The sequence below is a fragment of the Indicator indicator genome, chromosome Z (genome assembly GCF_027791375.1).
Source record: "Indicator indicator isolate 239-I01 chromosome Z, UM_Iind_1.1, whole genome shotgun sequence".
Taxonomy (NCBI): domain Eukaryota; kingdom Metazoa; phylum Chordata; class Aves; order Piciformes; family Indicatoridae; genus Indicator; species Indicator indicator.
The window spans coordinates 74,002,199-74,128,392 of record NC_072053.1 but is presented as its reverse complement, the minus strand read 5'-3'; the positions used below and the strand labels follow the sequence as shown (position 1 = coordinate 74,128,392).

The window sequence follows — 126,194 nt, the reverse complement described above, 5'->3', positions numbered from 1 at the left end:
GAGTCTTCTGTTCTCCAGACTGAACAATCCCAGCTCTCTCAGCCTTCTATATGACAGATGCTGGATGCTGCAGTCCTTCCATCATCTTTCTGAGGGTGCAGCATTGGCTGCACTATTAACCCCCAATGCACTCCAGTAGTGACTGGAGTCCAGATGGACTTCTTGACACTGATCACAAGGCTTGGAGCCTGTCTGTTCAGCCAGCTTTCTGCCTATCTTATCATACCCTTATCTATCTCATTCCTTGTCAGTTTTTCTCTGAGGATATTGAGGGACATAGTGTTGAAATCCTTGCTGAAGTTCAGATTCACAACATTCAAGTATCACCCCTTGTTCATCAAACCTGTCATCTAGTCGTAGAAGGCTACTGTCCTGGTTAAGCATGATCTCTGTTGCATGAATCCATGTTGACTACTTCCAGTCACCTCTTTTTCTTAGCTTTACAAATTGTTTCCAGAACTAGTTAATCCATCACCTTCTTCTGAGGGGCTGGGGTGAGGCTAATCAGCCTGCAGTTGCCTGGCTCTAGCTTCTTGCTCTTGTGGGAAGCAGGAGGGACATAGGCTTTCTCATAGTCCTCAGGAACCTCCCTTGCTCTGCCTGACCTTTCAAAGATATACAAAAGTGGCCTCATCATGATGTCAGCCAGCTCTTGTAGTACCCATCAGATCAAATGGTCTCATGAGCGTCCATTTAATTTCAAAGTTCCCTAAACAGATCTGCCTTCACTGAAGGCAGCCAAAGTACTTTAGTCTTCTCCATGTCCTTAGTCACCAAGTACTCCCCTCTCCCTCCACCTCCAGCAATGGTCCCACATTTTCTATAGTCTTCCTTTCACTACAGGGTACTTGTAGAAACTTCCATAGAATCATAGAATAGTAGGGGTTGGGAGTGACTTCTGGAGATTTTTGAGTCCAACTGCCTTGCCAAAGCAGGATCATCTAGGGCAGGTGATGCTGAAATGTGTCCAGATGGGTCTTGAACATCTCTAGAAAAGGAGACTCCACACTCTGTCTGGGCAGCCTGATCCAGTGCTTTTTCACCGTTACAGTAAAGAAGTCTTTCCTCATATTGAGGTGGAATTTCCTGTGTTCTAGTTTGTATCCATTGCCCTTTGTCTTATCAGAGGATACTATTGAAAAGAGATTGGCCCCTTCTTCTTGACACCCTTCAGATATTTATAAACATTGGTAAGATCTCCTTCTCTTTTCCAAACTAAACAGCCCCAGGTCTCTCAAGCTTTCCTCACAAGACAGAGATTCCAGCCCCTTAATCATCCTCGTAGCCCTCTATTGCACACTCCAGAACATCCCTGTTCCTCTTGAACTGTGGAACCAAGAACTGGACACAGTATGCCAGCTTTCACAGTTTTCTTCACATTCCTGCTGAGATTCAACTCCAGACAGTGTAGCTTTCTCTACATGCTCTAAGAGTGTTTGTATCCCTCCTGGGTTTCTTGTCCCCCTCCCACCTCTTGTAAGATTCATTTTTGTGTTCAAATTTGGTTAGGAATGCTTGCTCATCCATGCAGGACTTTTGAGGCTTTTTCCTTTGTTGTTCTCTACTGCTTTTCCCTGACTCTCTTTTGAAGTTCTTACTGTTCACTCTGGATACCCTTCTGTTTTAATGGCTCTTTCTCCTGTCTTGTCTAGTCTTCTTATCTTCTGGTTGTGCAAAGTCTCTTTTTATTCAAATTCGCTCAGTCCCTGCTTGATCCCTAGATTAGAATCTGTCACATTTCACAGGCATTTAGTCTTCCAGACCCACTCCACAAAATGATTGCTCTGTCTTGTTCTTTCTTAGGTACTCCAGAGTTTCTTCTTTAATTTCCAGTTATCAGTGAGCAGGGACAAGGTGGACTTGTTATATGTAAGTGTTAACAGCTTATTTTTCACACTTCCATCTCCTCTTTCTTTTTTGTTAATTCCTTTGCCTTCCCTTGTCTCCATTTTTATTGTGCTATTTTCAGGACAAGGATAATCTCTCTAAGGTGAAAAGACATTTCTCCCCACACCCCTTCCCCCACCTCCCCCCAGTATACAGACTGCCACCAAACTGTCCTATCTACACACTAGTGTTTTTCTTTTGCTTTTAAAAAAAATGTAATGTCCTGCCAACAAATTACATGCCCCTTCTGGGGAATATCATGCTATCCTCACCTCCTGGAAAACAAAACCATCTGGCCACAGCATTTCAATTCCTACCAAGCCACAGGCTAAGGAGGATGGCCAAGGCTCTCCCTGTGTGGTGATCCAAGAAAAAAGGATAGTAATCGGGGTGAGAGCATCTGGCTGAAACAGTTCAATATCTGTGGTATTTTTTTACAGCTGAAGTTTTTCCCATAGAATTTATGTGAATCTTTCATGGAAAATGGTATCTGAGGTATAAAACCAACTGATAGATATAGATATATAGATACATATACCAGTTGGTTTTATTTTATGTGTGTATGTATATATAATTTCTGTATTACATTACTTTAAAAGTCACTCCTCTAAGGAATAAGCAAACAGCTTCCTTTTAAAGAGCTAAATCTCTTTGCAGATATGTCCATGGAATTTTGCATGCCAAGCAGAATATAAGTCAAAATGTAATTTTTTTTTTAATGACCAAGAAATACATTATAGAAATACTGAATATTAACATAGAGAGGGAAGGAGAAGGTCATCAGGTCTTACAACTTTTCACTCTGTTTAGATAATGTTTTAAATTCATGTTTTTCATTAATAGTTCTGAGAATAAGCTGGGTTTTATCACAAGGGTCTTCAGGAAATTTTTGTGTTTCATTGTCCACTTAGGTACACACTATGCATGGAATTTTTTTCACTCAGATGATGATGATGATGATTCATGTTGAATTTGCCATTGATATCACCTCATAATGGTTGATGTCCTGCATGGACAGTTCTGTTTTATAAAGATAAAAAGAATGATCAAACAAAATTGCAAATTGATTAGGTAGGTGAATCTTGCATGACTTTTGGAAGACCAAGCATTCATTCAATGCTAGACTCTCTTAGAGTTTCCATCAATGCAATAAAAATGTCCAAAAAATACAGGCTGAGTGCAAGTTTAAAAGAGTTCTATCAAGAAGCAGATAGCCAAGTTTCTTTTCCAAACATTAAATCCAAGGAGGCACTCCTTCATTTTAGCATCTAGCAATTCTTTGTACAGTGAAACTGTTGCATTCTTCTTAACCCAGGCAAAGGTGCTCAAAACCCAACATTTCAGAGTCTGAAATGGAAAGTTGTTTGGGGAGTTAGGAATCAAAGGCATCCAGCAAGGGTTAGAACAGGGGGCAAGACTTTGGTGTGGGAGCAACACAAAAGAAATAGGGGTCACAGGGCTCCACTGGTCTAGAAGGCAAACAAATATGACTCTCTCTCTCTCTCTTTTTTTTTTTTTTTTTTTTTTAAGCTCAGAGCTAGAGCCAAAAAGGGTGTGAAATTAGGGGAAAACTTAAGGGGAATAGAGAAGTGCATGAGAAGCAAGATAAGCAGTGATGTTTCATGACTGGATATGACACTAGGTTTAAAATGAATCCTCAATGATTCCGTCAACAAGTATTTGGTGCTCCAAGAACACGAACAAATAGAAATAATATAAGTAGATGTATCTGCAGATACTGACCCAGAAGGGCTCTTAGCAAAGCAATCGGGCCCCAACACTGGACACATATGGTACAGAAATGGTGGCCTGGGCTCTGAGGTGGTTCCTGAGTTTGGTAGAAGTTTTGCTGAAAAAAAAGGGTTAACAGCTTCCAAAATTCTAGGTTTCACCTGAGCTCAGGGTGGGGGCATCAAACCTTGATAGCCCCAATCTAATCTCAAACTAGGATAGCAGCAGTCTGGAGATAAGAGCAGTAGATCTCTGGTTTCATGTGTACAGTTGGGTGTGACAATGACTAATCAGTCATTTACTTTTCTGGAGTTGTTTCTTCTTTGTCATTTTGTATATGAGACCTTGCTTATTTCTCAAGAGGGGTGCTAGCTTTGTCAGGTATCACCGGGCACCCTTTTCTGTGCAGAACTGGAATAAAACCAGTATCTCAACTCTGTGTGTCAATTGGATTTTGCACAATAGTGTAAAGATCCCACATTTGGGACAGTAGAAGCAGAGTAGCTGGGAAAAGCTGCCAGTCCTTTCTCACTACTACAACCGTGAGAGCCTGGGATCAAAACCTCTTTGGCCAAGCAAGTTAGTAAAATCATAAAGATGTTTTGGTCCTTACCTATCAAAGCACCCTGGTATTAGGGGAATGGAGGAAATATGTGCTTTAGAAGGATATCTTGCTTAGAAATCAAGTTCAGCCCCACCTTGAAGAAGAGTGTCTGGCAATTTGTGAAGCCCACAATTAACACATTGATTACAAGATATCTCGTGTAATTTAGTACAGTCATCAAGACATCTCATGGGGTTTCCTACTCATGTCTCAAGGGCTGGAATTACAGCATACTCCATGAGCTTTGTCAGAGGCATCCCTAAGGAATGCTTCTTTCCCAAGCAACCATGAAGATGTGAACTGTATTTGTCTTTCCCAACCACTGCACAGTTGCCAAGCACTCAGGAATCATTGCACTTCAGTATGGAGTGCTGAGCTCTCCATCCCCAGTATCTGTGAATGTTTGCATGCAGTCTCCCAGAATTTGAGTGGAGCTGCAGGCTGGAGATGGGAAGGTTATGTACGAGAAGCTCAAACTCCCTGAGACATCTGTTCTACCCATGTGCTTGGTGCTCATCTGACAGTCACAGACTCATAGCAGTGATTGAAAGGGACAGCTTGACTTGTCCAGTCTCTACCTGGGTGCTACTGAAAGAAGCTGAGGACAGAGTAGCCTGAGGATAAAAATATGGTGCTAAAATTGTTAAAGGAAAACTCAACTGGCTTCCTCAGACTGTTTTGTTGTTTGTTTGTTTGTTTGTTTTTTAAGTATTTAAGTAGCTATTACTTAAGTGGTTTAGAAACACTTGTTTCTAAATAGTTGTTAACACAATGTTTCAATCAATCCAAGTATTCCAGAGTTGTTCACTTTTCTTCTATCTGCTGCTCTTCTATCTTGCCACATTCTGGCATCTTAGTTTCCTTATTTTGTAAAACCACATTCAAAAATAGAGTTCCACTCACAGGAATGCAATAAAAACTGCTGCACAAAAATAAAATTTTGTTACAACCCTGAGCAAGTCTTCCCAACCTCTTTATCAGGAGCACCTCTTACTAACTGTGTGAAATACAAATACATATCCTGCAAAAGCAGTGCCTGCTTTTCTGTAGCTGCTGTTTAAAGGAGTTGCAGATAACAGACCTCTGTATCTAAGAAGCTCTGCAATCCCAAAATGTGTTTGTACCATAGCCCAGACCTGCTATTTCACACAGAGAAAAGTGGTGGGGTTTTTTTGGTTTTTGGGTTTGGGTTTGGTTTTGTTAAGTTTTTGGGGGGTTGGTTTTGGTTCTGGTTTTTGTTTGTTTGTTTGTTTTTTCCAGAAGGATACAACCATTTCTTTCTTGTGGGCTTGCAGTTGCACAGCCATGTTCACAATTATGTGCTGAACTGGACAACACTAATAGGTCATTATGACCTGGGTAGCTACTCCTGCACAGCTGGCAGGTTCACAGAATGTGATGAACCGAGACTAGCTGGAACAGTGGGGAGTCCTTCATGCAGAGAGGTTCAGATTGGCGCCTCAGATGTCCTCGCCTCACTCACCCATATCACAGGGATCATCTATTCCGAGCTACACCCGTTTCCCACAGTAGTTACAGGCTCTGGCTTTGCACAGGGATAAGAATCCAGCTAGAATCAATGAGAGGGGGTAACTAACATGGTGACATGCGTGAGCTGCCAAGTTTCCTGTGATGTCTTTGTGGTCCTTTGTATTTCTGCTGTGGTTATTTAATTACCACTCTCTCAGCAAAGCAGCTGTCAAGTGGCTCACAAGACTAATATACATTGAGTCTAGACAGGCACAGTTTGAAACCAGAGTTTTCAGTTTCTCTAGATAACCGATGCTATCTGAGTTTCTGTTTCTAAAAATATTCAACATTTCCATAGCATTTTTAGGTTCTTTGCAAACGAAAAATCATCCTTAGTTGTGTTGTTAACATCCTGTGTGACATAAGTTACTCCTTAAGAAAGCAGGGAAAGCTGTAGGGGAAATTAACAAGTTTCTATTTAAGCCCATTACAAATGCTCCACAGTTTAATGATCTTCTAAATTTCTTTGCAGTGGAATATTCTTATAATTAACACACAGCAGGTGAGAATGAAGGCTGAGCTTTCATGCATTACAAAAGAGGCATCTCTGAGAGCCCTTGCTTTTAAATAGTGATTTTATAAAACTCTTTGTACATTTTCCTTTGCCTAAGCTGAACAAGTGGGATCACTACAACTTGTAGCATCACAGACTTTTAATATAGTGACTGATTGTTCAGTTTGGAGAAGAGAAGGCTCCGAGGAGACCTTATTGTGACCTTCCAATAGCTGAAGGGGGCCTACAAGGAAGCTGGTGAGAGAATTTTTAGGATGTCGGGTAGTGATAGGACTAGGGGGAATGGATCCAAGCTAGAGGAGGGGAGATTTAGATTAGTTGTCAGGAAGAAGTTCTTCACCATAAGGGTGGTGAGACACTGGAACAGGTTGCCCAGGGAGGTGGTAGAAAACCCATTCCTGGATGTTTTTAAGGCCGGGCTGGATGTGGCTCTGGGCAACCTGATCTATTGGAGGGTGTCCCTGCTTATGGCAGGGGGGTTGGAACTAGATGATCCTTGGGGTCCCCTCCAACCCTGATGCTTCTGTGATTCTGTGACTTCCACTTTTACTCAGGAGGTTTTCTTCCAGTTCAGTTCTTGACATCAACACAGAGAGGGACAGTTACATAAAGACGTACAGATAGGAATTAATTTGATTTGGTATGGATGAATGGCAGAATGGTGCCCAAAATCATGCTCCTGAAATGGAACAGATACTTGACTGCTTCTGAAATTGACTGCCCATATCAATCATCAGTGTCTGTCAACAGGCATGCTTACACTTGTAAGAGTCTTGCCAGGAAGAGAAATAGAAGCAGCTTGTAGCTCTTGTGTGGATGATGATGATATTGACCTGGACATGAAGAAGAAACAGTGGGAACAGCTGCAGGATTCATCAAATTTTCACCTCCTTTATGATCTCTTTTGTACATTGTAAAAGGTGAACAAACAGATGACTGAGCTATGTACCCCACTCTCTTTTAAGTTTGAGACTACAGCCCAGAGTATGAAACTGAAAGCCACATGATTAGCAGTTAATTTTGTCCTGCTTGTCTGCCTGTGCCAAAACCCCTGTGGTAGAAGAAAACTGTTTCTTGAATGGGTCTTCCCTCGAGTGAACTTCAAGATGTCCTGTAAACGTTGGCACCATGTCTGGGAGACACAGCTGCTGTGCCCTTTGCCTAAGGACAAGAAGTTTAATCCTTAACCAGTAAATCATAACTGGGTGGATTACCTAAAATACAGGGGACAGATTCATTCCACATACTCGTCACTGTGAGTCATGGGTGCATTGCGTCATGTGTTCCAAGCCTGTGGTGTCAGTGTAAGGTGTGACAGTTAATTTTGATAAGTAGGAAGCAAGTGTCTACAAATTACTACATCCTCCAGAAGGGGCTATTACAAGATCATATCTCCTCTTCCATTCCTTAGTGACTTGCTCTGGTTTTATTAGAGTTAAAGGTTCTTTTCGGGCATGTAACTGTGGTAGGTTTGGACATGGAAATACTATATTCTGTTCCAGTGTGGCACATCATTAAGGACATGGGCATTTTGTCCCCAGCTGACTCCATCACAGGTGAATCAAAAATATTTTATGTATCCCCTTCTGGAAACCTTGCCTTTGCCTTTCTTTCTTTTCTCCCCCTCAAACAAAAAGAAATATCACTCAGACAAGAAATATTTTGTGTGTGTGTGTTTGAGTGCAAACATTAGCTATGGCTAAATGAACAATGTTTCTTGGTGATCTAAAGACATTAGTTTTCTTGCACGTGTGTTTGTGTGCTCAGTAGAGCATTACCTTGTTTTGCACTGGGGTGTTTCTCAATTCCATGAGAGAGCAGGAGGCTCACCTAAGAGGCTTATATCATATGAACGGGTGTGGCATCAAAAGAGACTCCAGACTATTTCCAACAGGAACTTATTCCTCACTGAGTCTTTTCACAGTTACCCCCTCGTGAGAGTGGAGCTGGTAAACAAAGTCCCATTGGGAAATAAAGCTATGCATGGCATGAAGTAATCAGTTTTACCAAAAGGCAAAGAGGAAAAGTCAGGGTTCTCTGGCTGGTTCAGATACTCATATGGAAATTTACTCTAAGCAAAGAGTGCTGTGTGGCCCAAGAAATTGGGATAGATGGACTGCATCCTTAGGGAATAGGAGGTAGGTGCCAGACCCTTCTTGGGGAGTAGGCACACTGTACAGGGTCTGAATGCAACCTTCTCAAGCACCTTTAGGGAAACTTATTAGTAAGGGGTGAGAGTACAGACCACTGATGTTCTACAGGCAGGATTTGGCACAATGGTACCAGTCTTCACTTTAAGATATTGACAGGTTGTAGCTGTGTTAGCATCAAGGCTCCAGCAAGAGATCTCCCAACTATTCTTCTGAATCTATTGCCTACAGGTAAAGCAGTGCAAAAAGTTGTGGCAAAGTCAGTTGGTTAAAGAATATTAAATTATAGTTGATATTACTTTCCCAGCAGCTACCTAGGAAAAGCAAAATAAATGATTCTGCTATGGTTTACCATATCTGTTAATATTTTCTCATTTAAAGGACATATATCAGCAGAGTTAACTAGGTCCTGGTCTTAGGGGTGGATGGAATGCTATTATATGTTCGTGTGTGCTATTGTACATTAAATATAGAGTAGCCCATGACCAAGTATCACTAAAGCAAAAGAAGTAAGCAGCATGCCAGGAACAGTTGTTAACTGGAACAGTGGTTAACTGGTGTCTCCGAAAGTGATTCCACACTGAAGAAATTCACTTTCGGGTGTTGAGGAATATCCAAGCCTGACTGATAAGGAGCTATAGAATCATAGAATCATAGAATCATAAAATGGCTTGAGTTGGAAGGGGCCTTAAAGATCATCTAGTTCCAGTTGCCCCTACCATAGACAGGAGTACCTTCCACCCCCATCCATCATGGCCTTGAACACCTCCAGGGAGGGGGCAACCATGGCTTCCCTGGACAACTCATTCCAGTGTCTCACAATCCTTACTGTAAAGAATTTATTCCTAGTCTCCAGTCTAAATCTGCCTTCCTTGAGCTTCAACCTGTCTTCTCTCATCCTATCACTGCAAGCCCTTACAACAAGTCCCTTTCTGCCTTTCTTGTAAGCTCCCTTGAGATACTGTAAGGCCACTATAAGGTCTCCCTGGAGCCTTCTTTTCTCCAGGCTGAACGGCCTGAACTCTTGTAGCGTGTCCCCACAGGGGAGGTGCAGCTATATCAGCCTACAGCCCAGCCCAACATTTGACAAAACCAACCCTGACATTAAAATAAGTCCGTGCTGTATGTCCATGGTATTACTGCAATTGTCATTATTTTTCCTAGAAACCTGAAGTTTAAGAGAAATCTCAGTGTACCTTCTGGTGCAAAGATTGAAACAGAACAAACTTGTATTCTGTTCTCATCAATCAGATTGGATTGTGATGAATTAATTTGTGTTAGTAATTTTCCCCCACTTTACCTATAAATATGAATTGAGCCTTTGCTCAGCAGAGTATTATTTCCCTAGACACAATGAACACCAATAGCCTTCCTTGTATATACTGGTTCTAGATTTTATCCACATTTCTGAGGCCATCATTTCCAATTTACAAATGTGAAGTATGACCAAATCATATGACAATTCACATAGCCACTTACCTGAAAAATCTTCTACATTCTTGATTCTTTTACAGGAACAGTGACTGGGTACTTCTGTTTGTTTCCAGCTGAAAAGAAAATGCAGCTTTAGTGGATGCATCCATTGACCAGCTAAGCAGCTTCCCAGAGCTTTGTAAACAATAAACCAGCAGTTTTAGGATGTGGGGAATATGAAATATTTGTTACAGCAGACTTAAGGTGCTTATTGATTCTGAAGTGTTTTGCAGAATGATTTCATTAGGACAAAATAAACTCATTATACTCTGATAAATTTGCTAACATTGTGTGGTTCCTACATGCCAGCTCCAATGAACTGAGCCCTGTTTTTAGGAGACAAACATAAAGAATAATTTTCTTCTGTTATATCAAAGGCTGCTTTTTAGTTTAGTATCCAAATACTGCAGCAATTTTTCTAATGTGCATAAGGTATCTCAAGCACTTTCCTCCTTTAGTCTCAAAGCATGCTGCATTTCTCTTACCTAACTGTCCTGTTTTACTGAGTGGGAATCTCTCTATGGGCCAGCTTTCCCATTCTCATGAAACACCAGATGTATCTAAGGTACAGAGGTTTAGAAGCACTCTGTGTTCTCTTCGTAACCACAAATGAAACAACATTTTAAGAAAAGATACTTCCACCCGAGAACAGTATTGATACTCAGTGCCAAAGAGAGAGCAGGAGTTAATATAAGAGATACTTATACTGCAAATGCCACACATCTTTTCCTGTGGCATCCATAGATTGGCTGTCTATGGATTCAGCTTTTGGCTTCACTTCTTGTAGAATCTGGAATGTTGCTGAGCAAAGTGCGTGCTTCCCAAAAACTTTGCTTGTTTTTGTGTCCAGTACTGTCTGTGCACTCCTCCTAATTCTCTTTTTCATGAACCTCAAACATTTCACATGTGGTTTTAAGAAGAAAGTGTCCATCTGACATGGAAGGGCCTCCTTGCCCCTTGACTCTCTGCCCCACATCTGCCCTGTAGTGGACACCATGCCCTGAGTCTGTTTCTCTGCCCCCTCAGAAGCTCACTCGCACGTCACAGCTGAAATAGATCTATTCATGGGGAACTAGGTAGAACTGGGATTAAACTAAGAGAGAAGGAGATGCCGACTTTAAAACAAGAGACTGAATATTCCAAAAGTCAGCAAGGGAGACTGGGCATAGTTCCTTTGACATTTTGATGCAAATTCCTGGAGCAGTGAGATCAGAATGAGAAGCAGCTTTCAAAGAGCTAACTTTACCTGGAGGACCTCAAGACCTACCTCGGTGACTCTGCTGTCTAAGCTCCTATTTGATTGCCAACACCTACTTTTAGAACCTTACATGTGCATTTACAGATGTGGCACACAGACTCTCATGTTCTTGCTACTCACTGTACCTTGATGCTTAAATTCCCAGCAGCTCAGCCATTTCGTGCTGTGTTCCTGTTCAATGGCCAAGAGCATGCACTGGCTAAATTTTGTTATATGACTCAGTAATTTTTCCGTTTCAGTCCAACTTGATGTCTCTTGCTTCCCATTTGAGTTCTTTTTGCAGGCCCTTGATTTTTAAAGAGAGCTGGCCAAGGCACTCCAGCCTTAGCGATACAAATTACAGTAAAGTTGAGTAAATAAGTCATACTTAAAATACAGGGTTTGTGATTGTTTGCCACTGGTGTGGGCCAGGGAAATAAAAGGACACGGTAGCTGTAAACTCTCCAGGTATTTAGACCTGAGGACTAGTTGGTAGCATGTTCCTACCTGCTATGGGTTTGCTTAGACCTTCCCCAGCACATGCAGCTTCTCCCAGCCTCCTTGGTCTGCTGCACAGCTGGGTTTCTGAGGAGGTCCATGGTTCAGATATCTGTCTTCTGAAGTGTCTGTATGGAAGAAATCCTATTCTGGCTAGATATATAAGTTTTTCAAGCACTTTTTGTATCAACCTTCCCTTAGATCTGCTATAAAGTAGCAAAGATCTCACCCCACATAGCTGGGAACAGAAGGGGGATCCTGTACCAAAAAATGAGGATGAATTGAAAATGTAGCAAGGTGTGAGAACAAAAAGTGTAGGTTATAACTTTTAAAAAATCAAACCAGAAACAAAAGCAAAAAATATTTGTTGTTACAGAACCAGCTTAGGAAATAGGAAAAGTGGATCGCGTCAGGAAGGTGCAGGCCTTCATAAAGCTTGACAGTCACCAGAATGTGTTGTAAGACTGTGTTTCAGAAGAATATGTGACAAGATTGTTTGGAAATCTAGCTACATGATGTTTGGGTTTGGGGCACATTATCAGTTTAAAGTTCTGTGTGTGTGTCTGGCTTGCAATAAGCAGTGTGTGTGTGTGTGTGTGTGTGTGTGTGTGTGTGTGTGTGTGTGTGATTGTGTGTGTGTGCAGCTTTCCAAACAAAGACATATTGATCACTCTTACACAAGCTGGGTTTCTCACTAAAATGATTGAGTGGCCTGCTGGCACAGGAATGTGCATGGACATCTGGCCCACAGAATTGCTTATTTCTGCTGATAAGTAATGAAGAGCAGCACTAGGAGTCATTACTGGCAAAGAGCTTTACTGAGAATACCTGTAGCTTGCACTTATGTATCTCTAATGGCTATGATTACAAGGCCCACAGTGCCAACATGCCATTGGTGATACACAAGGCTGAAAACAAACCTCTTCCTCCTTCCCCAAGGTTCAACATGTTTCTACTTTTTCTTCCAACGTATATCTACTTATGTTTTCTTTTGTTTTGTTTTGTGGTTTTTTTGGGGTGTTTTTTTGGTTTGTTTCAATTTCTCTTTTTTAGGTGTAAAACGTCTAGAAAAATCTCATGTTTGCACAACAGAAAATAAATGTTATACTGATTTGCAAGCCAGTTTAGAATGGAGTAGGGTTTCATTTCCAGCCCTCCTGTCAGAGCAGAAATTTGGTTTTCAGCAGCCAAGACTGTAGTCATTGTTATCCCACAGAAGCTTTTCCCCATTACAAACATTAAGCTACATCCTAAAATTATGCAGACTGTGTGTGTTTAGAGTCATGACTTTAAATATCTTCAAGAAAGCTTTCCACAGGTATGCCCAGACCTTGCTTTTTCACTGCTAATCCCCCCTCCCCAACCATCCCCACAGTCCCCACCTCCCCACTCCCCAGATGGTAGGTGATATTTTAGTGCTGACTCTCCATTTCCTTTCTTTTCTGTATACAAAGTTGATTTCTGTCAAACCTCCTTAAAATTAAGGTGATCATATTGATGCAACATATTTTGCAATCTTAGCTCTTAGGGAAAAAGAAAAAAGTAATTTGCATCAGTGTCAGAGGATGTGAATTCAAATGGTGTGAAATTTGGTAATACTTAAGCAAAACTTAACCACATCAATCTGGAGTTTATGGCCAGTGAGACCATGAATTTTGATTCCAAGCAGATTAAATTCCTTGGCTGTGGCAGAGGGGAGAAGGGGCAGCAGAAACGCTATTCACAAGTAGTTTAACTCAAGCCTGGGAAAAATGAAATGCCAGCAGTTTGGTTGACGGATGCGAGTAAAACACTGACACAAGATGCCCCAACAAAGATATTAATTTCTCCCTACTGCACTAGATCTATTTGGCAATATTGGATTTTGACAGTAAACAGAGGCACAGCATTCCCAGAGCTCTTCAACATGAGGAACAGACACATGTTTTAGAAAGTGAAAAGCTTTATGGATGCAAAAAAGCAGTCTCATCTGGAGAATAGTGTTATGTTCCCACGCAGATAAAAGTGCCTTAAACTAACATCCATACCAGCAAGCAGTGTTGTAATTATTTACATGGCAGTAGAGCTATCAGGGAATTTGAGTCTAAGAATGCAGCGCATTTGGCCAGCTGGAACAGGGAGGTGATCATCCCCCTCTACTCAGCACTGGTGAGGCCACATCTGGAGTACTGTGTTCAGCACATTCAAGTGCTGAAGCGTGTCCAGAGAAGGACAATGAGGCTGGTGAAGGACCTGGAGCACATGGCCTATGAGGAGCATCTGAGGAAGCTGGGGTCGTTCAGTCTGGAGAAGAGGAGGCTGAGGGGAGACCTCATTGCTCTCTACAGATACTTGAGGGGAGGCTGGAGCAAGAAGGAGGCAACCTTTTCTCTTTGGTCTTGTTAAACAACAGGACCAGAGGAAATGGTTTCAAACTGCTCCAGGGGAAGTTCAGGCTGTGTATTATGAAATATTTCTTCACAAGAGGATTATCAGGCAGTGGAATGGTCTGCCCAGGGCAGTAATGGAGTCACCATCCCTGGAGGTGTTTAAGCAGCCTGTGGACCTGGTGCTTAGGGACATGCTGGGACAAGGGATGGACTGAATGCTCTTTAAGGGCTCTTCCAACTGGATGCATTCTGTGATTCTGTGATCTTGCCCATGACATCTCTATGGCATTTTGCTGAATCCAGGTGACAACAGGATCTTTCTATCATTTTCCTGCTTGCATAAGGGTGTATGAACATGCAGAAACTTGCTTCATTAATTGTGCAGGTGAAGCAACCATGCCCAATTTCCTGTTACAAAGTGTATACTATCTATGGAGCTCTGCAATTTATAAATACAGCTACAGCTTGCTACCACAACTTCATGGACCACAGTTTCTCATAACTGCTCCATATGGAAGTGTTTGCAGGTACCAGGGTGTGTTCAAAGAAGCTTGGGAAGAATACTACTGCCCAATCCCATGTTAAGCAACAGTAAATAGGTAAATTGCCTTCTCTCCCTTCACTTGTGTAACAACCCCTGTGCTTGTGTGCATTTCCCATAGTGATCCTGACAAGCCATGAACAGACAATATCTGCAGTGCTGGCCTGCACTGGAAATTCTGACAGGAATATCTTAGCAGTGTTTCCATTCGCCTGGCTTATTTTGTCCTGAAGTGATTGCTATATTGGGTGAGAAAACTGTAGAAAGTTTTAACTGTGATCTTTTTTGGCTAATGTTAACATATGCCTTTCCCTTTTTGAATGTTTGAAATGGCTTTAAGCTGCAAGAGGATCTATTTAGGAAGAAACTCTTTACAGTGAGGATGGTGAGACACTAGAACAGGTTGCTGAGGGAAATTGTAGATGTCCCCTCCCTGGAGGTGTTCAAGACCAAGCTGTACGGGGCCTTGGGCAACTCAGTCTAGTGGAAGGTGTCCCTACCCATAGGAGAGGGCTTAGAACTAGATGATCTTTAAGGTCTCTTCCAACTCAAACCATTCCATGGTCTCTGATCCCTTTTCAGCCTGCAAGTTTGTAACTAACAAGAATTTATTCACACAATTCTTCAAAGAGGTACAATTATCACCATGGTACTGAAAGGATAATTGAAATACAAACATTAAAGAATTGCTTAAGGCCACATGAAAATTAAGGTCTTATTTTTATTTACAGTTTCTTGAACAATTTGAGAAGTCACATTCAGGGAAAGGAAACTCAAAATCTGCTTTGTAGAGCTGTAAATGAGGTTGTTGACCTCATTCTAAATTACTTTTTTCATATTAGCCAATGAGCTTAGCACTTAGTTAAATTACACTTAGGAGTCCAGCTCTCTCCCTTTAGACCAAATACCTTCTCTGTGAAGGGGGCACTCAACAGCAGCATTCAGCACAAGCTTTACTTAAGTGGTTTGAAAGCAAGTACATAGTATCAGTGTGAAGTCCTCTATCAGTAATCTTCATTCAGTGTAAGCCTGTCTTCTGTCATTCAGTTTACCTCTATGATGGACTTCTTAAGCCACCTGATGCTTACTGAAGACTAGGAGCATGGTCAGAGTGAATCAGCTTGCAGTAATGCCAGTAATTTCACTCTTCTCACAGGTATTTTACTTCCCTATTAATATGATCCAAACCTCAAGCCCTGTACTTAGAGACAGAGCCATGCCAGGTTTTGAGATCCCTTGGGGACAAAGGTGAGTCCAGCATCCAGCGAGTGTTGAGCCAAACTGATCTCTTTATTAAACACAAATGGCAATAGCAACTCAGTAAATGAGGTGTTCTTCAAATTTTCAAGGAAATAGGGAAGATTAGAAGAGAGGAAGGTAGGTAAAGAGAGGACAGAGGCAACAAAAGGGAGAGAGAGATATCGCCACTCCAGGCTCCAGAGTTACACCATGCAGTCTCTGATCCAGTTTCCAGGGTGGTGTGGCACCAGCCTGATCATCCTGGCTTTGCCATTTTTATAGTCTCCTGCCCTTGGGGTCTTCCTCTCAGGTGGTGTTTGCACAGCACGCATACTATCTCACTTGGAAAGTTCCTGAAATGGGTCTGTGGAGCCTCAGGGGTCAGTTTACTGCTCTGCTGTCATGACCTCTCTGTACACCATGTGCCCTTTATCCTGGGCTGGAGCATGGCAGCATCACAGGAGGGGCACTGCCCTGCCTGCACAGGACTTGCCACCTCTCACTGCTCACCAGCCTCTCAAAGACAGTGTTTGAGGCAGATTCCTTAGGTCACAGCTATGACACCTGTATCTACATGACCCAACCATCCAACATAGGAGGAAATCCTGGAAGTTATGAGCTTCTGCATGCTTGTTTTAATCTCTGCATCTTATCAGCAACAGCATATGGTAGAAACATGACATCTTGCCTTACAATGTGGTGGCAAAGCAAAGCTAACATGCAAAGCCATGCCTAACTTGCAAAAGTATTAAACTGCATTTGCCGGATATGTTCCTTTCTGCAACATAAGAGACACTAAATAGAATATTTTTTAAGTCTGCCAAAGCTGAAGCTCTGCAGGAAGGCAGAAATCAAATCATTGCCAACACTTAGCAGCCACCTTCTGCTAGAAAACTACTTCTCTAGGTACCCACTTAGCCTGATTTCCTTTAATCCCAGTAGGAATACTATAAGAACAAACTCACCAGTAAGAACAGCGGTTTCCAATTTTATTATTACAATTAATACTTATTGAAATTCTAGGATACAACTGGGGGGTCTCAATAAACGTACTGTACAAACGATCAAATTGTGTTTGACAACAAGTAACTTCCCTTTTTTTAATTTGAATAGAAGGATTCACCTGTTGGTTCATTTATACACGTATTTTAATTAATGGAATACATTTCAAGTTACATTTGTCCTTGTCAAGTCATGATATATTTCTTTCTGTAGTTGAGAAGCAACATTCCCTCATTGGGTAATAATTTTAGTAGGACTGAAAGTCCTGCCAGCAAACCAAGCCTCCTTGTCTATTGTTGAGTCATGATATATTGTTTTGTGTACTTGAGAAGCAACATTTCCTCACTGGGTAATAATTTTAGTAGGATTGAAAGTTGTGCCAGCAACCCAAGACTCAGGAATCCCTGCTGTGGCTTTTGTATCCTCTGGACCAAATGTACTCTTAATGTGGAAGCTCAGCATTAGCACTGATAATAATGGAGCAGGGGCTAGTGTAATACACATGGATGACATCCCTGGCACTCAAGAGTCCAAGAAATACAGTATATTGGAAGGGAAAACATGTACTGTAGCCAGGTACACTTTCTTCATGATCTATCCAAAAGTAAGGATGCATTACTGCTTCTTAGTTTCACATGCAGTGTCTGTATTTCTTGGACTTTACCCAGTCAGTTCTACCCATAATTTGGCCATTAGTGTGCCATGTACTTTCAGTTGATTTTTTCCCCTATATAGACTGATGGGACCAATATGCAAAAAATATTGAACTTATTTCTTGTGGTATAAAGATTTCACTTTAAAAGATTATACTTTCTTCTGCCCTGCTTCCTCCTAAAGCTTACTCTGTTCTGTCTCTTCTAGGCTGCACGAGCAGCTCGCAGCTGCTCTTTTAAACTGGCTTAGCTGAACTTTCCAAATCTTTCCTTTCTCTGTTACCAGCAGCAGTGTCAGAGGTTCCCATGGAAACACTGGGGAAAACAATGCAAATCTTATAGGAGAGCTGCCTTACAGGAGAGCACCAACCCGGAAAGAGTTGTGTTGTGTCGTGGTCATGCAATGGCTGATGCTGGAAGCACTGGAAGTGCCCGTGCTACATTGCTAGAGGACAAGCAAATGAGAGCAGGCTGAATTCTGGGATAAGAATTATAAACAGGCCTACACATTTTTGTCTACTATCATGGGACCACTTAAGGAAGGTTGTTATGATGCCTGTTTTCTCACTATTATCCTGTGTGTCCTTGTAATTCTAAGAACAAGCATATTTTTCCCATTTCCATAGCAACACCCATTAGTGAGATGGAGCTGTTCAGCTTTTATTGCTGCTTTTACCCAAAAAGCTTTTGAAACTAACAGTGAAGAAGAAGTAGCCAGTCTGCAGTCCTTATTTCTTTGCTCATTGTATCATAAGTATTATGGACACTGGGCCATGTGACCTCTCTTCCTTCCAGCCATTACATTACTCTGTCAGAATATTAGGAAAAAAAAAAAACAAATTTATCCAGTTATGGGTTTCAACATAAATAATCTTATCAATGGTAACTTCATTTTTTCACTTTTACAGGGAGTTGGGCTTGATGTATATCAGTGTTAAGCCTTGAGTTCACAGACATATTTATGTCCTATGAGTAAATTTAAGCTTAGGATCCTTCAGTTCTGTCTCCTGTTTGCCTGTCTTCCCATTCTGCACCAGGGCTGTCCTGTAGCCAGAAGGGGGCTGGCTCAGTGCCTGTCTTGTCAATGTGAGTTCTTGGATGCTGGGTTTCCATTTCCTGTAACGTGCAAGTGAGCCTGGTGCATAACACCTCTGACAGAAGAGTACCTATGGACTTTGGCCACAGGATCAGTAGTATCTTGGTCATGGATGCCTTTTGTAAGGTTATGTCATGAACTGCTTCAGGGCTCAAGTGTCCTCACTGTCACAGTGGCATCAGCTGACCATGTAGTGCATGGTGTTCTTAATCCTTATTCTTTGAGCAAGCTCTCTAGCATTCAAACTTTTGTCTGCAGATTAATCCAGGGCGAGGATAGTTGTCATTGTTCACAATTCAAACTACAAAATGCTAAAAACTGGGCAAAATTCTGAAAGGTATTTTACCTGAGGTTCATAGAGTGCTTTTTAAGAAGAAAAGATGCCACAGTTCTTTAGCAACTACAGACACAAACACACCCCAAAAACACTCAGCTGCAGTCACACAGGAAGAAAGCAGACAGACAGGCAGACAGACAGCACTTACTGCTCTTCCAAGTTGCTATTTACATTGGGGGTAATGAATAGAAACTCCAGGCATGGATAGGAGTGTCAGAATGATTGATGTTGCACTGACAAAGGATGGAAAGAGAGCTCTTGCTTTAAAGGTCTTAATGTTTATTTTGACATACTCCACACAGCAAGAAGTGACAAAGAACAATAATTTAAACCTGGCATGTAGTTCTCTGCTGTCTGGGCAGCTGGGCATTGGTGGTGCCAGGAGCATGCACACAAGAAAGGTTCTCAGCTCACATTTTTCTTTGTGAGGGTCCTACTGCAACAGCAATTGTAAACATCTATTCAGGTGTTCTTCAGACAATAAACTGAGCATGTAAGTATTAGAGGAAGCAGGACTGAGGTAAAAATTATTCATTTTCACTGAGTTTTTCTTTTGCCTAAGAAAGTTCCATCATCACATGCCTGGAAAGAATGCACTGGGGTTTTGTATCCCACCACAGTGCCTTCACCAGGCCTTCACTAGCTGCAGACCAGAGGTGAGGTTGCTAGCTATAGTGGGACTTCTGCAGCTGTTTTGCAAGCAGATATGTTCCCACAAGATGTCCTGTGTTTATACCAGAGCACATGGACATATGTCATTTATATATGTCAGCTTATTGCAACGACATGATCTTTCCCCAACAGCTATTGTTGATGCTAAGGCCCTGCTTATCTGAGGGTCAATAGAAGGCAGAGCAGGGAGAGATTCTCCCATCAAATCTTCAAAACACTAAGTACTTCAAGAAGAGAGCCACAAGCAGAAGTTTGTTCCAAACACACGTCTTCAATCAGATGCCTACTCTGGCTCTCAACAAGTGCTGGAAATCCACCTTTTCTGTTTAAATGAGGTGACACTTTCATCATAGCTAGGAATCAGGTTGAAAGCTGTTGCTTTTGCAAGTGCTCCAATATTTCCAAACCAAGGTATTAGAAATAAGTAAAACCCAAATAAATAAAAGAGAGAAAGATCTGATCAAAATTCTTTTTAGTTTGGCTCTTTCTTTCAGATAATTTACCTTTTAATGGCCTTTACTAGCAAATAAACCTGCTTTTGACTGACAAAAAAGCTGAGACCATAGGGTTACTACAGACCTACAGAACCTGAAACTTCAAGAAAAATAACACCCATTACAAGAGTCAGAGGAAGAGCTCCCAATCATAGAATCATGGAGTCATAGAACCATAGAATTGTTAGGGTTGGAAGGGACCTCAAGGATCATCTAGTTCCAACCCTCCTGCCATGGGCAGGGATACCTCACACTAGATATTGTTTACCTGACAATAGTGCTTTAATCTCTTACAGTTTGGTTTTGCAAGGTACTGCATGCACTGTATGGAGGGGTAGTCCCATCTCCACAGCTGTAGAAGACAAGCTTTGAAAACTGGAACAACTATATTTTAAACAGTTTTATAGGTATCGACTTAAACCTGGTTTAAACTAAATCTTAAAGATGATATGTTTAACTTAAGACCCAGATTCATATTACCTGCATCTGATCACACACAAGTTAAATATCTATTCTAAGGGAGCCAGTAGATTTCTTCTGCAGCAAATGGAGAGACACGTGTTTGCAGAAAGCCATGCAATCCAGTTTAAATACATGTGAATAATCCCTCTCTTCAGGAGTAATTTACACAGGCAGTTTGAATTAGACATTACCTCAGCTATAGCTGATGGGATTAATCACTCTATGTGACTTGCTCAAGGTCACATGAGAAGTCAGTGCTAGAGTGTGACCCAGAGTCTTCATCCCAGTGCCTCAGCCCCAAAAGCACCTGTCTTATTTGATGTCCTAGTTTTAACTCACTGTGTTGTGTTTTGCCCCCCTTCTGATCCTGAAAGTTCAAGATGTTCATGTAAATGGGAATTTGTACAAAATGTTAGTAGGGTCATTTCTGTTTCTACCTGATATAGTAAAAGGTCATTCTTTTCACAGTAATTTAGTCTGGGAAAATTTTATGAGGCTTCCCTTTCATCCAAAATATAATAAATTTCACTAAAGCTCTAAGTGCTGTGAAATACATTTTGTAGACATGCTGGTATTCAAGCAAGAAAATGCATCTACTTCTAGGAGTAGAGAAGAGTTTTTTAAATTTAGAAATCAAGAGAAGTTATCTTTCCTCTCCTTTCATCATTGTTTGCTTAAAAAATGCTCTAATATTGCTGGAGTGATCCTTCTCTGTCCTCTGAGAGTAAGAGATCATCTGTGGTTGTTTGAGATTGGCTTGGTCAACATCATACTGGCATTTGTTTTAGCAGATAGCAAATGATGTGTCATTCCCTTCCTATTCTGAGGAATGCAGCTATCCTGGGTGTCAGGTGCTCAGGCAATGACACTCTGGTCACCCATGTTAACCTCTTGTAGTGCTCTGAAAGCGCAAAGAGAAATGATAAAGGATGGTTGTTTACTAACAGAGGTTCTCTGATTCCATTACACAGAGACTGCTAATGAGGTGGCCCTAACATTCTTAGAATCAGAGAATAACAGAATTGTTTTGGTTGGGAAAAACCTCTAAGATCATCTAGTCCTACCCTTGACCTAACACCACCATAGCCATTAAACCGCATCCCAAAGACCCATGTCCACACATTTCTCGAACACCTCCAGTGATGGTGACTCCATCACATCCCTGGGCAACCTATTACAATGCTTGACCACTCTTTCCATAAAGAAGTTTTTCCTGATATCCAAACTAACTTAACCTTGCTGGCCTTCAAATCTTTCAGCTGGTGGTCACCAGCAATCTGTCAACAAAACCATGTTTCTTGAGGCTGTAAGCAGAGCACGGAGAGCCTCTTAGTTCTCTCACATGGGACAAACTAGTAGATTCTTATCCAGACTGAGATTTTCCACATTAGAGACTCCAAAAGCTGCAAATATTATGGCCAAAATCCCTATCACTGGCAAAGAGGAGATGTGGCAACAAAAGATAGATGATACTGTCTGCAAGGACTGCAGTTAATAATTTCCTAATTCTGGGCATGCAGCAGTACTGGGCAGAGGCCTGTGGTTCTGCACACACAGATGTGTAAAGTGTTTCTGATTCTGACCGCAGATTGTCCATTTTGCCCAAGTTCCAGAGGTGGTCACAGAGTTTCCCATGACGTTTCCCAGTAAAAGCATGTTGCTGTACGTGCTTCATGCAGAGAAACTCTGGAAGTTGCGTGGGCACTGACAACATTTAAAACTGTTTTTTCATTTAGCCTTCCCACCACACAATGGGAAAGAATATGGAAGAGACGGTGGGGAGATCCCAAGTGCACTGCTCTGCTGGGCAGCTTTCTGCACAGTGCAACATCAGAAAAAAGATACTCTCACTGGAAGGAATTGCTAATTATTACCAGCATGCCTCAGTGGAGGAGTCATTCACTGTGCTGTTCTGTGGTGCTTCAGGTTAATCCCAGACAGATGCTCTGTAAATAGCTGGGGAGATGATCATTATCTAGATGCTACTTTTAAAATTATATGAATACTATGCTTCTGGTGGGCCCTATCAGGAAAACTAGGGAAATATCTCAGATGTCCTACAGGCTAGCTCTCCCCAGTGAGATTTAAAGTTTACCAGATTTTCTTATTTTGCAGTAGTTTTCTTCCATCCTTTTACCCACTCTGGCAATATAAAGGGAATAAATAACAGCCCATTGAGCAATGAACATATCAATCAGGAAATACATAATTGTAAGGGGCAATCTTATATTTCATTGTTAGAAGCACTGCAAAAAGCTTTGTGGAATGCAGCCATAGATTAGTAGGGCATAAATGCATACAAGATTTTGACCAACAACTTGCTAGATCTGAAAAACAGCACCAAGAACAGGAAAAAAACAGCATGCAAAAGTAAGAGAGATGTAGATCCTGTGTGCTTATTCTGGGTTCAATGAATGTAATAGTGTCTTCACCTAAGATATTACACAACTAATAATAAATGACATATAAATAGATAGGACATTTCTTGTTTCTCACTTGTGGTCTTTGGAAATCATGTTGAATGAGACTTACCAGTTGGAACAGATCTGCTCAGACACCATTCTATCTTCAGGATTATGTGAGCTGCGCTGCTATTAAAATCACTGATGTGTGTGCAGGAAGCAGAGCAAAATCCAGAATGCAGAAAGACCATACTTGGGTTGGAATTCTCCCAAATGCACTATGCTGCAGATTGCCTCTGTTTTGTTTTTAAAAGATGAAGACATGCAGTGAAATACATCTGTATATACATGAAGTAATGTGTCAGGGTACCAAAATGATGATCTAGCTTAAAAATGAAAGATTTTGGTTTTTTTTTCTTAGTAAGACAAATGGAAATCTAATTGCATTCAGAGACATTAATCTCCTCGATTTGAAATTTTGACCATACCTCAACGTAGCTCACATGTTTAGGCTTCTCTTTGTTTTGTGAAATACTATATTTGTGGAAAATTCTCAAGAAAAAAAAAGGCATCATGCTAAGAGGAAGGATGTTGCATAAAAGCAGCGAAAAATGTGGGAAGAAATCACAGTTCAGTGCTATCATTGGTAATTATTGTTCATTATTGTTCTTTGCAATGTGTTTGCTACATCAAATCAGCTCTGTGATCATACAGTTAGGATCCTGGTTTAACCCTCTGTGTCATTTGCATGATAATGCTACAAGCCATTTCCACCAGAAAGTACTTTTGTTGATGAAACTTAATTAAACAGGCTTCAGTTCAAAGAAACCCTTCAGTATAAAGCAAATTCTGTGAACAACAGTGAAACTGCCTTTATGCTTAGAGCTACCTATATATCTAAATGAAGTCAGTGCCTTCTTGTTTTTCACCCTTTCCACAAGAAAATTGTCAATTCAGGTAAAAGAGAAATATACAAACCCTCCTTATTTTAAATATTCTTGAGATTGTGCTTATTTATGGCACATCCTCTCAATCACTATGTGCAACATAAAGGACAAGAAAAATCTTCTCAGTTGCCATGTACAAAGTAAAGGACTAAAAACATTTCAGCTAACACATACAGCAAAATTGGTAAGCTTTAAAAGGCAATTTTCTGAAATATCTCACTAGATCAAAGAACTACCTTATATTGAAATCAATAAAGTTTTGTCAATTGTATCTTTACATTGCATTATTATCTGAATACTTTTAGAAGTCCGTTCTGCACATGAGCTTAGCTGTTATTTATCCTTGTCTATCTGTACAGCATACTATGTAAAACAGTAGTTGGTACAGTGTTAGTTTAACATTAAGAGGAAGAAGTTAAAAAAAAAATCTCACAGAGCTGTGATAGCTAATCCAAAGCTTGAAGAAGCTGAAAACTTTCTAGCAGGGGTTTACAAAATAAAGACCAATGAGGCAGCTCTTGCTTCTCTCAGCAGTTGGTTTAAGCTGGATCGCCTTCATCCTTGACTTTTGTGGAAAGATAAGATGAAGACTTTCCCTCCTGATGCAGAAGCAGATCACATTATGACATCTACTTAAATTTTTTAACCATCTGAGACAAAACAGTGGATAAAAATAATGCTTCACTTTTTAACATCTGATATTCAAATGAAAGGAAACAAGACAGTGATCAAGCTAGGCTTCAGTATTTACTATGGACCAATGCACTAGATCTTAAAGCAAAACATATATTTTCAGCAGTTGTAGGGCAAGTGAATCTGTAGCCAAGTGGCTAAAAGCTATTAATAGAGAGTTGCAAGGAAACTGCTTGCTTTTTGTCTTGTTATCAGTGCAAATATAATAGTTGTACACTAATTAACTTGCTATTAGCTATTAATGAAGAACATGAATGAAAACTTCTGTGTTCCTTTTCTAAACCATCTAACAAGATCTCAGTTCAGACTTCTCTGACAAGCTTTGACCGTAATCGTCAGAAGAGATGCAGCTTCCCAAACCAGCCACCGAGTAACTCATGTTAGAGAAACTAGTTTTTGCTAAGTGATCCAGTGCCCAAATTTAACCTACTTTTTTACACACAAAAATTAATTAAGTCAATTTCCAGCTTGTGGGAAATACTGAACTAGAATCGATAATCTCTGAATTGTGTTTCCCCCTCTTTTTACATTGAAAGAGCAACTCAGGTCTGAATGCACACTAGCCTTGATAGCATGGGCCACAAAAGAAAATAGTATGCTTTTTAAAAGAAGGAGGCCAGGAGAAAAATTATAGTTGAGCCACCGTAAAAATGTCATTTCTTAATGCTTACATTTTGCCTGGAGAATGCTGGGGGAAAAAAGACACTTTTGTTATTCAGATCCAAAATCACAGACAGCATGAGCATTTTTTCATCGTTTCCCAAATTACCTTTCCCGTGGGGCTTTGAGCAAATCACTTACAATAGTATCTTTGTAGAGGTCCTTTTCCTTTTCTCTGAAGCAGAAATAATGACAACTTCTTTTCCTCACAAGGTTACTTCAAGGTTAAATTACTATAAATTGAATTTTCTAAAGTCATTTGAGAGTAGCTGCTTAACTTGTCATTCAAAATCAAATAAGAGAAGCTGGTTTTCAAAGAGGCCTCAAGCATGATTCCAATGGTACAGCTGCATCACAGGGTCAACAACAATTGTGAAGAAGTGCAGACCTATCTGAGGGTAGCTTAAACGAGCTGTCTCAGGTGCCCATAACTCCACAATTTTGTCTGTCCAGATCTTGTATGAGGTGCATGTAATTCCTGCATGTAAAACCAATATGACACTGATTATCTGAACATTTGAGCTTTACTATCCCAAAGGACTGAAAGAATCATGGAGTCATAAAATGGTTTGGGTTGAGAAGGGACTGTAAAGATTATCTAGTTCCATTCCCTCTGCTGTGGGCAGCAACACCTTCTACTAGATCAGGTTGCTCAAAGCCCCATCTAACCTGGCCTTGAACAGTTGCAGTGTTTGAGCCTCCACAACTTCTCTGAGCAATCTGTGCCTGTGTGTCACCACCTTCACTGTAAAGAATTTTTTTCCTCATATCCAAGTTTATTCTCTTTCATTTTAAAACTGTTACCCTTCATCCTATCACTACACTCCCTGGTCAAAAGCCCCTTCCTGTCTTTGTCATAAACCCCATTTAGCTACTGGAAGGCTACCATAAGGTCTTAGCAGATCCTTCTCTTCTCTGGGCTGAACAAGCTCAACTCTCTCAGCTGTCTCTCACCATTGGAGAGAAGTCAAGTTGGCATTTATGGTCACTTGTTGTAAGTGAGAGAAGACTTGTGTTTGTTGCACTTTTGAATTACATGGGGGTGTTGCCTGATACAGCTGTTCAGTCACCCACAGTAACTTTTGCTTTCACTCAGATAAAAACTAAATGAGGAAGATAAGTAAGGGTATGCCTGCACTGAGCCCTTTTACTTCCGTAGTGTGATCCCAGATTGCACAGTTAATAACCAATCTCCTATACATCTGTTTAACTACACAATCTCAGGGAGGCATTTGTGGGGAAGGAGTAAAGGAAGGACATTTCCTGTTTTTGATAGCAAAACTCCCTTTCTGTTGTCAGGAAAGCTGCTGCAGTTCTGTCTTCTTACTGGCAAAGACAGTTTCCTACCTAAAATATTTCCAAAACCTTTTTTACAGCCTGCAGTTCCTCAAATAAAAGGATTTCCAACTCTTCCTCTTATGTGCTTACCTCTCAGTCTCAAAGACGTCATTATGAAGAAATGCGTTTCCTGAAAAATCCATCTACATCTTCTTTAACTGAATTTATCTTGTTACACTTTATTGTACCATGGAAATACAGTTTCCTGGTCTTATAGCTCTAGGCAAAAGGCCTGCTAAGGCTTGCTAAAATCTATTAACATTATTAGAACTACAGGACTTGACTTGAATAGAGATATCTCAATAACGCTGTTAAAAATGTTTAAACAGTTTTCCACATACCAAAAAGCCAGACTTTATATCTAGTAACAAATCAAACTTTATATGTAGCACCTAATAAAGGAATTCAGACTCTTTTTAGTTTGCTTCTCGTGCTTATAAGCTCGCATTTTTTTAGTTCACTAAGTCTTTTTCTCACTCTCTACTCCAAAAAGGGGTTTCAGCTTAATCCTTCCCATTTCTTTGAATCTCATTACTCATTTTCTTCAATCTCATTTCTTCACAGAACTGGATTTTTTAAACGTTTTCATTGGTTTTAAATGTAGGGTAAAAGGAATGTGGTGAGATATGAGTATTGGATTACAGACAAAATTACTAACAAAATTGCCTTTAAAAAATCTATTTTTTAATTTTGTCAGGATTTTTTGAGTGATTCATGATCTTGCAAATCTTAAAAATGGGTCTCTAATGGAATGTATCATTGGCTAAAGAGCTACGTAGACTAAGAGCAGTGAAGCTGAACCTGAACTTGTTCCCACAGCCTTCTTCAGCCAACTAATTTTGTAAACATGCTCTCCTTTAGGTAAGACATTTGTTTTTAACAGTATCTACTGTACTCCAATCCAAACTTTAAAGATGCCTGAAGGGCAAAGGTTCAGAAAAACAAAGAAACAAAGTAGAATATTTCAAGCTGGTTTAAACACTTGCTTTTATTAGATACTTGTACTGAAGAGCTAATCTCCACTATGCCTTTCAGGTGCTCTTTAATGCAAAGGAGAGAAATAAAAAGACGTATTTGTAACTGATTTAAGCTAAGAAAGCAAATTTCATGCAGGCTGAAATGATTTTACATGTTCTTAGGCAAACTACACTCTGCACCTGCTGCCATAACTAAAACCATGAGAATATGAATTAAAAAAAAATCAAATAGGGAAATCAAAGATAGGCACTAAACATTACTGACGTTTATTTCTTCCTTCATCCAGGGTGAAAGGTGTTTATGGATATATTACTGCCTTTCTGTCCTTCCTGTCCTACATTTGACCAACACATTAGAGATTCAGATTTTCAAAATTTGAGCCTAATTATATGAAAAACATGCTTCTCTGCTAGAGATCAGACTCAACATATGGATAGTATAGCCGTCCATGATCTTTTTAGATGCGATTGCTATGTCACTCAGTGTCTCCAAAGCACCTTATCACTGCATAGTCCTCAGATCAGGTGTTTTAAAATCAGGTCATAGAATAATTTAGATGGGAAAATACCCATATAAATCTTTGATCCAACTCTTTCTCAAAGCAGAAGCAGCTAGATGAGGTTGCCTGGTATCTTGCTGAGTGCTGTGTATCTCCAAGAATGGAGAACCCACTCTCTGAGCACCTGGACCACACTCAGAGCAATTTTTTTTTCCCTTATATTCAGCTAAAATTTCTCTTGCTGCGATTAGTGAATAACGCCTGTGTTTTGTCTTTCCATTATGCACCTCTGGCTCTGTCTTCGGTATGGCCCACCTTTAACTCAGTTAGATTCCTGCTTAGCTTTCTACTCTACAGGCTAAACAAACCTAACTCCCTTAGTGTTTCTATGCATGTCATGTGCTCCAGTCCCTTGAATCACCTCAGTAGCCCCCTCTGGACATACTCTGATTTATTGGTAACTGTTCTACCTACAACTGGGCACCAGCATTTCAGCTACAGTTTTATGAGTAGAGTTCCAAGCAATTAAAGGGAAATAATCACATCCCCTAACCGGGGACCACACTCCTTATCATTTTGTTCTGAATGGCAAAGACAATCCCTGCTGGCACTCAGAGTCCTGCAAGAAGTTTCTACCACAGCGCTGTCTGGATTGTTCCAGTAAAAGCTAATTCTGCCAAATCAGCATATTAACTGAGATATACGAATGATGTGTTTTTATAGTCCAGGAAACAGGCCAGATATTTTATCTGGGCTATAGATGACACATTATGGAGCATTTGCTGTGGACTGGGAGTGCAGAGGGCAGCTCCTTAGCAGGAACAGCCTATCTGCAAATGGCTCTGAAGCTCAGCTTCCAACCACCACCCTGAAAAACTACTGTGTGTGTACTATATCCCCAGAGAAGCAAGACTTGAAGGCTATGTCAGCTTCCTTTAGCTTTTATTAGAGAATCAATAAAAGTGTTTCTTGCTCTTTGATTGAAAGCACTAGTGTCTGATCCTAGTGTTTTTGAGATGTCCCTGGTTTTAGGTAAAAAAATCAAATAAAAAGAATGCAACAAGAATAGGAAAACCTCAACATATTATTAGAAGGATGGAACTGTATCTGAAACATCTCAGCAAGCCACTCTCAGAAGTAAAGACACTGACCAAGCAGGGGCTTCATGAAAAGGCCCAAAGTGGGCTTTTTCAGGCAAATCTGCCATCATATTTCATCAGCCTATAGGCTGTTTCCCCAAGGGAAAGAAAGACATTGGACCTTCTAACACTGTCAGTGTATTTGCAAAGAACAAGAGCCACTTTCTTCTACCACTGATGTGCTGCACTTCCTTTCAGGCCTCAAGATACTTCATAAGAGAAGTAGTCTTCAAAGGCCAAAGAAAGACCAGTGGAGAAGGGATCTTCTCCATACGTAAGGCAAAATGATGAAGAGCAGATTGTACTCAAAAATTGTTAACATCTTATACATCTTCACATGGAGAGCAGTCAATGAATACTTGCGTAGTAACAGCTAAGCTACTGAGCAAAGCATTGGCTAGAATCTAATCTTAAAACCAGTCATAATGAAAGACTCTGCCAAAAGCTAAACAAACTAAAAGGACTACAGAGAATTTCAAATGCCGATGTCTCTGTGTCTTTGATCTTCCCTATGTGTGTGCATGTAGACATGAAGCTTCAGGACATGATTTTGTGGTGGTGGTAGTTTGGTTATGGTTGGACTCAAAGATTTTAAATGTCTTTTCCTGCCTTAATGATTCTATGATACATGTCACCATTTTTCTGTCAGTACTCCACCTCCAAGCATCCCCAGCAAATACATGTTAATTCTGTGTTTCCCCAGGATGTCTATGAAAGCCTTCATTTGTTAAACTGTTTTCAGAAACGTTAAGTACACTTCCATTATTTATAGTATAGCTGAAGCTGTTTCCTAAATTGCAGCTGTTCTGTAATAATTTTTCTTTGTCTTTCATTCAAGGCAATTACTATAACACTGCTCTTGGAAAATGTGCCCGGACTCTCATCTAAGACCAGGAGTGGGGATTTTTTGTTTGCTTACTGAAATATCTCAGCTGTAGCATAGAAATATTTTAATCAAATGCCACTATATACACATACACACACACACACATATATATATAAAATACATATATTACATGAAACCAATTAATAGATATCACAGAATCACATAATAATTTTGGTTGGAAGAGACCCATTCTGAATACTAATTCCTCCATTCCTTTATACATGCATATTCATAATGCCTTGCTGATCCACTGTTTCTTGATATAGCCTCTTACTTCTGGTACTGTCCTGTAATAGAACTCAATCCATCCTGATGAGCAAAAATAAAAGAATAAAAGGCTTAGCTTAACTGAGCACAAGCATCACCAAAGAGGGAAAAAAAACAGCAGAGATTCTTGGCATGTTTGCATATTCTTCATATAGCAGCAGTGCTCTCCTGTAAAGCTTAGAGAAAACTGTTTGGTAGTGGATATGCCATAGAGCACTGAAATTTCTCTACTATCTCAAGCAGACACACACTTCATCATCCACGAGCTCTGGATGCAGTGGCTTAAGCTCTCTTCAATAAAGCAGGCACACACATGGTGATATTCACATTCTTCTCTTCCTCTTTCCCTTTGCATTGGCAGTGCTTCTTTAACCACTCACTGCTGAGATGGAAAACAAATACTGGATTTTTTTATGCCTTTTGGTTACAGGAGAACTAGTTCAAGGAACCAGTATGAAGAGGAAGATCAAGGGAAGGGCTGAGATGTATTTTTAAGGTGGAGTTCCAACCAGGATTGTAGCAACCATGCCATGTGCAACTCTGTGGGCTTTGATAAACATTCATTGAAGTAATTAGCTACATATAATTTAAAAACCCAAACCAACAAAACCCAAACCAAACAAACAAGAACAACAGTGAACACAAACAAATAAAGAACAAAACCAAAATAAAACAAAAAATAAATACAAGCTACTTTTTTAGGATTATGCCGCACCACCATGCTCAGCAGGATTAGAACCTAACAGATTAATTCCACAGCTTCACAGGGAGGCAGCTAACTGTGTATTAAGTCTTGGAGCTGAGGTCTGCATTAGCTAATATTTTTACCTAAGTCAGTGTCTTTTAAAGCTCTCAATTCCTTTCCCAGTCAGAAAAAAAAAGAATCAACCCTTATGTGTGAAATAACCCTACAGACCTTTGCAATACTAATATATAGCCCGATATGGTAATGAAAATGTCTTGACTGGAAGATTCAACTCTTTAGTAGGTATGAAGAAAATACATGTAGCATGGTTAGCCATTTACACTACAGACTTCCATACTTACAGACAGGGCTAAGATGTTTTATTCAAAAGTCATTCCAACAGAGAATAATCAGAGCTCATGTATACTAAAGACATAAACACAGCTATGGGAATTAACAGCAAAACTGAGAGACAGCAAAAGGGAAAAGGTAGTCCCTTACTTTGAACCAAGAAATAAAATAGCTGAGGTATGTACCTTCCTAAATACTCAGCAGATGACCTGTTTATTTGGTGCAGGAAAACAAGACAGTAAAGATGGTAGGATAATGAAAAATTAGGAAAACTAGGTGATGTTATGAACTGACAACCCTGTACACTGGGAAAGTGCACTGCCATTAAGCATGTCTAGGTGTAGCTGCAGTATTTGAAGCATCATATTATGTCATGATGCATCATTTAAACAGTTTTAATACTTGGATAGCATGTCCTACAACTAATTATCTTCTGCTATTTTCTCATCACAGAAGATGGGGCATGACTCAGTGATAGACATACTCCAGTGTTGAAGCTTGCCTGAGAAGGTCCTGCCTCTCTGTTCCTCCTTTCCCATTGCTGTGCCATTCAGCTGTCTGGGGCTGCAGAAAGTATATGAGAAAGCTTATTTGAGACCCAGACAGTTTCAGAAGCAAATCTGATCTTCCTATCTCTTTCTGTGTTTACACTTTACCCCATCACTGTAGTGTCTAAATGCCATGTCACTTGACAAGCTTTATGTATGTTCCAACTTGCTAGAATTATGGGGTGGGCCTCATCAGCCATTATATCTGTTATTAGCAACTTCCATAATGTGTGTGCAGTAATCCCCAGGTGGGATATAGCCACCTGCACAATACAAATAATAAAAACTAACAAAAATAACATCAGGTCTTACTCATCTTTGCCAGAAGAAAAGAGGAAGTGTATTCAAGTGGCCATCTTTTCACTTCTCACAAGGTTAGGGTAGTACAGGTGAACTACTCTTATTTTGAACTGATGCTGAAGTCTGCAGTTAAAGTTTACAGCTGCTCTGCTCTCCTCTCTCCTGGGCTTGCTGCTCTTCTTTTGCCACTGCTGGTGCTTGTTTGACCAGCCTGATCACAGAGCTAAACTGAGATAAAACCAGCCCTGCCAAATAAACTAGTAGTTTTATCCTTGTTTGGCTTCCTAGACTGAGTCACCTCAGCAACTTGACTCCTGCAGTCGTTTCTAGCTGTTGTGCATGGTTTACCCTCCACAGTCATGACAGCAGTGTCCTATCTCAGATATCAGAAAGTATCACCATTAACCTAGATATGAGTAAACCAGTGAGTTGGTTTAATTGGTTAAGGGTTTGCTAGCATTTGATCTGAGGGGAACACCTTTGAAAGCAATGATGTGATACTGAGGATGTGTATTGCTCAATGACTTTGCACAGAGTTTCTGGGGACAGACAGGACAGAAACTGAATTCCTGTAAGTACAGAGAAATTTACTCACAAATTTTTGCATCAAGCCTGTACCTTCTCTTTGAGCGTTTCTGCACTCCTTTTCAGTAGATCTCTGGGCAAATGCGATTTCCAGTGATTAATTTGCTTTGTTGTTAAAAATTCATGCCTTACTTCCAGCCTGAACTTGATTAGTTTTGACTTCGGCAAGCCGATCTCCTTGCACTATTGGTCTCTTTACACTGGTGTCTATTCTATAGAGTCATCAAAAGAAAGCACTACAACAAGTAGCTTTATAAAACTATTATTTCTCTATCACTCTCAAATATGGCTGATAAATGTACTTTCCTGTGAATCTTCATATTGTCTCATTCACCTCTTTCCTAAAGGTCCCAGTGAAAGCTATCAGGGGAAACAACTCAGTGTACCCATAAGATTTGCTGCTCTGTAAAGTTCATGCAGATACACTGCCAAAGAACTCAGAATAGTTTTGTTTTTCTGAGGAAAACATATTCACCTGTATGTGATACTTCTTTTTAGCCATTTTTTAATGTGCTACACAGTGGTCATAGCTGGAGAAGAGATTGGGTGGTTGAGACCACTGGGCAAAAGTGATGTCAAGACACATTCTTGGATGATGAAAATATCTGTCAAGCTTATCAGCAGACTTACAGTCTGAAATGACTTTTCTTAAGTTTAACTGGAATGACCAGTTTGTTTTGTAATTCTTTTGCAGCTGGAAGATAATCTGTTGAATCATCTGGGCATGCGTCATCTCAGCCATCCCTTACGAGGTCAGTGTGGGTTCATCACATGGTGAGAAGAGAGGAAGAAAGGACTTCTACTGGTACCCATGCAAGCCACCATGGTTGGTGGTAGTGGCTTCTCCATTAAAATCTCGTCTATCATAAGGAAAACAGGTCCTACCTTTGGTGGCCTCCAACCCTGTGAGAGGCTTTTTTTCTTGTGGCATTAAGCTTCTGTGCACAAAGCCCACCTTCTCAGGCTTAGAGCTGCAAAAGACACTTGTAACATTCAGTGAAAGAACCCCATGGTTGCTTAGGAGTCAACAAAACTTTGAAAATTATTCTGCTCATAATGTAATGCATAAAAAACCAGACACAGATCCCTATGTAGACATATGATATCTAAGAAAATAGTATAATAATAATAGTAATAATAGTAATGGTAATAATAATAATAAAATATAATAACAATAACTATTATTATTTTATTAATAATAATAGTAGTAGTAGTCCAAAATTTCCTAGGCAAAAAAATCCTAGAATTCCTAACAAGCTGTCATATTAATTATTAATTAGTTATGAAATAATCTTCATTGTCTTAAAATAAAGTTGTGTGTTACAAGGCTAAATAAAAGTTGCCACAGTTTCTAAAATATTCCCAGGATTTAGTAACATGTAGTAAACAGCTGCTCCATGCAGCTGTATCCAGGCGTGTTCTCACAGGCAGCCACGCTGAGCCTCCTTTTGTGTGCTGCTCACTAGCAGCAGCAGCTGGGATGACAGTCTTTGCAGGTGTTAAAACAGTGAGCCAGTTTCACCCCCTGAATTTTCCAGCCCATTAACCTCCATCTGTCTTGGCTTAGTGGTCCCATTCTACTACTCCAGAAGCTCATGATGTTCACCCACAGGACAAGCCCTACTGACAGCTGACCAGCAACATCTCTACAAAGAGTGGAAGAAAGGACAGCTAGATTGGGAGGCATATAAAGAAGCTGCCTGGGCAGCAAGAGACCTGGTTAGAAAAGCTAAAGCTCAGTTTGAATTAAATCTAGCCAGGGAGATCAAGGGGAATGGTAAAAATTCCTATAGGTATATTAATGTCGTAAAAAGAAGCCTAGGGAAGGTGTGGGCACCCTCAGAAAGGAAACAGGTGAACTGGTGACAAGTGACACGGAGAAAGCTGAGGTTCTCAATGACTTCTTTACCTCAGTCTTTACTGGCAAGGGCTCCAGCCACACTCCTGGAGTCATGGAAAATAATTGCAGGGGCTGGAAGAAGGAACTGCCCATCGTGATTGAAGATGAGGTTCATGACCACCTGAAGAAAGTGTTCAAGTCCATGGGACCCATTGGGATACACCCACATGTGCTGAGGAAACTGGCAGATGAGGTCACTAAACTGCTCTCTATTATATTCCAATAGTCATGGCAGTCCAGGAAGATCCCCACTGACTGGAAAGGGGGAAACATAACTCCCATTTTCAAAGAGGGAAGGAATGATGACCCAGGGAACTATAGACCAGTCAGTCTCACCTCTGTGTCTGGTAAGATCATGGAGCAGATGCTCCTGAGGCACAGCTGAGACAGAAGAATAATGAAGAGGTGATTGGGTACAACCAGCACAGCTTCACCAAAGGTAAATTCTGCCTGACAAACCTGGTGGCCTTCTATGACAAGGTCACAACACTAACAGATGAAGGCTGAGCAACTGATATCATTTACCTGGACCTGAGCAAAGCCTTTGACATTGTCCCGCATGACATCCTGGTCTCCAAGCTGGTAAAGTCTGGGTTTGATGATGGACCATTCATTGGATAAAGAGCTGGCTTGATGGCCGCACCCAAAGAGTGGCTGTCAATGGCTCCATGTCCCAGTGGAGGCCAGTGACAAGCGGAGTCCCTCAGGGATCAGTCCTGGGACCAGTCTTGTTCAACATCTTTGTTGGTGACATGGATGGTAGCATTGAGTGCACCCTCAGCAAGTTTGCTGATGACACCAAGCTGTGTGGTGCAGCAGACATGCTGGAGGGAAGGGATCCATCCAGAGGGACCTTGACAGGCTGGAGAGGTGGGCACAAGCCAACCTCATGAGGTTCAACAAGACCGAGTGCAGCTGCGGTCCTGCGAGGCAATCCCAAGCACCAATATAGGCTGGGTAATGACTGGCTTGAGAGTAGCCCTAAAGAAGAAGACTTGGGGGTGCTGGTGGATGAGAAGCTCAACATGAGCTGTCAATGTGCACTTGCAGCCCAGAAAGCCAACCAGATCCTGGGCTGCATCAAGAGAAGTGTGGCCAGCAGGTCAAGGGAGGTGATTCTCCCCCTCTACTCCACTCTGGTGAGACACCACCTGTACTGCATCCAGTGCTGGAGCCCCTATTACAAGAAGGATCTGGACATGCTGGAATGTGTCTAGAGAAGGTCCATGAGGATGATCAGAGGGCTGGAGCATCTCTCCTATGAAGACAGATTGAGAAAGTTTGGGCTATTCAGTCAGGAAAAGAGAAGGCTCTGAGGAGACATTATTGTGACCTTCCAATATCTGAAGGGGGCTTACAAGAAAGCTGGGGAGGAACTTTTTAGGGTGTCAGGTAGTGATAGGACTTGGGGGAATGGAGGAAAAATAGAAATGGGTAGATACAGATTGGATGTTAGGAAGAAATTCTTCACCATGAGGGTGGTGAGATGCTGGAACAGGTTGCTCAGGGAGGTGGTAGAAGGCCCATCCCTGGAGGTTTTTAAGGCCAGGCTGGATGTGGCTCTGAGCGACCTGATCTAGTGTGAGGTGTCCCTGCCCATCGCAGGGGGGTTGGAACTAGATGATCCTTGAGGTTCCTTCCAACCCTAACAATTCTGTGATTCTATAATCTCCCCCAAAGAGGTCTTAAGCTGCACAGTGCATGTGCTGCAACAACAAGACAAATGGCTTTTGCAGTCCATGCTTAGCAGGGAAGTTGGTCCTGCCCTCTTCCCTTCCAACTTTGCTCTTCTAGAGCAGTGGAGGAAATGATTCAATGAATAAAAGGCTAAGCCCAAATCCAGTCATCTATTTTACACAGTGATTTCTGTAATCCTACATCTTTATAGGCACTGTTTACAGTCTGTTGAAATCAGGGACCTAGGGAAGCACTCTGCACAGCAACAGTCGTGGTGTATATGTACAGTCTGTGACAGAACTTAGCCAGCTGCTGCAGGCATGCTGACAGTACACATACCTGACATAGCTGCTGACTTCCTCTCACAGGTGAAACACAGCATGCCAACAGGCTCTGTAAGCTGCTCTTTGGACTCCTCTTCTTACTCACTGTTCTAAGAAGCCATGCTGTCAACATGTGGTGGACCATTTGTGAGTGAGGGTCTGATAATGACTGTCACTTCTGCACCAAAGACAGTCTGACACAAAATAAGATCTATCATACTACTACACTGTGAGATCTATTCAGCTGAGGAACCTTAGATACAAGACTATTTGCCTGACAGTCACATTAATGTGTGCCTGAAATTCCAGCCTGAAAGTGTAAACACTCAGTATGTAAGACCCCATGGGCTGCACTGAAGATTGTCCTCACAAGGCTGCTTAGGCTTTTGAAAGGTCCCTAGAAGGTGAAGAAGAAGCTGGAACAAGTCCCCTTGAAGAACTTCTCTGAGTGCATGAAGGAGACACCATCAGCACATCTAGGGTGACCAGCTGGATGGCTTCTGTAATAAAATGAATGGAACTGCAGACGAGGAGAGAGTAATGGATGTCATTTACCTTGACTTTTGCAATGCTTACAACACTATTTCCACAATATTCCTGCATGTGAGTTGGGTTGTTAAAGTGTGGGTGGGTAGACAAATAGATGCATCAGTATCAGTTGCTATGATAGGCCTTCATCCAACCAGCTGGATGATTTGCCTCAGAGGCTGGTGGATAATGAGTCATACTCTGCCCTGAATATGACAAAAAGGCACTAATAGCACCTCAGCACCAATGGGGATAGAGAGAAGAGAGAAAGACTTCACAGTGGTGCTGACAAGAGGATGAGAATTAATAGCCATAAACAGAAACCAAAGAATTTCAGGCTGGAGATAAGGAATAAATTATTTCCCATATGGAGGGAGAGGAGCAGGTTTCCCAGAGAGACTGTGCCATCTCTGTCATTGGATGTCCTTGAATCCCAGCAGGACAAACCCCTGGTCTGATCTTGTCAATGAGCCTGTTTTGGGCAGGAGGTTGGGCTAGTGTCCTCACAAGTTCACTTCCAGCTTTAATGACACTGTGAATGCTTTTGTGTTGAGCAGTTTAAGACCTCTGTAAAAATACAAATTAAAAAAAATATCCCTGAGCCCAAAAATTTCCTACAGGACTTTCCATCCTCTGTGGTTGTCTTCACCAATGTACTGAGAAGGGATTCACAGATGGAATTATTCCTGTGGATTTATTGTGATAGAAGTGTCTTTGGGAGGCATTTGCCTGTATTTGTTCCTAATTGCTGGTTGCTAGAGCTTTAACTTGGCTGCAATGTCAGTAAAAGGCCCCTCATCCTTAGCCCACATTCCTGTGGTGTCCGGTGTAGCATTCTGACTTTCGTGGTCGTTTCTTGTGGTGACTGTTCTTTCAAAGATGTATCAGCCATGTTTTAAGATCATAGATGGAGATTTCACAGATAGGGATTTCAGATTCACTGATTACTTTTGCTTCTCTGTTTTGTCCTTCACCTTGTCTAAACCAGATCTTTTCCTGATAGAGACAATGCATCTTCAGTATCAAAACAGTTCCCTGCTGGGCATATTCCCAAGACTACCAAAAATCCTACTAAGCAAATGTTTTCAGTGGGTCTGCTCATAGACAGCAGTGCTATTCACCATGAATTAGAGAGATACAATCTGCATCCACACAAACAATATGCTATTAAAAAATACCAACAGCCTTAAAATATGTATAGTAGTAAGCAAGGAGCCTATTATCTTTTACTTGTAAATCTCCTTCCTGTTTCCATTTCCTTTTACAGTGTCACCCTTCTAGATCACATCCAAAGTAAACTTCAGGCTCTTCAGGATTAATTCTTTCCTTTATCTCTTAAGTGACAATAACAAAACAATGAAGAACTAATCATAAAACCAGAGGCGGAGCTTCTTGTCACCAAGTTTCACATAGCTAAGCACTGAGTGGGAGCAGATTTTGGCAGGCCAAGGCAAAGAAAAGCAAAACAAAACAAAACAAACCACCAAAAAACCCCACAAGTTGGTTTGTCTTTGTCCTGTACTGTGATAAATTTTCCAGCCATGTAAAAGTGCAGTCTCAAGACACAGGATCCCAAGACCATTCTGCTGATGTGAAAATTAGGTGAAAGGTGAGTATACAGCATAAATCACTGAGCTGAGTCAGCCACACAACGTTTTGTAATATCAGAAATGTTCCTCTCTTCCAAGCAGCTCCTACTGTGCAAATACTTTAGTGTAATACTGAGCCTCACTAAAAAAAACCTGATCTGCTAGTAAACCCATTTAGAGCCAAGGCTCAATATAAGTGCATGTGCCCAGTGTAGTACAGTGGTCACTGAATCAAAGAATCATTTCAATTGGAAAAGACCTTTAAGATCTTCAAGTCCAACCATTATCTTACTCTACCAAGCCTGGTGTTAAACCATACCCCTCATCACGACATTTATGCATCTTTAAACACCTCCAGGGATGGAGATTGAATCACCTCCCTGAAGAGGCTATTCAAGCATATGATAGTCCTTTCAGTGAAGAAATTTCTTGTAACATCTAACCTAAACCTCCCCTAGTGCAACTTGAGGCCATTTTTTCTTGTCCTATCACTTGTTACAAGGGAGAAGAGATCAACACCTGCCTCATTACAATCTCCTTTCAGGTAGTTGTAGAGAGCACTAAGGTCCCCCCTCCTCTTCTCCAAATTAAGCAACCCCAGTTCCCTCAGCCACTCCTCATATGACTTCTTCTCCAGATGCTTCACCAGCTTTGCTGCCCTTCTCTGGACCAAATCCAGAATCTCAATGTCTTTCATGTAGTGAGGCCCCAAATATTGGACACAGAACTTAAGTTATGGCTTCATCAGTACTGAGTACAGGGGAACAGTCACTTCCATGGTCCTGCTTTGTCACGCTATTTATGATACTGGCCAGGACGTTTGCCCTGATTTGCAGTGGTATCTCCTACCATTACAAGTGTCAGTCACAGTGAGGATGTTAGTTTTAGGAAATAAAGACAAATTGCTTCACAGATTTCACAGATTCACAGATTGCACTGGGTTGAAAGGGACCCTCAGAGGTCATCTTGTCTAACCCCCCTTCAGTCAGCAGGGACACCTCCAATTACAGCAGGCTACCCAGCACTGTATCAAGTCTGATCTTGAATGTCTCCAGGGATGAGGCCTCAATTACATCTCTGGGCAACCTGTTTCAATATTTCACCACTCTCATTGTGAAGAACTTCCTTCTGATGATGACCCAAATCTACTCCGCTCCAGTTTCAAACCATTGTCCCTCATCCTATCACCACAAGCCCTTCTAAACAGTTCCTCCCCAGCCTTCCTGTAGTTCCCATTCAGATACTGAATTTAGAGGCCTGGACAACATTTTAAAAGCCTATCCTGTCCTCATACAAGCCTCTTGCAAACAAAGTCTAATACCATGTTTCCCATTCTCTTCTTAAAAGATCAGTTTCTGCCAGCCCAAATAAATGATAAAATATACAATGTGTATTTTGATATATGAGTATCTATTAATATTCAAAATATACAACTAAGGTACATTCAATGACTTTCTGACTTTATCATTTACACATTTGTTTAGGCTGATTATCAAAATATATAACCATGCACACGGACGTTTATATCCTTTACAGGTCTTCCATGTGTCCATGAGAACCTGCCTGGAGTACTGTGTCCAGTTCCAGTGCCCCCAACATAAGAGAGACACTGGCCTGCTGAAGCTGATCCAGAGAAAGCCATAAAGATGATCAGAGCCCTGGAGCACATCCCCCATGGGGACAGGCTGTGAGAGCCAGGGCTGTTCAGCCTGAAGAAGGCTCCAGACAAAACTTAGAGCAGCTTTCCAGTACCTGAAGGGGGCCTACAAGAAAGCCAGGAAGGGATTTTTCACAAGGACTTGCAGTGATAGGACACTTCATTAAAGAATGGACAAAACACAATGAAATATCATCTGAAGATCAAGTAATGAAGTATCTGACTTATTTTTGAGGGTGATTTTTATCTTTGCCTTCTATGATTCTTAGTGTCTCTAACATCACCTGCAGTCATCAACATAACTATCCACAGAAAATGTCTGTCATACTGAGGAAAGTATTTGCTGGTTGGATTTTTCCCAGTGGAAAAAAAAAACCCTCTGTGTTCCCTAGCCAAAACTGGATCTGTAAATACATTTTAACTAAAAATAAAATATAAAATAAAATAAGAGAATAGAATGGAAAATAAAATAGTAGAATAGAAAATAATAGAATAGAAAATAAAAGAAATTAGATTCAATTAAAATCCTCAAACAAACACACACCAAAAAGAAAAAGAAAAAGAAAAAAATCCTTGAGGGCATGCAAATACTGGATATTAAGTTAATATATAAAGTATACTTATATAAGTCAACGCATGCAAATTAATGTAAAGAGGAGAGTGTAATATTGTCAGAGAGTGTCTGAATCTTGGGAACAACATAACTGCCACAATTTTAAATAACCTTAGAGCTGTGAGTTGCTTCTTTGCCTCTGCCTGCTTAAAAAAGTGGGTGGATTACTTTGTTGCCTCAACTTTGCCCTTGTAGCTTTTGGGAAAGTGTTGAACACCCCAAAAGGCATTTTGCATGATACATATTTCAAAGGTATATCAATCCACCCCAGAAGAACCAAGACTTCTTCTTCAAGTAGAAGTTGATGGATTATAGTGCAAATTAGTTAAACTGAAAGAAAAAATAACAGAATAGTTTTAAAAACTCTGTTTGAAACTGGCTTTCCACATTAATTTTAGTTTATGGTACATACTGACAAAGAGACTTCCTTGTCCAATTCTGGCGTTAGTGAATAACCAAGGGATCTTCTCAGCTTTCACAGCAGAGGGTCTCATTCCTAAAAAGAACACCACAGCCTCTAAATACTGGAGGACATTAGCCTGGGGTACAGCCTACTGGATACAGTCTGAAATTTTTTATTTTTCCTTTCAAAGTATCAAAGGTCTGTTCTTTCTCCTTTCATCCACATTAGATAAACTCATATGGGGTGTGAACACATCAGAAACATCTCTACATGGTGGTTTCTCATACTTCTCTATGCTTAATTTACAAAAAAGAACAAATTAAGCATTGCTAAGATTGTTTTTCATATAGAAATGTACGGTTTTACTATTCAAGAGTTCTTCTAGTTCTCTGTTCTTGTCAGTGTCCTCAGGAGATGGTATGGAGAACTGACTGGCCTGAAACTTCATCTGAACTTCTTCTTAGGTCAGACAACACGTGTCATGAAAACCTTTCCTTAATTTTCCACAGTCATACAAAAGCTATAACCTATGTAATCTCGGTTACATGGAGATTCTGACAGTCTTGAAGTTCTGACAGATCCTGTGAGACATCAAGAGCGTGACATATCAACGTTGCAGAAGACAAACGTGGCAAAGAGCCTTCTAAGTATCCACTCACCCTGCCTACGGTGCTGATGGGACATGCAGCTACGCTCTGGGGGTGTAAGGTAACCTGTCTTATGCAACTCACTTCTTGCGTGACTGTATCATTCTTACGCCTGCACATTATAGACCATGCACTGAAAGAGGCTTTCTCATTCAAATAACTTACTAATTTTATAATTTACTGTTGCTGCATGGCATTGCAGGGAAATGAAACACGACACATGAAGATGGGTGGATGCCAAGACATAGATATCAGAACTGGACTACTTGGCATGCTGTCAGGGTCCAGCCTTTGCAGCTTTCTGATCTTGAGGTTAAGGAACACCTATTTGATTTGTAACCTTATTCCTTTATGGGCTTGGCTTTTGGACCTTCTCTGGGGAAGAAAGGGTTCTCATATGAGTCACTGTGGACTAAGCAGGCCCAGATCAGGAGTTGGAAGTATTAGAGAGAGCAAAGAAGTATTAGAGATGGAGCATATTAACTGAAGTCCTGCTGAACTTTCTGTCAACTGAAGAACGTACCCACTACTCAACTCACGAGTACAAACGTCTCAAGTATGTAGAAGAAATGGGTTTAGACAGTGCTACTCACACAGATCCAAAGGCTAAACAAGATTACATCACAAAGGCTCTTGAAACACAGCTGTGTAGAAATTAATCTCATATTGGCGGCACTCCCAGCACAAAAGTCAAGTAGGACAACACACGTAGCAGGGACTGAATCATGTTGCCAGAATATTGCTGTGAAGCAGAAGCAAATCCTGCTTGTCACTGCATGCTCAGTCCAGTGGTACTGGGGACACCTGACAAACTGCACAACCTTCTCCTGCCTATGGGTAATGGTATGACATGAATATTGTGATTTCACTGCAGAGGAATATCCTCCTGATCCTCAAATTTGGTCACCTCAGGATTTCCACTCTATCTGTCATAACGTTCACACAACCATTGCTACATGAAACTCTTGCTACTGCTTTCAAAGCTGTTTCCTCCACCTTTTACATGAACCACATAGAGTACAGTCTGTTGGGAGAGATTCTGCGTATAACCTGTTCCTACCACACTGACAACCCTACAAATTTGCACCAGCTATCTTTTCTCTCTTTTCCATGTCTTCAGTAGTTAACATTCAGTAATGTTTCATCAAGGAGCCAGGCAATATCACTTTCTTTGATTTCTGCAGCATAAAAATCTGACCTTATGCACTGCAGCTGAGATAGGAAGGGCAAGAGTGCCAGCACAGAATGGTAAACACACTTGAAGGTCTCAAAGCAGAAACCTGACTTACTAACATTTTGCAATCATTACAACACTTTTGATCCACAATCAGAAAGTACTTAGTGATGAAATAATTTACTCAAGGTCAGGCTTGGAGCCAGTGATAAGAATTGACATCAGAAGTGGGAAGACAGCACTTAAAAGATAAAATAAAGCAAACTACATGCTCTCAGTTTTATCTCTGGCTCATGAGCAAACAAACATCCTCAAAATTGCCAGTCCACCACAGAACATCAGATACTGTGTGTTAATAAAAGCTTATGGCTACCAGCAGTAACATACATGTCAGAAGACGTGGGCCTTTTCTTCAAATCAATCTATCCTTGCTATGAAATACCTATATAATCTACACTCTGTATATTATTTTTTTTCCCTTAGGAAAATCAAACCCTTGTCATTAGACTTTATGGACCAACAGAGAGAGAAAACACTGGTGCTTATGGAAATTTGCTAAAGATCACCATCTGGAAAATATTTTATTCCATGATATTCACAGTTTCAGTGATACTACACTTCAGTAAACAATGCAGGGTGGCTTTTCAGTAGTTAATCTTTTACAGTGCTTTAATGTCAGTACAAAACAAAGCCTCCCTCTGTGTTCCATAAGGTGTGGAACACAAAACCAAAGAGATGACTAACCAAGGTCTCAAGAAAGTTAGAGTAAAAAAGCCTGAAGACTCACAGATGTTTTGAAATACGAGATGGAGCTTCCTAGATTAAACCACTATTACATCCAGTGTGGTCACACACTCCCTCCAGTAGTTACCAATATTCAGTGCATCTGAGCAGGGAATAAACAAATACTTGGCTGGTGTGGAAATACCTAATGAAAGGAGAAAGGTGAAGGGAAAAGGAATAATCTGTCACTACTGGTGCATATGAGGCTTTCTGACCACAATGCTGCCTTTCACCATCACCAGCTCTTGGAGGAATAATTATCAAAGTGCAGCAGAAATAATATCAGCACAGTCCTAAGGCAAACAACTTGACATGGGCATCTCCTGAGCTCAGGTAACTTCTGATCTGGATCACTATATCAATGCTTCTATCTGGTTAGAATAAATTAACTCTCCTTGGAGCCACCATTGCTACTGCAAAATCTTGAAATGCTTAGTTGCAGAGCTCTGCTTATCATAGCTTCATAAAAATTTTATCTTGCAGGCCCTATTCTTTAGGACTCTTCCCTATACTACACATCACAGTTCCTGATTGCATTTCCAATGCCCTTTAGTATGTTTTCTGATGTACTAACTCATGGCCATGCAAAAGCTGCATTTGTTTTGGATTATAATGTCCAAGAAACTATCAACACCTTGTTGTTCTAGAAGTGTTCAGTGTAAGTTAAACCTATAAAAAAAGGTATTCACCACAAGCTGTTAGTCTTCCTGATATCATGACATTAGTCCCTGCAAACTGCCCATGATAGCAGGCACTGGGACACTTAAAATGTATACAAAGGTGTCATGAAGGCATCACATGCCCAGAATTATGCCCCCAGATACCAGCTAACTCGTCCCAACATGTTCTGGGAAGTCCCCCTTCCACCCTCCTTTCAGGAAGGGAAGACAAAAGGCTCAGGCGCCAGCCTGTCTCCAAAGGGGCAAACAAGAAGCAGGCACCCATCTCAATGGGATGCCTATGCTCTGTCCATCTAAGGGCATAATTCTAGGTTCACCTTTCCATAGGTGGAAGCAGGTGGTTGGCAAGTGTGCCCATTGTTTCCAGCCTCGAGTGTCTATAAGTATTGCCCCATTTTGGTGACACGTTGCTCTCTCCTTTGCTCTCAACCATCATGCAACTCACGATTGTGTAAGCTATAAGCCTTTCATGCAAGCGTACTTGGAAGCCTCTGCGAACATGGAAGCCAGCCTACGGAGTGTGTGTGATGGTTTGAAACTGTCTTTTTAATTTTTTCCTTGCAAAGTTCAAAACAGAGAAAGTGAAAGAGTGTAAATAAGTCACTATTGGGTGTAAGAAAGCAAAATAACAATTGTTCTAAACACTTCCATTGGATAGATAGAAATGTTTAAGAACTATCACCCAAAACAAAGTAGGCATTCTGCACATTCTGCGTTCGGCAGTGGGGGCAGTTGCTGGGCTGTCTGGCTGCTGTTTCTTCTTCTCTTCTGGCTGAAGATAATGCGTACAGACCTTGGCAGCTAAGTTAACAACTTTCTGCTTAACTAACCCTGCTTCTCTGTCCAGGGGGGTCTGGGGGGAAGCTCCTGGGAGAGAGGGAGGCCCCTTTGGGAGGGTCCCCTTGGGGGGAAGCAAAGGGAGATCGGTTGTGCTTTTCTGTTGATTGTATATATTTGTAAATGTTGTGAATTTTGTATATTTGTACATATTCATTGCATTTCATCATAGATTTTAGACTCTGCTTGTAAATACAGCCTTTATTTGCTTCCAGACTGGGCTAGCCTGGTTACTTGTTGGTGGGGGGGGAATTTCAGCTCACACCAACACAGTGTGCATCGAGGACCCGCAAAGGGTGACCCCGTCACCAGAAGTGATGTAGACCCAGTTGAAAAGGACTGAGGGAAGCCCCCAAAGAGGGTAAGCTGTAACCCAAAGGGGGAAGGACTAGCCCAAGCCTGGCTGTCCAGAAACGCTGCAAGCTAATTAAGCAGCCAAATAAGCAGAAACGCACCTTGCGTGGCCCCCGCGGACAGCGGGAGAGAAAGGGAGCCGTTCCCTGCAGCTGCTCCGCAGCCCGTATCAGGGCGAAAAACCCGGGGTTTCCCCGAGGGAAAAGAGAGAGCAAAGATTAGCCTCTCCATTGAAGTCAAGGCAATGACTGTACCATGATAATTTAAATGGAAGCAGTCGCCCAGAGAAGCGGCAGTCAGCTCACCTCGAGCCGAGCCGAGCCGAGCGAGGGAAGCATCACGTCACCGCACCCCCCCACCGGAGACCTGCCTACGGGAAGCCCCCAAAGAGGGGCTGAGCACCGAAAAGACCTGGCCCTCCTGAGCCGTCCTCCAGTTAGGGAGTCGCACCCCTCCCTGCAGACCGCGGGAGGACAAAGAAGCGAACTGCCCTTCCCGCAGACCACGGGAGGAGAAAGCCAACCTTGCCCCCCCCCACAGAGCCAGGAGGGAGAAAGAAAGTGCCGCCCAAACGGGGCCAACCTCGGGCAGAAGCAGATACCCAGCGAGTCCGGCAATTTGTCTCGCTGCATGCATCTTTCATGTGTAACATTTAGTAACATTCTATTCAAAGCGCCCGCGCGTAGCCGCATGATATTTCCAGCTTAACCTGTCTCGTGATAACGTTATAAATAGCTCTTACATAGCTTGCAGCCACAAGTGCCTTGTCAAGTCTCCAACTAGTGGACAAGCGGTGGAACTGCACCCCTTCATCCCCTTAATTAGAAATTGACTGTAAATATTATAATTGGGTATAATTGTAAATACTAAATCAGTTATGGTCTATATTATTATAACTGTGCATCCAAATCAATATATAAAAAGTAATTAATCGAATATTAATAATAATAAACAATAATTTAATAACTCATATTTTCATAATTCATAATTGATAATCACCATCCTCCATCCCTATTCCCCCTCTCCACGACAAAAGGATTTCACATGGCAGAAATTCCTCAGACTCTCCAGCTAGAAACAGGTTCAAAGTCTGCAGGGTGATCACGAGCAGCTGGGGATGGTAGCACGAAATTCAAAAGAAACTTTTATGGAAACTGATACTTTGGCAGGGAAATGTCTGTAAAATCTTCAGATTTCAGAACTAAATTTGTGCAGTTAAAAAGAAGGTAGTATGGCATTAAGCCCTTGTTAACTGCTGGTTTGAATTTTTTTCTCTATTGTCCGCAGTTTTGAATAAGGTGATTAGGAGATCTACAGTGAGAAACATCCCTCAAACCTAAAAACTAAGAACCCACTCAGAATTTCTAGTTGTCAATGCTCCTATTACATGCCTGAGATACTGAGACTTAGTGTAGGAATGCTCCTGTTTTGAGTGTCCATGGACTCCCAAGAGAAAACAACCCTGTAAATTAAGGCTAAGGTCTTTTCTAAGACTATATGTATCCTTTCCTATGCTTATAGTATCCTTGCAAGCGGTCACATTGTCACATAAAGAACTGTACTCATACCAGCTCCATACTTCTGAAGCCAAACCAGTGGCCCATGAGTTCTCAGGAAGAAACTCAAAAACGATCACAATTTCACACCAGCGTCTTTATGGTAACCACATACACGTCAGAATCGCCCTTCAGTTCTAAGGTTAAAGATAATACAGCAGAAGTACTGTATGTTTGTGTGTGGCAGGAGAATGACATTAAACTTGGATGGAAACAAAAGCAGTGAAGGCAAACCATGGCTCAAAAGACAAAATATAGATTAAAAACTTGGGAAATATAAATGAGTACATCGGTTTCCAAACTTACATTTGAACCTTGGGAGAGGCATCACAATGTTGACAATGACGAAGCAGCTGTTGAGTGCTTCATTAGTTACACTAGTCAACAAACTGAAACTTTTCATCAAGAACAATCCTTATCTGCAAGTTTTATGTTTAATCTGCCCCTTGCATATGATTTCAACTGAGAATCACTGACGCTAATCCAGATGTTTTGCCTTGTGGTTTTCACTGAAACCACGTTCAAAGTCTCAGTAAAAATATGAACGTTCTCTGAGGTCATGCTTTGTGCTTTCACTAAGTTTCTACAGCTAGTCTGCTATAATACTTCATTATCACACCACAGAATGTTTTAGTTCAATTTGTAAAATTATACATAATAAGCACCAATCTTAAAGAAATCAATGGAGTAAAAACTCTTCTCTCACCTTACTAAAGATTTTCTATGTTTCCAGGGACATCCAGGGCTAGTACATCTGCATAGGGTCACTTTTAAAGGGGTTTTCCCCACCACGAGTATGGCCCAGGACTGGAGTAATCTTCGTCTGTCACTCTGATTCCTGCTTTCGTTAGTATGAAATGAGATTTGCAACTGCATGTTGAAAAATATTCTTATAATTAGAATGATACCACTATTTGAACTTCATTCAGGGCTTAGCTGAGACATGTGTGACAACAGCACTTTTAATACCAAGAAAAAAAAAAGTAAAAAGATTAACATACTTCATCTTCAACAGGATGTGCAAAACCAATGCAAAAATCTTTTAGTGTTCTATTTGAACAACCACATAGCCTTCACACACTGTTTTTCAAAGAAGATGACATGATAATTTGCACTATTCAATTATCAGTTATTTGTAAACAAAACTGTTTAGCTTCACAATGCTTCTGCAGCAGCATAATAATTTATTTTTCACTAACTTATATTTGTTTTATCTTTGTAAGCAAACAGCAAATAAAATGCATCAACAATCCATGCAAGCACTGGACATTGATTTCAGTGGCTATCACTAAAGAAAATTCCCATTTTAAACTTCCAGTATTCTGACAGAGGAGTTCTTCCTTTAGGCTGATGGGAAGATCCCTTCTGTGGAAGATCCCTGGAGAATACCTGGAGCCCTTCTCTTTGAGTCCCTGAGGGGTTTTTCTACCTACGGCTTTACTCTTTGAGATGGAATCTGTTTGCCTGGATGTGTGACAATGACAGCCCCTAGTGGAGCACAGTTACATCCACAGCAGCCTGTCACAAAGCCTCCTCTACAGGCACTTCAGGATTAGCTTTGCTTATTAGCTTTGCTTGGGTGTGTATTTCTCTACAAATGTTGGTGATGAATTAATATCACCACGAATTCCTTCATTTTCTCATGCACTCTAACCGGATATTAGCTTAAGTGCTCTGGTTCATCCAGTTCATCAACAACCAGTACCCTGGTTGTTTTATTTTATTATTCCTAGGCTTACCAATTGTATTTTCCAGTTACCTTTTTTTCTGAAAATGAGTATAAAGTTTTACTGCTTTTCTCATTATTCTGAATCACAAGTTAAAAACAAAATTATTTGTCATTTGTTCTCACTTCAGGTGGCCTAGTGTTACTTACTTACTACCAGGTACCTTTGATATGTTTTCTTTCCTCTGCATTCTTCAGCTCTCTTGCTTGAAAGTGAATTTTTTTCCTTTGTCTCCTTCATGAAGTTGTTTACCAATATGACATGACTTCCTAACAATAAGCAGAAATTTTACTTTGATGTAAAAGTTATTATCAGTGTTACGATGAAATTAGGCAATTTTGGTTGAAGTATTCCAACAAAAGGCAGTCTCTTACTGACTACAATGATCTAATGTATAATATAATTAACCTTGATATTAAAAAGTAAACACTGAAATATTACTGTAGGTGTGAGCAGTGTTGTAAAACAAAGGCCAATTTAACAAACCATAATAAACGATAAAACAGAGTATGGTTACTTTTGGGATAGACATAATCTCATCAGTGGGATAGACATAATCTCATCAAAACATAGTTTTTATACTGAGACATCAATTTTAGAGATATAGCTGATGTAACTGGAGAGGCAGACACTGTAAAAACCCAAAGACACCACGGTTCCTATTTACAGTTAAACTTTCGCAGTTTCCACACTGAAGCACAACTCAATAATAACATATCTCTATGAATGAGGTGATTTGATTCTACAAATCACTGTTCTTTTTGTTTAGACAGTAGGTTACAAAGGTGGTTTTCTACAGCCTAACACTTCTTCACTAGTGAAATGAGACTATTGCCTTGCACAAGCAAGACCATCAACTGGGAGCTGGCGGAGGTCATTACCAGACCACACTCCACCTTCTTTGGTAAGTCATGATGGACAGGAAAGGCACCTGGGGATTGGATGAAGGCAAACATCACTCCAGTCTTTGAAAAAGGTAAGAAGCAGGACCCAGATAACTATAGAGTGGTCAGGCCTCTTCTCCGTCCCCAGAAAGGTAATGAAGCAACTTATCCTCGGTGCTATCCTTACGCATATCAAGGACAAGAGGGTCATTAGGAGCAGTCAGCATGGTTTTACCAAGGAGAAGTCACATTTGGCCAACCTAGTAGCCTGTTATGAGGACATAACCAGGTGGATAGATGATGGTAGAGCAGTGGATGTGGTTTATCTTGATTTCAGTAAAGCATTTGACACGTCTCCCACAGCATCCTTGCAGCTAAACTGGGAAAGTGTGGTCTGGATGATCAGGTAGTGAGGTGGATTATGAACTAGTTGTAGGAAAGAAGTCAGAGAGTTGTGGTTGATGAAACAGGGTCTAGTTGGAAGCCTCTATTTAGTAGAATCCCTCAGGGGTCAGTACTGGGACCAGTACTATTCAACATATTCATCAATAACCTGCATGAGGGAACAGAGTGCACTGTCAGCAAATTTGCTGAATATACAAAACTGTGTGGAGTGGCTGAGACACCAGAAGGTTGTCTCCAGAAGGCTGGAGAGTTGGGCAGGGAGAAGCTGACTGAAGTTCAAAAAGGGCAAGGGTAGAGTCTTGCACCTGGGAAAGAACAACCCCATGGATCAGTGTACGTTGGGAACTGACCTGTTGGAGAGCAGTGAAGGTGAAAAGGACCTGGGGGTCCTAGTGGATGAAGGATGACCATGAGCCAGCAATGTGCTCCTGTGGCCAAGAAGGTCAATGCCATTCTGGGGTGTATTAGAAGGGGAGTGGTTAGCAGGTTAAGAGAGGTTCTGCTCCCCCTCTACTCTGCCCTGGTGAGGCCACATCTGGAATATTGTATCCAGTTCTGGGACCCTCAGTTCAGGAAGGACAGGGAACTGCTTGAAAGAGTCTGGTGCAGTACCACAAAAATGATTAAGGGAGTGGAACATCTTCCTTACAAGGAGATACTGAGGGAGCTGGGGCTCTTTAGCTTGGAGAAGAAGAGACTAAGGGGTGATCTCATTAATGTTTATAAATATGTAAAGGGTGAGTGCCAAGAGGATGGAGCCAGGCTCTTCTTGGTGATGCCCAATGACAGGACAAGGGGCAATGAGTGGAAGCTGAGGCATAGGAAGTTCCATGGAAACATGAGGAGAACACATTTCACTGTGAGGGTGATGGAACATTGGCACAGGCTGCCCAGGGTGGGTTGTGGAGTCTCCTTCTCTGGAGATATTCAAAACCTGCCTGAGTGCATTCTTGTGTGCTCTGGTATAGGTGATCCTGCTCTGGTAGGAGGGTTGGACTGTATGACCTTTTGAGGTACCTTCCAACCCCTAACATTCTGTGGTTCTGTGAACTGCAATGGGTTCTCCAGTCACAATTAATTAAGCCATTACATCAAATGGGATGAGCTTCATTAACTAGAACAATAATTTTACATTAACTCAAAATACAAATGAACCAGTACATAGTATGAACAACACTCTTCATGCCTCTCCTCCCTATTCTTCAAAGGAAGAGACCATAAACATGCAATCTAACAGACAGACATGTAACAGATCTTAGGAGAGGACAACCTGGTTTACATGGACTGTGCTGCATCCATTCTGTGTAGGACAGATCATTCTTTGCTTTATCCTATTCTTTTAACTTAGTAACAAATAAGCCTTAAGTGGAAAATGAAAAGCAAAGCATCTGTTTGAAAACATGGCTACCATGCCATGATGTAACCTCTACCATTATCAAGCTCTGTAGGTCTGCAGATCAGATAGTAAGCCCTGGGGATGAACAAAGTATCATCAGGAGCAAAGAACTGTCAGGCAGATAACAAGTTATGGAAAGACAGCATGCCTATGAAGTGACATGTCCAGGAAGTGCATTAGTCAATCTTCAGAGGTGCAGAAGGTTCTTGAAAGGCAATTCCTGATCAACCTCCAAAGGTCACAGGTATTAAGAGATTGTATTGTTCTGGATAGACAGAGATATTTTTGTGCTACAATGACTGCATCGGATGATGTAATCTGCACTTCCAATGAAAGATATTTGGATAACAATGTCTACACTGATTCACCACCTGGTACTTACAGGTGTATTCCAAACTTCTGGTGCACCTGTAAGATATGCCATAGAGATTTGATTATTTATTTATTTAAATTTTCTGTTAGATTTATCAACCACAAACCTTCCTCAGAATTATGCAGTAAACAGCAGGACCACTGTGACTGAAACTTGTAAAGATCAGTATTGTAAAAATAAGCCAATAGAACAGAAAGGAGATCAACTTTATTTGATGTTGCACTAATCTCTGACTGACTGTTAACTCCAAGGCTGATGTCTTAAACAGTCATTTCAGCATAATCTTTCAACTGTCAGAACCTAGCATATGTGGCATCACTGAAACAGGCCAACCAGCAGTGGACACTGTCCAGGCAACTGCTGAAACAAATGTAAAAATCCAAAACACAAATGGCAGGAGATTTCTGAACACCAAAGTGTTACTCTTCTAAGATAAATATTTTGCAGTAGAGGCAGAAATGTAGATTTAATAAATGATAGAAAATGGCCAAAACCCCTTCCATTGGGACTGTCAAGAAAAATCCTATTGGGCTCAAGGGTGCTGCTTCAGCATGTACGTTGATAAGCTTTTGCTTGTATTTGGGAAGAACTTCCATTGATGAAGGCAGTCTTGCTGAGATCAGGACTTCAGGGTTAAGTGCTGTTGTAAATATCTTCTTACTGAGAAGCCCATGTATTTGCTATAGCTTTGCATTTATGCAAATATATCAGGACAGAGATGTCTTTACAGAGAGGTCAAATACAAAACCGTATCACTGAGAAGTCTTCAGACACTTAGCTAGGTAGGGCTGCTTCTGTGTGTTGAGCTAAGGAGCTGTGAGAGAAAAATGTTCCCTATTTCAGGCTATTTCAGTTGGAAAATTAGCCACTCTCAGCTAAATATACATGCTTCATACCAGTAACAGACTATTTCAGCTACAGGATTGAGTAGCAGGAGTAAGACAACACAGATTTCTTTCTTCTAAAAATCTTAATCATAGGGCAGTCAGACAGTTGCTTTAAGAGTCATATTTATCCCCTGAATAGGTTTTTCCACACAGTTACCTTTAACTCTGGCTAATTAGATGTGTGATGGACTGTAAAAAGTATTCCAAAAAGTGGCATTCACAAATCACAATGATGCAGTGGAAAGGTCTTAACTTTTGTTTTTCCAGTATTATTCCCCATATCCTGTACCTGTAGTGTTGGTTTATATAGAATTTAAATTAGAAAGAAATAGTTCAGATTTGTAATGTTAGGCCATATGCTAGACATCAATTAAAATTCATCTTTTTTTCTTATAAATTCATCTTCTTTTTCTTATAAAAGTGATGGCAAATTAAATAATGTGGTGTAATGTAAAGCACATTACAGCTATGGCTGAACTGATAAATACACATTTGTGAAAGAAAGTCTGACAAACAAGTTAGACCGTTTAAGTAGCTAAAGACATAGGTAGAATCAATTTGCTTTTTTTTGATGGAGATACTATTGAATGTATTCACTTTCAAAAGAACCCTATTTAATTAAGTTGCAATATGTCATGATGGCAACCTACATAAAGATCCAAATTCAATATTAAGGGTAGTTTAATTTAAATAAAATTAGGCACATGCTTGTTGTCAAGGTACAACAAGTGAATGAGTGTAAATTTCTTGGTCAACACCTTCAATGAAATGCACAGACAGTGCTTGCCATCAGGAGCATCTGTGGTAGATACTGAAAGTTTTCTTCCCAATTTCTTCAGCTACCCCAGAGCAGTGAGCAATTCCTACCAAAATTAAAGAGTTCAAAGAGCAGGAATTCTTTTATCCTATTATAAATTATGATTAGAAATTAGATGTGAATGTTACTAATTTGTGTGTGTTGAATGTATTAGTAACTAGAAATGATCAATTCACAAATAATTTCTTTATTTTAACAAGTTCACTTCAAGGCTTCAACAAGTTCACTTCACATGATCAGGCTCGGACCGGGCAAGGGGGTTCAATTTCACCAAGTATGCAGACGGGCTGGGCTGACAACCAGAGAAGCCTGGACAAGCATGAAGAAGAAGCTATCACCCATGGAACTCAGCCAGGACAAATGCACAGCCCTGTAAATGAAAAGTCCAGCAGTGACACAAGACAGGGCCAGCAGGACCAGGGAGCAGCTTTGTAGGGGATGCCTGTGGCAGGCAGCAAGATGAGCAGGGGCCAGCAGCACACTGGGCAGCAATGGCCAGCAGAGGCTTGAAGGAGAAAGATGTTTGTACAGAAAAGGTATTCCACAACAAAGACAGCCATGCAGTGGAGAGATTATGCCATCTCCACCTTGGAGAATCTGATTTGATGTTTGAACTTGTTTCGAGCAGGAGGTTGATCTGAGGTCCCTTCCGACTTAAATTATCATATGAACCTATACTGCCTTCCTCATCATTAACAAACTCTGTATGAAATATAAATCAAAGCCATCATTTCCACCTAACAGAACTAAGGCATTTTATTCTAGCCCCTAAGCAGCTATTTGTAAGGCTCAGGCTACTTCATCAATAGCCTCTACAGCAAAACAAATTTATATTAAATACAAAGCAAATGAAAGACTGTTGTAGCACCAGGCTGAATACACCTGCTGCAGCATAATGAAGATTTCTGCACTTATGACACCCCTGTGTGGATATGCACTAAGGTAAAAGGAGAAGGTAAGGACACGCATTACAATGGCTTTGTGGTGCCAAGCACTACGAAGATGCCACTCCTGTAAAAGCAGAACAGCAGCTGGAGCCGAGTTGCAGCCAGGATGTGTGTAAAGTCTGGGTGGGGAGGGAGGATGGTGGAATGAGGAAGCATTCTCACATCTAATCTTGATATTTCTGTCAGTCCAGGAATTAGTCAGAGCCTGAACCACAACAAAAATATTATGGTAAACTGCCTGCTGAGAAACACTTGTTGCACCGCAGCCCCAGGGCAGTGAGAGCAATTTAGGCAGCCAATTAAAAAGGAGGGGTAGGGGAGAAGCAGGTTCTGTCCCAAAGTCGACAGCTATTTCTAAAAGCTGACGTTTCACTGTCATTCGCTGAGCATACGAAGCAGAAGCATTTCAGACCTAAGTTTAAAGTCCAGCCGTATCTCTTTAGCATCCTCTCCCATACAACCTGCTACAGGTAGACAGGAGATAAATTTAGTTACTTAATTGCATTTAGTGCTTTCAACATGTTTTCAGCTCTGCTGCAAGTTTTTCTAGCCTCTCCTCCTGGGAGTTTTTCTTTCACATAGAGAATAGGAGCGATGTGCTTCCCACTTTTGGCGGTGCTACTTGTAAAGGAAAGACTGCAGTATTTAAGAACAATACAACATCGCCGGGTAGTTTCAAGGGACTTTCCACGGACTGCCATGTGGCAGCTCCGACTTACATAGCTTTTCCCCCGAGACGACACGGCAGCTCCGAGCGCCTCTGGGGCAGTCCCACTGCCCAAGGGCGAGCAGCCACCCACCCGCAGCTGCAGCTGAGGGCGGCTGGAGGCAGAAAGAGCGGCTGGAAGCAGCCAATCAGAGACACGGGTTCGGCTTCCCGCGCATGCGGAGGGCGGGGCGGGATCCGGCCGTCGGCCTGAGGGAAGGGCGGGAGTGGGAGGCGTGGTGGCGGCCCGGTGGTTTTAGCCAGGTTAGCTTCGGTGGCGAGGTCCAGCTTGGTTCGTGTCTTTACTGCTTCCCATTTCTGTCATTAGCTTCACTGTGATAGGGCTTCACGGACTGCTGAAAACTGCAGAATTAAAGGCATTTGATGCTGGCAGAATTTCGTTTCAGCTGAACAGTGTGCTGGGCCAGCTTGTCTTAGACCACGGTTTGCCTGAGAAAGGTTGGACCACATGAGCCTTGAGGTTCCTTTCTGCTATTTTGTGATTATATGAAATATACTGCACGTTGCACTTTCTTAAAGTGGTGCTGTCTGGAGTTCTTGGAGAATGAAATGGCTCATGTCTTTCAGTTTTATTATTTCTCCTTGAAAGTCTTAAGTAGACAGATTTCTTTGTATCCTTTCAGTCTAGTATTACTAAGTGCCCCTCTTTCCATTTTGAACTGGAAACTTGAAACATGCTGGATTCAGGTAGTTTTGATGTTTACTGATGTTTTCATCAGTATCTGATCGTTTTGGGAGGTTTTTGATGTTTAAAGGAACTAGCAGTGCCTCAAGAGCAGTTCACTGCTATTAGCTGTATTAACTCCCAATTATAGCATTGCAAGGAATACTTGCAACTCTGTTGCTTAGTATTTGTATGAATGCATGGTTATATTGCTGTAAAGAAATCTTACTAAGTGATACACATCAAAACTAGTAAGCTGCAGTTCTGTTCCCTGTCCTCCTGCACTGGGTATTGAAGTACAATATCCCTCCTTACAAATGCTCTGCTTTCCCGCACAAAATCTGTTGGGCACAGACCTGATGGAAGGTCCAGCAGGTTGTACAAAGGGTTTTCCTTAGCATTCCCAGCATTTTTGGTCCACTGGTCTGTTTCACCACTGCCTCTAGCTATCTAGAGTCCTTCTATCAGAATGTTCCTCCGTATTTCACTCTGCTTCTGATTTTATAGCTTATTCACTTTTTCTTTTCCTGAACCTGCCTGTTTACCTGCCCTGAACTTCCTTTTGTCTGCCCAGACTCCTCTCAAGCAAGCAACCATCCCCCAATTACTTTTCTCTTATTGATCCCAATTCTGTTTCATCCATATCTGTACATTTCAAGTGCTGTTACCTAACCAATTTTAGGTTAGTATCATGTTATTGATACCTACTAGGATGTGCATGAAGACAGACCTCTGTCACAAGTTTTCCTTATGGCCCTATAGTTCACACTGGTTACGTTTAATGTACATCATACACTTTTTGTATAGAATTATCTTACTTGAGCCTTGACTCTTGTAGATAAGTAATAAGTCTTCTCTTGTGTTACATACTTGAGCAACTGTTTTGTACTTACACCATATCTCTGTCCTTGTATAGTTTTCATATTCCTCCTGATTCCCAACAGAAATATCAACTGATTTAGAGATCTGGTGTTCCAGAAAGACTTCTTGCTCTCAAGCAGCCTATACAATCACCTTTTTCCTAGTAAAATTGAAGGAGAGGGGGAAAAAAAAAGTCTTTTTATAAATACATGAGGCAGTGAAAAATTAATAGCTTAGATAGCTGAACTACTATCCTTAAAAGCTAATATAGAATCCATCCAAATTAATCAGTTATTTTTTCAAAATTATTGCTTAGAGGAGGTGGTTTCTGTTCCTTACATTTGTGTGGCAGTTTAGGCCATTTGCCTAATGGTTTGAAAGGATTTTTTTGTGAAACGAACAACAAGAGGCATAGCTAAAGGATAAAAATTAAGTGTCCATAATCTGTAGTTAGGCTATTACGTATTTCCAAATTAATAATACTGAGTGCTTTTGGTAGCTTTCTTCTATAGGAAATTCAGTCCAAGGTGTATGTGCTAGCAAAAATTAGGAAGTTGTTCCTGTGGAACTTTAATTTCAGCCTTCTCTTTCAAAATTTTTGCATGATAGAAGATTTTTTTTAACTAATCCAAATTCTTTATAAATTCTAGGCAAATGAAGAGCTGAAAACATCACAAACAAGATGTTTGCAGCTTTAAAGTATCATTCAACAGACTATTTGTATGAGGTATAGTTTTGTACTTTCTCTTAATATTCTGAAAGAAACCCAGCAGTAACTGAAGAAATATTATCTACTTTCTTAGGAATTCTATTTCATTGAGGTTGTTTCTGGAAAAACGTATTGAAGTGATTGTAGATGTTTTCAATTAAAAAATGAAGTACAGTTTTGCCCAAACTGATAAGCATCAATTTTTAATTATTTATTTGTGTGTCTGTCTGTGTGTGTATATGACACACTTATAATTGTGCTTTATAGCCAGTTTCCTGCTTAGAGCTTTGGAGAGTGTACTGTGCCTTCTAATGCATGAAATTCCATTAATTATGTTTTTGGAGAATGAACCAAAATTTCTAACCTACTTTAATACGCCAGGAGAGTGATACACAACACTGTATTTCCTACTGGAGCCAGGGAAGACTTTTTATATGTCTAAGTTAAAATTCATTGAGAGCAGATGGTTTTTCACACCTTTATTGAGTATTTTGGCTTTATAGATGTTGATCAGTTAAGGCAGGGAAAACATATATTGTTTTCCTTCCTGTTTATGTCTATGTAATGTCACATACTGCTTGCCACTGAGGCATACTGTCTTACTTTATTGAGTTTTTACTTACTTACCTTTTCAAAGAAAATCTATGAGCCAAATAAAAAACATTCTCTGTCAGAGTGGTGTTTTGCCTGGAAGGGACATTTCTAGTGTGTAAACAGAAGAGACAGCAAGACATGATGTCTTTCAGAGTTCAGGGAGAGTGCAAGTACGTGTAGTAGGGCTATAGCTGGAGAAATGCAGCCTGAGAAGTGGTATAGCAATAGTATTTGCAGGTAAATTGATATCCACATTATGAAACATGGTGCCCATGTCCTTTTTCTTGGAGTGCAGGAGCTCTTTCTACAGTGTTTGTTCCCACTGCTTCCCATGTCTTTTTTGGTTCGTTGGCTGGTTGGGGTTTTTGGTTATTTTTGGGGTTGGTTTTGGTTTTGGTTTGGTTTGGTTTTTTTATTTGGTGGTGGCAGTGATTTGGTTGGGTTGGGTTGGCCTTTTGGTTTTGTTATTTTTTTGTTTTCCGTTTTCTCTTTGCCTGTGAAGTTGGGTTTGAAAAGTGTACCAAGAGCATGGGTGCTCTGATAGCAACCTAACTCAGTGAACTATTTCTAGTTTGTCACCTGAGCTGTCTAACAGAACAGGCTATAACTGGCTTGACAGCATGTGCTGAAATGGGTATACATTTTTAGGATCAGAAGCAACAGAGCTGAAGTCAAGTGGTGGACTTAGAAATAACAGAGAAGGTTCTAATCTCATGTATGTTCTCCAACACTTCTTAAGCTAGTTGCCTTTGCCAACATGCATTTTTCAAACAAGAATTTTTGAGGACCTCTATAAAACTTGTTAAATCCAAACCCCTCTGTAAGAATAATTTTTCTCTGCTTCTTGAACCCACTGTTTATTCTGTGCTATTTTTAGTACCGTATTGGTGGTTTTGTGACAAAAGAACTGTTGAATAGCTTAGTGAAGGTGACCTTAGTGAAGTTATTGAACTTTCCACGTTGACTATTTAGTTCTAGAGTTCAGTTTATTATTACTATGCCCCCCTGTTGTTTTTAATGGAGATAAAAGGATTTATGAAGTGCTTTTTTGTTAGCTCATAATGGCACTTGGAAGCTGAGAGGATTTAGAATATTATGAGCACCTAAAGCAGTAACAGTAGGAATGATTTTTAAATTGCTTCTGATCAATTTATACACTTCAGTACAGAAAAACAAAGTGTTAAGCACTTGTGATTTGACACGCAAAGTTTATGTAGCTAAGCACATGTGCAGTTTTGCATGTGCAGAGGTGCAGATTAAAAGTTAAATCAGGGAAATGTCAAAATCTTCTCTTAGTTTGGATTGTGTCAGTTTTGCAAAAACAAAAAAAAAGTTTTAAATGCCATATTTGAGCTGATAAGTAAAATGGTGGGACTGTTTGAAGAGGTAGCACAGAAAGGAAAAAGAAAAAAAAGTGACTCAGGTTTGTTTGTTTTTGTGCAGAGCATTGCAAGGCAGAAGTTTTCCATCAGGAGATTCTCACTTTGCTTTCCTCCCTGCTTACACCAAGATGGAAAGAATCATCTCACTGGACTCTTTGCTGATGATAAGTATAGGAAGCCGTGGACTAGAGGTAGGTTATATAATCCCTACATTTTAGATTTATTGTGGATTAAATTAAAAGGTTGTGTTTGTGTATAATAGAAATCCAGTAAAAAAAGATAAAAATATTTCTGGAAGCAGCAGTATGTCAGTTCATACCTCTCTTGGAGGTAGAACCTCTTCATTGCCTAAATAGAAACAGATGGGTAGTGGATATTTATTTGTGTAAAGCATGATAAATGAGGGAGATATTTGATTGGTTTGTAGAGATCTCTCGAAAACTTCCTGTCTGGACACATGGATATGGAAGAACAACAATGACCAGAGATAAGTCAAATACTAAATCTGATTAGTTGTGAGAGATTTAAAAGATGATGCTGTGATTTTGAGATGCTGCAAAAATGAGGGTTTCCAACGGTAGTGTGGTAAACATATATATAAAAGTATTTACATCTTTCTAGTGTATTTACATTTATTTTTGCTAATTGAAACTAAAAGCATTGTTTCTTCTGTACATCCTGTGTAAAGTTTAGCTAGCCTCTGCAATAGTTTTATCAATACATAAAAATTAATATTTTCTCTATGATTCTTCTTCTCTCTTTTTGTCTCAGTCACTTCAACACAGAACATGATCACTATTTCGGTATTGGATCAATGGAAGCAAAGTTTATCTGTGGAGGATTTCCTGGAAAAGTCAGTAACTTTAAGTTAAAAACCTATCTGATTCCTTTGATATTATTCAGGTACTTTGTAAATAATAAGCTAATGATGATAACAGAATACAAGAATCTTTTCTGGCAGTACAATGCACTGGAGCTGTGCAGATAGCTCAAAGATGGCTTTTTCTCTGAAAAGTAGTTTTGTGTTTTTATGGAATTCTCTACTTCTCTGTTGCATGTTTGTAATGGTCATGTAATGTATTTATGACATTGGGGAAAGTTTCTGAAATCTTTTGATGAACATGAAAATAAGCCACGAGGATTTTTTCCCCCTTTGTCTGAGGCAATTTTCTCATGTAATTATAAATTAAGCTATTCGAAAAAGAATATTTATATATCTTTGAAAAGTGCAAAAGACAGCTATACTGCATTATAGCAATTGAAGATAGATGTATTTATTTTTAAATTATATCTGTAAAGTAAAATCATATCAAATGAACTCTGAATAGAGTTAATTTTAAAAGTAGATTTGCAACATAGCCTTTACAGCATACATAAAATATGAAAGAAAGATATGGTTCTGCAAAGCCAGTAAATTGCATCCATTTATGCTCTCAGTTATCAGCGTAAATGAAATGGGGAAAGAACGTTTGTGCTTTTACAGCCAGTACAAAATCTATTATCTTCAAATCCACATTTAAAAATGGTTGCAAAAAAAACACATTGAGAATTATGTAGTCATGTACAGGAAATACCAGCACAAACTTACCAGTACCTTATGCTGTCATTCTTCTGTGATTTCGCTATGATACAGTCTTTAACTGCATTGATACGTACTGTGCTTTCAGCTGGTCGTTTATGGTACAGGGATGGTCCTGGTCACAGAGCAGATCAAGGCTGTGCAGAGAATGATGTGACTGGCTGTGAAATTAGACCTCTGTTGCAGTAACAGCTGCTTTTTTCTGTAGATGTGGCACTTCACAAAAAGGAAGTGCATAGTTCTTTGAAAACACAGTTACTTCAGGAGAAAACCAGAATGAAAAGTACAAAATGGGAACTTTTTCTGGAAAAAATTATAAATATCTTTACCCTTAATTTAAAGCACAGTTAATTCTCTTTGTGTTCTTCTGTGAAATTCCTTGATCTTTAGTTAATCTTCGTAATCAACACTGGAGAGGTTGTATTTTCCTATCATTGTGTGATTCTTGGGCCTTGGTTAAGGAAGTTGAATGTTGCCTCAGGAACTGATTCCGGTTTTGGCTTTGTCAAAACTCCTGTGTGATTTTGGACAAGTCCTTTAAACACATAATTCTGCAGTTGTCCACTGAATTTGCTGCTTCTAATTTCTGGCAGACCTAAAGTCAATGAGCACTCAGAAACTGGTTGGTGTTTACTAGTGCTTTAAAAGGGAAAAATGCCAAATACTTTGAAAGACTAGGAGCTTGATGGCTTAGACTGATAACACGAGTATCTAGGGTTTGTTTCTTGAGATTATGGATTTAATATTAGCATTTTTATGGGAATCTTGAAAATGTTAAGGGGTCCATTTACTGTTTTTTTTTCCACAATATTAGAAATATCCAAGATGGTGTATTTGCATTTAACTGGGGTTTTGTTAAATGGTCTACAGCCATATGCTCTGTACTGAAGATAACAGCACAGAACGGTTTTCATTACTCAACCAGAGGATTTTGGGGGAAAAAATGTTTATGATCACAGCTTTTCCAACCCCAGTACCTAGTAGCACATAATATAGTGTCTGTTTTCAAACAAGGTCATAGTCCAGTTAAAAGTTTTCTAACGTTTCACTGTCCTGTTTTCTAACTGTAAACATTATGTATGTTGCATTCTAAATGTAAACATTGGATGGGGATTTTTAATACAACTTCCACTTCTTTTTTGTGGAAAAAGAAAAACTGAGCCAAAAATCCCCATCCCAAACAACAACAAAACTCGTAGCAAATACCTGGGAAACATTCTGTGTTTTGTCCTTTGGATTCACAGTACTAGCCTTTATCTTCTAAAGACAATAGTGAGATCAATAGTTTTTAAGGCTTTACAGGAGACTTGAGCAGGTTTCTTTGTGCTGCTTGCAGTCCTTTCTTGTATGATGGAAAACATACTCTATGGGCTAACAGCCATTCTCGTGTCCTTTTGCTTCTCTTCAGGGTTCAGATAACTAGCAGACACTGAAGTGGCTAACTTTTAGCTGTGTAGGCCCTCCTTTGCATCCTTGTACTTGTGGTATTAAGTGAAGGAATGTCTGAATACTTTTAGAAGTTTGAAGCTGAAACCATAACTCTCCTTTAACTTTTGAGTTGAAAAGAAAGCACGTTATGTGAAAATTGGGCTGATATTAACTACTGAACACAAAAAAAAAAAGGAAAATAAACAAACAAAATAAATAATATTAAGGAAAAATAATAGGCTTGCACAGATGCAGAAGTTTTATTGTGCTATATAAATAGTAAAATCAAAGTTAAAAAAAAACAATTACTTGTTTAAGTTGCCAAAACCAACCTGGAAAGGTTACTTTGGAGATTAACATTTTAATATTTCTCTGGGGTTGGACTAGATAGCCTCCAGAGGTTTCTTCCAACCTCAACTATTTTGTGATTCTATGATTCTGTAAACTGGAAGCATTTGGTTATATATTTTCAGGTTTTAATTCAGGCCATTATCAGTCAACATAACCAGTACACTACTGCACTTTAAGAAAAAAAATGTATAGATCTGGAGATTTTGTGACAAAACATAATTACAAAATGAATGGCATCTGAAATTATTCTGCCTTATACTAACCTTGAACTGTAGTTTTAGATTTACGCCAAAAGCTGCACTGAGTTAAAACTGAAATTACGTTCTGCATCTCCAGGAAAAATAAATAAGACTATTATAATATCATCTTTGCACCTTGAGAGTGATAAATGTTGTGAGGATGCTGTGAAACACATGCAAAGACCATCACCCACAACATTGTCTAGACTAATAACAGCAACAGAAAAAGAAATTCCTAAAGAAGTTGTTACAAAGACACAATGTGGTTTAGTGAGTAGTTCAAGAGTCAGTCACATGCCATCTCAAGGGATATTAAATGCCAAGAATGAAGGCATTTATTAGACCATTTACTTCTCCCTGTTTTATCACTGAAGATTGTCAAATCTAGATATATCTGAGGAAATCAGAGCATTTATTAGAATCTAGTTACAGAAAAATTAAGATTTTTTCACTTACTGTATTTTAAAATTGACTGGGTTTAGTCTGTATAGCAGTGAAAAAACATCATTGGGTAAGATTACGAAATAAGGAGCAAGGAGTTAGGATGAAAGGATGTGTTTGTGATTTGAGTTATTCAAGTACTTTGCATTCTAACTAAAGCAAATCTAAGTAAATCAGATATTTTAAGTTAGTGGTTTCCATATAAGTAGGACTGAGCAGTATTAAGACACGTAATTCAGCACAAGTTGTAAGTATTCCTGGTAGGGAGCACAATATACTGCTGTATATTTGCAAAGCAAGGCACACACACAAAACAGAGAGGAATGAAATGTGGTAGGTTGTTTATTTTGCATTTGTAAAACCTGGCCTACAGTAAATGTTTTTCAGTAGATTTACTGTTATTAAGGAGTGAATAGAATGACATGTAAATTTGTAGATCATAGAATGGTTTGGGTTGGAAGCCACCTCCAAAGGTCATCTAGTCCCAACCACCCCTGCAGTCAACTGGGGCATCCTCAACTAGATCAGGCCACCCAGAGCCTGTGAAGCCTGACCTTGAATACCTCCAGGGATGGGGCCTCAACCAGCTCCCTGGGCAATCTGTTCCATTGTTCTACCACCCTCATGGTAAAGAACTTGTTCCTAAACACCCTGTCTAAATCTAGCCTTCTCTAATATAAAGCCATTGCCCCTCGTCTTAATCATTAGAGGCCTTTGTAAACAATCACTCCCCAGCCTTCTTGTACATCCCCCTCAGGTAGTGGAAGGGCACAATTAGGTCCTCAGAGCCTTCTCTTCTCCAGGCTGAACAACCTCATCTCTCTCAACCTGTCCTCAGGCTGTTCCAGCCCGCAGTCATTTTTGTGGTCTTCTTCTCCACCCACTCCATCAGGTCCATGTCTTTCCTGGGTTGAGGGTCCCAGAGCTGGACACAGTCATCCAAGTGAGGTCTTACCAGAGTAAAGGGACAGAATCAACTCTCTCAATCTGCTGGTTGTGCTTCTTTTGATGCAGCCCAGGATGTGATTTTCTTTCTGGGCTGCAAGTGCACATTATTGGCTCCTGTCCAGCTTCTCATCCACCAGTGCCCCCAAGTCCTTTTCTTCAGGGCTGCCCTGAATTTCATTATTCCCCAGCTTGTGTTGATGTCAAGGATTGCCCGGACCTAGGTGCATGATCCTTCACTTTGCCTTATTGAGCCTCATGAGATTCTCTTCAGCTCACCTCTCCAGCCTGTCCAGGTCCCTCTGGATGGCATCCTGTCCTTCAGTCTTATCAACCTCACTACTCAGTTTGGTGTCATCTGCAAGTCTGCTGAGGGTGCCCTCAGTCTCACTGATAATTGATGAAGATAGTGAACAGCACTGGTCCTGATACAGACCCTTGATAACACTAATTGACATAATACTGATTGCTTTCTGATAATCAAAATGACATGACAAGAAATAAGCAAGATATTATAATCTTTTCAAAACTGGTAAGATACAAGCTCTAAAAAGTTCTGCTGTTGTAACTTAAAGAAGTGGTCAGCGTCTTTCCTGGAATACCACTTTCATTGCCAGGTATAGCTCACAGGAGAGTTGTAGTCCTGGAACTGTACAAAAAAAAAAAAAAAGTATAATTGCCTAGTTAAAGGATTCTAGACTTACAGTAACAATTATCAAAGCATGTCCCAGATGTGCTGGTATATAATATAATTAAAATTGAGTTCAGTATCTTTGGGTTGCTTATCAAAAGATTCAATGCATTCTATTCTAAGACTCTGCTCAGATTACTTCATTCTGTTTTAACAATAGGCACATTTTAATACTAAATAAGGGCTTTGTGTACGTTTTTCATGCTTTTCAGTGTTTCTATAGGTTGAGATAACTAATTAGGAGAGGTCATATTTTGTCATAAGCTTCTCAGTTTGGGAGTTTTGGGCTTGTGATGTTTTTTTGTTAAAAGTGTTCATGTAAGCCAGTGAGGATTACAAGTGTGAAGGACTGATCAAAGCAGCCAGTGAAGTGGACTGATATATTAAGGTAAACTGGTTCAAGTGGCAGGGTGTCCAATATCTCCTTGCAGAGTCTGAGAAACAAAGAGAGGACAAGTAGAGAAAAATACTGAGTGGGAATAAAAAAGAATGAGGAGGCACAGACTGCCTAGGCAGGCATGAGAGTACACCTGGCAGGAAAGGAGATAAGGAAATGAATCTGTAATTCCTAGAAACTGCCAAATTGCTTAACTGAATAAAATACCGTACTAGCTTTACTATATGCACTTAACTGCCACGCTTATTTGATGATGGGATTCAACTGTCCATGTTTCAAAGATTATTGTAAAGATCTAGTTGAAGCTAAATACATTAAATATAACATAGTGCCTTCTGTGTTCAAAACATTGTGCAAGCACAGCTAAGTGGCTTGAACATATGTAGCCATACTTAGAGTAGCCTGTTGTTTAAAACACCGTTTCCCAGAACAGCCATAATTACTAAGGGATTGACTATGGGAAAGCCTGGCCCATGTAGTCTCAAATCAGCAACTCACCTAGGGTTGACCTACCAGTAAAACTGTAGAGAAACCCATTGATGCCAGTGAAGTTGTCCGACATGTCACTTGACACAGTGTTCTAAGGTTCATGGATTTTCAAAGACTTAGGCCATGTTAAAGTTTGGACATTAATTATTAACAATATTGTATAATTATTGTTTCTGAACTGTAATACTTTGGATGTCAAGATTGACTTTGGAGCTGTACTCAAAAAGGTTGTAAAACAGGTTGGTTTGTTTGTTTTTTTTTAAAGACATGTAGTATTCCTCCCCATTGTTGCCTATATATGAAGGTCTATACCAAAATTCAGAGGTGCACGGAGGTACTGATTTTGTTTATGAGGCTTACCTCCAGATGGCTAGTACAAAGCAAGACTGTGTAATAAAAAGGTTTGTTAAAAAACTTGAATAAATCAGGAGGATGAACTGTTGGGAAATCAGTTGTCTGAAATTAAGAGTATTTTCAGTAAGTTTAGCAAGCAGAAAATGTGGGTTCTTCAGAAATGTCAGAACTCATCAGTCAGCCATTTTATTGTTCCACTCAATGTGTACAGGTAACATAGCATTAACACAACCATATTTTAATTAGCAAGTGCAAATATTTTGTCCAGATGTATAATTAGCTGAGGACTATAATTTTTATTTTCTGTAGTCCAATGATTTTGCTATTTGTTTGGCAAGCTTTTTGGTTTGGTTTGGTTTGGTTTGGTTTTCCTTCCAGACAAGCAATCATAGAATGGTTTGGGATGGAAGAGGCTTTAAAGATCATCTAGTTCCAATCCCCCTGCCATGACAGGGACACCTTCCACTAGACCAGGTTGCTGAAGACCCCATCCAACCTGGCCTTGAACACTTCCAGGGAGGGTACATCCATGACTTCCCTGGGCACCTTGTTCTGGTGTCTCACCACCTTCACTGTAAAGAATTTCTTCCTAATATCCAGTCTAAATCTGCATCAGGCATAGTGTGGCCAGCAGGAGCAGGGAGGTCATTGTACCCCTGTACCCGGCACTGGTTAGGCCGCACCTTGAGTACTGTGTCCAGTTCTGGGCCCCTCAGTTTAGGAAATATGTTGAATTGCTGGAGCATGTCCAGAGAAGGGCAATGAGGCTGGTGGGAGGTCTGGAGCACAAGCCCTATGAGGAGAGGCTGAGGGAGCTGGGACTGTTTAGCCTGGAGAAGAGGAGGCTCAGGAGAGACCTCATTGCTGTCTACAACTACCTGAAGGGAGGTTGTAGCCAGGTGGGGGTTGGTCTCTTCTCCCAGGCAACCAGCACCAGAACAAGAGGACACAGTCTCAAGCTGCACCAGGGGAGGTCTAGGCTGGAGGTGAGGAGAAAGTTCTTCACAGAGAGAGTGGTTGGCCATTGGAATGTGCTGCCCAGGGAGGTGGTGGAGTCACCATCCCTGGAGGCGTTCAAGAGGGGATTGGACGTGGCACTTGGTGCCATGGTTTAGATAGTCATGAGGTTTAGGGTGACAGGTTGGACTCGATGATCTTTGAGGTCTCTTCCAACCTTCTTGATTCTTGATCTACCCTCTTCCTGCTTGAAGCCATTCATTCCCATCCTATCACTTATAAGCCTTTGCAAAAAGACCCTCCCTATCTTTCTTGCAGGCCCCCTTCAGATACTGGAAGGTTCCTATAAGGTGTCCCCAGAGCCTTCTCCAGCCTGAAAAGCCCCAACTCTCACAACCTGTCCTTGTAGTGGAGCTGCTCCAGCCCTCTTATCATCTTTGTGGTTCAAATAGTTTGATGTCCTTCTTGTTTTGGGGACCCCAGCACTGGATGCGGTACCCCAGGTGCAGTCTCACAAGAGGGAGGTGGAGGAAGAATTGCCTCCCTCATCCTGCTGGTCATGGTTCTTTTGATGCAGCCCAGGACACCGTTGTTCTTTGGGGTAGGAGGGCACATTGCTGACTCCCAAGTTCTTCTCCTCAAGACTGCTCTCAAGCCATTCTCTGCCCAGCCTATATTTGTGCTTGGTATTTTCCTGACCCAGATGCAGATCTTGTACCCGTCCTCCTTGAACTCCTTGGGGTTGGCTTGGGCCCAGTTCTGAAGCCTGTCCAAGTCCCTCTGGGTGGTGTACTTTCTCTGCAGCATGTCAGCCAAGGCATAAAGCTTTGTGTCACCCACACACTTGCTGAGGGTGCACTCAATTCCACTGTCCAGGTTGCTGAGTAGTACAGAGATTTGTATGAAAAGTGACAGAATGAAATGGGTTTGTTCCTTCATTTATCCTGTCTTTTCCCTAATGCAGGTGGCTTGCAATTTCTGCATGGTTTTTGAAATGCAACTACAGGTTTAACCAGCAGCAAATTTTTGTCATAAATGCTATGACATAATTGGTTTGATGCTTTTTTTTCCAGCTGTTACCCTTTTCTTCAGTTTAACACCGGGGATAAACTTAAAGAGCTTTTTCTTGGGGAAGAATTAAACATGTAATTTGACCATGGATCTAGTGAACAGTGTTAACAACTTTGTAATTGCCAATCTTGTGCAGTGAACATTGATTGCCAAAGTTTTTAGAATGTCTTTTTGAGTGCTCTTGATTTACTGAGAAGTCAGGGAAGTTATGATAGTGCTTTTACAACAGCTTAAGTATCAAGATGTTTTTTCTGCTATTTAGGAAGCCTGTCTCCTCTGGAGAGCTCTGTACTAGCAACAAATTAATAGAATTTGTTTCAAGTTCAAATCCCTGCTCTCAGACTGACATAGAAGAAATTTATACACTTACAAAGAATGTTGTTAAGGAAGGATCCACTCAAGACAAGTTTTTGAAGATCGACTATGTCACTGAATTTAAAGAACAATGGCAAGGTAAAGTGTTTAAATCACTATTTTCTAACATTTTTTGGAGTTAGCTTGCTAACTTCCATAATTTTTTGTGCATGATCCATGGTCATTGCATAGATCGTTTGGATGATCACAGCCTTTGCAATTGCAGAAATTGTAACCGTTTAATATAGATTTATTCCCTGGAGAAGCAAAGCTTGTCTTAACAGTTCAAGATAGATGCAAGCCAAAAAAAAAGTTTCAGGGTGACCAAGTACATGGCAGAAGGTGACAAAAAGTAACACAATTAGTAGATCCTTTATGCCTCAATAAAAGTAGATTTTCATGGCCTGTTATTTTACCATATCAGGGATGGAAAAAGTAAGCACTTTCTGCTTTGTTGCTGGGATGAAAAATAAATTAAAAATGGATAATGTTCCTATGTGGTTTCTGAAGTGTTATTATTAGTAGCACCCTAATAGATATAATGAATTCTGATCACAGAAAGTAGAACATTGGGACAGTGTTTAATTCAACTGTATTACAATTTATTTTCTGAACTATCAAGTTCTTTTTCAATAATGTAATAATTTACTAAGGGTTTTTTCCATAATGGCACAGAGGAGGGAGGTGGGGTTTGATACAATATTGTGAAAATTAACGTTTACCAGAGTATCAACAATACAAATGCATTGTAGTTAGTGGTTGAAAGACAGTGATAGTAATTAATCTGATTAAGTAATTAGCCTTTTTTTTTTTTCAGAGTTAGGTGGCATGTTGCAGAAGGTTTCAGTAATTAATAAAGCTCTCTGTATTGTGTGCTTACAAAGACAATAAAAATAATTCAGATGTTTTCCCTGTCTTAGCTATTACTTTCTTAGGAATAATCAGGAGTCTGAAAGAAAAAAAAATAGATGTCATAAAACATTTTATATTTCTGAAGTTACAAATTATTATTGTGTTTAAACAAACATGAATAGGCAAGGGAAAAGCGACTGGATTTTAATGATTTTTTTTTTTTTAATGGGAGAACATTAAATTATTCACTATTCTGGTGACTGGTGTATTGAATTATCTGGTCAGTAATTATCTTCCAGCCCTTTTTCTAACTCTGCATTAAAGAATGAAATGTTTACAAAAGCCTGTTGACTAATTAATGCCAGCTCATTTGCTAACAGCACAAATCCAACAGGCAAAATCATGGAAATATACTGACAGAGAAAAATTATTAGAGGTGGAATGTTACAGGTGATACAACACAACTATCAAAACTGTATTGAAAAAAAAAAGAAAATAGGAAAGAACATGATCTAGGATTTGAAACGATCCAGTGAGGAGCATTATGTTTTAATTCAAAGTAGCTTGTTACTGCAGGAGTTTTCTTCCTGTGAGCTTGTGTGCATGTTAAAATGTTACATGGTTATTTCTGGTAGTGTAACCTGGTTTTCCTGTCAGAGAAAAAAATCCATTTCACTAGTCATTTCACTTTTTGAGGAGTACTATAAGAAATAATGCATTTAATATGTAATAAGAGCTGCAGTGTTTAAGGGTTTTTGTTCAAGGCAGAGAAAAGTTTCCAATAAGGTTGTGAAGTTTAGTGTTGTAGATTACACACTCATTTAAAATGTAGCTAGGAAATTATTACTGGACTAAACAGTAAGTTAAAACGTGAAATGTGAAGCACATTGAATGGAAAAGCTAAAAACTTAATTTGGTTCGGTCAGTACTGCAGAGTTCTAGTCTTCTTCCCAATTACATTAGACTGATACTAGATTACAATATTTAGCATGCTGTCAATAGCCTGTCTGTTTTGCACAGGCTGTCTGTTAGGAGAAATGGGTCACAGTGGAATGACAACCATCTCTGTGCCATTAAGCTGTGGAGCACTAACTTTGCTCTAGTGTGTGGTAGCACAGACAGTGAAACACCCAATCAAACATGAACTAAGTATTTGCACCCTGATTGATAAAGTACTTGAGCACATGTTTAGGCCTATTATTAAGTTTATTATGAAGTTTAGGCCTATTAGAAGTTATTTCCAGAAGAACTTCAATGACCAGAAGTTCCTGCATCAAAGAAAGTGATGATACTGTATTCAAGTTACAGTGCTGAAAAAGAAGCTTATTAAAAAAAAAAATGTGGAACTGCACTTCCCAAAATCTCCAAGTGGAAATTCAGTTTGGTTTTGTATAGATTAGAAACACTGGCACTTGTGAATTTTAAACTCCACCTGTTTCTCCAGCTGTAAAATTTTGTGGTAGGAAGGCAGTTACGTATGTGATTATATCTGTTCCACTTCAGGAGGGCACTTTACTACTAAATGTGTAAGTGCATTCTTGCATAATCATGCTTTCCTGAGTTGGAGAGTAAGAGGTTAAAGCATGTTTAAAGTAACAAACAAATGTGAAAAATGTGACAAAAATATTTGAATCACGTTAGAATAATAAGATTCAGTGAAAAAAAAAAACATTTTTGGTACACTTTAGTACTAGAGCCACTTAGAATAAAAAGATACACTGCAAATCAATATAATTTAAAAAATAATTAAAACCATAGCTAAATTGAGAGACTAAATGTGAATCAAGGGCAAAGTTGTGCCTCATTTGACTGGATTTAGTGTTAGGGTGTTACGAGTTATCCTGCTTTATTTGAATTAGCAAAAATTAAATGAGATATTATTTGAGGACAACATGATCAGCTTTATATTATAGACACTGTCTTTGTTTTCCAATTGATTTTAGCACCTATTTTTACAACAACTATTTGCATGAATAGTAGGATGCTTCCTACTTTGTTTTTCTTGCTTCCTGAAAAAAAAGGAAGAAGAGTAGATCAGGGATTTTGTAAACTGTGTCAGCAGATACATCAGTTTTCCTGCTGGAGGTACTTTAAGCTTTATAAGCTAGTAGAAGCTTTAGCAGCCTTTCCTGAATGATCTGTCTCATTACACAGAGGCATTTTATAATGAAGCATTTTTTTTTTAATTGCTGGATCCGTTTATGAGGATTTGTTCACATTAGCAGCATGAAACAGTTTGTGGGGAACATAATCTATATTTCCAGATATATTGTGTCTGTATTTCCAGCCACTAGAAAGGGAAGTTATTAGAGATAAGGAGTCACTGAGGGAGTAAAAGGGGCACATGGGATGAGGAGACTTCCACGTGTATTGCAAATACAAAGGACTGCATCAAACTGAGTTGTGGTTGCTGCATCAGCTCTGCCTCATGTTTTTTGTTGCTTTCAACTTAAAGGATGCATTTCTGTTTAGATGTGTATGGGGAGACTGCATCATTTCTACATTAGAAATTGCACTGAACTAAGTTTCTCCACCAAAAACCTACCTCAAACATGCTGTTGTCAATCTTTACAATACAAACAAGGGCATGAAGAGAAAATACTTTTTAAGAGGTGTTATATAAAGCAAAACAAAAAGCAAAAGAGACCACTGGGAGACTAGACTTCATTACATTTAAAGCTTAAAATACTAAAATATTTTAAGTACAAAGTAATTGTTGTTTTGCTGACATTTGTAGTGTTCCAGCAGTTACTCAACACTTGTTTTCATTCTGATCATTCTTACTGCATTTATATTGCTTGTTAACATATTTTTTCTTATTTTCTGGCAGATTTATATATGGAAGATGAACTTGTTTTTATTAATAGTCTTGAAAGTTTTCGTAAAAAAATGCCTACTTCATCTATGCTTCTGAGCAGACTACATATTTTTTTAGTAAAAGATCCCCTTTTAGATTCTAAAGGACAGAATTTAATAGAAGAAAGGTATCTATGAATTGTTGTGTAATATTAAATATAAATAATTTTTGTGTGTTGCTATTATAATATTTTAACATATGTTGTATGTTAATTTTTTAACTGTTTTTTATTTACTATAGGTAAAAACTTTAGTAGGATGACTGATTCTACGATTCTATGAAATTCACATGCATTATGTAAGAACACCAATCAGAACAATTTGATAATTCTATAAGATTGGATAAATGAAACAATGTCATTTTATGTTCTGTGTGAAATATACTCGGGATCAGGATTCCACTTTTGGAATACTGAAATACTGTCCGTGGTTAAAGGACCTGATCCTCCCTCAAAGTGACTGATTTTTTTTTTTATCAAGCTGGTACAAGTTATATTCAGAGCATGCCTAGTATTTTTTAAATATATTCACCTGTATGGCTAAGTTTTGTGCTGGTTTACTCCACGTCTGGATGACTTGTCTAGCTTCCTTTGCACTTGATAGGGTTGCATGATTCACAGGCAAGATTTAACTTTGCCTATATAGTAACAAAACAGGGAGGTGTGTGGTTGTCTTTTTTTTTTTTTTCCTAAACATGAGCCCTGATCTGACAGTGAGTCTTGGATATAAGACTCTGTGCACATGTGAGTACTGTAAATATCCAGTGAGAAGAACATGATCCAAATTCTGCAATGACTTTCAGAAATTCCAGTCACAGGAGAAAAAAGTGCTAATGCTTTTCAGAAACAGGTCTCACTTGCCAGTCTGCAGTTGACTAGCAAAGCCAGCAGCCTTCTCAAAAGAGAGTCCAAATCTCCCAATGAAGCACACAAGGAAATGCATTTAGACGAAGAGATACAATTAGACAGACTTCTGCTTAAGATAAAATTCAGCGAGCATCCCAAGGCTAGGTGTGGAACAATTTGTATTAACCAGTCTAAAATATTCTTCTAGGAAAACAGTGGTAAGAAGGACTGATGAGGAAGCTATCCCCCTAAAAAGTCGTTATAAAAATTTAGTGCCTGTAGTGGCCACAAGAGCCACACTGAAAGTTTTTTGTTTCTGCTTGAAAAATCTTTGTTCTGCTTGTATCCTTGCTTTACATGGCAAGTAATAGTCTCGCTCCTGAGGCTAATCAGCATTTCATATAATGCTAACCTGTAATGCTGCTTAGCACTTTAATAGTTTGTCAGTTTTCACTTTAATTAACAGCACAATCTGCCTTTTTTTGGTGCTGAATCATTCCTGAAAATAGACCTTAAAGATGACAAAAGAGAAATAATGTCAACATCATCGATTTCAGCATAAAAACATTAGAAGAAAATTAGGTCTGCGACTCATGCGGAAAGGATTTTTCCATGATGGGACTGCATGTTGAGATGATGAACAATTTTAATAACTTTTTAAAGTCAGGTCCCAATGTTAAGAGGTTCTACTTTGCTCTATGTAAATACACATATATATAAATGCTATTCTAATTGAAATTAATGACACTGTATTGTCATTTCAGTTAATTGCACTGATTAGTACAACATCCCTTGGAATTGCTTTCTTAGAAAAGCATAGATTTAGAAATAAATAAGTTTCGCCACCTGTATGGCTGTTTAAGCTACTGCTGAGAAAGGTCCAAAAGGTCACAGATGTGAAATAATACAGAGAGGTCACTTGCTTTATCTTCTTTTCAAGGGAATGCTTGACTTTTCAAAATGAAACAGAAATGGAAAAGAATAAGACTGACTTGCAGGAGATTAAAGAGAATTTCTGTACAATATCTATAAAAGATGAAGAGGTATCATCATGTTTCTTACCAAATATCTTAGGGATTTGGGGGACCAGCTTGACTTTTTTGCTTGAAAGAAGTGATATCTGTATTTTGCTCCATTTTTCAAAATGATATAAAACAAATTTTCAATTAAATAAAAAAAGATTTTATTTTATTTCAGCTGTAAATTCAGATCTACTCATTCCAATCCAATGACTTGGTTTGAAATACTGTGACACTAGGAGGTTTTTTTTCTGTATTGAGCAAAGCTTTGTGTATGCTGTGTAAATGTCATGCAGCTTCTTTTATAAAAGCTGTTAGATTGGTTTAGAACTAAGCTAATTCAAGATTCTGAAAAAGCTTAGAGGGTACACTAACATCAAAGGAAATTCACTTAACCATTCTGTTGTGATTAATATTTTTCAGTATTTCATGTTACCTTTTGAGTTAGAATGCTGCAAACACAGCAATGGCAGATCAGATTCTGTTAAGATTCCATCATACTTGGAACTGAAAGAGTTGTTAAATTTAGCTCCAGAACCTATGGCTGATGAAGACATGTGCAAAGAGGTGATCAAAGAAGGTGAGGGTTGGTTTTCTTAAATGCTCAACATAGCTTTCCTTTCATTTGCACACATTTAATACACTTTTACTCTTTTATATTCAGTTCACTTATCATCACAGCCTATCAAATGAGAATTTTTCTCTATGAGACTGTGAACTGTGCTATACCCAACTTTCTGAGTATTAGAAATGTCTCTTCAAGTAGCCAAGGTGAAGTATTTGCCATTTTATTCAATCCATGGCAGTGTTGTAATCTTGGAAACATGAGCCAGGACTCATGATATCCCATCTGCCACAAATATAATAATTTAGTATTGTGTTTTCTTGCCTCTGTTTGAATTTACTTTTGGAGACATCCTTAGGAGGACTATACACAGCACAGTCATTCTATAAAAAAAATGCTTGTATCATATTGTTTAAAGAAAAAGAATTACAAAAATAGAGAATAAAATGTTGATTTATGGCATTTTTAAAATCCGTTTTCAGATCTCAAAGCAGAAATTACACGTAAAACAGACATTTCAAAGTACTGTCCCAAGCCACAAGAAATTTCCTCCAGTGACAGCAGAAGTATGTTGGAATTTTGTGAGGCAGGTAGGAAGATCTGCATAAATCAAGTGGTGATATTTAAAATAAATTCAAGTGATTGTCTCCTTATTCTGCTCTTGGGAGTACATGCACCACATAAATATAAAAACATTTTCTTTGTGCAATCTGCTATTTTGTATCTGCACCATAAACAGGTAGAAGTGCCATTCTCTTTTCTAGAGTTTTAAAAGCTAAACAAAACCATCTTTACAGTTCCTTCACATTGCTCTTGGCTGCACTTGGTGTCTATATCTTTTGCAGTTTATCAGGGTTTTAGATTTGCTTTTTATCTAACAACTTAGAATGAACGTAAGGAAGTTCTTCACTGGTGACACACTGGAACAGGTTGCTCAGAGATACTTACCTCTCTCTGGAGGTGTTCAAGGTCAGCTTGGCTGGGGCTTTGAGCAGCCTGGTCTACTAGAAAAGTATTCTGGCCCATGACAGGGGGATTGGAATGAGATGATCTTTAAGATCCCTTCCAGGCCAAACCATTCTGTGATTCTGCCCAGAGAAGGTAGGGGAAAGTTAGGGCAGAGTGATTACAATTGTGGAGTCAAAGAGCACAGTTTGTTAAAGTCTTACATAAATGCTTTCAGAAGACGGTGATGCAGGACAGTCCAGGAGAAAATATTGAGTTTATAACGTCTAGAAGTTCTAAACTTGTGTACAGACATTTTGGTTTGCAAATGTTTCAGTAATGCTGTGTGATTGTGAAGCAAAGTCATATAGTAACCAGAGCTGTTTTCCACAGACGTAAACTGAAGGTGTTGAATATTTGCTAATGTGTGTGTTGGATCCTAGCTTCCTCTATGCTGGCATCAGGAAATCCTTTATACAGACCCAACTTTAATCGCTTAAAAACTGTTAGTCATGCTGGTTACACTGCATACCAATGCCTGGCAGTTTTGGTGCCTGACTCTCCAGAATAGCTATCCAACCTCAATTAAAGTTTCTTCAGGTTACAAGTGTAACCTCTTTGAAAATAACGGATATTCATGCCAACCCCACGCTTTCACAGCTTAATGTTGGCTGGCAAGAGAGGCTGAAAAATGGCTGTTTATCCATTATTGCATTGGCCAGTAGCAGTATTATCCCCCAGTGCAGGTTCACTTGATAGTTTTCCATCCTGGAGCTACTAAAATCTTTGAGAAATCTGAGTTTTCTCCAGACCAAGACCCCTTTTCTTCTCTTAGTTTTAATACAATTTAAACTGAATCAATGGTTGACCTCTTCAGGCTCATAGCATCACACTCTCGGTACGGTATTGCAGTGGGCTTTTGGTGGGAGGGCAGAATCATGTTAGCTCAAAGTGTCTGATGTAAAACCTCAAGGCAAGCACACCATATATTGTCCCACCAAGACAAAGTTAAAACTTGATGTCTGTCTGGAGATTATTGCCTGGCATGATTAACTATAATCTGAATCTAGTGCAATCTTTGACTGCTCTTTACTTCTAAAGCTTATGATAAGCAGGAGGAGCTTAAGTGCAGTAGATCTGAGGTTTGGGACCCTCTCCTGTATACAGTAATAACAAGCTGACTGTGATCTTATGTAGAACATTGTCCATTCTTCAGGAGCAGATGAGTAGCCAAACCACCTTGAGTGGTTTTAAAAGTGACAGCATTAGTCTTAATTGCCAGGTTGCTGGCTTAGCTCTGACGTTGAATCAGGGAAAATTCACTGGAGTACAGAGAGATTTCATGTCTGGGTTTTTTTCGTTTGTTTGGGTTGGTGGTTGTTGTGGGGTTTAGGGGTTTTTTGTTTGTTTTTTTGGGGGGTTGCTGTTTGTTTTGTTTGTTTGGGGTTTGTTTTGTTGTTTCTTCTATACTCAGATTTGTAGGATAGAGACCTGAAAAGCTGTATGGGCACTGCTTAGACAATGTTTGCTAATGGAAATTCCTATATTTGATGTCAGATTTCAGCATAGCTCCCCTACAGTCTTTTCCTTCTAATTAATATTGCTGTTTGTGAGTTACCAAAAGTGAAATATGTTTGCAGCAATTCAAAGAAACAGTATTTTTTTTTTTTAAAAGGGCATTTTCTGTAAATATTTACTTGCTCTTCTTCTTCTTCTAATAGCTATAGAGGTTATTTGTTGATAAAGATGTTGAGGGATAAAAGAATTCACTTGGCCATTAATGTTTCAGTGAAGGGGAATGACACCCTGAGTTTAGACAGAGTTTAGCTAATGTAGCTGGTCCAAAAATTCCAGCCTAAAGGCAAAAATAACTATACAAAACTGAATATGAACAGTACTGCTCAAAGATAGATAATTACTCTTTTTAGATATGCCAGGAGTTTTTGTTGTCCTGACATCAACTCTGGTCCTCCTAAAAGTTATAAATTAGTTCTCACCATACACCTAAAAAAAAAAAAAGTTTGTGAGCTGAAATTCACAGCAGAAGTGCACTGAGCTTTTTTTCTTCTTGTTGTGAGTAAATGAGAAAGAAATTATCCTAACTGGAAGGCTGTTTCTTTCTTTTGTAACCACTTTTATTTCTTACCCTTTTTCCTTTCCCCCAGCAACGTGGACAGTACATACTCTGTCTCTATAACACTGTCCTTTTTCCTTCCCACCTTTCCTGCCCTACAACCTGCATATTAAGTCGGACAAGGAGAAGCTGTAAGCATCTGGAGAAATGACAGATTCATAGCCTGCTGTGTGCCAGTTGGCAAACACTCTGTGTGGCGATTGCAGCTGCTTACTGCCTGTTGGAATGAGCAGACAATTTGTCACAAGTATTTTTCCTTTTGGAAGCACCTAGCTACAATTTTTCTGGCTGTTAGTTTTCACAGGACATGGAGGAACTGTGGGGGGTTTTGTGACCTTTAATTTTTGGTCAAGCTTAACAAAAAATATTATTAGAAGAATGTTAGAGAGATGCATAGAGTTTTCATGGAATGACACAAAAATCAATGAAGATGCAAATTCCTTAATAAAACAATAATTAATGCAATGTCTGCATTTAATATGACTGGGGGGGGAAAAAAGAAAGGATGTTAAAAATATTTGCAGGGAACTTCTAACATGCTAGGTTTGTTTATACACTGCTCTAAAAAAACCCTGGTGTTATAGTTCGTTGCACTAGTCATCCCTGGAAAATACAATGAGTACAATTCGGCTTCAAAGATTAATTTTTTTACAATCCTGACTTGTCTGTTTCTGAAGCTCCTGAGTCCATTCATTTGACTGTTACAGCCAACACAATATTGTCTGAAGACTCTGTTCCATCTAATTAATTTTGTTTATGTGGGAACTGTCTAAGAAGGTTATCAGAGATGAATGCTTAATATCAAAACCTCAGCTTAGGTGATTTAATTACAAAATAAATCTTACATGGGAAGAATATGTAGCCAGAACTACACTGAAGAACGAGTAAAGGAATACAATCTACACATTGTTATCCCCAAACTGGAAATAAAATCTGAAGCATTTGGGGATTAATACTTAAATAGTGAATTTTGCCTTGAAAATATTTTGTATTTTAATCCAAAACATCACTAGAGTAAAATTCCTAAGTATGTGTGTTTTGTTCATGAGTAGATTTGTGACTTAGATTTTTTGTTTTTGTTTTGGGGGGCTTTATGTAATTTCTAGCTAAATATGTTCCATACCTGAAATATGAAATGGAAGTACCATTAACTCCTCCATGCAGACAACAAAGATCATGGGTTAATTTTCTGTGCGCAGGACTTCAAGAAGAACCTATTTCTCTTTCTGGTAACAGGTATTAAAACTTTGTAGTAATAAATCCTATCATAAATCCTCTAACTTGTAAATCCTCAAAATTAGTGCAAAAATAACTTTGGTCTATTTGTGATTGGTAGTTATGTTCTTTGAGATAGCTGCATGTGTTTTGTGTTTTGCATAAAAAAGTGAACAGAGTAGTCTACATCTGTGTTCAGGGCAGCTTGAAAGAGGAAATGACCTGCTTTTTCCTGGGAGACTTAATAGCCTGAAAATCCAATCTCCCTTTCTGGGATAGGCAGCAGTAAATAGTTACGTAAACAGCAAGCATGTATGTGTGTATATGCATATATTTATATCTATGATGAACACATGTATGTTGAGTAAAAATCTCCAGAAGAGCTATAGGAAGAACATATCATCTGTGTTTTAGGGATATCCCTCAAGAATTAAATGTAACACTTCATGCTGACATCGAATCAGGATTGCTTCTCCTATTGCTTGTGAGATCAATACTTTTTTATTTCACTGTCCTTCTGGTGTATGCACCAAGAATTTAATTTTTTTTTCTCCATGAGGGAATCACTATCTAGGAAGAATTCCTCTTTGGTGCCACTTCACCTTGTGAATGAGTCTTGATAGCACCTGTCACTGCTTCCTGTTCACTGTGGTGCTGTATGAAGGAAAAGACAAAATTTCAATTAATTAATTAAAGGAAAAATTAGAGATAAAGTAGATCTTTAAAAGATAGTTTAGTATAAATCAAAACTTAATAGATGATGCTATTAAACTTCTTACCTCCAAGTTTTGTTTTATTTTCTTAGTGTTTTGATTACAGAGCCCTCTAGAGAATACCTAGAATATTTGGTATGGCAGTCAGAGAAGTATCAGCATAATATGAACTCTCTTTTGCTTGTCGGTAAGGATTCCTAATGGATGATCAATTTCTAATTGATGTTGAGGAGCTCAATGTACATGGAGAATATACAACAAAGAAAATGTTAAGTACAGAGCACGTCTTTTGAGCTGTTGAAGTTTATGCAACTAATGTAACCCTGTGAAGTCTGAATTATCTGATTCTTTTAGTACATATGAAAAGTTATACTATGGAAGTACAGAGGTTGGTATGTCATGTGGAGGTAGTTTGAATGAATTGAAGCTTTATTTCCTTATGAAAATGTTCAGCTTGTTAAATTCAGTAACTGTGGTATTTGAAATTTGGTAATCTGCTCAATTCCATTCTGTGTGCTATTTTTCCTTCAGCAATATTTCAAAATATGTATCAATCAATAGGAAAATTCTATCAATGCAAAATAATAACATGACACGAACAGAGTTCCTGTTAGGAATCAAAATATACAAAACCAAAATAAACTGCAGGTTATTTCTGACAGCACCAGAACAGTCATAACCACTGTCATTTCATTTCATTTCATTTCATTTCATTTCATTTCATTTCATTGTTTGTCTTCATTTTACAAGTCTCAGGATTAAGTTATGTATGCTGACTTGTTATGTAGTCCAATTAATTTGTTCATTCATTTATAGTTCAAAAATAATGTTTGATAAGGTTATTACTATTTAAGTTCTTTATTTTTTTAGGTAAGGATTGTGTTAAGTCTTTGTAAATATGGCAATTAAACCCACAAATAACGAACAAGATTGTTTGTGACTCTAGTAATGCAGCCACACAATATTAGATCTGAGACAAATTTCAACAGCTCCCCCTCACTTGCCCTTAGTAAAGTAAAAGGACACTTGCTTTGGTAAGAATAACTGCTTTGCTCTGAAGTCTATTAATGGACACAAAGTTACAAATCAAGGTATAAAGAGTGGATATATTATATATGTAGTATGTTATCCATACTTGAGAGCATTCTTCTCCAAAATTGCATTCTATTTTCATCTTTCTAGGTTATTAATAGAATGTATTGATTTCTGTTTTTTGTAGAGCATAAGACTGTTAAACTTGCATATCAGCATCATTCACTTACAGAGGTGATGAAAATGCTAAGAATTGAAACAGAAGAACCAATGCTTAGCTCACTAGAGGAGGGCTGGTGGCTTCATTTGGGTTTTAATCCAATCTCCATAGAAACTTTGGAACAGTTAAATATAAATGCCAGTAGTACCAACAGTTTACTTCCTGCAGAGTTAGAAACATTCACACAAGTTGCATCAGATCAGTTACAAAGTAAGTTTTGGTTGGTTGGGTTTTTTGTTTGTTTTGTTGGTTTTGTGGGTTTTGGGGGGTTTTTTTTGTTGGTTTTTAAATATTTTTTTAAAAAACTAGAAGTGTTAAAAAGGCAAAGGTAAGTGCTTTAACAGAGAATCACAGAGTGAGAGTTACATACCTCCAAGGAGAAAAATGGAAGATGTTTTATGCTCAAGAACAAGATGTTTTATAACAATGTAAGCCTATTATAATTAAGGTGTACTTTCACAAATGTAGGACAAGTTGTAGGAACAGAAGTGTTTCTCTACACAAAGTTATCTTTCCTATTAATGTGCAGATGAAAAGTAGCCTCCACCAGCCATACTATTTTGTAACAGAAGAGTTTCATATAAGAGAACTTCTTAACAAATAGTAATTTTGCACTGGGATATTTTAATGAAGCAGATGTAGTAGTCCTGTCTGCAGAAGGTCAGTGGGGAGAGTTTGTTACTGTGAAAATTCTTTGTGAAAATACATTTGGTTTGGAAAGTTCTGGAGGATGTTTTTATACTGGCTATAGTTTCAAATTTGAACTATTCATATCTCACAGACCATTATGCATATTACAATCAAACTTTCACAGAAAACGTAAAAAGTTACTTAGATTTTATTACATAACTATGGCCTGACTGCAGGGCACCTTTTGTGGTTGTAGAACTTCAAGGATTGGCATTAAGATGACATATTGTGAAATACATAGGCACCACTCAAGCAAGAACGTTTCCACTTAACTGCTTTTTACATAACTTAAGGTGTTTAGCTGCTGTGTTTAACATGGATGTGCAGCAGCAATGCAAAAACTTGCAGTTCTAGTGAAGCACATCTTCAGAGGGAGCTAACTGCAAGCTTCACTTTTTTTTTCCTCTTAAATAATAATAATTTGTCGATCTTCTAATATTCCTAATGAAATTTTTTGCATCCCACTTCCTAGAAATCTAACACCAATAAGCATCATGCAGATGGTGAAAACTTCTCTGAACAGTATCATGGCCTTCTGTTTCTGACACTGTAGATTTTTTTACTGAGGACTAATAATATTTTTTTGAAAGTGGACCTAAAAAGAAAAAAAAAAACAACAAAAAACAAAGACAAAATCAAAAACGCTTTCTCTGTAACTATCACAAGCAGTCAAATCCTTCTAGGAGAAAGAATAGAATTTTATTTGTTTGTTTGTTTGTTTGTTTTTAGAATGTCTTGAGGAGAAGAATTCTGTGAAAAACCAGGAGCTGCTTTCTGCTGAGAGACATCAGTCAGACAAAGTAATTGATCCTTGCACATCACAGCAGACTCAGTGGCAGCACTTTGCCCTGAATATGAGTGCTGCACCATCTGCCAAAATTCACAGTGCCGATGCCTCTGCGGAAGAGCTTACTGAAGGAAGCATAAAAAAGAATGAGGTAGAAGAGGCAATTTATTTCTTAAACCAAGAAAACAAGCCCCCAAAATTATCTGAATCAGCTGTCTGCAAAGATATGTCTTCTAAAGAAGATAGCTGTCAAGTTACATCTTCTAAAGAAGACAGCTCCACTAGTCAAAAGCCAGCATCGTTTGAACTTGCTACAAAGTGGAACAAAGATGATTCTGACCTGAGCAACTTTATCATGTTGAGATCTACACATAAACTCATCCCAAGAGAGGAGAAAAATTATGTAGATTGTTCTGAAAAAGGTATGCAAGCCAGTTTATTCTGCCATTTTTCCAGGTTTAATTCTGCTCTCTTATACCAGTTACAATACATGCCAGTTCATGACAGTAGATTTAGTGGGGGGGTGGGAGGAGGAGGGAAGGCCTTCAAAGTCAATGGTAGTATTTTAATGATCTTCAGTGTAGCTGAATTTTCAGTGAAAGATCTTACCTTTTACTTTTTTCCTTTAGGTATCTTAGGGGGTTTCTTTTGCTTGTTTTGGTTGGGGAAAGTGGGGTTTTCTGTGGTGTAAGTGGTTTTCTAATAAAATAAACATGAGTTTATTCTTATTCTGGCAAAGCAACTCTGAATGGTACTTACTGGAGAAGATCTCTTCTGTCCATATATTCTGAACCAGATGTCCTGGCCCCTTTGGTGAAATAGTAGCTATCAATAGTTTGATAATTATCAGATTAATTGTAGTTATCCAATAGTAATTTTCGATAGTCTTACTTTTGTAGAACTAATAGCCTAGACAATGAACAAGTTCTTGTTTGAAAAGTACCATTTGAGCCCGTTACCTTGTTGCAAATCCCATCAAATAGTGAGGCAGAACAGGTCTTAAGAAAACAGAAAGTTGTTGGTAGCCCTCCTCTTGATGATGGCAAAGCTTATGAAAGAATCTCAGGCTGTGTGTTCAGCATTGTAAATTAACTGAGAGGGTAAAGTAGAAGAAATTATTTATTTGTTCTAAAAAAGAAAAATTTTAACGCAAAAAATGATAATAAATATTTCCAGATTAGCTTTTCGGGATAAAGTTATATTCATAAAGAATATTTTTTCAAATTTTTTGGACTTGTATGGCAGACTCTTGAGCAATTTTATCTGTGTTTCAGTTATATGTCCCAGCATTAATTTTTTTTTTAATTGTTACATAAAAGCTTTCAACAATGATGCCTATAGAATAGAAATTACATTTAATTGCAAGCTTATGCAATTTTTGTGGTAAAATTAATCTGACAGTAGTTGGCATACGTTAAACCACTTCCATGGCCCCCGAGGGCAACAACCCCAAGTCTAATAGTGCTTGAAGTTTTATGCTACCATCTAGTGAACACTGCATAGAACTGCATATCCTAACAAATCCAAACGTATTGAAAGGCAGGAAGTGCTATGTTTATTAATTGAGTTGTGGAAGTTTAAGTAAGTTGAATGCAGCTTAGAACATGCTTCCAGGTAGACCTCAGTGTTGCAGATCAATTATGTCTGCTCTACAGATAACCTGTTAAAATGCAAAAGTGCATAATTGGACTGATCTAGAAATTATTGTATATTTTTCTAGTAATGTCAAGATTTTATTAAGGGTTATTCTAAATTTAACTGAGAATAAGAAACACAGGCACTGTTTGTAGGGTTCTTTCTGTATTATCTTTGTTGTTTGGCTTGTTTTTAAAAGATGTTGTTGTGTAATACTTAGTTCAGAAAATACATGAGGAAAGCAGTAAAAGAGGAAGGAGGGAAGCAGTAAAAGTTTGTTAACCCAATTTTGAACCCTGTATAGCATTTCAAAATAAGGAAGGTATTTTTAGCTTAATTAGAACATTTTTTCTTTCTTTTCTTTCTGTCTCTCCGTGATCTGTTTGTTTTCTGAGGAGACTGACATTCTTAACCAAAAAAAAACCAAAACCCAGCAATATTTAGGAGATTCCTATCCAGCCAGAAACCCTTTCAAAAATAAAGATGTAGAGCTGCCAAAAGAAGTTTTGTGGATGGAAGCTGTACCTCATGCATCAGTACTTATAAGGAAGAAGGGGAGGAGACATAGAAATGCTAGCAAATTGCTATAAGACAGGAGGAAGTTATTTTCAATAAGCAATTATTAAAAAATTTTAAGTTCAGGGTTTTTTTTGGGCGGGGGGAGAGGGGGTTGTGACAGGATTTGTGTTTTGGGTTTTTTTTATTCTGTTATTTGCAGCTTCTATGTACTTCCTAGGACATTTAACAGTATTCAAATTTTTCTGCTCACACTCAACTTGAGATATTTTTCATAGTTTGATCTCCTCATAGTCAGCATCATCTTGCCTCTCATACATGTTTTTCCTCCATATAAAGGCATAGGAGCTTTCATGCAGAGCTCTATTGTGGAGCTACAATAGCAGCTCCTTAATTTTCCCAGTTCTGTTTTTCTGCTGTAAGAGGAATCCAAATAATGTCTGACTTCTTGAGCTGTGAAGGCTGACAGGCTTCTCTCTCTGAGTGCCTCAATGTTTTTTTCATACCATGAAAAAAATAAAGAAGTTAACGAAAAGAATATGTATGTCATAGAAACTACTTCATTAGAAAATGTTTTTGTGTGTAGTGCTATTTATAGAGTAGTTTCCTTATTCATTGAGCTGGTTTTGTGACATTTGTATCTAAGTGTTCACTGGTTTAATGATTTAGTACCTGAAGAACAGCATATACATTGTCACAAAGAGGACAGTTCTATTTGTGATACTGCAAGAACAGAGGAAAAAGAACAAAAGAGTGAGGACAGTGTCACAGTGGATATTCAAGCATCAGGTATACCTTTTTGGATATGCTTTTTTTAATGTAGCTTTGCAATATGATTTTATTTTTCAAGAGTGTTACTCAGCCAAATATGTAAATTATTAGACTTAGTCTCTGCTCCTTGTGACTGAAAACATTTCTAATAGATGGCTGTTTATTTTGACATGGGTGTGAGTTCAGTTTGTGGAGTTCTGTGTGAAGAACAAAGCCAACTGCATGCCAGATAAAAAGTACAGATTTTGAACTATGTCTGCTCTACATCAGAAGAGATGAAATCTCTTAATGTCAATCAGTACCCTCAAATTATTATTCTGCATTTTTTTTCTCTGACAGAGTAATGAGAGAATTTGAGGGACAAAGCACTGGCATTCTTTTTGGTAGGAAATGTCTTTAGCACTGTAGTAATCCACTGTAGATTTATCTCATACATGACTGGGCCTTACCGTGTGAAATATTGCTGTACTTTTCAAGACATTGTGCCAAAGAACATGCACCAACAACAATTTTGGCATGCAGTAGAAATGGTAGAGAAGAACCTATAAGCTATTTATCTAATAGACTGTATAGCTTCGAATGAAGCACAGCCAGTGCTAGAAGGTTGTGGGCCCAGCATGATTGGTTTTCCATGGAAATGTAGTCACTCCAACAATGTGCTTAATGGCAGTCTCTTTTGCATAACCAGTCAAAGTAGAGCAGTATTCTAATCTGTTCTCATTTGAGGTGGTAATCATGTAACATCCATAAGCTTTTTTTTTTTTTTTAATTATTATTTTTAATAAGAAATTTTGAAGCAAGACACCTTTAATGAGACTGGGGAAAAAAAATCAAGCCTTTTCTGCAGTCAGGTAATAGTAAATCTTTGAAAATGAAGACTTATAGAGTTATGATTACTTTGATTTGATCAGCTGAGCTACAATTTAAAAAAAAGGTTATGGAAGAGTCTTCTTACCTGAGGAAAAGGACATCTCTTTCAGTTCAGCTCATTTGGAAATGGAGAGCCCTGTCATGGATGCTAATTTTAGGAAATTCAGTTGCAATTGGTAAAGAATTGTAAAACAGCCCATCCATAAGCTATTAAGAACTGTCATCATGAAAGCACGAAGAGACTAACCGATTGGCCTTGCTAGATAAAGACATTGGAAATTAAATACCAAGGAAGCAGAAACTCTGTTTGAGTTGAAGTTGTAGTAATGAGTGGATGTAAAGGTACTATGTCTGAGTTTAGATTACAGAGTAGAAGAAGGGTATAGAATAATGGAGTAGTAGCACAATCTTAGTGGGAGTCACAGGAGTAGAAAATCCTAACTTTCCATCATGGAGTTCGATCATTTTATGAAATGCATGGAATAATATGGTTGTCTGCTGTGAGAATAAGGATAATTAACCTAGGAGGCTCCCTGGCAAGCAACTGTTCTCATATTACTGTTACAGTGGTCATGAAGAAGTCAGTATTGTTTGTGTTTTACTAGGTCTTCTGAATATTCTTACCAAATCATAGTATTTGAAGCCAAACTTTATTACTGTATTTTGATTTTTATGCTATGCAGAAAGCCAATGCCAGGCATACTGCCTCTTGGAAGAAGCAGCCACTCCTGTTCTAAAAGATTTGACACATCTGGGTGTACTGGCCTCTGTAAATTGGCGCTTTGACAGCATTAAATTTGATCATACAAGGTTTTTCTTGAAACAGCAAGAGAAAGTGGTGTGTGATCTTTTTAAAGAAGGTATGTATGTTTTTTTTTTAAATCATTCGTTTGTTCTTTAATGCTAATACAAATTTAACTGGTGTTCAAGATGTTTGATAAATGAATGACAAAACTGTCATCACTTTATCTTGTAAAGCCGTGGTAATTTATTTCTTTTTTTTTATTTCCAAAATAAAGTCCTCTAGTTCTTCAGCATCACTTTTATTAATCTGAATATTATAATTAGATTTAATTTTAAAATATTTTGGGTGTGCTTCAGAAATGTTGCTTCTATATCAATGTGTAAGTATTTTTTTTCCATGCTAGATTTTGAAGTGCCTATGTGATTTTCTTGTTTCTTTCCATTCAGTAACTATTGTTTGTCACACTTGCATGATGTAAAATGCTAAGCCTATGTGAGAAATCAGGGACAAAAAAATTAGTTTGGTTTCTTTCTGACTTCATTTTACTTCTGCATGGCATGTGAAAACCTGTAAAAAACCGGAATAATAAAATCAAAAGCCATCAAAATCAGCGACTCCTCACAAAGATTTTTGGCTACAGATAGAGAGTAGGAAATATTTCACACGGTAAGGCCCAGTCATGTATGAGATAAATCTACAGTGGATTACTACAGTGTTAAAGACATTTCCTACCAAAAAGAATGCCAGTCCTTTGTCCCTCAAATTCTCTCATTACTCTGTCAGAGAAAAAAATGCAGAATAATAATTTGAGGGTACTGATTGACATTAAAATGCAGTGTGTTTGCAGGACCTTTAGAAAGCTATTGGGTATTTTGTTTGGGTTCTACTTCTCAGTTGACAACTAGTTGCAAGGACATCACAAGAAGCCATCTACTATTTGCCAAATTTTTACGCTAGGTCACAGCAGCTAGGTCACAGCAGCTTCACTGCTTTCTGTGCTGATTATATTATATTCAAAATAAAAGTAATGAAAGTTAGAAAATTAAAAAAAAAATGTTAGTGGTGTCTGCAGAGTGACAGCCAGTGTTCTATGGAATTGTCAGCAGGCAGATTCTTTGAATTTGAGGTAGCTTCCAAAAAAGCAAACACTGTTCACAAACATGGGAGAGAAGCTCTGTATCAGTGAATCACAGAAAGGAAAACATTGCTGAAGAAAGTATGCAGAGAACTACTAAAGCTTCTCAAGATCAAGGAAAAAAATATGTAAGCATCTGCATTTTCGTTCAAGATTAATTTAAGAAACTTTAAATCCTTTCAAATGCAGTTTACACTAAAAGAAAGTAGCCTAACGTAGGAGCTGAGCTGAGTGGTGAGCTTACTTAAACTTCAGGGCCCTCTTTGCTTATAGGTTAGCTGTGTAGTGTATTGCCAATTGCTAAAATTACAACAATGAAATCAATTAAAATGTTCAGTGGCTGAAATACTGATGAGGCAAATAGTCATCTACTGGATCTTCCTTTTAAGGGCAAGTGTTTTCTGAGGAATGGATGATAATTAACTAGCCTTTGTTATACAAAAATAACTGCTGTTGAACACGAAATTGACTTATGAAGTAGGTGGATCCTTGGACTACAGTGCCAGGAGACCAGTAAAAAGTTACTCTTGCTTTCAAATACAGCAAACAGAAGCAGGCTGATTTAGCTACTGTTGCCTGCACTGAAGAGACAGAAAATTGCAAGCGAAGTCTTGCATTTTGTCCTCAGCTAAGGAAGCAGGAGATATGGGTTGTCATGCTGAAAGGTCCATAGAAACAGAGAAAAGAGGAAGACTAACATTTCTAATATATTCATAATTAATATTTGTTTAACTTTATAGGAGATTCCTAATCTCCCTGATAACTTCACTCTTTATTGCCTTCCAGGTTTTAGTTTTCCAATATCCAGACTCATTCCACCTCACTCCAGACTATGCCAGAGCATTTTCTCATTGTGAATGTAGAAAGCAATCATTTGCTATGATGGTATCAAACTGTTAGAGTTTTATTAGTCCCATGTTGTTCTTTTCTTCCAGCATCAAACCACCTAATGCTTCAGTCTTTCTTCTAAAAATGTGGTTTCTTACTATGTTACTTGTTTCTAAATGACTTGCAGTCTTCACTGAGTTTTTATGGTGAGTGGTGTCAAGAACTGGATGTAGTCCTTCAGATTTAGCATTTATTCTTTATCTATCTTCCTCACTCAATTTTAGCATCTTGAAGAATGTGTTTAATTATTAAGTTCACTTACTCTGCAGCAGTCACATATTTCCTTTCTTAAGATAATGAACTACATGACTACCTCTGTGAAATTCCCCGAAATAACTTCCTCCTTCAGATTAGTAATTCCTTCCTGTTCAGTCAGTTCCTGAAAGATTTATTCAAAGTGAGTACATAAAGGAGAATAGGTAGCCCATAATTGTTTCATTCACTCTGTGGATCCAAGAAGCAGCAGATGTCCTGCAGTTTTCCCTAGAGGACATCTGCTTCTTCCGTGGGGAAGGTAATATCAGAAGTTAAGACTCTGTGTGGATCGTTATTGGAAAGTAATAGGATTTTTCTTATTGTATGTGTGAGGACTAGCTGGCTCCAAATTACCTGCCATAAAGAATGTGGGTTTATAATATAAAATTTGTTGAAAATGTTCTGTGAAAAGCTTCATCTGAATTTATCACTGCATTAAAATTACTTACTGCTTAGAGGCTAATCTACCATTAGACTCTTGGAAAGAGTTCTGAGGTGTTTGGAAAACAGATTAGATGGCGTTACCGTGCTGTTGGAAAATTCAGTGATTTGACTGGTGACACACACAGACTCACAGAATGGCAGTGGTTGGAAGGGACCTCTAGAGATCATCTAGTCCAACCTCCCTGCTAAAGCAGGGTCACTCATAGCAGGATGCCCAGGATCACAGTCTGATGAGGAAATAGTAATGTGAACAGCTGGGCTTCTATGACAGACTGAACAGTTGGGCTTCTGACATACCAAAAGAGGGGAAATTTATCAGTTTCTGTATATATTTAAAGATTTCCTCCCTAAAATCAGTAAGGCGGTATGAATTTAATGGTACATCGAGGGGAACTGTTATCCTCTCCAGCAAGCACAGTCTAAACCCACACATCTCTCAAAAACAATTCCCTGTGTGCCACTTGCTCTGAATCCGATGACATGGGAAAGGTTATGCTGTATCATAAACTGAGGACCATCAGATCCAGCTTTTCAAGATGACATCCATGGTAGTGTGTTTAATGAAAATTCTGAGATAGTGGGATCTTTTTAATTGATTACATGATGTCTGGTATTTTATACAGACCACAGCTATGTCTTCTCTTTGTAAAGGTAAAACAGATGAGAAGGAGATCATGCTGTTCAGACATGCTGCTCTGGTGCACCTGCTGGTGACAGTTCGAGATCTTCTGTTAACTTGTGGCTTGGACACAGCACTAGGTTTGTTTTCAATAGTGAATGTTACCCAGAAACCCAGTGGTTTGTGTATGTTCTGCAGTTCTTCATGTTTGTACTCTCTGATCCTTTGCCATTGGTATACCTCCAACCTAGCTGCAATATGACATTCAACTCCCTCGTTTCCATTCCTTCATTAGAAATAATCCAGTACAGATTGTGTTTTGGCAGTGTATATGCTCAGTTCCTAATTAGTATGCCACTGTTTATGCTTTTACATGGATTTGTCTAAGAAACATTCATCTTGAATTCCACGACTATGCTAAAATAATTCTGTATTGTATCATTTCCAATAAAGCTCTTTATCCCAACGCTTTATCTTAACCCAGAGAGTTTTTTGTGTGGGATGTGAGCGCAGCTTCTGAGAGTAGGCTGTGTTAACCCAGGACAAATGTGTTGTCTCTCAGGATTTTTCACAGAATCACAGAACGGTAGGGGTTGTAAGAGACCTCCAGAGATCGAGTCCAACCTCACTGCTAACACAGGTTTGCCCAAATCAGGTTTCATAGGAATGTGTCCAGGTGGATTTTGAAAGCCTCCACAGAGGGCAATTCCACAATCTCTCTGCTCCAGTGCTCTGACACCGTCAAAGTAAAGCAGTTTCTCCTCAAGCTCAAGTTTTCTTCGAATCTCTGTGTGTAAACTTAGAAACATGTCAAAAATGGCAGGTCCTTTGTTGTTTATGGTCCACCTCATTTGAGTTTGGAACACTTTCCATTTAAAAATAGTCTAAGGATCCTTGAAAATGAGGATACTTAAAACTGATGGCACTTTAAGCAAAATATGAACTATTATCCAATAGTCACAGTCCAGTTCTTAGTACTGGATGCACACAAGCTTTTTTTTCAGCTTTTCTGGTCTTACCCCATTCAGGTTTGGAATATAAAATTTCTTGTATCCTGAAATGGTAATGCCATACTTGACAAGTTCCCGTGGTTGTGTGAACATTCAGATAGATCTATCAGAATTGATTCTTATGAAACTGACATAATCTTTTATGAATGCCCTGCAAAAGTCAGGCACCCTCTGTCTTTACAGGGGATAAGGAGGTTCAGAGCACCTGACTTCAGTCACTCTGATTTATCCCATGATGGAGGATGTTTCCTTAAAATTGGTGTGAAATAGAAAACATCTGCCATAAACTGAACAGTGGGGGAAATAATTGGTTTTGTATTCACTTCAATATTTCTAGCAATAGAAAAGTAGCAAATAAAATACAGAGTGGGTATATAAGTAGAATCCTCAGCAGAATTCTTTTCTATAGTTACTAGAAACAACACAGGAGGATGGGAGGGTGACAGATGAACAGTTGTTCCTCCTTTGATCTATTGTAGCAAATGCGCTCCTAGAAGGTATTTTTAGAATTACTCAGCATATGGACTTCCAGATCCCAGCAGCACCTCACACAAGAAATTACACAAGTGAAAAAGATCTGAAAGTAAACTTAGACAACTGAGGCAGATACTACACATGCCCTGTAGTCCTCACCGGTGTGGTGTTGTGCTGTGCTGTGTCATTCATCACATAGTTATCTTAGATGTAGTTTTTCTTTATGCACGTCCAAATAACCCCGGAATTGTTCGCTATTTGTATACAAAAGGCATCATGCAGAGTTGTGACAACATGAAGACTGGTGAAAACACAGGCCAAGTAAAGTTTTGGGCAGTGGAAATGTAAACAATGCTGTTATTTAGCATAAACCATAGATACTAGTCAAATATAACAGTGCTACTGCTGGTGTCTGCAGCTATAGAATGCAATGTTCAGTAATTCCAGCTGGAATCATCCAGCTCTGTCTCCTGTAGTAGGTACTACAGGAGGTATGTCAGTTTTGTAAAGACCACTTATGTACCTGATTAGTAGTGACAGAATCCTTGCATACTGGTGAGCCATTAAATGTTCATCTTCTTTGTGCAAGATACCTTCACATAAATTTTAAATATATGTGTAAACGCAAACCTTGGCAATTATCTTTTGTCACTGCAATTAATTCTTTTCTTGCTTTGTTACCAGGCTATCTGTCCAAAGCAAAGGATATCTACAAAACCATCTTGGAATCCTGTTTGAATAACATCTGGAGGCAGCTGAAGATTGTACAATGCAGCAGCCAGAAAAAGCATGAAACAATTCCCAAAATAACAGAGCTTCAGTGTCAAATACTAAATTGGAAACAAAGTTACGGAGAAGAACACAGTGTTAAGGTTAACAATGTAAACAGTTTCTTTAAGCAAACGAAACTGCTCCAAACTATGTGAATAATTATAAAACTGTCTTTTAACAGCAGTTGGTTTGTGAAAGAACATCTTATAATTACGTTTCCAGATCATAGTATCTATTACATAAGGGTAACATAAAGTTCAAGACCTTAGTCAAGAGCAGTACAGCTTTCTGTGTGATCAAATCTCCCCTTGTTGCACGTATGAGATAACATACATATGAGTTTTAGCATTGCCAGAGCTTCATCTTATTGCAGGTGGGTTTATTGCCCTGGTAAGTGTATGGTACCACATCACCTACTGAAAATTATAACATTTTATTTGAAGGCCTCAATCTTCTAGTGCAAAGTGAATCATAGCACAAGGCAAGATGGTGTATTTGTACAGCATCACTCAGAGCACACACCATGGAATGTTGTTCTAAACATGGATGCCCTGTGTTTAACCTGTGTTTATCAGGCCAATCTCTTGGCATGATAGTTATATAAGAAGCAAATATCCATAAGTGATCATTATGGCATGGAGAATAGGGTTGTGGAAGAGATTAATGTTCATAGAATCATAGAATGATTTGGGTTGGAAGTGACCTTAGAGACCATCTAGTTCCAACCCCCCTGCTATGGGGAGAGACATTTCCCACTAGCCCAGGTTGCTCAACGCCCTGTCCAATATGACTTTGAACACCTCCAGTGAGGGAGCATCCACAGCTTCCCTGAGCAACCTATTTCAGTGTGTCACCATCCTCACTGTAAAGAATTTCTTCCTAATATTCAGTCTTAATCTACCCTCTTCCAGTTTAAAGCCATTACCCCTTGTCCTATCACTGCAGGCGCTTGTTAAAAGTCCCTCCTCAGCTTTGTTATCCAAAACTTTCTCTTTTTCTGGACATGTTAATATTTTGGGTAATACCATGCAGTGCAGAATATTTATTTTATTACAGAAGACTTATTACATAATGAAACAGAAGGCATAAAACATATAAATATCTAAGTGTCCTGACTGCTGCTAAACACTCATCTGAAAAAAAAGGCAAGTCTTCAAGCTTACTTTCATTTATATAAACTTCTTTCCACGCTTCACTTCCTGGAGTTCTCTTCATTTGTTTCTGTTACGAGTTGCACCGAGAGCTCTGAACATCTTTTGACTAAAATTTCCTGAGATGAAAAATATTGCACAGCCTTTTAGAATGTAAAATGGAAATGAAGCAGCCAAAAGAAAGTGTTGTTGATTGTCTTGGTGTCTGCCCTTCAATAGGGTCCCTAAGCTGATTTCAACATAATTTTCTTCTTCTCAAGAATAACATATTTTGCTTTGTGATACTCTAGGATTATGCTGTACTAGGAGACATATGACAACTTGGTCATCTTAGTGTCAGTCCAGTGACAGTTTTGCCCCTTTTTTTTTTTAGCCCCATTAGATATGATTTTAATTTTTTTTAAATATAGCTGTTCTGAGTTTTGACTTGCTTGCTTGACTTAAGGTCATGTACACATACCCATCAATGTAAGAATATATATGCTTTTATTCACAATTACAAGATTGTTTTCTTTTCCCTAACCATCTGAGACAGTCCTTCTCTCTGAATTGAAGAGAGATGGATTTGATGTGTAGGTGGTCTGGTGGATAAGGAATTGACTGGGTGGTCACATCCAGAGGATAGCAGTCAACAACTCAGTGTCCAGATTGAGATGGGTGACAAGTGGTGTCCCTAAGGGTGCCATACAGGGACCAGTGCTGTTTAGTATCTTCATCAATGATATAGACAGTGGGACTGAGTGCTCCCTCAGCAATTTTGTAGATGACACCAAGCTGAATGGTGTGGTTGATATGCCAGTGGGACAGGATGACATCCAGAGGAACCTGGACAAGCTGGAGAAGTGGGCTCAGATGAACTCCATGAAGTTCAACAAAACCAAATGAAAGGTCCTACACATGGGTACGGACAATCCTTGTTTTCAATACATCCTGGGGGAGGATGAGATACAGAGCAGCCCTGCAGAGAAGGACTTAGGGGTACTGGTGGATGTACAGCTGAACATGAGCCATTGCTGAATGCACTCTTGCAGTCTAGAAGGCCAGTCACATTCTGAGATGCATCAAAAAGCAGCTTGGCCAGCAGATAGAGAGAGGTGATTCTGCCCTTCTATTCTGCTCTGCTGAAAACCCACTTGAAGTACTGTCTCCAGCTCTGGTGCCCTCATCACAAGGCAGACATGGACTTGCTGGAGTGGATCCAGAGAAGGGTCACAGAAATGATCAGAGGGCTAGAGCACACCTCCTGCAAAGACAGACTAAGACAGTTGGGCTTGTTCAGCCTGGAGAAGAGAAGGCTCTGGGGAAACTTTATAGCAGCCTTCCAGTACCTGAAAGGGACCTACAGTAAGTCTGGGGAGGAGGGACTGTTTACAAAGGCATGTAGTAATATGACAGGGTACACTGCTATTAGAATAGAAAAGGGTAGATTTAGGTTGGACATTAGGAAGAAGTTCTTTCCTATGATGGTGGTGGAACACTGGAACAGGTTGCCCAGAGTAGTTCTGGAGGCACAGCCTGAAACTACCACAATGCCCCATCACTGAAGACACTCAAGGTTAGTCTCAATGGGGCTCTGAGCAACCTGATCTACCTGGGGATGCTGCTGCTTACTGCAGGGGAATTGGACTAGATGACCTCTAGAAGTCCCTTCCAATCCAATGCTTTCTATGATTATGATTTCTCTAGTGTAGTTATCCTTTTATTAGCAACCATTGTTACTGATGCAGGATTATAATGGGATATTTCCTTTGTAAGTCAGTAGCTGCTAATGGAATGGAATAAACTGAAACTTGCTCTTAGTTTCATCTAACACACTGTTAGTATTCATATATATATAATTATCTTGTGCCTGTAAGTCTTAAGAACTAGTCAATGCCATATGCCTCCTTTAAAATCTTAACCTTGTTTGGACCAGAAAAAGCATCTATACAATGGCATAAAGGTTCAGAGTTCATCCTCTCTGAAATTATGGTGTAAATCCTGTATGTATGTAGATATTCCTCTTTACATAGTCCAACTTTTCAGAAAAAGTTCAGTTTGTATCAGTTGAAATAGTGGACAAGGTTAGTGGACAATTCTTTGTTAGTGATTCTTTTTAAAACTATGTCAGTTTGGTAGGTTATAATGATTTTCAATGTTTTCATCTTAAGCAGTGTTTAATGAGTCTCCAAGATACCCAGTCTCTGGCAGGAACACCTTGGTATACTCCATCTATGGTCTGGAAAATCTTTCTAATTATTTCAGCAGTACATCTAAGACCTCCCTCCAGTACATCACCATATTGCAGGCTGAATTCCAGATGTCTTTGGGTTAAGTTTTGCCTCCACAGGGATAAGGCCTCTAATATAACAATCTGTCTAGTGCGACAGTAACAATCTGTCTAGTGCAACAGTAATTATGTGGTATAGTATCTTTAAATAGAATTTTTACTTTGATTTGAATATTCCAGTTTAATATTCTTTCTGGAACAGCCTTGTTCATATGGCTAAATTCTACCACTGATGTCTTATTTAATATTGTCTCTCCAACTTTTGTAATAATGCACACATACACCTGAGTTGCAAATCATTGACGGTAAGACACAAATTGCTGGCAAAACTTTAACCCTGGGTATGGGGAAAGCAGACTATGGACTGCTGAAGGAGCTAGTTAATAAGATTTCCTAGGAATTTGGTTTTGAAGGCATTAAGGTCCATGACTGCTGGTCACTTTTTAAGAGCCATGTGCAGGAGCAGGCAGTTCCAAAATGTTGGCATCAAGCAAGCAGGGCAGAAGGCTGGCTTGGCTGAGCAGGTATCTTCTAGAACCTAGCCAGAAAAGGCAAGTGTGTGAACACTGAAAGCAAGGACAATGTATTGGTTTAGCAATTGGCTGACAGCTTGGGCTCAGAGGGTAATTGTAAAAATGGAGTTACATCGGGCAGCTGGGCAGCCACCAGTGGGATTCCCTAGGGCTCAGTTTTAGGGCCAGTGCCCTTTAATGCATTTGTAAGTAATCTGGACACAGGATTAGCATGTACATTCAGTTTGCTGATGATACTGTGGAGTCCCTCAAGGGTAGAAAGTCCTTACATAGAGCTCTGGATAGATGAAAGAGCTGGGAAATTGCCATGCATATGAGATTTAACTAAAACAAGTGCTCGATTCTCCACCTGGGATGGGGTCATCCTGGTTATACATATCAACTCGGGGATAAGATTCTGGAAAGCAATCCCAAGCCATGCAGAAAAGAGGCCTAGTAGTCTGGTTTGATGGCAGGGTGAATATCAGTCATCAGCGTGCCTGGGCTGTAGTGAAAAGGGCCAGCCGTGTCCGGGGGTACACCAAGCACAGCACACCTAGCTAGTCAAGGGAGGTGACTGTCCCACTCCACACTGCACCGATGTGACCCCACTTTGGGTCCTGTGTGCACTTTTGGGTACCTCAGTATGAGGCCATCCTGCTATTACACTATGTCCAGAGAAGGGTAACTATGAAGCTGGAAAGGGGCAAGACTTACAAGGAACAGCTGAGATCACTTGGCTTGTTCACCTTTGAGAAGGCTGATGGGTAACCACATTGCAGTCTTTGGCTTCCTTGACAGGGGCCATGGAAGCGGAGCTGCTCATCTCTGGTGAACAGTAACAGGATGTGAGGAAATAGAATGAAGTTGCACAAGGGAAGCTTCAGATTGGACATTAGGAAAAGGTTCTTCAGTGAAAGGGTGGTCAGCCACTGGAACAGGCTCCCTAGGGAAGTGGTCATGGCATTAAGCCTGCCAGAGTGTCCAGGCAAGGCTCTTAATCATATGGTTTAGTTTTAGGTAGTTGTGTGAGGAGCAGTAAGATTCAGTGATTCTTATGGATCCCTTCCATCTTGAGATAGTCTATGATTACATGATTCTATGATTGTCATTCTAGAAAACTTTGAGGTTTCCATTTTTGCCACCTGCTTAGTCAGTCTCTTGCTTTCTATGTGTGCAGAACTATTGTTTTTGAGTACTGGAGTTTCTTTTACTTTTCTTCCTCCAGATATTAATCATAACAAGGATGGACTCTGAGAGAGAAAAAGCTGCCCTCATTCACACTTTATCCACAGCAGGAGGTAAACCATTAAAAAAAAAAAAGGGGGGGGGGGGGGGAAGCTGTTCAATCTGTGCTTTGCTGCATTCCTCTTTGCATGCTTTTTGTAACTGTTTCTCCTTTTATTCCTCATCAGGAACACTTCTGTATACTATTCTCACTGTTTTCTCTTTCCAGAATCTTCCATCATTGGTTTTTTTGGTTTTTGGTTTTGTTTTTTTTTTCTGTCATTTTATTTTCCTGATTAAGACACTGGTATGATAGTTCATCTGTTAAGTCACAGATTTATTTAACAGAGCACAAAAGGAAGTGTGTGCAGCCCATTGCCTAATTATAATTGCATGTGTTGTCTTGGTCAGGTTCTCTCACTACTTTTAGCTGATCAGTATTTACAAGTTTTCTTCCTTTCAAGCTTATTAAGTGCAGTATGGGTTTAGAAGTCTTAACAAAGGTCCTTAGCATAAAACCTTAAATCACTGAATCACAGAGTATCTTGGGTTGGAAGGGACCTTTAGAGGTCATCTAATCCAACTGCCAATGAGTAGTTAGGTACAGATCATAATTTCCCTTAGCCATCTGTTCCTGACCTTGCTTGCTAGTTTGCTAAATATGTAAGCATAAGCTGTGGCAATCTGTTAAACTCCAGGAGAAAAAAAAAAAAAGGTAAAAAGGTTTTATTTGGAAGGTTGCTATTTGACCCTGTACTTGGGTTTTGAGCAAGCCACTGACTCCTTTAATATTGCTTTTAGAAACCTATTTTTGTAACTCCTTCTTGCTTGAACCTTATCAGCAGTGTCATGTATTGCATTGTTCTCTTGCCTTTAAAAATAAAGTTAAATTTCCTGTGTGCTTAAAAGAAAGTTTGTCTTTTAGAGTGTTTTGAAAGGGAGGAGGCCTGTTCACAATGTTTTTGCTAATAATAATATTTAATGAAAAGTATTTTATTTGTTTTAAGATCTTAAGACTTGGTTGCAAGCAGGTCAGTCCAACTAACCAAACTTCTGAACAGAGACATTTGTGTTAAACAAATATCCCTTTTTTAGCTACAGAAAGTACAAAAACTATAGAGGAATTTAAATTATAAAGGGGCAAAGATGACTCCTTTTACACTAGCCATTAATTTTTCATTTCAAGGTAATTAGGTTGTGAATTTGTGAGTGTTGTTCACATTACTTCTTTCTCTGGTTCAAAAATAGAGGTGTCTAAATCATTATACCTACCAGGGTAATACAAACTAAAATAGTTTAGGACTTTATCAAGACAAACAATGTAATACATGAATTTTTAATATCCTCTATTGTTCCACATTTGATGCTGGCTGATGTGCATTGATTCATACCTGCAGAGGTTCATTTGTTTGACTGAGGCTTTAAATCAATATACACAGGTTTAAAAGTTGTGGATTTGAATGCTGAGAAAAAAGGAACCTTTTTAGGTTGTAGAGATATCATAAGCAGGTAAGTTCACTGCTTGGTTTGGAGAGCAGTCTTGATGTTTGAAGAACACTGACTAACGTCAGTGAAACTTTTGTTATTCTTGTTCATTTCCATGGGACTTTCCACTCTGTAGTAAAAATTCCAGAATGTGGATCTGCTGCTGCATTCTGGGATAGGAGATACATTCTGGGGTGGGATGGCCACAATCTAGTAAATTTCTTAGTTGTGAGTCTCCTAAGAAATTCTAGAAAGCATGCAATTGTTTTTAATTTTTAATCTTGTCTTGCATGTTTTAGAAAAACTTCTGTAGAAGAATGTGTAGAAAACCATTTTTGTTTTGCATGTTTTAGTAAAAAAAAAAAGTGGGGGGTATGGGCATAGAAGAAATATTGACAAATTATGACATAGCAGGATAGTATGAATACTTCAATAGATGATTGGAAGGGAGAAATTACAGCTTTTTGAAATTATTTTTTCAATAAATTACAGTTCTAAATTCAGGAAGGGTAAACACTTTTTGTGAACAAACTTTAAGTGGTGATAATTCTTCAGAATAAAAATGTTTATTTTGCTCTGAGGTAATTGTTCCGAGTTTATGTAATTCTACATGAATTTAATTTTTCATTGTTTTTTTTAAGCCTTAGTAGGTATTCCTGTGTTATTGTACATAATCATCAAATTGGAGCTGACTTCCCTTGGACACACTTCTCGTTAGTAATGGAATATGATTATTCTGAAAACTCCTGCTGGAAAAACCTATGCAAAAATCTGAAAGTTACTTACATGACTTTTAAAACCAGCATCCCTGAAACAATGCAAATGGGTAAGCGTTCTCCAGAGCTGTAATTAACAGCTGGGTTCATATATGGAAAAAAAGGCATTTTCTCCTCCCTAAAATGATACATTCTTGTCCCTGTGGTAGAGGATCAGTAGCAAGTTGTGAAGGCTAAAGCTAAGCAAACAGTTTTGTTTTATCTATACAGCAAGATAGGAAGGGGTTTTCCTTAGGGCGTGTGAACTTAGTCTTGGCCAGGATTTATTAGTAAATGTTGGTTGATAAATATTTGTGCCGAGTTCACAGCTTGTTTACAGTACTGCAAGCTGTATCCACCCTTCCTCATCCTAAGGGAATGTTGCTGTAGATCTAAAGGAATATAAATTAAGGCTTAATTTCAGGCAGATTCAGAAGAGTTTAATTTGTGAAGAAAAAGAAATAAAGGCGTGTTATGGAAGTGTTTTATTTATGCAGATGAATAAAAGATGCATTTTAAATATATTTATTTGTGTATTTATTTATTTAAATGCGTGCATGTATCTTTAAATTTTTTACTTATGAAACTATTGTCTTACATGTACAAAATGTTTTAGGAAATCACTGTAGTTCCTGTCTTCTGGAGGTACAGATTCCATATGTATTTCTGACAACTGAAGGTCTTATTAGTATGCCAGACATTCTTCAGCTTTTGGAATCCAAGTGAGTGAAAATACCCTGTTGACTAATGATTGACTATGATTGACTAATTATTTTCAGTTGTCTAGGACATGAATCTTGTCCTACTGTTTCATGTTGTAGCTATCTACTTGGCTATCAGGTATGTTACTGCAATTACACTATTGGCATTTAAGAGATAAGAAGATAAAATTATGCTATCAACTTCAATAGAAATATTATAGAATCACACGATGTCAGCTGGAAAGGAGTTGACCAGTTTGTTTATTTTAATAATAAGCTGGCATGTTCAGTCAAAACAAATTTTTAAATTGCTTACTTTTCCTGAAAATTGTTGCATTACCCCAAAATATTTTTTTGCTTCAGTGTTTCTTGGTGCTTGGAAGATTTTGTATTTAATTCTTTGTTAAAATTTATTTGTGATTTTGGTTTTTTTAACTACAGAACCTATGCTAAACAAACAAAATGATACAAGCAACAGTGTAACAGTCAGTTTTTAAGCTGTTTTCTGAGCTGTGTCTAATTACAATTAAGAAGGAAAAAAATATTTAGTTTGACATTTAAAATTTGAGCATTTAATTAGATATGTACTTTTAAATGCTGACTTGTTCAAATTCTCTGTTTAGCCTGTCCATAAGCTAAAGAGCCAGGATTGCTTTGTGGTACTTGCTCACTGGCTCCTTTTCTCACTGATAAATTAATTAAATGAATGACCAAATAGCTATATAGTTTCAGAAAAGCTTGTAGTACACTTTTTTTTAGTGTCTGAATATACTGTCTGTACAAGTTTGTAGAGGACTTACTGCTGGCAGATTCAGGTTTAAGTCTCTCTTGTCTCCTAGGGTTGGGGTCAAATAGTGTGACAATTGCCTCTTTTCTACTCCCCTTCTCAGTCAGCCAAGACTCCCCAAAAGCCCTAAGCATGTGATGTTCATTCACCCAGCCTTTGCTACCACAGCTGGTGCCAGAAGGCTGTGCTACTGGCAGTGCTTGTTCACTCAGAACAGTTTAGGATCATACCAATGTCAGTCAGGGAATTTTCACGCAGTTTGCTTTCCCTAGGCTGGACAGTCATGAAAGGGAAAAAAAAAAAACCAACATGCAATGTACATTTAATTACTCAAAAGGAATAGTTAAGTATATATTCTTTATTTATCTTAGTTCCTGTACTGCATCTTCATTTTGTAAACTCGGAGGTTCTATTTGTATTCAATGGGGTCAGCACCATAATTGAATTAATCTAGTAGTCACAGCTGTATTGATGTGTGTTCTTCAAATCTGTCCTAAAGTGAACTTGAGCATTTGAGAAAGATGAAGATATGAAAAGGCTGTAATTTCAAAAATTGTATTAACAGATCAATGTTATTCATTTTCTTCAAGAAAATCTTGTTATTTTACCTAACTGAGGCTTTATAAAATAATTTAACTTCACAGGTACAGCATTACCTTTATTGAAAGAAGCAGCAATTGCTCCTTAAGGCTCTTGGGAAGTACAAATCAATATGTTGTGCTGACAGTAGATGAATGTACTGCTATCTTTTTGCAGGTATAAAATGAAATTAATGTATCCAAATTCTGTTATGAACTGGGCAACTTCTGCGTCATATCTGCAGCCTTCCTTGTATCATATCTTTTCTTTGTTGTAATCATATTTAATTCATACATTGTTTCACAAATTATTTCCAAGTTGCTTAATTCCAAAATTTTGTCTGTACCAGTTTGACTGGTTTAAAATATTCTTGTGTTTGTACCTACATTTCTTCACAGAATTGTAACATTTGATCTGAGGTTGCATTGTATTAAATACAGTAAAAAGATGTATACTTGCAAATAGAGTTATCTAAACTGTAATAACCAATTTACTGTGTCTGCAACTATATTGTCTTACCATCATTCATATTAATTCCTCCCATTTCAGAAAGTTATCTGAATTAGTCTAGAGAATAATTTTTCCTACTTTTAATTAAAAGTAAGAGTTTATGGACAGCAGCATAATACTTAAATTCTGGTGTGTAGCAGGGCAGATGATTTTACAGGTAAAAGAAAGATAAACTGAAAGATAAGCAAAGAATAAAGTGATCAATTAGCATTGCAAGAACAACACAGACATTCCTATATGCTACTGCAAATGCTACTGCAATTAGCAGTGTTGTGCCTTATATATTTATGGTGAGCATAATATGGTTTGTATATTCTAGTTCAGAGGTTTGTAGCAGTATTTTGCATTATTAAAGTTCTCAAAAACCTGAAGAACATCCTAAAACATTAGTTGCAATGTTTCCTTTTGTATGGGAGGGAAAAAGAAGAAAAGAAGCAGTGAGTCAGCTCTTTAAAGTTCAAACAAAATTAAAACTGGAAATATAACCTATTTTTTTCTGACTCTCAGATGCGCTTTTAATACTTATTTAGCTGCGTTTATGTTCAATCTAACTTCTGCATAATACAGCAATGCACATTAAAAAACACATGACAGCCATGTCATGTGTTTTTTAATTTTTACCTTTTATATTGATTTTGTGGTAGAGTATGGAAGAACTACACTATGAAACATCCTGTGACAATGTAATATCAAAACTGATGGCATTATCACTCCAATACACCTGCTGTTGGATTGTTTTCTATTCCAGAGAAAGACTTAGTTCAGAGTAAGTTATTAAATTCTTTTGTTGTCTTGGTAATTTGAAAACAGACATGCACTAGAAGAGGCTGCTTATTAGGAGAAGCTAACAGTCTGTTCTTTGGATTTCTCAGTAGAAACACATTTCTCTTAGAACAATATAAATACCGTAAGCTTGTATTTCTAGTCTGCTTTAGTCTTTACACTTCGTGTTGTTGTGCTCCTACTGCAAGACTCAGTGCAGTATTACTCAGAATTAGCTGTGCTCACTGGACACCCCCCAAGAAAGTTAGCAAAGATGTTACTTATCTGTTCAGATCTTTTCAGTCTTATACAAGAGATAAGAAATAATTGATAGAAAATCACAAAATTTGAGGTAGGTAATGATAGAGTGAGGTGTGTCTCAAATCAGCAGCTCCAGATATTTCACAGAACTAAAGGTATTAACCACTGGAGTTATTCTTTGTAACTGTTAAAACTAAATTAAACCCCACAAACTCATGGTTATGAATTCACATGTATCATCCACAACAGGGAGACATTCTTCAAGTGCTCTTCCCACCTGTCAGTAGTTCTCCTTTTACTAGGGAAGCACAGCTTTTGTTCAAATGGTTCATACGCTTTCCTTTATTGCCTATTGTGAGATTTTTTTTTTTTCTTATGCAAACTGTAAATTCTCCATGCACCAGCTTTCCTTTCTGTATGAGCATTCTCTGGTAACTGACCCTGATCCAGCCCTTTTCCTTTAGGCCAGGTGTAATACAAATGTATATTTTCATATATTCTATAATTAATATCTTGGGTGGTGGTATCTTCAAACACCACCGTTACTTATTTACAAAATAAATATTCACAGGTTCAATTATTTCGTTGTGGGTTTTACACTCCACATAGAAAGACAGTTAAATGATTTAAGCACAGATCTAAGCTTTCCAATACAGCAATTCAAACGGGACATACAGGTGCTGTGAATTGTGGTTTCCCCACAAATGGGATTCTGTGGCAGATGGGCTGGGTACTCACAACTTGCTCCTCTGTCTGGTGTCTTCCTAGATGCTGTGGCTGTAATTCGAGCAGTCCTTGGCTCGGAGAGGGCTAAGGGTCCTCTCTCTTGTCGTGTCCAGTTCACGGTCCGCAGCTTGCCCTTTGTTCAGAGAGGGCTAGGGCGCCTCTCTCTTGTGTGCTCCCTCGCTGGGCTGCAGCCTCTTCTGGGATTCAATTCCCTTGGAGCTTTCCCCTTTCTGCCTTGGTCCAGGTGCAAGGCCGGGGTGAAGTTTTTGGTCTGGTAGAGTAGGTTCTTCAGCTGCTACTCAGGCAGCACTTGACTCTTGTCTCTTTGTGGTAAGGAGGCCCTCAGCTGCTATTCAGGCAGCTTTTAGCTCTTGTTGCTGGCTGGCTGAAAACGAGGCAAGTTGCCTGACTTCTTGGCTGGTTTAAATACTGTCCCAAGACAGTGCCCTTTGGTTAACACAGAACCCTGATAACTGGACCTATGGGATGGGGCATATCCAAACATGGCCAGGCCACACACGGTTTACAGCTGTGTTACAAAGTTAATTACATGTGGTACATGTTTATCTGGACCCCAGGAAATGTCCAGGTTAGTGCATTTCCAGGTGCTTAGCCCCTTGTCTGGGCTAGGGTATATTTGGCTTTGCCTTACTGTGGGCTGAATGTACTTTCTTCCTCACAGCTGCTCAGGCACTTGTATCCTAGTTCTCCTGTCAAACATGTTAATGCACAAACTGTACATTTATTAACACATGTAGCAAATGTGTTAAAATTATTATATGAGCATGTTAGATATTAACAGACCAATTAAACTGTTTTATAGGTACAGTCTCAAGGGAGATATTTTGCATAACCTTGTCTTAATTTATGCCACTCTAATTGAACTTACACAGAAGTCAGAAGACTTTGAAGTGAAGGTATTTTTTTTAATAACAACCTTTCTGTTTAAATTTTCACTTCATGATACTTCTAACGAGTCAAAAACATAAAGTAGCTCAAAATTACTAAAGTAAGAGAAAGGAACTTAGTTCAGTGCTGCTAAAGTCAGTGAACAGTACAAATGCAATCAGGTTCAAAGAGCAACTGAAGTGTTTTAATGACTAAGAGTCACAAAATGAGATTGTACCTTTTATATATAAAAGTTTTATATGCATATTATATATAATAATTTTATTAATTATTACAACATTATTTAATCCCACTTGTGTCTTAATTTGAGGTTTCAGATTAATATTATGTTGCTAATGTAGTGGAAGAAAATGTCATTTTCTCTCCTGTCAGATAGCTTGAATTTTGGTTGTTTTTTTTAATGTGGCAGCATAGATTAACTTTTTTAACATCTCTCTTATGAAGAAAAGCTTAGGGACTTAGGGCTTTTTAGTTTAGGGAAGAGAAAACTGGGAGAGGTTCTTAACAATGCTTATAAATACTTAAAGGATGCCTGTCAGGAGGATGGGGCAAGTCTTTTTTTCAGTGGTGCCCAGTAACAGGACAAGAGGTAATGGGCACAAACTCAAACAGGAAATTCCATCTAAACGTGAGGAGGAACTTCTTTATTTTGAGGGTGGTAGAGGATTAGAAGAGGTTGCCTAGAAAAGTGGAGGAGTCTCCATCTCTGAAGTCACCCTAAGTGATTATAAATCAGAAAATGCAATATCCAGAATAATCGACATTTGAAAATGGGGCAAAAGTTTTATTCATCTTACCAAACTGATGTCTGTAACTTACTTCTTTTGCATGAAGCAACATCTTTCTAAGCAATTTTAAATTTATTTACATATGAAAATTTGGTTCAAATTTATCTGGTTAAATGAAGGCTAAATTGAGGACAAGCTTTATTTGATTCCATGTATTCAGCAGTGTAGTGTGTGTGGAAATTACTTAGACCTTCATATTGTTGCATGTTTTCTTAAACTGTATTAGGCATCTCACTGTTTTATTAAGAACTTCTATTATGCCCATTAACTTCATCAAATATAAAAGATCTATAGGATAAATGTCATCTGCCTCGAATCTGCATAAATAAGGAGTGCAGTTTGCAGCCAGGCTAGTGGTCAGAGGTTGGAGTTCCTCTGCATGATAAGGATGGATCAGATTTAGTTACTAATTAACAGCTGTTGTGTTCAGGGTCATCTTTAAGGTCTCCCATTTAACTTCTCTAGCAAACTAAGACATTCCTTTGTTCAAGTTTCAACCAAAAATACTGCATATCACTTCTAGGTAGTTCTTGCACCAGGAATTGAAGAGACAGCACTGGTAATTCGTCAGATTGCTGATAATATTTTGATATCGTCTAATATCAGTCCTCATGAGTGGTTGGACAAATCATGGATTCCTGTCTTGCCATCTGAGGTTTGCTTATCTTCCCATTAAATTACTCTGCTTTCTTCCTGTTTCTCAGACTTAAAAGGTTCTAGGCTTTAGATATATATATATATAGATAGATAGATAGATAGATAGATAGATAGATATTATACACACACACACACACTTTTTATATAGGCATAATGTATATGCATATATAATTATAACATTTCCATCATCCTTGCCAGCACTGTTAGGTGCAATTTGAACTTTTCATGTTTTTCTTCCACATCCACCAGGCAATGTGTGCAGTTCTGCAGTTCTAGACACTAAGTTTAAATATTTATCCAAAACGTGAGAGAGAAACATAGGATAGCTCACTTGGGCAAGAAACCAAATGCAGCAGTGCTGATCCATTACTGAAATTAGTGGTGTTGCTGACAGACTTGTTTTAATACAAGATAGCAGAAATTTGTTTAATTTCTCATGCAGTAGTTGATAATGGATATTTACAATAAATGCTGGGACAGGTCCACGAGTCAAAGCAAAATACATGATGTTCTTTAACTTGCATATTGATGTTTTCAAATTAAACACAAGGATTTGTTGATTTTTATGGGGAATCTTTGAACTCTTGTAAAACCAAGATTCTTTATGGCTTTTGCAAAATTCAGAATGGTTTTAAAGCAGGTATTGGTGTGGCCTTTTCAAGTGTATTGGAATATTGGATTGTGGCTTTCCCAGTTAGAGATTAAGGATATTGGCAAAAAACAGAGGAACCATAGTGTGTCACTGTTGAAGGTGTTAGATCTTGCCACCTCTTGAGCACAGACATTTATGAAAGTCAGGGACTGAAAACTGGCATTCTCATAGCATTCCTGCTCTCAACTTACTTCTCAGTCTATAACATTCAACCCCCATTGGCAACTCCTGCTCTTGGCACCTAGCCTGTTGCTGTTCACAAATGTTACTTTTGTAAAACAAAACCATCTTTGTCAGTTTATATTGATTTGGGCAGTTCTCTTCAAAGCAGAGAACAAATGGTAAACCTGCTAATGTGCTTTCAAATCAATAATTGTCAGATATCAGCCTAACAAAATTATTTTTATCTCCAGACAGAGAAATGCCTACTTACTTTTCCATGTATCAATCCACTGGTTGCTCAGTTGATGCTAAAGAAGGGATCTTCACTGAACAAGTTGTTTCTTGCAAGCTTTGATCAACTTCAGGAACTTCTACCAGAGGTTCCAAGAAAAGTCTTAAAGGTTGGCCAAAATTAATTTCTGTATTAGGTCAATCTTTTTTCATTGTTGCAAAACAGGGGGTTTTATTTGCTACTACATGCATGTTTGCTGGTATATATATAAAAAAAATGTGATTTAGCATATCATTCGTATCTAAAATGTTGAGCCTGCTAGTCCTGATCAGATTATGTCCAGTCACCCTTATGTTTGATGAAGATGATAAAACATTTCTTTAACTGAAAAAACTTTGATCTGCCTCCTCTTCAACCTTCATCCTATTATATCAGTGTACATGATTACATCGTTCCCTAATATATGGAATGTTTTCCAGTTAAGTATTTCCAGGATTTTTTTTTTCTTTCTGTCTTTCTACATTCCTGCCTGCTTTCCACAATAATAAACTCACCACTTAAAAACTCAGTACATTCAAAAGAGCCCTAGAGGTTAAGGTGAATTCCAGTCACTAAAGTGTCAGCTCTGCAGTTAGAATTGTGTGCCCCTAATGTTTCAGCTGGGACAAGCCTGGGAAAACTATTAACTGATCATAGTCAGATAATGAAATGAAAAATGTACAGCTTCTACCAGTCAGGAAAATGAGAGGACAAACTTACACATCAGAAATATTCAGTTAAGGTGAAGAAGCAAGTGAACAGGTATTTGAGCGCTGATTATCAGCTTGTGCATGTTATTGTAATAACTGCATATGTGTAAAGCCTTGGTGACTGAAAAACACAAAAAGATCTCATCAGGTTCTTTCCACTATGATGCATGATTTGCATCAGTCCATTGCAGACACTACTTCTAAAAGTCCTGGGCTGTAGAAATAGAATAAGGATTAGGAAGAGAATAAAGTATGTTACAGGATTGATTCTCCTGTGTTTCAAGAGACAGGCTATTACTCTTAATTTAGACAGGTGGCACAGTATCTGCCTCCGCTTCTGTTTGGGTTAAGTCAATGTTGCTTTCTTTCCAGAAAACAAAACAAACAAAAATTCATACATCTTAGAATCCTAACAACTGGTTTAGCTTTTACTACAAATACTCCACAAGTATCTTTCTGTTTGGTTACAGCATTTTAGTGACATAACATCGTCATGCAGCTTAAATGCTGCTGCTCCATCAGAAACAGCAGTGAAAGACGCATCAGCTCCTGAAAACCAGAATAACTTCAACACCTTCTATCCAGATCATAAACATCAGCCTTCAGAGCTGCTTGCTATGGCACAAAACAGCGTTACAGGTAATATCTCTAATTACTAGGGAATTGTTAGAGCAAGTGAAAATCTGAATGCATTAGACTCTTTTATCTTCTAACTATGGAAAGGTCATTTATTCCAAGGAGACAGACTGCAATCACAATGCCCAATAGCGTCTTGGTTTTCAGTAAAATACAGAGCAATAAGATATTTTTTCATTCTCTAAACATAATGGTTCCAATTTTTCTCCACTAGGAACATCACATGTGAATTCAGAAGCCATAATTCCTCCATTGAATTCTCATCAGGGTTTTTCTTACTCTGATCTTCCAAGCTATCTCCAAAAGAAATCATGTTCTTCAGAAGTAATTACAAGGAGGAAGCAGAATTCCTCTGCTGTGCCTAAGGACTGTGAAGATTTTGCTCATCTAGATGTTACAAATTCTCTTTGTGTTCAAGGACAGCCCTTTACATTGCATTATAGCTCTGCTCATCCTTCAACAAACATTGCAAAAGAGGACTTCTTTGCAACTTTCAGTGATTATGCACCTCAAGAGAGCTCTAAGAATTTTCTAGAAGAATTTAGAGAGACAACATGTAAGAGCCCAGAAATTCCAATTGACCAGACTCCATGGAATGACTCTTTATCCACAGGCCCATGTGATTCATTTGCCTCTGATGGTTTTCTCTCTGATTTCCTTGTTGACCCAGCTGAGCTTCAAAATCTGAATTTTCATCAAATAGATAGAAAATCTAAAGGAAAGAGAAAACAAAGTCCGCCATTCTTGTGGACAAAAGAAAAAAATAAAACAGGTATGTCCAAAGCAAGCAGAATCTGCTGGAATTGTTTGTAACTCAGCTGGAAACAGAAATATCCGTAAGACTAGGTCTTACATTTTGTTCCAATAATTGTCCAGTCCAGGAGTTCCATTTTTCCTTTAGTAAAAAACCTACCTGCATGTATATTTCTTCTGTGGTAAAAGGTTCCCAAGTATTTATTTTATGGTTTAAGCATAACAAATACTTTAAAAAAAATGTATTGTTGCCATTCGTTTTCCTTGATAAAGTACTAGATAGGGTAGTTCTCCAATATTGTATGCTTCAGCCTCTTCTCTCTTTGACAGTTCCTGAAATATGAGTAATAAACACAACAGTGTTATTCTTAAAGACATGGGAAAGATTATTTTTTAAACATAGATTTGGACAGAAGGGAGAAGACTGGAAAGTATGTTTTCTAAAGAACAAAAAGTAGATTCAGCCATTCAGATACTGAAATTTAGATACTACTAATGGCTGGGATCTATTGTTGGTATTACTGGAGTAGAAATTTCACTCTGACAGTTTTCTAGGTTTGTTTCTTCTTTTTTTTTTTTTTTAATTAATGGCTCCAGGGCTTAACTTGAAATCATTCTAAAGCATATTTCTTCAAATAATGGCATGTACTTCAAAACTATGTTTGTCTGGAAAGTGTGTACAGTGCTTATATAAAATCTCCAGGCTTCCTCCTTTTTTTTTTTTTTTGGTAAGTTTTTCATCCCTAATTTATATTATATAATTAGCTTGAGACCTTTTTTGATAAGCCATAATATATATCCATTGAGTCTTGAAAGTAAGAAAGCGCTTTAGTGCCTGTCATACTAATTACTGCTGTATTGTGTGTTGTAGTATTTTTTTAACTCTGCTGCTTCCCTATAGGTGAGCTGCTGCATTCTTTAAAAATCCAAGGCTAACCTTCCTGAATGAAGTGCCTAATTCCTAGTACAGATAATTTAATTTATATTTTCTCTCTGGCTGCCTGTCATTAAGTCTCTTGATGGTATGGGAAAGTTAGCACAGCGTTATAATGCTTTCACTAATTAGATCATTCACGAAAAACATTGACATCATTACATTTCCTGGGCTGATTAAGGCTGTTATTGAAGTAAAGAGAGGAAAAGTTACTTGGATATGGTGAACTGCTTTTACTCTTCAGTATATGTAAATTAAAATGTTCATAGAGAAACTCTGAGCAGAGCTGTTGTCTTTCCTTTGGGATTAAAATTCAGACCTGGAGTACTGCTGGGTAGTTAACAGTATTTCAGTAACCTGTAACTGGCATTGTTAGTGCAAAATTCTACACACAATAGTTTCAGTGGATATCAAGGCAGATTCTTCTGGTACCACATTTTACAGTATTCTGAAAATGCTGCATTCTATGACTGATTACCAAGGGGCAATGGATGTAAACTACAGCACAGAAGGTTCCACCTCAACATGAGGAAGAACTTTTCTGTAAGGGTCACAGAGCACTGTAACTAGGTCCCCAGAGAGGTTGTGGGGTTTCCTTCTCTGAAGGCTTTCAGGACCCATCAGGATGCATTCATGTGCGACCTGCAGTAGATAGGGAGATTTGAATTGAAGATCTCCAGAAGTCCCTTCAAACCTGTAACATCCTGTGATCTGTGATAAGCTCCCTGTAATATTCTTGCCCTGCAGGGCAAAGGTACACTTAAATCTGAATTCCAAAAGAGGAAAAGTGATTATGTTGTTGTTGTTGTTATTTAGATTTTGGAATAATGGTCTTCTTTTGCTTTTTCTTTTCTCTTTTCTTTTTTCTTTTCTTTTTCTTTTTTCTTTTTTCTTTTTTCTTTTCTTTTTTCTTTTCACTTTTCTTTTTTCTTTTCTTTTCAATAATTCAGTAGCCAGGTGAAGAATAAGTATACTAAATAGGTAGGCATGCTAATGAAAATAACAACCCCCTTAATACAGTGAAAGCCTTCTGAAGTCCCCAATTTTAAGAAACGTGAAATCCCAAGTTTAAGAAATGTGTACAGAAGACTTAAACAGACACAGTGGGAACCTCCAATGATTTCTTTAGGCTTTAGATCAAACTTCTGTTAAACCACAAATAATTAATGCAAATACACCAAGCCAATATTTCCACAGATTAAATCCTTAGGTCAGTGTTAATGATTTTTGGCAATACAAGTATTTTGCTGTAAAAGTACTTGAATCATAAGAATGTAAGTAGCTTTTTTAAACAGCTTAGAAATATGATCATGTCTTTGGTTAAAATAATTAACTTTCACAATTACCAAACAGTTATGAATGCAATATTAATGAAATACAAATAAGCACTAGAAGCTTTACTGAAACGTTGTGGTTAAGCATAATGCAGGTTGATGTATTTATTTTGTATAAGATACTCTATTATCACAAGGCAGTATGTGTAAAACTGGTCCATAGCAGTAAGTAGTAGTTAATGTTAATCAGTGCATACTTAATTTTGTAGTAGTTGATAATCTTCATATAGAGCATACTGATTAAAGCTAAAATTTGTTACTGCTCATAGTTATGTCTGCATATGAGTTGTATTTGTAGTTTATCCTACAGTTTTTCTTTCTACTTATTTTCCAGATTCAGGATTTGCAGAAATACCAGAGTTCAAAAAAAAGAAATTGACTTATGAAAGAGTTCCTGGAAGAAGTGATGGACAAACACGTCTTAAATTCTTCTGAATGGAATGGAGACTTCCACATTACAATTTATTTTTTATATCCTTAAACTTTTTGAAGGGGAATAGATTTTTTTTTTTTTTAAATTATTTCTTAGAGAGAGCTTAGGGTTTGGAAATCCTTGCTACTGGAAGGTTCTTTTGTATGTTTTAAAAATTTTACTAAACAAACTAGTACCTTAACCATGGAGACTTACTGCTTCTCTGGTTGTTCTTATGGGTGATATAAAGATGCTTTGTCACTCTTCATGCAAAGAATAAAATATGAATAAAAAACCCAGATGTTGAAGCTCACAGTTTTCAAGGCACCTGTGTTTGCTCTCTGAGCATGCAGCTTTCCAGACTGCCAGAATCTCAAGGCTGCTCATAAAGTCTTAGATCTTTCCTGCACTTACAGCTGTGACCTTTTGTATTTGTCCCTTGGGCTCAATTCTCCTTCTTTCCTTCTGGCAGCTCCTTTAGGAACCATGTGATGAGTTCCTCAGCTGCCTTTAATCATAATCAAGCATCACTGTTGCAAGCTACAGAAGAGAGAATAGAACAGTACCCAAACCCTCAGTTTCCATTGAAAGATTTGGGAAGCAACTGGAAATGTGTGGGAGCAATGGTAGACAGTAACTCCACTCTGCTGCAGGAACAGACACACTTTGCACAGGCGTGCTTGCCAGTTCCAGAACATCAGTATCTGTTCAGCAGCCTTCAGCTGAGGCAATTCGGTTTATGGTTTATGCTCACAGTGAAACACTTTCCTGACATTGTGCCTTTATCAAGAGCATATTCACTCTCTGGATAAATAAAACCCACACTTAGAAGAGAAAGCTTTGATCTCTCAATAAAAATGGAGTGCTGATTTTTCGCTGAGATTTCCTAAAAACTGTGACAGCACTAACTGCAACTTCAGTTCACAGTAATATCCCCAAATTATTTGTACCCAAATTGTTTGCAAGACTTTAGAAAACACCTTTCAAATGTCACATAAAAAGATTTCTAGTAGAATTGCAAATGGGCCAATGTTTCCTTATTTTGCCTAGAATACAAGAAAGACTTAAATAAAAACTGCCATTTGCTTACTATTTCTGGCCCATTTTTGTGGTCACTTGATCTAGCCGTTTTCCATTTCTTTGCACCATGTCTTTGGCTCTGTTTTTCAGAACTGTCTCCTAAACTGCCAGGCCCAGGAATATGTTCTTTTAAGAGTGTAGCTTTACAAAGTCTCAGTCACAGATGACCACTGTGGAGAGAATTATAGCTGCCGCTGCCAACCTGTGTATTTTTGTCCTCCTTTCCCACAAGCAAAGGCTGACACCAGAACTTTCACAAGAACAGTCAGGGAAAACAGTCTCTGTAGATTACTGAAAACAAAGGCATGTTACCTACATTGAATAAGTAAAGAAAATTCAGGTTCTCTCTGCGTTAATTTTCCATTAGGTAGAAAAAAAATGTTACTGTACAACTAGTTACTGGCAACATAGTGGAAAATAAAGAAAAGGACTTGCCATGACCAGTTGTTTTTCAGCCTATTTCTTTTATGACTCTGTCTTTCAGATATATACACTTTGACAAATTTATCACATGACATTCTGCCTCCTCCTCTCTTCTCTTTAATGTAGAAGAAAACTACACCTGAACTATACAGATGCACTCTTTCCCCCCCTCCTAAATCATCTGTAACTAAGAATTAGGAAGCATCTAATTCTCAGACAGAAAGATGCAATACAGAAACTAATTACCAGTCCTCTATCAACAAACAGGGACACGTGGTTCTGGGATCAGATTTGTAAACTTCTTAATGACCAGGCAGGTGACACCTGTGGATGGAGAAGAGCCTTGCTGATGGGCTGTGAGAGATGACAGTGAGAAAAGGAAGCCATGTAGCTCATGTGAGGCACTTAGCATGCAGATGTGTGTGCTCAATCTATTTCACTGTGGATGTCCTGTGGGACCTGCTGCTCTAAGACTGGTGTGAAGACTGCAGCATGTGAAGAGTTGAGACTTCAGCAGACACCCCTTTTGGAAGGTCTTTGGCAAAAGAAGTTAAGATGTTGTCCACCTCACTGTGGGGTCAGCAAAATGTGATGCTTGTCCCTGTCTAAGCCACCCCATAAAAATAATGCAAAAGCAGATACACCTGCAGCTGAAGACAAGACATTGTCCTATTGATTGAGCAGGAAAGAGACCCTGTTCTGCTGCTTACAAAAGCAGACAGCTGCCCAGACTCACTTGTCAAGTTCCTTGGTTAAAAAAAAAAGCGGACCTGCAAAAGCTGTGCTGCAGAGACACAGGCTGCTTCGCTGAGCCAACACAACCAGTGGTGGCATGCTTCATGTAACTGACCCCCCTCAGGCACCCAATGAGCCTCAACCAACCCTGTTCTGGAGCTCATTCTGACATCCAAATTTCTTCACAGAGAGTGCCCTGGGAGGGCAGAGGTGACATTGCTGTCATCCCTCCCCCTGTTATTACCCAGCAGTTCAGCTCACACTGGCCTGAGAAGAAAGGGGGACAGCAAGCACACCCCTCTGAAGGGACCAGAATTTGTGTTTTCCACTTGTGAGACTGTAGACTAAGGCACACCAGGGTGGAGTGCTCCTGTTCATCTAACTGCTGCTGCATGGGTCGTTCCATTTGCTGCTGATGCAAGACATGGATACAGTCAGGACCTGCAGTATGCCCACAGTGCTGCTTCTCCAACGTGTTGACCACGGTGCTCCAGCTGAAATACATGGAGCTGGGCAGGGCAGCCAAGAGACAGCAGCCAGCTGATTGACTGTGGCTTCTCTCTCCTTCACACTATAATTTGGCAGCTCCTTATGCCAGCTCCGCAGGCTTCAAGTGAGGACACGAAGCGGGAAACCATAAGCAGGAAGGGGGCATGGGGAAAGAAACATGTGGAAACAGAAGCAGGTTTCCTTATGGCAGGTAAAAGGCCTTGCCAGGCAGGGAGTGGCCAGCAGCCAGGTGCTGGCTGTTCAAAGGCATTTGATGCACACTTTTATCCCTCTCCCTCCTTCCCTAACGTTTTGACCTCATTCTGAGCCTCTGGTCACCTCTGTGCACATAAGAACAATCATGCTTCCTCTAGACTTCTGCCGTGTGTGCACGTGTCCAGTACTAGAAAAAAGTTTCCATATTCAAATAGCTTACAATGAAAGGAAGCCAGAGTGAAGAACAGCTCTGCAGGGAGGATGTTTTCTTCCGTAATAAGAGGCACAATGCATATTCATCATGTTACGACTCTCATATCAGTGTCTTCCTGCAGGACAGCAAATATGAAAATCTTGTGACAAAGACTGAACTGCCTGGAGGACATTCATTGTCCCATTTCAGTTAATGTCAAAGGAAATTAAGTGCTCAGCAGGCTGCAAAGTTCATTCTTACAGTTTCAAATGTAAGCCTGACAACATCACTAATTAACACAAAAATGGTAAATGGCTTTAAATGTGATTTTTCTCTAAAATTACAACAGCAACCTTCTCTTCCCAAAAAGCCACACAGCTTGAAGCCCCCCATTTCCCATTGCAGATCACAGTATCACCTTCATGACAATATCTGCTCTTTGTTACAATTAAACAATGAGTTCAAAGCCAGTAGGGAAAGGACTTTTATTTCCAAATTTCTAAAAGATTAATACAAACAATAGAAAGTAGACAAAACTAAGAACCTATTTAAAAAGTTAGATGTCCTTGTAAAAGTGCTATATAAAAACCTGAAGTCAAATGACCAAGCACATTTTAGTAAGTTTCACATCTTGCAAACTTTGACAATTGTGCATGCAGCTACCTTTCAGTGTTCATGGACTTCTAGTGGCTTTTTGCTCACATTTTAAACATATCAGGGTGTGCCGAGTTTGCGTGTCTGGCAAGGTTCTGGGAAGCAGAATTGGTGCACTACTGGTGTGGCTCCTGTGAGAAGCTTTGAGAAACTCCCCCGGCTCCCAGCTGGACTCACCTCTGGCTAAGGCCAAAACAAGCAGCCCTCTGCAATAACCTGTTTAAGAGCTGAAAAACCTGTTGGGCGGGTTCTTTTGGTTTTGAAGAGGAGTGGGACATGAGAAAGACAATAATGCAGACAAGGAGGGCAGTGAGGAAAGAGGTATGGCAGAGCAGCCATCGCCTTTCAGCCCATGGTGAGATGGGAGACTGAGTGCTTGTGGCCCTCAGATCAACAGTGGGGCAAATCCCCTTTGCAGCCCATGGAGAAAGCCATGGTCTTGAGGGAAGGCTGTGCTGGAGTGTTTTTTCACTGGGAGGACCACAGCCCATGGCAGAGACCAACGCTGGTAGGAGTTCATGCATGACTGCCTCCCATGGGATGGACACCACATTGCACCAGGAGAGGACTGTGAAGAAAATGTGAGATCATTTGTATACCAAATGGGTGCCCTGGTGATAGTAAAATACAGAGAAGGCAGAGCTACTGAATGCCTTCTTTGCTTCAGTCTTTACTGCTAAGACCAGCCCTCACAGGAATCCCAGACCCTGGAGGTAAAGGAGAAAGTCTGGAGAAAGGAGGACTCTCCTCTGTTTGAGGAAGGATCAGAGATGAGTTAGGCAAGCTGGACACCCACAAACCCATGGAACCCAATGGGATGCACCTACAAATGTTGAGGGAGCTGGCTCAGTCATTGCTAAGCCACACTCCATCAACCTTGAAGGGTCATGGAGAACAGGAGAGGTGCCTTAGGACTGGAGGAAAGCCAGTGTCACCCCAATCTTCAAAAAGGACAAAGAGGACCTGAGAAATTATGGGCCAGTCAGCCGACCTCCATCCCTGGAAAGGTGATGGAACAGTTTCTTCTTGATGTTATCACTAAGCATGTGGAGGAAAAGCAGGGTTATCAGGACTGGTCAGCACGGATTCACCCAGTGGAAATCATGCTTGGCCAATCCAATAGCCTTCTAGGATGGCATGACCAGCTGGGTAGATGAGGACAGAGCAGTGGATGTTGCCTATCTTGACTTCAGTAAGGCTTCTGACATAGTCTCTTGTAACATCCTCATAGGTAAGCCTAGGCACAGTAGGTTACATGAGGAGACAGTGAGGTGGGGTGAGAACTGGCTGAAGGACAGGGCTGAGAAAGTTGTGAACAGAGAAGTGAGCATGTGAAAGAGGGAGGGGTGCAGAGAAAATGTTGGGGTTTTAATATGATGATGACGATAATTGGTGAGTGAGCCCTCCTTGTCCTTTGCCTCAGCTGTTCAGCCATTTGTTCTGTCTTCTCCCTGTTCCGCTGAAGTGGTGTAGAAGTGAGCAAGTGTTTAGTGCCAGGTGGGTGGGCTTAGACCATGACAGAAAGAAATTCCACCAGGGCAGTACCTTTACAAATATAAATTAGCAGAAGTATTACAGATTAGTTTTGTAAGAAACGTGCCTTAGTAATCAAGCCTGTGCTACACGCTGTGTCCAGCAGTTTCTCATGTGTGTCATCTATGCACTTGAAAAAAAAAGCATAGCTGGTTCCAGGTCTTGCTAAGAGAAGGAAAATTCCCCCCAAGAACATCACTTGAGTACTAACAACATTTAGTTTTATACTCCAACAAACCACATTTTGGATGTTTTCCTTTGGATTTTTTTTTTTTTTTTTTTGCTATCGTTCTGGTGTAACAGTTTACCAAGACAGGAGTAAGTAATGTGGTAAAAATCTGTGTTTTCTGAAATGTAAACTTCTCAGGTAGTATCTACGTTGTTAGCCCAAGGTAGTAACAACAGTGACGATTATGGAAAGAGTAAGAGTTACATTAACAAACTTTCAGAACATTAGCAAAAGATAGTGAAGTACAAATACACAAGAACAAACATAAATATCTAGGACATTGTTTTAGCCTCACAAAAGTTAGGACACAGAGAGAGACTTCTTTTGTGGAGGAAAGCCCGTTGTCATTCGTGTCATGCTTGAAGGCAACTCTCCGATGACCTTCCCTATAAGAAGAAAAAAAAAAAAGCTTATTAGATGCTGTATTTCTAAGCTGATACATCTCTCTTACAAATTGTAACACAAAGGAACTTAAGAACAAAAGAAAAAAGAACTAACCCACACTAATAAAAACTGAATAACCACTTTCATTTGTTGGATTAGTATGTTGTTCCTTGAATATTACAAACATTTTTAATTGGCTTTTTTAGTTTGCTCTCATTTTTTATGGTCCTAAGATAACTCAATAGTAATAGACTAGATAATTGATCTATCAATGAAAGATGACTAAATAAAATCTTGGCCTGGGCTAGAAAAGTATCATAAATTAACCATCCAACTCATTTGAGAAAGTATTTTGCATCCTGTCAGGAAGATACAATCAAACTTGAATCCTAGAAATACACATACACACACAAAGACCCAACAACCTAGAAAGGTTGCTTCATTAACAGAGGAACGCATGCAACAGTCATCAATTTTATCTTATTTGCAAAAATAACTAAGGGTAGCATCTAGATTAAGGAAACCTTCTGCTTATGCTTCCTTCCCCCCAAATTTTTCCAGAAGAACATCTCATGCTCAGTTGCTCTCCCTCCTCAGGTTCAGTCCTGTTTTGTCAAACCAATGCAGCAACAATCAAAACCACACTGCTGATGAGGCACAAGGACATCTGCAAGCTCAGGAACCCTGGCAGCAGAAAGGGGAAAACTTTACAAATACTCTGTGTTCTAGTTTAAATTCTGCCCTTAAAGAAAACATTGATTTTCACTTTGATAGCACTCTCAAAGAAAGGACAGAATTCAGTGGTTCTTCCTCTCTCTGTAGTTTTTTCAGCTCTTTTGCAGGAACTATTTTTATTTTCCTTTTTAAAGAATACCCTCTCCTGAACATCCTACTTCCACGCTGCTTTCCACACTGAAAAAATAAGATTTTTCTGACGTAAGTTATTGGGTGTGTTCTTGCCCAAGTCTGCTAGCACACACGGCCTTTCTTACTCCTGCTTCCATCACTGGATATAAGTCAAGGTGAGATTCCATAGGGCTCTGAGTGACCTGACCTAGTTGAGGATGTCCCTGCTCACTGCAGGGGCGTTGAACCAGATGACCTTTAGAGGTCCCTTCCAACCCAGGTGATTGTATGATTCTACGCTGGAAAATCTCCTGCCCACCCACCCAGCAGATGTTGCTCAAGCAGGAGCAACACAGAATGCTAAGGCAGAGAGAGTTTAGGGGGTATCTCATCTTTTAGGCCCGTGCTGATACAGGTTACAAAGGACATGACTACAGATTGCCTCAGCTCCTCTCTGCTTCCACCACTTTTGGTGCAGCACCAACAGACAGCTAAATGAACTGCAATCTGACAACACTGAAGATAAAATATATTCTAACAAGGTCCTTGCTTAAGCTGTGAGCTAGATGTCAAAACACAAGCAACTGCCACAGCTTTGTCCACTTTCTTCGAGCTGGGGACATGACTGCTTTTTATGTCCAGCTGTGTCAAATCACAGCTGTGATCCAATGACAATTTTTATTATTTTGGATGCTGCTAACGACCGTAGAGATGTTCAAACACGCACAAAAAAAAAACCCAAACAAAACAAAATAAAAATAAAACAGACAAACAGAACCCAGAAAACAAACAAACGACAAACAAAAAACAACTCCTGAGCGAAACACCTCTACAAAGAGTTGCACTAAAGGGACCGGCTTCAATTGCCACATCTAAAAGAAACACAAAACAATCTGGAGAGCCTGCAGGGAAGTGATGAACACTTTGCTACCAAGAAATCAACATTCAAACAACTTTCATTGTGTGCCCTTGTCTAGAGCTTGAATTTCAAATGAGAGTTGTTGCCATGGTATCAAAGACTTTATTACCTGATTTTAGAGTAGGGCACAGGATCGGGGTTCACGAAAGGGATTGCTCCCGGCAGGAACCCCAACAAGCAAGGCATCTTTGCAGGCATTTTGCATACAGTACTGCTGGAGTTCTGCAGCTGCCTGAGAGACCTGTATAAAGAAAAACAAAAGCAAATCCAGAGAGGAAACTAATTCATTCACAAGCATCTATTAGGCATTTCCTCTTGAAGAACCATTATCAAACAGAGCTGGAGGGCAGCCAAATCAGCTCTTGGATTCTAAAACATCAAGTAAATGAGCACAGAATCACATTTACAAAGCTCCAGTGAAACACACATGAAATACTATGCCAGTGGTAAGCCAGAGAAGCACACAGGACTGAGGTCCAAGATGATAGAATTCTCCTTATTAAAATACACAAGGCCACAACCACACTATTTCTCAGTCGACTGTACTTTTTTGCTGGTTGATATCTGAACTCTTATATCCCCACATAATTTACAAAAAGGATTTTTATTTCCAAATTGCTAAGCAAGACAGAATATAACAAGGCGTAAGAGGAAAAAGATTAAGACCTTTTTAAGTCCAAATTGCCACCTTCCTCTGGTAGGGAAGTAAGAGCTTCAAATCCACACTTTACCCCTCAAAGGGGACCGTTCAGAGCTGCAGAACAAGCCCAGGAATCCAAAGGAAAGATGCCTCCAGCACTGAACCTTGCTCTCCCTACAGACAGTGAATCAGACATGTGCTTGCACCTTTGACAGAAAACAGGAATTTCTAATTTCCCAATTGCTCTTGAGGAGAGTGCAAGGAGAAGCACCCCTACATGGGGTGCTTCCCTTCCTTGAGAACCTCTTTCTGGAAGCAGCAAAGATCTCCCACCTTGGACTCCCTGCAGCATTAGGACTCTTGCCTCAAACACAGTGCCAACTGCTTGCTGGTATTCAACCGTGCACCACACAGCTATCAGGCAGAGGTGCCATCAGCCAACACTGATCAGGCCAAGGCTGCATGGAGCCTTTCCTGGGAAAAAGAGCAGCTTGATTCAGGGCACAGCTTGCTGCATGAGCACAGTACACTTAGCAGCTCCTCACCACACCTCCCTGCACTTTGCTGCTGACCTCTGCAGCATGTACTGAGCTGTGCATGTCCTGGTGCTTCCGGAAAGACACAAACCTGATTTTTGGCACCTGTGTGAGAATTATCCATACAGCAGCATACTGCTGTTCTAGGAGAGATCTGCCTATTCTTAGGCTGTAAATACTCTTATGCCCCTGTAACATCCTTCACTCCGTCAGTTCCCACAAAGAGTTTCTGCTGTATTTCATCACAGGACAAACAGACTCCCTGCAGCTGCCTCCTGAGTGTAAGACGTGTGTGGGTACTTCTTTCCTACTTGGTTTCCTCTTTCTGAAAATATTGTTCCTGTCTGCTTTTTCAGCTAGCAGGGTAAACAAAATCACCACTGGAACTTTGTAGTATGGCATGTATTTTTTAAAATCCTTTCATATCTAGCTTCCGTCTGAAAACACATTGTCTATTCAAAGCAGGCAAAACAATGTTTTCTCCTATCTCAGAGCCTGCTAAAACTGACCCAATTGTTTTGCTCACCAGCTGAATACACTACTCACTGGTTTTACATTGCATGTCAAGAAACCCAGGTGATGCTTTTTATGAGACATGTTTTTAATCATGCATCATTTCACTTGTGAAAAATACATGAAGAGGTCCCTAGAGCAGCAGATCTGGAAAGGGGCTGCTGTGCACAACGCTGCAAGAAAGATGAGACTGAAGCTTCATCAAAGCCAAGCCTCCCTGGAGTACATTCAAACCCGGAACAAATATGTATACTTCAGAAGTGCAGCTCCTGAATGTGTTCCCCCCACAAAGAAACCCTCAATGAACCATTATATTTTAATACCCCCTTCTTGCCCCAGAAATGTGGGGAGGGGGTTATGCCTCAAAATGAAACAGTGGTCCAGGCTATGGCTGATGGCATAAAGCAACAGAAATGTTTGGTCAATCACTTCTGTGTCAGACAACATCCACCTTGCCACAAGAACCTACATTTCCACTCTTCATTGTGTTGTTTCTCACCAGTTCTCACACATGACTGCAGTGATAAACTGCAGCTACTTCCAGTGAATCAAATATATGCTGGTTGAGTATTCGCTAATAAAAATTCACTAATATTAATGATTTGAATCATAGAATTGTTTTGGCTGGAAAAGACCTGTAAGATCATTAAATCCAACCAGCAGCCTGCGACCACTACAGCAGCTAAACCACATCCCAAGGTACCATGCCCATGTTTCTTAAACACCTCCAAGGACGGTGACTCCACCACCTCCCTGAGCAGCCTGTTGCAACGCCTGACCATGATTGGGATGACATCCAAAAACCATAGCGGTTTCACCTTGCAACAGGCAGTTCAAATTTTCAGCAGAACAATGAGAATAATGAGAAAAAGGCATTTAAGTTCTTTTTTAAGTCAGTTAGCCAAGTCCCTGCAGCTCAGTGTACTGACACTGTCCCCAGACTGAGGAAACTGATGTTTTGGGACTGCCCAGAGAAAAACGTCAAATGAATGGAGATAACGAGAGAAGAGGAAAGCACAGGGTACATATTAATTTGACCTTCATCGCTTCACAGTCTATGCCGGATCGTGTGAGTGGCAGCGAAGCGTCGTTTTCACAAAGCAGCAATGGACAGCCCCCTCCTGCCGGGACCCGAGCGCTGCCTCCCAAAGGTCTCAGCGGGCGGAACTGGGCTGCCAGGGCGAAAGAAAACCCCACCAAACTCAACCCTGAGGAGCTGGCGGATGACACGGCCGCCCCACTAGCCTTCCTTTGTCTGTAAAGCTGCAAGCAGGAGAAGGTTCATGCATGCGTAGAAAATCTGCAGCTCACCCGGCGATGTCAGTCAGCGGATGCGGACCCGCACACGCTCCCCACGCCAGCCCCGCCGGCCGGCTCCGCGCGCAGAACGGCTGTCGTCGGCCCCACCTGCCTGTGCAGCACCCATGAGAGGCTCCTACATTATTTATCACAGCTCTCCCTCGCCGTGAAAGGCTCCCATCCCGCGGGGCCGGCAGCCTCGGTTCGGAGCACTCCCGGGCACAGGGGAACCCTCGTCCCCTTTGCCCACGACTCACTCCCAGGGCAGGCGACGCGGACAACCGGGGAAACAAGGTCAAGAGCAGCTCGTCTTGCGGCCCCGCCGCGCCGGGCGAGGCAACCACCGCCGCCCGTCCCGGGGGCCCGGACCCCACGTCCCGGCCCTCACCTTGATCCTCTCCACGGCCGCCTCCAGCTTCAGCTGCTCCACCAGCCGCTGCATGGTACTCAGACTGCCGCCCGACGACATGCCGAGGCGCGGAGAGGTCGGAGGAACAGAGGAAGAGCGGCAAGATCCGCCGAAGCTGCGCCCCGTGAAGCTGGGCAAGGCGCGCCTCGCTCTGCCGCCGCCGCGGAGCCGCCCCAGGGTGAGGCCGGGGCCTCTCCGCCCTCAGCAGGCGTGGCTGCACCGCCCCACCTCGTCCCGGAGCTGCCGCCTTAGAGCGCCTTACCGCGGCGCTGGCTGGCGGCCACGGCTGTCTCGGGGGCAGAAAGCCTTGGCGGCTACATGGGAACGCGAAGGAATAAAAGGAAAAAAGGGGGATAAAGAGAAAAACGGGGGGAAGGAAAAAAAGGGGAGGAAAGGAGAAAAAAAGGAGGGGGGAAGGAGGAACAAAATGGGAGGAAAAAAGAAGGAAGAAGGGGAAACAAAAGAGAGGGGGGAGAAAAAAGAGGAAAAGAGGAAAGTAACGGGAGAAAGAAAAATTGGGGAGGGAAGGGGAAATAAAAGAGGAAAAAAGAAGAAAGGAGATTAAAAAGGGGGGAAAAGAGGGAAAACGCAGAGGAAGGGAAAGAGAAAAAAGTAAACAGAGGGGAAAAATGGGGAAAGGAGAAAACTGGGAGAAATTAAAAGAAAAAAAAGGAAGAGGAAGGAAAATAAAACGGGGGACAAAGGAGAAGTGACAAAATGAGGTGGAAAGAGGGAGGGAAAAGAGAAAAAGGAAAAATGCGAGAAAACAAGAGGGGAATAAGGAGGGGAGGGAGATGGGAGATGAAGAAAAGTGAAAAAAATGGAAGAAAGTGGGGAGACGGGGAAAATGAAGAAGAAGAAAGGGCAGAAAAGGAGGAAAAGGAGGAATATTTTAAATAGAAAAAAAGAGGCCTTAATATGCCACATGGGGGTGTGAAGGGAAGGAAGGGAAGAGAGAAAAGGGAGTTCTAAACGTTCTGCAAGGATTTAATGGAAGTCCTACTCTGCCTACAGGCAGCTGTTAGGCTCAAACTGTCTGACGGCTGCATCCACTGTTGCTGCATCTCCATGGTCCATCATGTTTCTCTAGCAACCATCTATTAGTTACGTTGCTCTTTGGTGGGCATCTGCCAAGCTTGCTGGCCTCTTAAAAAGTTGGTGTGATGAAGCTCACAGCCTCAAATGATTGCTCTGGGCACAGAGACAACCAGTCAGCAACATGCTTGAGCCTGTCAGAGATTCAGCAATAGTCAAGGAAAAGAGTGGTGGTGAATGTGGAATTGAGTGAAATGTATATTTCACCTTATACATATGCTACATATTTGAAAGCACACACTTGCTACAAAGCAGTTCTTTGAAAAAACTTGATAAGAGGCAAGGTGGTCCTTCTGCAAGACCCTACTACCTTGCCACACACAGATCTCACCTTTACCCAGTACCATCAATACTTGTTCATGCAATTGATTCTCTCTGAAGTCATCTCAATTTACCAGGTATAGTACTGTAACTCTCTGGTTTGGGTTTTTGTGGGGTTTTGGTTGGTTGGTTGGTTGGTTGTTTTTTTTGCTAATGCATATAATTGCTTTGTCAACTTTATTTCCACATAAAATAGGTCTTGAAAATTTATGCCTGGAAGACAGACATCCTTTAGAACTACAGTAAGATGTTAGGCTAGAAACAATCAGTAGCCTCAGCTAATGCTGCAATACTGTCAGCTTTGTAAAGACATTTTTTTCTCTCCCCATCACAGAGATGTGACTGCAGCATCACTGTCCAGCAAATTTTTTCTGCAGTCCATGAATTTGTGCATGCATCTGGTTATTTTCAAAGGGCTCATGTTGAGAAAAGAGACAAGCCTGCTTGCTTCCCACAGATTGTATGGTACCTGCTGACTCCTCTTCTCTGCTCACACAGTATCAGGCCGGATTTACAGCAAAAAGACACCATTGCTGCTGGAAACACACAGCTGTCTTCCCCAGAGACTGCTCCA

General features: G+C 39.5%; 2 protein-coding genes across 2 annotated transcripts; one reads left to right on the top strand and one right to left on the bottom strand.

The window, feature by feature from the left end:
• Positions 1-57,858: 57,858 nt before the first annotated feature.
• SHOC1 (shortage in chiasmata 1) lies at positions 57,859-113,129 on the top strand. Its single transcript, XM_054398116.1, has 28 exons — positions 57,859-57,903; positions 59,923-60,052; positions 60,633-60,714; positions 69,066-69,256; positions 72,840-72,993; positions 74,651-74,753; positions 75,153-75,309; positions 75,777-75,884; positions 79,480-79,609; positions 80,394-80,488; positions 81,521-81,777; positions 82,984-83,464; positions 85,851-85,970; positions 87,506-87,682; positions 90,941-91,048; positions 93,077-93,264; positions 98,324-98,396; positions 99,762-99,831; positions 100,449-100,633; positions 101,179-101,284; positions 102,695-102,806; positions 103,784-103,905; positions 105,712-105,805; positions 107,109-107,240; positions 108,308-108,457; positions 109,508-109,631; positions 109,861-110,445; positions 113,029-113,129. Exons 1-28 carry the CDS (start codon positions 57,859-57,861, stop codon positions 113,127-113,129), a joined length of 4,380 nt encoding a protein of 1,459 aa, XP_054254091.1.
• Positions 113,130-120,922: 7,793 nt separating this feature from the next.
• Positions 120,923-124,264, bottom strand: GNG10 (G protein subunit gamma 10). The gene is made up of 2 exons (XM_054397448.1): positions 124,184-124,264; positions 120,923-121,048 (listed from the first exon to the last, which is right to left on the bottom strand). The coding sequence occupies exons 1-2, from the start codon at positions 124,262-124,264 to the stop codon at positions 120,923-120,925; spliced, it is 207 nt and encodes a 68-aa protein (XP_054253423.1).
• Between the last annotated feature and the right edge of the window lie 1,930 nt (positions 124,265-126,194).

What these genes read in the sequence shown, in the direction of transcription:
- GNG10 (XM_054397448.1), bottom strand. Translation starts at nt 124,264, where the DNA reads ATGTCGTCGGGCGGCAGTCTGAGTACCATGCAGCGGCTGGTGGAGCAG. An exon ending in CGGCCGTGGAGAGGATCAAG is followed by an intron (nt 121,049 to 124,183) that starts GTGAGGGCCGGG and finishes TTCTTTATACAG; the next exon opens with GTCTCTCAGGCAGCTGCAGA.
- SHOC1 (XM_054398116.1), top strand. Translation starts at nt 57,859, where the DNA reads ATGTTTGCAGCTTTAAAGTATCATTCAACAGACTATTTGTATGAG. An exon ending in CTTCAGCTTTTGGAATCCAA is followed by an intron (nt 101,285 to 102,694) that starts GTGAGTGAAAAT and finishes TTAACTTCACAG; the next exon opens with GTACAGCATTACCTTTATTG. An exon ending in TTCCAAGAAAAGTCTTAAAG is followed by an intron (nt 108,458 to 109,507) that starts GTTGGCCAAAAT and finishes GTTTGGTTACAG; the next exon opens with CATTTTAGTGACATAACATC.